This window comes from Nyctereutes procyonoides, unplaced genomic scaffold (genome assembly GCF_905146905.1).
Source record: "Nyctereutes procyonoides isolate TBG_1078 unplaced genomic scaffold, NYPRO_anot_genome, whole genome shotgun sequence".
Taxonomy (NCBI): Eukaryota; Metazoa; Chordata; class Mammalia; order Carnivora; family Canidae; genus Nyctereutes; species Nyctereutes procyonoides.
In genome coordinates, this window is record NW_026575123.1 from 4,861,588 (window position 1) to 5,005,766 (window position 144,179).

General features: G+C 39.4%; 1 long non-coding RNA gene and 1 pseudogene across 1 annotated transcript; one reads left to right on the top strand and one right to left on the bottom strand.

The window, feature by feature from the left end:
* Positions 1–2,495: 2,495 nt before the first annotated feature.
* Positions 2,496–78,433, bottom strand: LOC129517079 (uncharacterized). The gene is made up of 3 exons (XR_008665949.1): positions 78,285–78,433; positions 71,944–71,963; positions 2,496–2,650 (listed from the first exon to the last, which is right to left on the bottom strand). It is a non-coding gene; the product is annotated as an uncharacterized LOC129517079 (long non-coding RNA).
* A 2,425-nt stretch (positions 78,434–80,858) lies between these two features.
* LOC129517114 (thymosin beta-10-like) lies at positions 80,859–82,217 on the top strand (annotated as a pseudogene).
* The last annotated feature ends 61,962 nt before the right edge of the window (positions 82,218–144,179 follow it).

Sequence of the window (144,179 nt, forward strand, 5' to 3'; positions counted from 1 at the left end):
TAATGAAATCTCTATCAAGATTCCAATGGCATTTTTTTACAAAGACAAAACTAAAAAACATTCTTTTAAAAAAATATTTTATTTATTTATTCATGAAAGACAGAGAGAGAGAAAGAGGCAGAGACACTGGCAGAGGGAGAAGCAGGCTCCATGCAGGGAGCCCAATGTGGGATTCAATCCCGGGTCTCCAGGATCAGGCCCTGGGCTGAAGGTGGCACTAAACTGCTGAGCCACCTGGGCTGCCCCTCTAAAAAACCTTCTAAAATGTATATGGAACCATAAAAGTCCCCAAATAGCCAAAGAAATTCTGAAAAAGAAGAACAAAGCAGGAGGCATCACACTTCCTGATTTCAAGCTTTACTATAAAACTATAGTCATCAAAACCATATAGTACTGGCAAATAAAAAAATACAAATAGACCAATGGAATAAAATCAAGAAACCAGAAATAAACCCAAGCATTTACATCAACTAATTGAGAAGAGAGCCAGGAATACTCAATGAAGAAAAGCAATCTTTGCAATAAATAGTGCTGGGACATTTGGGTATTCACATGTAAAAGAATGTAATTAGATCCATATCTTCTACCACTCACAAAAATTAATTCAAATGGATTAAAGACTTAAAGATCTGAAACCATAAAACTCCTAGAAGAAAACATAGGAACAAGGCTTCTTGACATGGGCCTTGGTAATGTGCGTAATTTGGATATGACTACCTAACACACAAGTAAAAAAAAGAAAAAATACACAAGTGGGACTACACCAAAATTAACAAGTTTCTGCACAGCAAAAAATAAAAAAATAAAATTAAAAAAAAATAAAAAATAAACCAACCATCAACAAAGTAAAAAGACAATCTACATAATGGGAAAAAAATATTTGTAAATCCTGTATCTGATAGGGGGTTAATATCCAAAATATGTAAAAAAATCATACACCTCAAGAGCAAAAAAGCAACCTGGTTAAAAATGGGCAAAGGACCAGAATAGATATTTCTCCAAGGAAGATTTACAAAAATATAGGTACATGGAAGATTCTCTGCATCACTAGTCATCAGGGAAGTGCAAATTAAAACCACAATGAGATAACACATACCTGTTAGAATGGCCATCGTCAAAAAGACAAGAGATAGCAAATGCTGGCATGAATGTGCACTGTTGGTGAGAATGTAAATTGATAAAGACACCATGGAAGAGAGCGTAGAGGAACCTCAAAAAAATCACAAATAGAACTACCATATGATACAGCAATCCCATTTCTGGAAATATATGCAAAAGAAAAGGAATGAAGAATGAAAACACTAACTTGAAAAGCTACCTGCATCCCCCATGTTCATAGCAGCATTATTTACAATAGCCAGGAGACATGGAAGCAAATCTAAGTGTTTATTGATGGGTGAATGGATAAAGAAGTTCTGGTATATATATACATGCAATGGAATATTACTCAGACATTAAAAAGAAAAGAAAATTTTACTATTTGTGACAACATGGATGGAACTTGAGGGCATTATGCTAAGCGAAATAAGTCAGATGGAGAAAGACAAATACTACAGTCTCACTTATAAATGGAATCAAAAGAAAAAAGAAAAAAAATACACACAGAAAGAGTGGTCAGACTTGTGGTTACCAGAGGCAGAGGGTAGGGGAAAGGGGAATTAGAGGAAGGTGGTCAAAAGGTACAAATGTCCAGTTATAAGATTAAAAAAAGTAATTAAAATGTAGTGTACAGAATGATGACTTTAGCTAACACTGCTACATGGTATATGTATATGCTATCTGGTACATAGGAAAGTTGTTAAAAGAGGAAATTCTAGGAGTTTGCATCACAGGAAATTTTTTTTCCTTTTTCCTTTTTTATTGTTTTATCTGTATGAGAAGATGGATGTTAGCTGGACCATTCTGTGGTAATCATTTCACAGTATGTGCATAGCAAACCATCATGCTGTATGCCTTAAAGTTATACAGTATTACTTGTCAGTTATCTCTCAATAAAACTGGAAGAAATGCTGTGGTACCAATTTCGTCTTGTTGAAAGCTTGCCTTCGTCAACTTGCTCTCAATAGCACAGGGTTAACACCCTGGTATTGCCCTCTAAGCACCGGTTTCTTGATTATTCCTCAGGGTGTATAAATTTTTTAAATGACTGATCTCGTCCACTGTGTTGGATTTTTTTTTTTTTTTAGTTTTACAGTCACAAGTTAACCTTATTTTCCAGCTCCCACATGACACACCTCATTTTCCCTTTTTGTGCTGACAAGAGCATCATGCTAATTCAGATCTATCAATGAAAAATTAAGAGCTTTCAGATTAATTATAGCATAAACGTTAGGCAGGGGCAGAAATATAATGTAAAAATCCAGACTTATTCAATCAATTCTAGTGTATTCTCTTTCAAGGGAGGGACAAAGAATCCAAAGGCTGCTATCAGGGAATTCTCCAACCTTCATGAAAGTTCCTTGCTTTGCAAATAGGCCAACAACAGCAGAATCCAGCAGGTGAGATGAGGCCCAGATTGGTGGTCTCTGAGGTGAAGCAGTCTGGCAGCTGGCTTCTGGTTCAGGCCAACAAGCCCTTAGGACCAAGTGTCAAGTCATAGAGGAAGGATGTGGCAGGTGCTGTGGGCTCAGTCAGTGAGGAGGACTCCCGCCTGAGAAGAGAATCAGAGCAAAGTGGCAAAATAAGACAATAGGGCCACTCTGTCAAAAGACACAGGTCCTCTAGTCCCAACACAGCAGCACTCTCTCCCCTGTCCTGCCTGAGGGCTGGCTCCACAGGGTGTAGGAGACTCTGAACTTCTAGGGGTTGTTTGTAACTAGAAAGAAAGTGTGTTGGTCTACAGATGAATCCTGTTCCTGGATGATGCCTGGGCAGAGAGTTCAGCTTGCCCCACTTTCTTGTCACAGGAAGCAAGCTGCCACAAAAATCCTTTAGAACAGTGATTCTTTTTCTAATCGTTAGCAAAAGAGCCTTTTTCAAGTGAAATTTTTTTGTGGAATGTCAAATATATAAAAATAGTTGAAAGTGTATCAGCCTTCAACAGCCTAGAGCCCAAACCCAAGGCCTCCCCACTGAGCCCCACCCCCATGGCAGCCTCTGCAGCCCCTCCATGAAACTATTGGAGCTGGTGGGATACAATGTGAAAGCCACTGCTTTCACAGGCAGTCTGTCTATGAAATGCCAGGCAGTCTGTCTATGAAAGCCTGAAAGCATGGATTCAGGCAAATGTGAATAATAAAAACCATGCATCATGCCAACAACCTAAAAAAAAAATCTATCAAAGTTGAATCGACTGGTCCCTGGGAAACCCTAACTGTCAAAAGCATCCTTGAATCCTACCACATCTGTGGTCTGCCGCTGGAAATACTCTTATTAAAAAGGCACTAAGAGGCCATGCAATGGCCTGGAACATGTCATTTGGAATCATAAACCCTGAATTTGAGTCACAGTGCTGCCACCTGCTAGCTGGGTAATCCTGAGAAAATGTCTTAAATTCTCTGAGGCCAGAGGTGCCTGTATGGCTCCGCCAGTTAAGCATCTGACTCTTTTTTTTTTTTAAGATTCTATTTATTTATTCATGAGAGACACAGAGGGAGAGGCAGAGACATAGGCCGAGGGAGAAGCAGGCTCCCTGCGGGGAGCCTGATGCAGGATTCGATCCCAGGACCCTGGGACCACGACCTGAGCCGAACACAGACATTGAACCACTGACCTACCCAAGTGCCCCAAGCATCTGACTCGATCTCAGCTCAAGTCTCAATCCCAGGGTCATGAGTTCAAGCCCTGTGTTGGGCTCCATTCTGGGCATGGAGCCTACTGAAAAACAAACAGACAACAAAAAACCTCTCTGAACCTTGACTCTTTCTCATCAGGAAAAGAAGGATAATAGGTTTCTTACTCATTTTAAATAGACATAAGGATCAAATGAAAGAATCCATTAAACGGGTATGTAAACTGCAAATCTCTGTATGCATGGAAGTTGCTGAAATTATAAAAATCTACGGTCTGTTATGTCATTCATTCACTCTGCAAGTTTTTTTATTGAACAATACTCCAATCACTGTAAAAACAATAAATTGGGGTAATTTGGATGTGACTTCTCTATATCCCACTGAACAAGGCAACAGTAAAGAGTAATGACTTGCTTCCAGGAGCAGTGATGGGATCCTCACTACTTGTGATAGCTCCTCCCCACTTCCTGAGCTCCCTGACATGCTAGTGCAGCTTCCTCAGTCACTGCTACATTCACTGCCTTCCTCCCACAGCTGGGCGCCTGAGGTTCCCTGATTCCTGCCTCGATGCAGAAAATTCAGAGCCAGCTGACCTGGTCATTCTATGAGAGACAGACCACCAAAGTTAGATAGACTAACTTTCACCACCAACATTTGGCTACACTGCCCAACAGAACTTTCTACATTGATGGAAATGTTCTATATGTTCACTGTTTCGTAGCTAGCGACTAGCCACATATGGCTACTGGCCTCTTGAAATGAGTATAGCAAAGGAATGGATTTAATTAGTTTAATTTAAATAGCCATGCATGGCTAGCAGACAGCGTAGCTCTCTAGGGGCATGGGCTGGAATGGATGTCAAGCCCAATCTTTTCAATGAAATCTAGGAGAGCATATAGTCATTGTACCCAGGTCATTTTGAAAGATGGCAACATTGTTAAATACATACATAACGGTTTTATCATAGCCACACGATCTGTCCTAATTCAGTCTCCAATAGTGCTTCTCCTAATTATTGAAAGTTGTTAGCAAAAACCAATGTCATGCACAAAGACTGAGCATGCATGTGAGGGATTTAGCACTGTGATCAAATAAAACTTAAAATTAATCTGACACCTATTAATGATGTGCATAATAGTTACAGTACACGCAGTAATTAGTTATAAAGGGGAAGTCATCCTCATAAATTACTAAAATTAGCATCACTTTTATACACTGTTTATTTTCTGGTATTAACAAATCACACCAATATTCTTAGCTTTCCTGAATTCTTTGTAAATGCCCATCCCAGCATCATTAAAAGATCAGAATCCCAGCTCCGAAGCTATTGCTACATGCTATCCTGTCTCAGTATTCTTTCCCTCCCTAATAGCACCCGTAGATGAGGTCTTTGGTACCCCAGGTCATACTGTCAGCTTCTGCTACTCTTTGTCCCACCTCTGAGATATCACTGAGCAGGGCAACTTTTACTGCTCCCCTCGTGAAGTTCCTGCTCTGGGTGAGGCAGATCATGGATAGACAGTTCTCCCCAACAGCTATGCATCAAGGAAAAGGGAAGAGAGAAGAGAGGGCAAAGTGGGAAGGCCAGGAAGGAAGCTGGATGCCAGGCAAAGGCATCCTACTGGAATACTGAATATGGACTCGGGATGGAGGTATGGAGACAGAGGGAGACAGCCTGGAGCAAAAGACAGTGCAGCAGCTAGAAGAGAAGGCCTGCACTCTTGCCCAATGGGACCCTGGTCCTGAAGCCAGACCTGAGAGCAGCCTTGGGGCACAGAGATTCAGGGAACCTCCAGGCACACATGCTATGCTGAGTGGTCCTTGATAATATGCTTCTGGTGGCTCCACATGGGACACAGCTTATGTGTGTGGAGGGCAAAAATACTCAGCATTGAGGTCTCGATCTCCTGGGAGACCAGAAGAGGCAGAGGGGGGTAGCAAGTACCTGAGGTGAAGCAGAGAGGACAGGGCAAGGGGGAGGCTTTGAAAGCACAGGAAGAGAGTCCATGGTTCCTCTTGTCAGGGAAAAACTGCAAAAATTGGCCATATTTGCAGAAAATGTTCATTTCCATAGCAAGTGCTGAGCTATAAATACCTCACCAGTCAGACTTGAGCAGGCCCAGCAGACAGATTACATGCTTTCCAGGTTAAGGAGGTCAGGGCTCAGAGGGTAACGAAATGTGTGACTTCCTTACAAAATTCTCCCCAAGGGCTCCAGACACCATCCTGCTCTCCTGCTCAGGCTGTGCTTTTTCCTAAGGTGGTAACTGCCAGGTTCTGGTTTCTTATTCCAAGGTCCAAACAATAAAGGAAGAGGAAGAGTTTGGCAACGCTTGTACTGACCACAATCCTTTTTCCTTCAAGGACCCTCCCTATCTCTACAGTTTCAGTGTGAATCTGAAACAAGATGCCAGTGACAGTAACAACAAACTACATTCACTGAGGGACCCGTATAAGCTGCACTACATTTTCCCACCTGTCTGTCTGTCTTTGTGCCTGTCTGTCTCCCCCAACCTCCTGCATGGCTACTGTACAACACTTGACTTGATGTCTTCTCCATTCACAGAGCCAGCTCGGCTAGAAACTAGCATTTCTTGGTCTCAAACTCACTGGAAGGGAGGATTACTTAGCTCAGCTTGAGCTAGAAATCTACCTTGATTGAATCAACAGAAACTCAGCTACTTACAGAATACAGCTGAGCAAGTGGTGGGGCCCCACCTGAGGGAGAAAGAGAGTGACAGTCCTTAGAGAAGGGAGATGTGAGCTAAACAAATACCTAGCAGCATGTTTACTGCAGTGCAGCCCTTTAGTGGTTGGTGTCCATAGAGTCTTTCTTTGAACTTGGGGAAGAATAGTCCTCACTGGAGGTGGGGGAAATGCTAGAGCAGGGGTTAGGGTAGCCTCTAGCTTCTGCATGGTTTTACTGCAGACTCGGTTACCTCCAACTAATGAAGACCAATACAAGCTGTATACAGAGGACTTTGGTTCTGCCTGAACACAGGTACACTGGAATCACAATCCTTTTTTCGATAAAATGTTACTTTCAATTCCTCTGAAGCCAAGAGATTCCTTGGAAGGGAGATGCTACCAATAGTAAAGTTCTTCAGTGAACAAATTATTGTGTGCCCTTCCCTTCAGGCAATCTGAGAAAACCTGGTGGGAGAAAGTGGCTCAGAAGGCAGTATGTGGGGCAACTGTTTTGGAGATTGCATGGAAGGGGGATGAGCTTATGATCTGCCAGTAGATTTAATGGTAAAGGTTCCTGTCCTGGTGATTAAGTAACTCAAATGTCCATTGCAATTAGCATTCTTAGTTGCCTTTATTAGTCTCCTGGAGAGAAGGTAAGGACCAGGAAGGTTAGGCTCACCTTTGGCAGCTGCTGATTGAAAGCAATTCTGAGCTGCATCTCTGATGGTGAGCTCCTTATGACTAAGGAGAAGACATCAGTACAGAAATCGTTCTGTAGAAAAACTTCAAATAAAGAAAAGCCTTATCTCCTAGGAAACCAATTCACTCCTCCTCATTCTCTGTTCAGAAAGATGGCCAGCTTTCCCTTTTCCCATTCCCAACCCCATAATCATTTCCTTCTTCAAAAGCTCACAGTCTAACAAAGCAAGAAGGCATTCTAGATGAGGATATGTATTTTTTAAGCTGAATTATTTTATCCAGCCAAGGTCCAACACAATTTCCAAATTCAGAATCCATTTGAAAAGATATTTGGGATGTAGAAACACAGACAGCTGCCAAATAATCACTTAGATATGACAAGGAATACAGGCTGTGAATTAGAACACAGCTGGAATCTACCTATAGGACCATTTTCCATACGGCAGAATTTAGCAAATGACATCTCTATTACAAGGGGTCTGGTTCCTCATGTCTCCTGTAAGCAATTTCACAAATATTATGGCCTTAAGGTACAGTACCTTGTAGAAGCTTTCATCTACTCAGTTGTTCCATGTGATTTGAGCACCTATTATAAGCCAAACACTAGGTAGCTCACTGGGGGTGGGGGGATAAAGAGAAAAAAGAATTAAAGGATTCAAAGTGTAGCAGAGAAGATAGACACATAGATGAATATTGTAGCCACTAAATTAAAAAGTGAGTTCAAAACACAATGCTGGTGCAAGAGAATGTCAAGTCTACTGAGGATAATAATAAAAAAAAAGACTTCACAGAAGAAGAAATCTTTGCATTTGGGTCTTAAGAATAAATAGAAGTTTGTCAAGAAGACCACTAAAAGGAAACAGTATATGCAAAGGTACTGAGGTATGAAACTGTAAAGTTCAGTCATGGAACTGCAAGTCAGTAATTCAATAAGGACAGCACCAAGGAAGAACCAAGAGTAGAGAGAGATGACTGGAGAAGTAGGAAGACACTGACTGGCTCATGAATGACGTGGTTAATTGTGGTTGAGCGGTGTAGATTTTATCCTACCAGTGAGGGAGAATATACTGGATTATCTGTGATCCTCAGAGCCATTCTGACTCCTGTGCTTTCTCCTCTGTCACAAGAGTTAGAAATCTGGAAATACATTTCCTAGATCTCTTGTCAGCAGTATTCCAGTTTAAAGTCTACCAATTCAATATCCTGACAAGTTTTCAGAAGGTAGAAGGAAGTCAAAGGCCACCATCACTCCTCCAATAGTGGTAGGCAAATGTGTGAGCTTCAAGAAACACTAGGTTGTTATCAGTGTTCTGCTCTGTGTGAAGTACCCACCGTGGTGTCATGGACAGCTATGAACATTAGCAGTGGTTTACTGAAGTTCATAACCAGGGCAACAATAGCTACTTCCTCTTCTCCAGAAATTTTACTACCACATTGTAGGCCTCCTGGCAAGCTTCAGAACCATCAACAACCTACAATCCTACAACTTTTCCAATATTTATAAGCATCATTTAACAGTATTGCATCTATTTCTGCTCAAAATACTTCATGTGGTTTCTGTTTCCCTGTTCCAAACCCTGACTGGGGCATTTTAGAAGATGAGGCTGGTGGCTTTGTGAAGAAAGAATTAAGTGGGGAGAGACTGGGGAAGGGATATCAAAAGATATATTATTTCAATAATATAAAGGAGAGAAGATGCTCAAAACTAGGAAAATATCAATAGAAACAGAGGAAGAGAATAGCTTTAAAAATACTTAGGACATATGACCATTTGGATGAAGGAGAAAAATAAAAGGAACTCAGGCAGGTTCTAGACTTCTGGTCTAGGTAACTATACCAAGGGTAGAAAAGAGAGAATATATAGGACAGGGAAGATGGGAAGAGGACTTGGTGGGCATTACAAATGAGACCTCAGTTTGGAATGTATTAAATTTGGTCTAGACACTAAGTAGGCGGTTGGATAAATAAATCTGGGGGTCAGGAGATTCAGGCCACAGGTATTTATTTTGTAGACCAGCAGCACAGAAATGGTCATTAAACCATGAGAGTGGGTGAAATTGATTAAGGAAAGTATGTAGCATGAAAAAAAAACCCAGAAAGTTAAGAAATGAACCCTGGAAAACATCAACAGTTAAGAGCAAATATTAGAAAAGAATGACAGAGATCAAAAAGGAGTAATCAGAGAGGTAGAAAGAATCCACACAGTATGGTATTAAGCAGGAGGCAGTCATCTGAAATCATGGGTAAAGACATAAAGATGACATAAATTGTGGAAAATGGAAAGAGGAAAACATGATTTTAAAATATAGGAAGGATTCAACTGTTTACTTATGTTCACTCAAATGTTATTATTTTGCTTTTATGCATGGGTACAGTTTCATGCAAAGTGAAAATAAAAGGATGATCTCTAGTTCTTGGCAGCTTTACACTTCCAATGGGTTTTTTTCTTTTCCTCAGTCTTCCTCCTTCATCCTAAGGCCATTTTTTTCCCCTTTACTCACTGCTTCATCCCTTCTTCCCTCTCCCCTTGTTCTTCTTAGGAGGGAGCCAATGCATCTCTGCCCTTATAGGTAAGAGTTCCCACTCACATATTTAGCCAGGCAATCTGGATCGAAGCCTTGTGGATCTTATGTCCATGCCAGTGTGGCCTGTGACCACTCACTAACCTATTAGTTCAAAAACTAGTAAATGGACTACTAGGCTGTGTTGAAATCAGTTTAATTGGTCACAACCAGAATATTTTTTAAATAAAGTATAAGAATAAAATGGAATAGAGAATATAAGTATACATCAGTGATAGGAAAAATAAATATTATTTAATAGGTTGGAAATAGGTTATATGTATCTTATTTGTGATGAGTCACAAAGTAAGATATTAGAGTGAAGTCTCATAAATATAACACAAAAAAGAATTACCAAGGAGGAGTGAGATCTGTCCTAGTTTATATTTACAAAGGGACAAGGTCTCAGGTGCAAATAGTTTGCCTGGAAAATGATCCTAGAAAACAAAAGTGAAGGAGTAGGGAAAGAGAGATAAGGGGAAAGAGCCAACAAAGTGTGCATTAGTGCTGGTTACCACTATGAGTTACTAGGTCTCCATCTTGTTGGGGACACTCTGAGAAACCATGTAGAATGTGCCTCAGCATTGTCCCACTAGAGCAGAGGTTGGTTAATATTTTTTGTAAAGGGTCAGATATGAAATATTTTTCTCTTCATAGGCCATGCAGTCCCTGTCATAACTACTCATCTCTGCCATTGCAGCATAAAAGTAGCCATTGACAATATGTAAATGAATGGACATGGCTGTGTTCCAATAAAGCTTTATTTATAAAAAGATGACTGGATTTGGCCAAAGTTTGTCAAGCCCTGCACTAGAATACAGGGAGACTGAGGCATTCTTTTTCCACCAATTCGTACACCCAATGATTGAAGATTGCCTTAGAGCATGACAACCTTCCCCCCCCCCCTTCTGGGCATGCATAGACACTGAGAAAACACCACAAATGGATGACCAGTGTGCAAGGATACATGAAAGTGTGCTGGAGTCAGGTGGAAAAGGGGGTGTGGTGAAGTGCATCACAGATGCAATAAGGGACAAATGGAGGTAATGTAATGCTGGAGAATATATTCACATTCACCCATATTTAATGAAATGACCTCACAAGTCTCTTCCAAGTACTCACTGATCTTGCTCATTCCACGCTTTTCTCTAGAAACACTAAGACCTGGTGTTTTTATATTCATCATGACCCTTTCCCTCAGGAAATTAGTTGTTGCATTGAAGAGAAGTTTTTTCTTTTACTTCTTCCAAGTTAAACTGTGTGTTCAGCTCTTATACCTAGCTTGGCACACACACTACCATTTCAAATCATTTTCTCTTAAAACTGTCCACACAGAGGAATCTCACCTAATTACTCTTACACAGTCTAAAAGACACAGTCTCTCTTATGCTTTTAAGCTCATTTTCTTTACCAAACGATTTCCTTTTTTCCCCAAATGGATACGTCCAGTTATTCTCCTCTTGGGTGTTTTAATTTCACACATTTTTGTGCACTTAGAAAGACCATAGATTGCACTACATTCACTGGCAAATCATCAAAAAGCATTTAAATGAAAGAAAATTTTTGTAAAAACATATCTTTTGTAGCAACATAAGCCTGAGATCATTCCTTGTTTTAAACCACATAACTAAAGGAGAAGGGAAACACAAGATTTCATGATTTGATTTCTTTTTAATGACTTTTCATTTATATAGCATTTTTACAGCTCAAAGAGCTCTTTTTCATGAAATTTGTGTGGTTTATATATTTCCTTATTTGAACCATGAGGAAAGAGTTTTGTAAAATTCACAGAGAAAGTTGGTAAGAAGACTGGATCTATAATCTAATCTTCCTTTGTATCAATCAGGGCTTTGGTTTTTGGTTTTGGTTTGGGCTTTTTTTTTTTTTTGTGGCTACTAATTTCTCACAGGAACTTTCCATTACCATATCATTCAACTTTCTCCATGCCTGGATATTGCTATAAATTCTTGGATAGGGATCCCTGGGTGGCGCAGCGGTTTGGTGCCTGCCTTTGGCCCAGGGTGCGATCCTGGAGACCCGGGATCGAGTCCCACGTCGGGCTCCCGGTGCATGGAGCCTGCTTCTCCCTCGGCCTATGTCTCTGCCTCTCTCTCTCTCTGTGTGACTATCATAAATAAATTTAAAAATTTAAAAAAATAAAATAAATTCTTGGATGTTTTAAGGTTCTGTTTTTGTTTTAATGCAGACAGGTCCCAGGCATGGCAGGTTATTTGCAAAGATAGCTACAAAAACCTCTTATCCCTGTATGCTCATGACTTTGCCATCCTTCCTGTAGAAAGACATATAGTCTATTTCCCCTGCCCTTGAGTCTCAACTGATCTTCTGATTTGCTTTAAACAGGAGAATGCAGTGATGTAATACAGTGAAACTTTCAAGTCCAGGCCTCAAGATGCTTCTTAGAACACAGTGATGTCATGTGAGGAAGCCTGACTCTCCTGCTTGAGGAATAAGGGCATGGTGAAAGGAGCCAACAGCCAACACCAAATGGCAGGAAAATGAATGAAACCACTTTGGGCTATCCAGCCCCATTTGAACCTCTGGATAACTAAGCCACATGAGTGACTCTAGATGATATCAGTAGAAGAACAGCTCAGCTAAGCTCATCCCAAATTAGTGACCCACAAAATGATGAGCAAATAAAAATAAATGTTGCTTTAAGCAACTAAGTTTTGGCATGATTAGTTATGCAGCAATACATAATGGATACACTAATAGTGTGGGATTTGATGGCCCATTGTTTTTTGGAAATAATAGAGATTCCCTAAAGATCTGAAACCAACATTAAAGCCTCAGAGAATGATGAGTTTTCTTCTATTTTTAAGGAATGCTATCTTGATTCCCGAGGTTTGTTAAAAAGTAATGACATCAATAGATAAATAGCATAAGCTTATTATATTAACTTTTCACAGAACCGATTGAGCTCTCCACAGGAGTGATTTCTGGTAGCCATCTTTTTGTTACTTGACTCCATCCAAGTGGCCATAATTAGTGAGAATGCTATCTAGCACAGATTAGGCAATTAGAGCCTCTTCATGGTGAATATGAAATATGGACTAGAGACCCAGAGACTGGAAATCTTTGAGAACTGAGTCTGTTTAACAGTAGGTCTCTGAAAGTAAGGCTATCACTACTCTGAGGTCCCCAGAACCACACTAGTCCCCACACTTCCTGAAAAGTGGCTGTTCAACTCTTCTTTAGACTCTGTGACATATTCTAGGTACTCATCCAAGAAGTCTTCTTTCCACATAAACTACTTAGACTTGATTTTTGTTCCTGCCTGCTACAGAAATCTAAATTAATGCAGGTCCCATTCCCACCTTTGGCTGGTGAGAAGTCCAAGGCTGGCTCCTAAGGGTCTCTGGCCCCTCTCTGCTCTTTCACAGTTTGGAGGTCAGAAGGCAGCTGCTGCCCAGGAAGATAATCTCATTTTACAGTGGGATCAGGAGAGCTGGTATCCTGAATTTCTTCATGATTCCACTTACTGCATAGATCAGTGCTGTAAGCAAGTATCTGTTGATAATAATTTCATTGATGAAAGCTCTCCCTGTTCTTACTGCCCCATGCCCTTGTCATATGAACATCAACTCCATACTGCCAGGATCAGCCTTGGTGGTGGTGGTGGGAGGAAGAAAAAGATAATTGATTTCTCAGGAAGTATTTGGTGGTCAATGGCACCAAGTACAAGATCTTATCCCCACTGCCTGCCTGGACATTTTTGGCCATTATATAACCTTGTGCCCTGCAATATCAAGTCTCTACTCCTCTACAAATTACTATAATATCCTAATTTTAAGTTAAAGTTCATTAGAAGAACTGGAATCTTACATAATTACCACAATTCAGGACCCCCGAAAAAGACTACGGGTAACATCATTTTCTATTATATTTGAACACGGAAAGGTAAATGTGCTGAATGGTTCCTGAGGGCATCTTGTTTTCAGTAAGAGCTCTCTCACACAGTCACATGGCTAAATTCCAGCTATTTCATTCAGGACAAGTCTGGGAATTGATTCGGTTTTTGTTACTGAAAAGGGAAAATGATCTTAGTAAATGTCCATCAAAGGAGGATTATAGAACTCTACAGTGTCATGATAATTTTTGCAAAGGATGAATCAAAGATAAATGTAAGTGTACCCACTGCCAGATGTCATTGTGCCTGGGTAGTTTTTTGGTTCTCTAAAAAAAAAATGAACAAGACATTTGAGTAAGTTTAAATCTGAGGAAGTTGGTGTCTTGTAGTAAACAATTTCAGGTTGTGGCCTATAGATTGATAGTGAATATTCACTTTTGGATAAGAGCAAAACCCCTGTGGTTCTGACTATAGTAGGATTTCTTTCTCCATTTTCAGAGACCAAAGAGCTGGATTTTCCCAACAAAAGTTATTGTTCTAAAGAAACAAATCAATTTATTCCAGTTTCTTGTGAAACAGATAAAGGAGAAAAGGGGCAGAATTATAAATGTAAAAATGGAAATAGCCTCTTAATCTAACTCCACACTTAGAGTTTATAAGAAATTCCTTGAAACTGAATAAAAACTTGCACAGGTTTTAGTTTTAGTAATCCAAGGGTGCCTGGGGGGCTGAGTTGGTTAAGTGGTGAGTTCAAGCCCCATGTCGGACCCAGGGTGGAGCCTACTTAAAATAAAATATAAATTAATAAATATGTATATAAATAAATAAATTCCTAAGAGAATATACTCCAGAGGTAAAAAAAAATCTCAATTCGAGTTTAAAAGCAAAATCAAACTAAAATCCCTAAACTAAAACTCTCCCTTTTAGCCACACTCATTAAAATTAGAACCATTTCCTTGAAAGAAACAATTGAATACTGATATCAGATCCTTATGTTGATAGTTGGTGAATACCAACGCTTAAGTATCATGGGCAAAGAGTATACAGGCACCAAAAATATTCCATGAAAGAAGTGAATTCGGTCAGGGTAATTGTGCCATTCTTTGCACAACTTCCACTCATGATCTAGATAGAAGTCATTTTTCATTCATTCACTCATTTACACTCACACCCTTAAGCACTCATTCATTCAAACACATTTACTGAAGGCTGCAATACGCTGAACAATGTGCTAGCACTGGGGATGAACACAATTACAACACAGTTTCTGTCCACAGCTTACACTCTGATCTTGGAAACTTTCCAGTCTTTCATCTCCTACATCCAGTCATGAAAACTGATGTAATGCTTTTTCTTTCCATCTCTCCTTTGTCTCTGCCACAATTAAAGTCATTGCTTGGAGGCTGAATGATGAAAGTTGCTTTCTAGTTGGAATACCTACTCCTAGCCTCTTTTGTGTCCACAAACTCTTTAGACCAAACTCTTTATACCAAACTCTTTATGTCTCCTTCACCTTCCAAAAAGATTGCTTTGGTCATGTCACACCCCTCTGCAAATACTTTAAGTAGCTTCCCATTTTTCCCAGGGGGGAAAATAAGACAAATTCTGTAACTCAAATGGTTATTATTGTGATTCTCAATAATTACTGCCATTCTTGGGAGCTTACTGTGTGCCAGCCACTGTGCTAAGGACGTTACATGCATTATCTCATTTATTCCTCATGCCAAGTCTTCAAGACAAGAACTATTATCTTCACTTTACAAAAGAGAAAAATGATGCTAAGAGGCGATCACAAATGTTCCCAAGGTCACACAGACAGTAAGTAGCAGAATGACTTCAGAGCCTACACTCTTAACCACTGGACAGGACTGCCATTCTGCTCTTGAGTGAGTCTTGACCCTTTGCAAGTCTGCCTCTGTACCTTCACTCTTGCTGGGTCTCCCATGTGATATGTCCTTCATTTTCTCCATGCCTTCCAAGTTTCAGCCAAATTTAAGTCCCCTCTCCCTGTGGACTCTTCCTAGACCATGATAGTAGACATGGACCTCCTCATCCTCTAGCTCCTATACTGCTTAGTTTTTCTACCACTCATTTGGCCCTGAGAGATGTCCTATACCTTATCTTCATAGAAATATCTCATATGTCTCAAGTGCAGCAATGAAAATCCTTTGAGAACATGTAGTCCTCAAGATATTAAATAAATATTGTTGGTTTTGTGGCGTGATGCCTTTAATTAGACACTCAATAAATTAATGCTGTGTAAGGAAATGAAGATTTTAGACATTAAAACAATGAGGGAAGTCTGTCTCTAACTTTTGAATGATTACAATGCACATACCATTCTCTCACCATGATTAGTGAAGAAGGATCATGTGGAAAGTGCTATATTTCTCTCTCCAGCATGCCATAAAGAACAGAAACCCCCAAGAAGTTATGGGGGGGTTCCAAAAATCTTCCTAAGTAATCAGACCAAGGAACATTATGAACATCCCTGCTCAGATGCTCAGTTCAAATAAGACCTATGTGGAACTGCAGTCCCAGAGCCTTATCAGCTTCAGGGTAAATATAATGGCTTTCCCAAGCATTTGGCAGCAAAATAGGCTAAAACCCAGTTTTCCTACCCTCTCCTCAAACTGCAAGAGATGGTTTTAATTACTGTTCTAATCCAAACCACTTGGAGGTCTCCAGGGACCACAGAGCTCCACAGCATATTAGCAAGTCCTACTACCACTGACTCCCATCCCCAATACATGGCAGGAAGTGATCACCACCTTACATATCATGTCACACCTAAGAGGATGGCCAGAGAGAGACTGCTGACTGGCTAGTAATCTCCAATGGAAAAGCCTGACTGGAGGCAAGAGGTGACCAACTGCAATACTACAATATACTGCTTTTATCTTTGCAAATTGGTGGCAGAGTAGGGTCCATGCCTTCACTTCTTTGCTAAGAATAAAATGGCATGTGACTTGACAATGAAAGATTCTGAGCACAGTCTCAGATGTCTTAAAGTAAGCATTATGTTTTCTGAGGAATGAAAGAAACAGAGATGCTTAAGGCATGTTGGATACACACTCTGAAAAAGAACTGATGATATGTTACATTTGCTATTAGCCTTTTCCATTTTTAAAGTGATTTTATAAATTTTCATATGACTTCAGCCTCTCATCAACCCTAGTTGATGGCTTGAGCAGCTCTAAGTATCCTCCATTTTATACACATGGTAAGAACAGCCCCAAGCCTTGCTAGAGATCCCACAACTAGGGACTGGCAACACCAGCATTAGAACCTCTCTGCCTCTCGCAACTCTTCTAGAAGCAGGGTCCCTTTCAGCACATTGTTCCTTCCCAAGAGTGAAAGAATTGGAATATAAAATTGTTTGGTTTGATTTGGTTGGCTTTTTTTTTCTTTGCTTTCATTTCTGTTTTGAATTCGTTCACTTTCTATCCCTTCCTTCCCACCTTCATATATTCCCTCACCTTCCCCATCCCACACTCTCTCTGAGCTTCTTTCAGATGCTGCTTCACTGGCTGCTTTGGCTGCAAACCACCCTGCCTCACAGCCAATATTTGGAACTCACAGATTACACAGCTGTGTCCTCAGACTGCTTGTTGCTTCTTCTTAGGGCTGGATGAATTATTGTTATTATTATTATTATTATTATTATTATTATTATTATTTAGTGGAGGAAAGGTATTAGAGAGGGAGAAAGAGCTGAATAATTACAGAATTAACAGCAATTGGTGCTTACCTAATAACCCCATTAAGACTGCAAATCAAAAAAAAAAAGACTGCAAATCATTTTACTCTTTTAATCATTTTATTCATTGTAACTCTTCATGTTTGTGACAGAAAGGGTAGGGACATTTTGAGGGTAGTAAATACCCCCACAGTGAAATGCTTTCAAGGGTTATAGTATTTTCATTGACCTGACTGCTCAATATCTTGACATGCAATAATCAAAAAGATCATAAACAGAGTTCTCAAGTTACTCCCTTCATTTACTGCCCAGTTGTGAGTGGGGGATGCCAGAGAGGGGCCAGGTGTGCTGGGGGCTGTCAGCCCAGCCTCTCCGCCTTGCACCCTGTTCACACCAGCATACAAAGGCACAGAGGAGCATGCAAAAGGAGCAAGGGAAAATCTGGAGGCTAACCTGTCATTCTACTCAGAGGGAAAGGAACTCTGAAATTTTCAAAGGTGAAGACTCTAGACTGGTCCTCCCTTCTTTTTTTTCCACAGCAAAATTGCTCAGGCAGCTCTTGCTATGACAAACACTTGCACTGAGCTTCTCAAGGGGAAACAGTGACGTGGGCCTCGTGTGCTTCACCAGTAATAAAGATTTTACCAGCTGCATTGAGCGTTGCTGTGGAATCCAACTATTGCTGTCAGGCTAATAAGAAAAAAGATTCACTGTTGTGAATCAAGTAAATAAACATGCCTGGGAAACACTATGGCAGCAGATAACACTGAGAGAAAAAAAAAGAGAATTGGTACTATTTTTAGTGCTAGCTCTTTGATTATAATTGTACTTGAAGAGCAACTAGCATGAACAATATAAAGGCAAAGTTAATTTCAGATCCTGGGCTTGCTGCACAGTTCTTAGATTATTCAAAATGCAATGTGATCTATAGTCATTTTTCAACTGTGTGACAAGGAAACTTGGAGCTCTCTAAGTAGCTGCTGGAAGGCTCATGGCAAATGGAAGTTAAGGGAAGTTGACTATGGAAAGATTTTTATTGTTTAAAAAAAATCTTATATAGTGTACCTCACTTTCCCTCTCAAGCTGGCATTTCCTGAAGACTTACAGTGTGCCAGGTACTATATTAAACTACCTCAATTATCACATCAACCTGTGAGGTGAGTTCTGCTAATATTTTCATCTTATGGAAGCCATAAGATGGAGCTGGAATTTCAAGTCAGTCTCTCTGACTCTAGAGCCAAATTATTGTGCTATTGTAGATGAAGACAGGACATAACTCACACTTCCACTTTCTGTACTTTGAAGAAAAAAGGATCCGTGCCCACTGCCTGCACTGATGACATACACATCCATCACCAAGAACATGGCCCCAGGGCTGCTGATGGAAGCAGAGCTGCCCTAGTGAGGCAGAAAAGTAAAACAAAACAAAAACAGTGGCTACAGCCTTCTAAATACACCTCAGGTACCTTCTCCTGTGGAACTATAGAGCTGAGGACCTTCTCTCCCATGCTGAATCCTGGCCTAGAAACTCTGCTGAGCATCACATCTCATCCCTCTTCCCAGATCAGAATAACTGAGAAGCAGACATTCAGGTCCGGCATTTAACCACTACTCTTATCATCATCCAAGGAAGTAGAATGGCTCTGAGAATTACTTCCACTGCTCTACTGTCTTTCCTTCTCCTGCTTTTGAGCTACAATGAGGCCAAGTTCAGACTCACTAAATGTGTGTATGAAAACAAACAAATTTCATTCATATAAACTATACCAAAGGCTGAGCATACAGGATCAATGAGGTGAGGAACAAATTTGCTCTACATTATGTGATGCTCTGCTAATGTACTAAGTGCAAATGTGCATGCATTTTCTATGAATAGAGCTCCACTGTTAATCATTGTAAGTTTTCAGACTGAAAAAAAAAATAGAGAATCAAATCAAATTGAAAGCACAGAACTAAGGGGAAAACACACCATGTTTACTGACTGACTATAAAGTCCTGTGATACGGTGTTACTGATCTCATTTCCAACAGTCTGTGGAAACACTTTTTTGTAGAGGGAACTTTCTAACTTTGTAATGAAAGTTAGTGAAACTATAGTTTTGCCTTTAAGGAAAAGTCTTATATAGATAATTAGATTGGAATACATTTGTATCCATTTAAGAGCTTTTCAGTTCCAAGTGACAGAGGATCTAATTCAAACTAGCTTAAGTAAAAAGGGAACTTATTAGCTTATGTAACAGGCATAGAACTGGCTTCTGGCACAGACTAATCCAAGGTCTCAAACTCTGTCCCCACCTGTCTCCACACCTGAGTTCTGCTGTCCTTCATTGTCAGTGTCCACTTGGTGGCAGAAACAATTGTCAGCAACTCCTATCCTTCACTCTTCAGAGTTCAAGGGGAGTTTGAAGACTAAGCATTTCTGGGCTCTACTCTGACTGGCTTACCTTGTGTCAGGTGCTCGTCCTGGATCACATCCCTGTGATAAAGAGGACTGAGTGCAGTCTTTGGCAAAGCCAAATCACAGGTCCACCTAACACAAGTGCTAAGAGAGGAAGGGTGCGTCCTCACTGAAAATTCAAGGAATTATTTACAAAAGAAGAGAGAAAGGAGGCCTAAAACCAACAGATGTCCTCTAATGCATCTCTTCATAAAACAAAAGTACTTGTATTCACTTATTAAAATTACTCAGTGCCAAGACATAAAATATCTAACTATGAGTATACATATAAGCTTTTCCCCTAATGTGGCATTCATAGATGAACCTAAAATATTGCCACATACTTTAAAGCTTTGGGTGACCACTGGCATCGAATACACTTGCAAAAACTACATAGATCTAAAAAAACTTTTTTTAAAAAAATCACACAGATCTAAAGTTAAAAATTAAAATTGATGACCAAGACCAAAGAATTTTATATTTCCATTTCAGACTGGCTCTTAACTCATAAAATGTTACTCTGATAAATTTATGTGAACTTTCTGTGCTTCTTTTCTATATTTCCAGTTTGCCTTCCTTTCACAAAGAATCTGTCTTTATGTCATCTCTCTTCTGTGAGCCTCTCTAGACCCCCTCTCCACCCTTCTTCAACCTGGTGTCTGCCCTGAGAACTAACTTGTGTGGATGGCATTAACAGTCTCCTTTATCCTCCACATTCTGGTTGGATTCAGCCAGTGGGGAGACCTAGTGGGAGATCAGGAAAGAAAAGGAGAGTGGGGAGCAAGCTGTGTCTCTCAACCAAAGGTCACAATGCCTATCAAAGATGTCCTCTCTTGGGGCGCCTGGGTGGCTCACTGGTTGAGCATCTCCTTCAGCTCAGGGCGTGATCCTGGGATCCTGGAATCAAGTCCTGCATCAGGCTCTCGACAGCCAGCCTGCTTCTCCCTCTGCCTATGTCTCTGCTTATCTCTCTGTGTCTCTCATGAGTAAATAAATAAAATCTTTTTTAAAAATCTCCTCACTTCATGACTCTCCCTCTGAAATTTCCAGTAATGTTCTTCTTGCTCCCACAGGCCTGGTAAGAGAGTCCACAACTCCTGCACATCCATGTGGCTCCCCATACCTTTGTAAATTGTCCTTTTAATAAATTCCCCTCCAGTGTTCCAAACTTGAAGGTGTCATCTGTTTTCTACTGGGACCCTGATGAAGACAGTCTATAAAATTTTGATGGAGAGGGGAGCAAAGAGGAATAATAGAGAGGGTGATGAGGGACTAAGATCAAGAAGTAGACCTCATTACCTGATAAACAACAAAATGCCACAAATGGCGCCAACCAATCTGATGTTTGGGTCAATTTACTTTTTTATGTCAATAGATCTTTTAAAATCCCCACGTTAGAGACAGAAAATTCAAGATTAATATCAATACTCACTGAAAGTTTTGCACTTCAGAAGAAGTTTTAGCACATACCTTAGCTACATTTTTGGCGAACCAGAGAGGTGAGAGGGAGAAGAGCAGTCCAGGAAAAATAGAAGACAATCCTTGTGAACTCTTCCCTTCTAAGTGCTTCTTTCATATCAAGAAACGTTCACAACCTCACCCCCTCCCCCACACCACCCATTCCCAGCTCACAGGAACCAGCTACATCTATCAGAATCCTTGATAATTTTCGAAGCATTTGTCTCCTTTGCCAAAGTTCAGGTGATTATGATTGCAAGAGGAGGAACAGTGAGGGAAAGAGAAAATTCTGGAGGGATGAAAGGAGGATAAACTGAAGTGACAGAATGGGAAGGCAGGGAGTAGACCATGCATAGAGGGGAGCACTGAGAGAACCTGACTCCAAAGGAGAAGGAGGCACTAAAGAAGATGGAACAGACAAGACAGAGAGGAGCAGAGGGACCAGATGGTTGGATCACTGGATATTATGCAAGGAGATTAATTGGGGTGGTGGGGTGGGGGGAGACTGGCAAAGACTTCATGGTTGCTCAGTAACCACAGAACAGTAACCTGGAAGCATTTAGCCTACATTCTACTGGAAACAAGAGCTACTGTCCTATGTGGTTCTGCAAACACCTTCTAAGATGGGCTGACTATCCATACTTGCTTGTTTTTCGCCAGATCAAAAGACATTTTCTGCTTATAAACAGAGGGAGCTGGGCTGTCACCTTAGATAATCTAGTGAGCAACAAAAAATGGAGGGGAAAAAATCTGAGATCAACATTAAAACCCCTATGTCCTTAATATGCATCAATTTTCCTATCAGTAATTTGCTCTCCCTTGCTCAGGAAGAGGGAGATGGCTTAGAAAGTGGAATAGGTTCTACTCTCTCTGGTCTGTAAATCCCTGCTGTTGCTGCTGTTTGTTTGTTTGTTTTTCATTACTTTTTAAAGACTCTTGCAAGAGAACCAAGGAGTGAGAACATTTCCTAGCTGTTGGCCTTTCTTAAGTCTAGGATTTTTTTTCCTTTTTTTTTGGGGGGGGTGGGGGGGTCTGCTCTCATCCATGGCAGCTGCTTTCAGTTGCCCAATTGATTCTGCATTTTAATGAAAAGTGTTATCCTCTTCCTATTCAGTTTAAGATAATTGTTGCCCAGGCAAATCATTATAATTAAATTCAATTTAAAAGTGAGAACCCACCTGCAACCATATGTTAAACCTGCCTTTGGATAAGGAAGTTAGTATTTTCACTTTGTATTAAAGCAAAAGTGAGTAATGGTAAGAGATTTTCAATGGAGATGCTTAAAGAGATTTGCTTCTTTTTTTAAATGATTAATTACAATTCACCTGTCTCTGAAAGGAAATTACTTGACTCTTGGAAAAACATTTTCATTAAACAGAACTACCATTGAGTAGGCTTCTATGAAGCAGGTCTGGTACTGATGCAAGAAAGTAATTGAGATAAGAAAAAAAATAAGGCGCTTTCAGTAGATACATAAAATAGGACTGAAACATACACAGAAGGTTGGCATTGTTTGGCTCTCCAGCATCCTTTCCACTTCCTAAAAGTGTTCTGAATTTTCTCCAAAAAAACATTTTCTTGTTCTCATCTGGAGTTTGAAATAATTAGATCCTTACAAACCAAAGACTGATGTGACGAAAAGCCAATAAGACGTAAGCTACTCAGCATGTCTCATGCCCCCTGACAATAGTGATCTGATTAGGAATCAGAGCCAAAAAGATGTTGCTGCAACTTTTGGGATGAAGAAAATTCCTTCCTCTTCTTCAAGAGTCACTAAAAGAGACTTTTTTCTCCTTGAATGTATACTTTGAAGATGAAAGATCTAGAACTGCTGCAGCCATTTTCAGTCCGGAAAGAAAAGCAGTAGGGGACCCCCCAAGGCATGAAGCTTTCATCTAGGAAGACAGAGCAATGTGACATCATTTGAGCCATCAGATCAAGCAAGGTAGTGTTACCTCCAGATTTTTCAACCATATGTATCCACTTTCACGGCATAAGGTAATTTGAGTTTTCTGTCACTTGTAACCATAATAATCCTGGAGGAGTGAATACTGTATTTGGATTGAGGCAAGGTCAGATGACCTCCCAGTCTATGGTAAAAAAATTCAGTTTAAAAAAATGCCAATGCCTACATTATTGGGACAGTGTATTAGACGGGTCTACTGATCATCTAAAACATCAGGAAACAGCAAAAATATATGTGAAAATTCGATGATCAATGATTTTAGGAAATCGCTTTTTAAAAAAAATAGATGAATTCAGAAAGAGAACTAAGATAAACATAATTAATGAACTACATCTAAAGAGGAGGGAAAGAATGTTGAGAGATATAGGCAAATTTCATTCTCTTATCCAAGTATTGTTTATTTAGTGTCACGTAAGGGCAAAGAACTGTGATAGAACTTGATAGAGGGGATTACAAAGCTGTATAAGATGAAACCTATCCACTCAAGGAATTTTCTTTAATCAGACAGGGAAGCTAAACATGTATGCTTATAGTCAATTGCAACTCAGTACAAGGCAAGTGCTGAGAAATTATTTCCATAGTCTTTAACAGCTTACTAAGCATATTCACACTCATTATATCATTTGATTCTCACAACAGCCCTTTGAGATAGGCAGTTGCACTTCCCTATTTGGCATAGATAAAGAAACTGAGACTCAAAGTGTGCAAAAATAAATATCAGTGAATGTCACTGTGGCATTATTGAAAAGAAAAGAAACCTAAAAACTGCCTAAATATTCATCAAGAGTAGAGTAGCTAAGTACATTTTGTCCCTGAATACAAGAGAATGGTAGGCAGCTGTTAAAAAATAAGAAGGTGAAGCTCCTTTCCCGATAGAATGGAGTAAGCACACTCCACCCTATTTCCCACTGAGTTAGGATTGCCAGATTTAACAAATCAAAATATAGAATATTCATTTACCTTTGATTTTCAGATAACAAATTTTTAGTGTAATATTTGATAAACATACTACAAAGTTATGCAGGATGTCTTGTATTTTATCTGGTGAGCCTAGACTGAATGCAACTAAAAATCTAGACAAAATGCATAGAGAAATTATCTGAAGACTCTGAAAAGTGAATGGTAACAGGAAGATTGAGGAACAAGATCTGAATTATGAACAATCCAGTAGTGAATTTCCTGAGTTTGTTTTCTTCCTCATCTCCTAGCTTGGACTGTGAAGCAACCCAAATCCCAGAGCTGGGAATCTCTTCTTCCAAGAGAAGCTCTCTCTTTCCAGTCTGAGGAGCAAGAAATGGGGCCCTCTATAGTACAGAAAAAATGGGAAAGATCCTCTGGTTTTCTCCTTCCTTCCTTCCTTCCTTCCTTCCTTCCTTCCTTCCTTCCCTCCTCCTTCCTCCCTTCCTCCCTCCTTTCCTTCCTTTCTTCCCTTCTCCCCTCCCTCCTTCCCTCCTTCCCTTCTTTCTTTCTCAACCTACTGAAGATCCCAAGAAATCCACAGTCCCAAACCAGCCAGGTGGTGGCTAGACAGGCAAGTACCTAAAACTCTGAGAATTCTTTCTCTCTGACAAGAGGAACTATAATCTGTAGCATGTAAGGGGAAACCCCATTGTTTTTTCCTCTATTTGTGTCTTCCTACTGCTTAGATACAATGGTGGACCAAACTGCAGGAAGTATGTTACTGGGTGGAGAAATCAAATATTCTGCTTTCTAGCCAAAGGACCAAAAAGAGGTACCTTTGGGTGCCAGAGACTGTGAGATTGAGAAGATGAAGCTCAAAAAAGGATCCTACATAATGATGATGAAATTCTGGGCTCAACCTTGACATATGAAATGATCCAAAACAGTACACGAAAGCTTGAGAACTGAACTACAAGGTAGACTACCACCCAGGATCTAGTTTGCCCACTGAGTGGTGCACTTAGAGGACAGATTTGTATACCATTGCAAGGCTTTGAAAATTGAGCTGAATTAGAGATACAGTCCTCAGAAAGCAAGGAGGAACCTACAGCCTAAACATAATTGGGTTGAATGCCTAATGTGATAGCCAGCTTCCAAGATGGCCCCAATGACCCCACATCCTGGGATTTACACCCTAGTGTTGTTCCCTCCTACGCAGTACCAAAACTGGTCTGTGTGACCAACAGAATATGGCAGAAGTGATTATTTGCCTCTCTTGAGGATATAAACTGTGGCTTTAATCTTGGTTTCACTCTGTCTTGGATCCTTCTATCTGACGGAAGCTATGTCATGAGAAACCCTATAGAGTGGCAAGGAACTGAAATTCCCTGTCAATATCTACATGAGTGACCTCAGAAGTGGATCCTCAAGACCCAATCAAGCCTCCAATGACTATCCACCAGGTTAACACTTTGATTGCAGCGTCATGATAGCCGTTAAACCAGATCCACTCAACTAAGCCATTCTCAGATTTCTGACCCCCAGAAACTGTATAATGATGTTTTCTTGTTTTAAGCTACTGGGTTTGGATAATTTGTTATGTCGCAGTTTATAACTAATATGCTTACCAAAACAAACAAGCAAGCAAAGGGGCACTTGGGTGGCTCAGTCAGTTAAGTGTCCAACTCTTACTTTTGGCTCAGGTCATGATCTCAGGGTCATGAGATCAAAGCTCATATCAAGCTCTGTGCTGGGCATTGTGCTTAAGATTTTCTCTCCCTCTCCCTCTGCCCCTCCTCACTTCTCTAAAAACAGACAAAAACACCCAAAAATACTACATTCTCCATAGTATTCAAACAAGATATATATTCTCATAACAACACTCAAATGATGCAATGTCAGTGATGCCATCTAAATTACTTGACATATGAAGAACTAAGAAAAATCTCAACAATTTTCAAGGAAAAAGACAATCAACAATAAGAAACAAACAACCAAATTTTAAAGTGCTAGCATGGGGGGATGTCTGGATGGCTCAGTGGTTGAGCGTCTGCCTCTGGCTCAGGTTGTGATCCTGGGGTCTTGGGATCAAGTCCTGCGGGAGCCTGCTTCTCCCTCTGCCTATATTTTTGCTTATCTCTGTGTGTCTGTCATGAATAAGTAAATAAAATCTTAAAAAATATAATAAAATAAAAAATAAAATGAATAATAAAGTGCTGACAAGGATCCTAGGTTTATACTTAACTATTTCATTTTTAATTAAACTATTATAATTTGTATTTTTATTTCATTTTCCAATTGTTTATTTCTAGTGTGTAAAATATGTTTTTATATTGAACTTGTATCCTGTAATTTTTCTAAATTCACGTTAGTTCTAGAAGCTGTTTAGTAAAAAAAAAAAAAAAAAAAAGAAGCTGTTTAATAGATTCCTTAAGATTTTCTATGTAGACATGATGATGTTGAGTCAAAGAATCCAGTCTCAAAATGACTGCATAATGCCATTTATAAGACAGTCTGAAAAATGCAAAATTATAAGAATAGTTACAAAGTTAAGGATGGGGACAGCGTTTAACTACAAATGGACAACAGGAGGGAAGTTTTGGAGTGATGGAAATGTTCTCTTTTCTAAATATGATATTGGCTCTACAAATTGATATATCTGGGACGCCTGGGTGGCTCAGCAGTTGAGCGACTGCCTTCGGTCCAGGGCGTGATCCTGGAGTCTCCGGATGGAGTTCCACATCAGGCTCCCTGCATGGAGCCTGCTTCTCCCTCTGCCTATGTCTCTGCTTCTCTGTCTCTCCATGTCTCTCATCAATAAATAAATAAAATATTTTTAAAAACCAAAAACAAACAAATCTATATATGTGTTAAGACTCTTAGAACCATACACCAAAAAACCCCCACACATCAAAAAAAATAAGCACATGAATTATTTAAAATTCAAAATAATAAAAACAATTTAAAATGAAGGAGATGTATGTAATATATATTACTTACAAAAAGTCACAAAAGTTGTTATATAGTAAGAATTCATTATTCTAAGAAAAATATGTGAAAGCATATCCATGCATATCACATGTGTTTGCATGTATGACATGAATATACAAATATTTTTTCCATTTTTAATAAAAATGTATATAGAAATATCTTTAAGGGTCTGAAGCAAACTCAAGCAGAATTGGGGAGCAGTGGGAAATTTTACTTATATAGAGTAAATTTTTAAATGATATTTGTTACAAGAAACTTGTATAAATTTGTAACATTGCTTAAATTAATCTTTGTGTAATGAGAGAAACTAGGCTTAGATAAATTAAATGTCTTGTTCAAGGCCATACAGTGACAGAATCAAAAGAATTCTAACATATGCCTAATGTTATTTTCAATAAATGATCAAAAAATGAATTCTAAAGAAAGTCAGAAAGAGGAGAGAGACTGGGTGTTTTTGAAAGACTCTATGGAGGAAGAGGCTTTGGAGGTCACACTTTAAAGGATAAAAAAAAATTCAAAAGTGGAGATAATGGAAAATCATTTTTGGTAAAGAGAAGCTCTTGAGTATAAGAGCAGGGGCAGAAAAAAAAAGATAAAGTGTGTTCAGAATGGTCCTGATTAATTAGATCAATTATATAGGTATACATATGGCATTAGTATAAAATGATGCAGAAATGTTACAGAGCTCAGAACCTTGAAAAGACTGTGTGGGGTTTGGTAATTAGAAATACATTAGTAATATTTCAGGGAAAAGAAGTCAGAATGTAAGACATTAAAGAAGAGTGAATAATGTGTAAATAAGACACAGGAGTACGTTTGGAATGAGAAGGAAAATGACAGGAGAGTAAGTAAAGGGAAAATTGCATCAATGAAAGAATTTGGGGCAGGATGAAGTTTATGATGAAGGACAATAAGCATGTTTTAGAAGTAGGAAAGGAGAAACGAAAAACACAGAAGAAGCAGTATTGATCAAACAAGTGCCAATAAGAGGTTGAGAATAGAGGAGGAGGCATTAGCCTTTGCAAAGAAGAAGCATGTTTATGCCTTTGAAACTAAAAGAAATTTTTGGAGGCAATGAAGAAAAATTGTAGGAGATGATGTGGAAGATTGTATGCTTCTCAGCTGGTTGCAATAATATTTACCATTCCATATGCCCCCTCGCAATTTGATTTTTGGCATTTCTCTCATTGAAACTTGGGGTCTATGGTCCTTCTCTCTTTGAGTATGAGAGAGATTTATGACTGTTTCAACTAACAGAATATAACATATATGAATGCTAGGACAGAGATTAAGATAAAAAGAAATGCAGCTCCCACCTTGCTCACTGGAATTTTGACACTCAGTTTCAAATCACCTGTGTTCAAGATGTCTGACAATGTTGAGTCCTCCATGCTATAAGAAAGCCAAGCCAAATGGAGAAACCATATGTAAAGTGCAGCAGTTGCTACTATTTGTGTTTGAGCTTTATGTCTGATCAAACATGTAAGTAAATGAGTCTTACAACAACAGCCCTGCCTTCATCCTCTGTATTCTCAGATAAGACACCCTGCTATCATAGAGCAGTGACAAATCCCATTGATTGTGATTGTGATCAAATTCCTGACTCATATGGTTGTTATTTTATAACTTTGTGGTGGTTTGTTATGTCATAATAAATACAAGACATGATTAGTGGAAAACCACTGTCTTATGTTTAATGGGTTATGATGCAGGTTGAGGGAGGTAATAGTAAAAGATGAATACTGGCCTCAAGAAGTGTATAATCAGGAGGCAAAGTAAGGTTTGTACATAACTGCCCAACCACATACAATCATACATAACCACCCAAGGAGGTAGAAAGTTGATAATGCTGCTAGTGACAATTTTTTCAAAAAGTTTGCTGTAAGGAGTGAAAAAGGTCAGAGTGAGTTTTGAAGGGTTAAAGTGCTTGGAACTACTATAGTGAATGTTCTAGGAAAACAACAAGACTTGCCTAAAAAGATTGTTCAACAGCAATGAGGACCCAGCCAGATTTAATAGCATGGATTAGAAAGGGTCATTATCGCCCCTTTTGGATCATGTCTTCTAGCTATATTTAACAGTTTAGAAGAAAAAGTTGAAAATTCAACAGTGAGAAAGATCTGGTTCTGATCTGGCATGACAATTACTTGCACATTCCTTAATTCAATTAGCAACATTTATTAAACAACTACTATATGCCAGACACAATGTACAGAAGAATAAAAAGAATGTGTGTCAGGGGTGGTATAACTGAGTCCAGAAGCATACTAAAATATGGAGGCTTGGAGGAAACTTGAGAATTTTTTTTTACAATGGAAATAAGATAGACCTATTTTTAGTATACATATTAAAATGAGCACAAATATCACAATTAAAAGAAAGCAAGCTTCAGATAAATTAAGGCACCCTGCATTCTTGAGATTGTATAATTAAGTGGGGTCTGAAATGATATCTGAAGGATGGTAAAGGTGGCAAGGAGGTCATAATGAAATAATACCTGATGTTTGTCCAATTAAATTTTAACTTCTCTTGGCCTGACTTAATCTCTTCTGAGCCATTTAATATTTAGTTAGTTTTAGAATAGACAGCTAGCTGTGACTTTAAGAATAGGAAATTATTTCCCCAAAAATGTATTTCAGAGTTTGCCTGGGTTTATTTGCAGGGAAGCTTATGTTTATCCCTATTAAAGAACAATCTTTCACATGTTTAGGGTTTAAAAGAATCTTCGGGTCTCTGAAAACTGAGAAGTGTCCTGACATTATCCTTCTCAACAGTTACTGAATAATAACTTCTGCTGTTCTGGGATGCTTATTTTCAGAACTTCCTAATGCATAATCTTTGGTCCATATTTTTTAATGTATTAACTAAAGATAAATGATGTTCTGTAACCACGGGTCTATGAGCTGTTGTGGGTCAGGATGCACCAGCCTATCAACATTGTTTACTAATTATAATTGGATTTCTTATTCATACTTGGTTTTAGTGGAGCCAGGTAGATTTGACAGTAACATAACATAAATGTTATCCTCCTATGTGATCACCTCATTACAAGGGACCTGGATGTAAAGCAGTCTTTGGGGGATCCCTGGGTGGCTCAGCGGTTAAGCGCCTGCCTTTGGCCCAGGGCGTGATCCTGGAGTCCCGGGATCGAGTCCTGCGTCGGGCTCCCAGCATGGAGCCTGCTTCTCCCTCCTCCTGTGTCTCTGCCTCTCTCTCTCTCTCTCTCTCTCTCTATCATAAATAAATCTTTAAAAAAATTAAAAAATAAATAAATAAAGCAGTCTTTGGGCTTCCTGGCAATAACATGCTTTTCATACACCATGGTAGTGGTTTGAGAACTAGAGACAAAATGTGCCTTATTCTACCCAGCAATGGGTAAACAAAGAAACCTGGATATAAAATCTCCAGACACTCTAAGTATATATCATTTTTTATATTGTTGTACTGAATCAGTTGCTGTAATAAAACTGCTCCTTGGTATAAATGATTCGAGTCCTGTGAGCCTTTTTCAGCAATCAGTATTGAAACTCATAAAGTGATTAATGAACAGAGCAAGGGGGATAGGAAGGCATGAAGAAGATCTCTAAGGGGAAAACTCATTTATTTATTCAGTCTTTATTGAATGTTCATGGTTCCAAAAATCTCTCTAGGCAACCAGCAGACAAAAATGACTCGAGCATGACCTTTGATCATAAGACGTTCACATTGTGAAGGAAAATACAGACATTCAAGCAAAACACCACAACCAGTTGTAATAGCTGCTGAAAAAGGAGTGTACAGAAGCAACAAGGGAAAGAGTAAATCTTTTTGAGAGTTTGTTAGGGCTTTGTATTTAAGCTTAATCATAAAGAATGGTCACTAGTTATCAAAAAGTTAAAAGAAGAGAGAGGAAGGCAAAGAACACATTTCTTTGAATGTTTCAAAGGAATTGAGGTATGATATTGTTTATATATTCTCATCAATAGAGATCTATTTAGCTAAATTATAGTCATGTTTATACAAGTGAATACTATATAATCATTAAAAACTATAGGAAAATCCTCTATATGCCAATAAAGAAATATATCCACAACAATGTAGAATATATCTCTATAACTTTTAATCCTAGAAGAAGACTATGTCCAAGACAGAAGTCTTGGTTTTTATCATTAAAAAACGAAGCAGAGAAATATTTGAAGAAAGCTTAGTGGTAATTTTCCAAAACAGATTCAAGACATCAAGATAACAAATTAAGAAGTCTTGTGACTTCCAAACAGAATAAATATAAAGAAAAAGTCTTGTGACTACCAAACAGAATAAATATAAAGAAAGCCACACTCAGAGACATAACAATAAAATTGATGAAAACAAAAACAAACAACAATTAAAGAAAAATCTTAAAAGCAGCCAAAGAAATAATACTACCTTCAAGGGAGTAACAATTTGACTTTTGCATAATATCCCTAATAATAAGAGTTTCAAAGTGTTGAAAGAAATAAGCAACATTTTCAAAATGTTGAAAGAAATAACATCCCAAAATTATACAACCAGAAAAATTATCAAAAATTTAGATGCAATGAACTCATTAATAACGACTCAGGTAGAGTAAAATATATCCAAGCTAATATAGGGAAGGAGGCAGAAGAATAAAAATAATTCAATACAAAATAAGTCAAGAAAAAAAAGAATACAGGATAGGTGAAATAAATACAAAAGAAGTAGTAAAATGAAATATTAAAATATAACATATATCCATAATTTAATTAAATGTAAAATGGCATAAATGTTTTAATTTTTCCAAAAGTACATTTTTTAGGATGGGTTTAAAAATATCAACTATATGGATGCCTGAGTGGCTCAGCGGTTGAGCGTCTGCCTTCAGCTCAGTGTGTGATCCCAGAGTCCCAGGATTGAGTCCCAATTCGGGCTTCCTGCATGGAGCCTGCTTCTCCCTCTACCTGTGTCTCTCATGAACAAATAAATAAAATCTTTAAAAATAATAATAATACATAAATAAAAATAGCAACTCTATACTACTTATAATAATACTACTTCTAACTGCATACTACTTATAATGTAAAAAACAAGATCATGTGTTAACTAGACACAAAAATAACCCCCCTCAATGATTCCCAACTCCCAATATTCATGCCTTTTTATAGTCTCCTCTCCTCGAATCCAGAGTAGATTTGTGGCTTGCTTTGGACCAGGAAAATGTAATGTAAATGATGCTTTGTGACTTTCAAGGATAGGTCAAAAGAAGCCTGTATCATTCACCTTAATGTCTTAGAGAATGTGCTCTGAGGAAAGATGGTCACCACGTAAGATGTATAAATACTCTAAAATTACCACACTTTCATAATTAAAAAAAGGGAAAGAGGGAGAGAGACAAACCAAGAAACGGACTTAAACTATAGAGAACAAACAGAAGGGAGGTGGGGGGCATGAGTCAAACAGGTGAAGGGACTTAAGAGTACACTTAATCATGATGAGCACTAATATGTGAAATTGTTGAATCACTATATTGTACAGCTGAAATTAATGTAACACTGTATGTGAACTATACAAGAATTAAAATTAAAAACTGAATTTTAAAAATCACCATGCTTTCAGAAAAAGAGGTTGAAAGGACTGTACCCAAGTAATATACCTAACAAACCTAATATATACCTGGACATAATTTAGATGATGAGATCTGGACTTTAAGATAGAGCCTAGGGCAGCCCGGGTGGCTCAGCGGTTTAGCGCTGCCTTCAGCCCAGGGCATGATCCTGGAGACCCAGGATCAAGTCCCACGTCGGGCTCCCTGCATGGAGCCTGCTTCTCCTTCTGCCTGTGTCTCTGCCTCTACTCTCTCTCTCTCTCTCTCTCTCTCTCTCTCTGTCTCTCCTGAATAAATAAATAAAATCTTTAAAAAAAAAAGAGCCTAATGCCACAATGGCATGAAACTTTGGGCACTTGTGGCAGAAGAGTACATGTGGAAGGGACAGGAACCACTGCAGGCCAGAGAGCAAATGGTGGTAACTAGGTCTTTGAAAATAGCCTTCTAGTGATTTATACCTCTCAGTATTTACACTCCTGTGTAGCCCCTTCCTTGAATCTGAGCCAGCCCTCTAATTTACTTTGGACTAACAGAATATGGCAAAGAGGTGTTATGTGACCTCCATAACCATATCACAAGAAACCTGTGGCTTTTGCCTTAGTCTCTTCAAAGATGCACCCTGGGGGAAGCCAGTCACACCCAGCCAAATCAAGCTCTTGCAAATTCCAGCTACCATATGATTGCAAGTGCATGATGGAACCGCTTCCCAAATGAGAGCTGCTGAGCTATGCCAAACCAACCCACAGAAACATGAGAGATAACAACACATTGTTGTTTTAAGCCACTACGTTTTGGAACATTTTGTTATGCATCAATAGATAACTGAAACAGGATTAAAAGGCTTAAAATAAAGCAATGAAAAATAAATATACTAGACAAACACTAAAAGAAAGTTGTAACTACATAAATAACAAAATAGACAAGATGTAAAAAGCATTATTATAGATTAAGGCAAATTTCACAATGACAAAAGATTTCATTCATTAGGAATATAAAATGTGTATATACTTGGTAACAAATCTTCAAAATATATAAAGCTAAAAGTGATAAAATTCTAAGGAGAAATAGACAAATCCACAATGACATTAGCAATTTTAACAATCTCTTTCATTTACTAGTAGATTAAGAAGAGGAAAAAAATCACTAAGGACAGAAGATTTGAACAATAAAACTAACAAATATGAATACTAGACATATATAGAACACTTCACTCAACAACTATATAATACATACACCTTTTAACTGTGCATAAAACATTTGCAAAAAATAGATTATAAACTGGGCCAGAAAAGAAATAAATTTCAAAAGAATGATATAGTATAAAATATGTCCAGTACCACAATCACTTAAACTAAAAATTAACAAGAGAAAGACAACCAAAGATCATATCTTTGGAAATTAAGAAATACATTATAAATAAGGTATGTGCTTTTAAAAATATCATGATAGGGCAGCCTGGGTGGCTCAGGAGTTCAGCACCACCTTCAGCCCAGGGTGTGATCCTGGAGACCCGGGATCAAATACCATGTCGGACTACCTGCATGGAGCCTGCTTCTCCCTCTGCCTGTGTCTCTGCCTCTCTCTCTCTGTCTCTCATGAAAAAATAAATAAAATCTTTAAAAATAAATAAATAATAAAAATAAAAATAACATGATAGAAAATATTTGAACTAAATAACAATTAAAATATTTCACTTTGAAATTTGTAAGACGCAGCTAAGCCATGTTTTAAGAGATAGTCATAGTTTTAAATAAATAAAAGAAAGGAAAAATACTGAAAATCAATTAAGCATTTTAAGAATTAGCATTTCTGAGGCAGCATCACCAAAATGGCAATGGTAGAGCCTAACTTCCAACTCCCAACAAAGATCAGCAATTAGACAGCTATCCATGAACAGAAATAGCTCTGGGAGAGCTCTAGAGTTCATTTAAGAAATTTTAGCAACATAATGGAACAAAAAACCTGAGATTAACTGCAAAAAAGAGAAGGAACACAGCTTCATTTTGTCTGAATCATCCCATCCCCCAAGCTGGCATTGTTCAGTGCCAAGAGGGAACTTCTCAGTTAGAAAGACTTCCCTTCATCAGGAAAGAGGTGGGTGAATGACCAGCTTCTTCACACTTTCAGGGTATCTCACAAAGGTCTCACTTTTTTACTCCATTCAGACCAGCAAAGTGGAGATGTTGAGAGACAGCTAGAAATGAAGAAGAAAAACAGGAACTATTTAGCATCCAACTGTGAGAGCAACTGTGGTTCATAGCAATCTGCTCTGTAGACAAGCCTAACAACTTTCACGAAGAAGGGATCAATGGCCAACATAGCCATCACTTGCCCATGGTAGATTTCACCAGCTTTTGCCCCGCAGGTATTCATGATCACTGAGGCCAACTACCTGAGTCCTTCCCCATTCCTTACATTTCTGTCCCCAATGGAGCCCATGAACCACACTGGCAGCTGGCTCAGGCCTCTCTGGCTGTATGAGTGCACGGTGCCAGCTGACAGCCCTGTGACTGACCCCCACCATGATGCATGTGCTCGGGGCTAATCCTTCCAGCTCTGTAATTGCATGCCACAAGCCCACCATCCATTTCCACCTCCACTGCAGTGGTGGGGGCATGCCTGGGAAGAGATTGGGTAGCCACAGGAAAGCATGCCAATAGCCACAGCAGTTTAGGGCCTGAAACAGGCCTTATCTTCTTTGTTACTTGCCTGTACTATCATGCTCCTCTGTAGCAGGCCCCTCCAGTTGTGCATCTGCACACTGCTAGCCTGACCCCCATCACTAGTTACCAGTGCAGTGTGTACAAATGGGAAACAAGAGAACACACCCACAGCCAGGGCCCCTGCAGAATCCAGAGCCATCAGTTGGCCCTAGCTCTTGCTGCCTGTCCTGCCCCTGACCATTATGTGTTTGTCTGTCACTAATTAGGCACATGCAGCTGGCCCCCATTGTCATGTGTGCACACCACCAGCTCCAGTCACCACCACTGCCTGCACTGGTCCCTAGCTACCTGGAGGCATTGCTGAGGACCCCAACAGCCCTTACAACCACTGAAGACTTCTCAGAGTGCTTACTGAGAACCACGCATAATACTGTGGACCCCAGAAGTCTGACTTGAAGAGACATCTACACACCCCCAATGACAGTGCTACCAAATGCCTCACACTTGGTGCCCTGCATAACTAAACCCAGGACCACAATATGCTCCAACATGCCTCCACCCACAGATAGAAAAGTCTCTTTCCTTACCAAAGTCTAGAGGCTTTGCTTCAATGCACCTACACAAGGCTACAAAATCACAAAGAATCAGGGAAACATGACTATTCCATGACAATAGGAATGCGGTAAACCTCCAGTAATTAGCACCAAAGAAATGGAGATCCAGGGGTGCCTGGGTGGCACAGTCAGTTAAGTGTCTGCCTTAAGCTCAGGTCACAATCCCAGGATCCTGGGATCAAGCCCTGCATGAGGCTCTCTGCTCAGTGAGGAGCTTGCTCCTCCCTCTCTACCTCCCCCTGCTCATGCTTTCTCTCTCTCTCTCTCTCTGTGTCTCTCTCTCTCTCTAATAAATTAATAAATAAGTAAAATCTTTGGGGAAAAAAAGAAATGGAGATCCAGGGGTTGTCCAATAAATAATGAAAAATAATTGTTCTGAAATTCTCAGAGAGCTACAAGATAACACAGATAAATAATTTAATGAAATCAGGAGAGCAATATAATAACAAAATGAGAAATTAAACAAGATACAGAAAGCATAGAATAGAACAAAACAGAAATTTTGGAGCTAAAGGATAACAATGATTGAAATGAAGAATTTAATATGAAACATCAACTGAAGACCACCAAGCAGAACAAAGTATCAGTGAGCTAGAAGAATTGAAATTATCTAACCAAAGAAGGGAGGAAAGAAAGGAAGGAAATGAAGAAAGCTTCCAAGATTTATGGGATACCATCAATAAAAATAATATGTCTATCATTGGATTCCCAGAAGGAAAAGAAAGGGGAAAAGTGATAGAAAACTTATTTAAGAATAATGACTGAGGACTTTCCAATTCTAGGAAGATATTTAGATATTCAAGTTCATGAAGCTAATAAGTACCCAAAATTTCAATCCATAAAGATCTTCTCCAAGGTAAATTATAATAAGATATGCCTAAAATAAAAAAATAAAATAAAATAAAATAAAATAAAATAAAATAAAATAAAATAAAATAAAAACAAAGATGGGACGCCTGGGTGGCTCGGCAGTTGAGCACCTGCCTTCGGCTCAGGTCATGATCCTGGGATCCAGGATTGAGTCCCACATCGGGCTCCCTGTGGAGCCCGCTTCTCCTTCTACTTATATCTCTGCCTCTCTCTGTCAGTCTGTGTCTCTCATGAATAAATAAATAAATATTTAAAAAAAGAGAGAAATATTTAAACAGCAAAAGAAATATTTCTCACACTCTGATAAATTCAGATTGCCTAAAGAAAAAAACTGCGAACTACAGATGCTTGCTCTCAGGAATGAAGGCAAGATAAAGACTTTCTCTATTAAACAGAAACTGAAGAAATTTATTATCACTGAACTCGCCCTAAAAGAAATGCTGAAAGGAGTTCCTCAAGTTGAAACAATGAAACAAAAAGATGCTAACTAGGTAAAGGGAGAGGGAGAGAACCAAATAAATAAAATTCAAAGTTAAGGAGAAGACATTACTTCTAATAACACAATAATACAAAAGACTGCAAAAGACTACTAAGAATAATTATGTGGCAACAAATTGGATAACCTAGAAGAAAATGAACAAATTTCTAGACACATGCAAACTACCAAGACTGAATTATGAAGAAATAGAAAGTCTGAACAGACCAATAATAAGTAAGGAGATTAAGTTAGTAATCAAAAACCTCCCAACACAAAAATGCCCAGTACTAGATTGTTTTTCTAGTGAATTCCACCAGACATTTAAAGAATAATTAATGCCAATCCTCAAACTCCTCCAAAAAACTGAAAAGAATGAAGCACTCCCAAATTCATTTTACAAGGCAAGCATTACCCTGATATCAAAGCCAGATGACATTATGAAAAAAGAAAACTACAGACCAATATCCCTGATGAATATAGATGCAAAAATTCTCAAAAAAATATTAGCAGATAAATTACCAACACATTAATAGAACCATACACCATGATCAAATGGAATTTATCCCTGGGATGCAAGAATGGTTGAACATATGGAAATCAATTAACCTCATACATCACACTAATAAAATGAAAGATAATAATCATATGATTATCTTAGATGCAAAAAAGGCATTTGACCAAAAAAAATGCCCAACAAATTGGGTATAGAAGAACGTAATCTCAAGACAATAAAGGCCATATATGACAAGCCCATAGCTAACATCCTAAAGAATAATGAAAGATTGAAAGCTTTTCCTCTAAGATCAGGTACAAGACAAGGGTGCCCATTCTCTCCATTCCATTCAACATAGTACTAGAAGTCCTAGCCAGAGTAATATGCAAGAAAAATAAATAAAAGGCAACCCAAATTAGAAAAGGAAAGATGTAAAACTGTCTTTGTTTGCAGATGATATTATCTTACATATAATAAATTCCTAAAGACTCAACAAAAAATTTGTTAGAATAAACTAATCCAGTATGGTTGCAGGATACAAAATGAACACATACAGAAATTGGTTGTGTTTCTATAAACCAACAACATTTTAAAAGGAAGAAAACAATCTCCTTCACAATAGCATTAAAACAATAAAACATTAGGGTGCCTGTGTGGTTCAGTTAGTTAAGCATCTACCTTTGGCCCAGGTCATGATTTCAGAGTCCTGGGATCAAACCCCACATCAGGCTCTCTGTTCAGCAGGGATTCTGCATCTCCCTCTCCCTCTGCCCCTCCCCTGCTCATGCTTGCTCTCTCTCACTCACTCACTCACTCACTCTCTTGCTCTCAAATAAATAAATAAAATCTAAAAAGAAAACAATACAATACTTAGGGGTAAATTTGACCAAGGAGGTAAAAGATCCGTACACTGAAAACTATAAGACTTTGATTAAAGAAATTGAAGGAGACACAAATAGATATCCCATGTTCATGAATCAGAAGAATTAATATAGTTAAAATGTGCATTCTACCCAAAGCGATTTATAGATTCAAAGCATTGTCTATTAAAACGTGAATGTCATTTCTCAAAGAAATAGAAAACTTTACAAATTTGCTATAATTAGCAGTGTAAATATTAGGCAGGGATAGAAAAAATAAGCCAATAGAAAAAAAATACAGAAAACAGAAATGGATCCATACCTATATGGACACTTGTTTAAAGACAAAGGTAGTACTGCTGAGTAATGAGAATAGGACAGCTTTCAAAAATTGCAGAATAACTGAATATCTATATAGAAAACAACTAAGTCTGATCTTGACCCCACACCACATAGAAAACAATTACAGGTAAATTACAGACCTAAATGTAAAGGGCAAAATAAACACGAGCTTCTAAAAGGTATAAGAAGATATCTTTGTATCTTTGGAGTAGGAAAAGTTATCTTTAACAGGACACATTTAGTATTATTAATAAAGGAAAAATTATTAGATTAGATTAAAATTAAGGACTTTTGTTTATCAAATAAGCCATGAAGAGAATGAAAAAAAGCCACAGAAGTATTTCATCATATGTAAGTGAAAAAGGCTTATTTCCAAAATTTATAAGGAACTTCTACAAACTCAATAATAATAATAATAAACATAGTAGAAAAGAAACTTGAAGAGGTACTTCCTAGATGATACCTAGAGGTGTGAAAATGTGCTCAGAATCATTAGTCATCAGAAAAATATAAATCAAATCTACAATGAAATGCTCCTACACCTCCATCAGAGTGGCTAATATTAAAAAGTTTAAAAATAAATAAACAAATAAATAAAATAAAAAGTTTATTAATACTGAAGTGTTGGCATGGGTATGGAGGAACTGAAACTCTGATACATTTCTAGGGGATTGCAAATTGGTATAACCACTTTAGAAAAGAGCTGGCTAAATCTAAATTTAGCTTGAACGTGTTTGTTGACCAAAAGTTCCATTCTTGTTTATATAGCTCTGGGGCATGCATACATATATGCGCCAAAGTACATGTGGAGAACATTAAGTAAAACAGCATTATTCAAAATGGTCAGATATTGTAAAATCATAAAATTCTGCCAAAGAACAGGCTTATTATTAAGTGCCCCAAGTTCAGAAAATTTGAAAAAAAGTTCTGAAGCTGTTCCAGATCGAAGGACACTAATGAAACAAGACAACTAAATTTCCAAATGTGACTCTGCATTACATGAACGGTACAATGTTCTCCCCTCCCTTAACTTTTCCATTGCCACTGTTTTAGTTCAGGCCATCAAGATATTTTACTTGGACTAACAGAAAACCTTCTAACTCCTCACTTCACCTTCCTATTTTATTTATAGCAAACTTTCTAGATGCAAACCTAATGAAAATGTTATTATTACTCCCCCACACAAACCTTACCTGCATCCCATTACCTATAAAATCAAGTCTGATTCCTCACTTGTTTCATCCTAGTTCCAACCCTGCTAGCCAAGAACAGCAGGTAAGATTAGTTTACCTGATTGACAGCTAACTATGCACAAAGGGTGGGGGTGGAGGTTGCAGGGGGAGGACGCTGAGACCAGAATAACCACCCAGTTGAGCACAACCCACACTAGAGGCCCACAGAATTGTGAGTTAAGTAAATGTGGGTGTTCTTAATTATAAGTTTTGGAGTGGTTTGTAATGGAACCATACCTAACCACTACAATTTCCTTTCTCAGCATCACTTCCTAAAACCTGAGTCTCTCTGAAAAGCTATACTGGTAATAGGTACAAAATTCATTATCATATTTTTCTGACTTGTAAAATTGCCTCAGACCAGACTGGGGGCGGGGGATAAGTGACGCATATGCCATGGATGCAAAATTGAAGAGGATGCCTAAAGTCCAGTAATCAGGATAAATAATATCTTAAGGTAACTTAAAAAAAATCAGTGAAAATAATCCACAATAAAAAATATCAAAATTTAAAATAAAGATCAGAAAATACCACAACTGCAATTTCTATTTAACATCTGAGAGAAATATAGGAGTTGTGTGGGGGGTGGGGGGGGTTTCAAGAAATTTTTTAATGGGATTATGGGGACAATGGAAAGGACTGATTCTTTTTTTTTCTTAGACTATTTAACATGAAACATTTGATTATAAACTGACTCGCTCTATAACATTAAACATGTTTCACTTAGAAATACAATTTACAGTAATAATACATAACCCTCTACACCACCTGATTGATGGTCCATAAGAGTACACCAGTGAAAGAGCAGAAAAGCCAGCTGTTAAGACTCCTCCCAGATAAAGTCTGCAATGCTGACCAACTTAAATTTAGACAGTGCTTTCAGCTTCAAAATTACCCAGGTAAGACTATATTAAAGAACCTGTTATAAAAGGCTGATAAAATACATCTGTCATTAAAGCTCTATAATCAAATATTTTTAACGGCCCCACTATACTTTTGCTAACATTAAAATAAAATCTCTAAAAACTATCCCTGATTATTTTTCCTAAATGGACTTCAAGCAAACTACTAGGGAAAATGTATTTATTTATTACATGACACATTTGTTCTTAATGTAGCTTCTTACATATTTGGGCAATTAATAGAGTTTAAATTTTCTTCAATTACTAGTTTTGAGTCTTGCTTGTAACCGTGAAGTGAAAAGGTTTTGACATCTGTGTCCTTAATAGATACCTTAAATAATGAATAAGAATCTTCACACCTCAACTCAGGTGGAATGATCTATACCCCGATAGTACAAATAAAGAAAGGAATTTTAAACATATTAAATTGGAAAAAAAAACTTTAACTCATAAATATTGTTTTTTGCAGGGAGCTGAAATAATTATAATATTAGATGCTGTATGGTATGAAATTCTTACTGTTCCTGAGTCAACCTTCACCCATGTTGTAAATATGGTGTGTGTCCCAATATTACAATGATTATGCCACCCAATTGATTAAAATGAGGAATATCTTCCTCGTATTAGTAAAATGCAAAAGCAAAAGAGAGGTTCTACTTCTATACATGAGAGAATAGCCAATCTTTGCCATAAGAAAAACACTTATTGAGCTAACACTCCACCAAGTATTATATATAATCTATTCATCAGATTTGATCTTCACAATACTATGGAACAGGTAATATTAACCTCCTTTTACAGATGGGATTTTTGGAGGTAAAGCAATTGACCAAAATCACAAAAACATGGGAGAGTCTGGATTCCAACCCAATCTGGTTTCAGTTCCATGATCTTTCCACTCCATCACATCCATTCCTCTACAGTAGAATCCAGCTAAGGTTCTTATCCTCTTTTTTTATGCAATGTGAGGGATGTGACAGTGACTGAGAGGGTTCAGTAGATTAATTCCATCAATGGTCCCAATTCTTTACCTACCCTGTATCTATTCCACCTTGGTGGGTGGCTGCTTTTCTCAAGGTTTGGCCACATGACTTGCTAGGCTAGTGAGATGTTAGCAGAGGTGACATATGCAGAACCCTGAAAAAAGTGCTTCTGCTCTTGTGCTTCTGCTGTTGCCACAAGAACATTCCATGCCTAGCCTAGCCTGCGGGAGCACTGGCTTGTGACAGTCTAGTGGCCTAGGTGCTTTACTAGTCCCCAGTCAACTGATTCCTCAACAGGGTAAGGGAACCAGCTGAAAGCAGAATTTTCCAGACATACAATCTCTGACCTGTAGACTCATGAGTTAAAAATGAATGATCATTTAAAAAAATGATTGAATAGTGTTTTTATTGTTGCAATAATTAACTGACAAAGAAAGAAGGAATAAACACAAACTCTGGGGGAAGGGTCCAATTAGTATACAAAGAACTTCAGAACACAAAGTGAACCCTCCAACCACATTGGGAAACAATCAGAAAATGTCAACCTCTAGACTTAAAGCAAATTAGAACAATAAGAAATACATGAAAAATACCTATAAATTATACCACTTCCCTACTCCCTAACACCCTCTTGAGTAACAAGGACCAGTCTTCACTCTTGTCAGCAGAACTGAAACCCTTGATTTAGAGGCCAACCCTATCTTAAAATATTGAAAAAAATTATCCCTTGCACAAAATTTTATGTTTTACTATAGTTATATATGGAATTATCAGTAGCTTCTCAAAGAAAAGACGTAGAAGCATTATCTATTTTGGTGACAACTGCTACTTTTGATAAGAAGCAGAATGCACAGAGAACGTACTTTTCTTCTTTTACAATAATAATGACAAGAATCACAAAGTGTTCAAAAGGTATCTTGAGGAAAAAAAACATAGTCCACATGTTTTAATTAATGGTAAGTGAAAGTCTGCCATGTATCAAGCATGAGGAAGACAGTATGTGGAATGAAGGAGCATAATGATTAGTGAGCTATTGTTCTAAAGCACAGAAATGTACAGTCTATGGGAGAAGACAGATGTGTAAACCACTAACTGCAGTACAAAATCAACTATTTTATCAGGTTTCAAGCTGTGGAAGACACAGAATGTCTAAGCAAATTTATACAGATATTAGGAGAAAAGAATTATTTTAAAATTTTTTTCAAAGATTTTACTTATTTATTCATGAGAGACATACAGAGAGAGGCAGAGACATAGGCAGAGGGAGAGGCAGGCTCCCCGCAAGGAGCTCAATGTAGGACTTGATCCCAGGACCCTGGGATCACAACCTGAGTCAAAGGCAGACGCTCAAACACTGAGCCACCCTGGCATCCCTATTTAAAATTTTTTATAAAAAAGTTAAATTTTTATTAAATGACACCTGATTCTTCATGTATTATTATCTTGATTCCTATAAAAGACATAAAACATTAAGTATAACTCTAAATTATTATTATTTTCATGTCAAAATCTCCCCACAATGAATTTACAAAAAGATTGGGGTGAGAAGAAATTTCTTTTTAATTTTTCAGGAGGAGAATGACCAATCTAAGCCCTTCTCTCCCCCAGATCATATACTCCTTAAGGAAGGAAATGTGCCTTTTATTCTGTATTTCCCAATTACCAAAAATGTCTAGCACATGAACAATTCTTAAGTTCCTAATGAAAGATTAATAACATATAAACAAGCCCTAACTTATAAATTAGCTGTTTTAAAAGTTCTATGTAGAGTCTGTGGTTTTAAACTCAGAATGCATTCGCTCACAGAAGCATAATTATAATTAATAATAAGCTTCCTAGGTTAAAGTCCCCCAACACCATAAAAATCCATTAATGTAGCTGTAGCATAGCCTTGTGTTAGACAAATGGCACCATGATTAACTATCCACTTGAGTACCAATATCATTCTCTGATCAGATGCCTCCCTAGCTGCTTTCCCACCACCAGTTTCATCTATTGAATAGTACAAAGGCAAGCCTCTGCTAAACCCAAGAAACTTGTAACAGATCTGGGGATACAGGCTGAGGAGATGACATGAGAGCTAGGCATCCTTTATTTGTTCATTTACTCATTGAACAAATGTTCTTGAGTACATTCTATGGGTGATTCATTCTCATGGTTGGGAATAAAATAATTAAGAGTTCAAAATAGATTTTAAAAAGAATTAATTTTATTGACATGGTTCTTGCCTCACAGAATTTGCCTTCTAGTAGAATTTTTTAAAGATTTTTTATTTATTTATTTATTTATTTATTTATTTATTTATTTATTTATTATTTAAGAGATAGTGAGAGTGCACAGGCAGGGGGAGAAGCAGACCCCCCCACTAATTGGGGAGCCCAATGAGGGGCTTGATCCCAGAACTCTGTGATCATGTCCTGAGCCAAAGGCAGATGCTTAACTGATTGAGCCACCCAAGTGCCCCTAGTAGAGTTTTTTTTTAAGTAAATAAAAAGTTGCAAGTCATGGTAACAGCTATAAAGGATCCTAGTAAAGGGCTAGGTCTGTCTAAGGCTAAAAGTGGGAATTTTCTTGAGCCCCAGTACCCAGATGATATTTAAGGTGAGTCTTACAAAATTATCTTCCAAATAAGTGTCACCTATATGGTGAACATATGAGACTAATGGGTGCACCATAAAATAAGTTCTAATTCTGCTCAAATTAGTAGACCCTGGTTTTTCCTGACCCTTGGGGAAGTCTAGGAAACACCCCCATTACTTCTTCAATCTCTCCCAAATAATTAAAATTTCTTCAGTCTCTATTCTATCTCAGGAATTAAAATTAAAATGACATTGCTACCATTTATTGCATACTTATTTTGTGTCTAGTCCTAGGAAAGATACTAGAAGTACTAAAATGAATAAGGAGTGATCCCTTCACCCAAAAAGTTCCTATTCTGACCAACAAACAACTAATAAACAATTTCAATCAATGTGAGGTATTTACAGATCTATATTCTTGGCTATTTCATCTTTCTGTGCTTTATTGTCCCCACATGTAAAGTGGGGATACTAATAGTGCCTACACTCCCAAGCTTGCGAAGATACTTGTAAAAGTCCTGTAACATAGAAAATGCTCAGTAAACAATTTTTAAAAATCTACTCCTGTGTGATCATCAAAATTTTGTTTCTCACTCAGCATCAGGGAAATACAAATCAAAATCACAATGAGATACCACTTCACTCTGGTCAGAATGGCTAAAATTAACAAGTCAGGAAATAAAAGCTGTGCAAAGAGATCACTCAAAAACATTATGAATAAATCAAGCTGAAATCCTAAAAGATGTTCAATTAACCCATGGGAAAGCAGAAAAAAGAAAACAGAGAAACCAAAAACAACAGAGGGAACAAACAAAACAAAGAAACAAAAATTAAATGGCAGACTTATGCCCCAATATATCAGTAATTAGCTTAAATTTAAATAGTCTAAATATACCAATTAAAAGATAGAGACGAACAGGGTGGATCTTAAAAATGACTTAACTCTATGCTTTCTAAAAGAAACTAGCTTCAAATAAAGTTATACAGTCAGGGATAAAGTAAAAGGATGTAAAAAGCTATATTTTGCAAACATGAATCAAAGGACAGCTTGAGTGCCTCTGTGAAAATCAGGTAAAGTAGACTATAAAGCAAAGAAAATTAAAAGGGACAGAGAGGGATATTGTTTAATGATAGGAAGGCCAATCTACCACAAAGATATAGTAATCCTAAACATACATGCCCAGAACAACAGAACTGGAAACTGTGTGAAGCAAAAACTAATAGAACTGAAAAGATAAATGGACAATCCACAGTTATCATTGGAGACTTCAACACTCCTTTCTCAACAATTGATAGAACAATTTCATAGAAACACAGCAAGGATGCAGAAGAACTCAATAACACCATCAACTAAAGGATCAATAAACATTTATAGAATACTCCACCCAACAAAAGCAAAATACATATTCTTTTCAAGTGCTCATGGAAGAAATACAAAAAAAGAACATATCCTGGGCCATAAAACAAACCTGAACAAATTTAAAAGAACTGAAATCAGAGTGTTCCTTGATCACAGTGGAATTAAACTAGAAATCAATAATAGAAAGGAAAAAAGAAAATTTCCAAACACTTAGAATATACAAACAGCACACCTCTAAATAATATATGGATCAAAGAAAAACTCTGATGGAAAATTTATTTAAAAATACATTGAACTAAAAAAAAAATAAAAATAGAACCAAAATTTGTGGGACACAGCTAAAGCTGGGCCAAGAGAGAAATTTATAGCAATAAATGTGCATGTTAGAAAAGAGCAAAGTCTCAAATCAGTAATCCAAGCTCTTGCCTTAAGAACTTAGAAAATGAAGAGTAAAATAAATTCACAGCAAGTAGAAGGAGATAATAAAGATAAAAGAAATCAATGAAATTGAAAGACAATAGAGGAAAATCAATTTAAAAAATAATTATTTTTTTCTTTCAAAAATATATAAAATTGACAAACCTCTAAGATAGACAAACTAAGAAAAAGACTGAATCAGGAATGAAACTGGAGAGATTACTACAGACTGCAGACAAAACGATAATAAGGGAATACTGCAAACAAGTTTCTGCGCATAAATTTGACAATTTAGATAAAACAGACCAATTCCTCAAAAAAAAAAAAAGGCACAGACTACCACAACTCATGCAAGGTAAATAATGTGAATAGTTCTACAACCATTGAGAAATTTGAAATAATAATTAGAAAAATTCCCAAAATATGAATCCCCAGATCTATTTGGTTTCAATTGAGAATTCTATTGAACATTTAAAGAATTAAAGAAATTTATAGCAATAAATGTGCTATTTAAATAAATGTGTGTGTAAAGAATTACACCAATTTCACACAATCTTTTCCAGAAAATACAAGAGAAGGAAATGCTTCCCAATTCTTTAATAAGCATTGACAAGGTCTGGAGAAAAAGGAATGCTCATGCACTACTGGATAGCCACTGTGGAAAACAATATGGAGAGTTCCTCAAAAAATTAAAAACAGAAATACCATTATGATCCAGTAATCCCAATACTGAATATTTACCCAAAGAAAATAAAAATACTAATTCAAGGGATCCCTGGGTGGCGCAGCGGTTTGGCGCCTGTCTTTGGCCCAGGGCGCGATCCTGGAGACCCCGGATCGAGTCCCACGTCGGGCTCCCGGTGCATGGAGCCTGCTTCTCCCTCTGCCTGTGTCTCTGCCTCTCTCTCTCTCTCTGTGTGTGTGACTATCATAAATAAATTTAAAAAAAAAATTTAAAAAAAAATACTAATTCAAAAGGATATATGCACCCCTATGTTTATTGTAGCATATTTACAATAGCCCAGATATAGAAGCAACCTAAATGTTCATTGATAGATGAATATATAAAAATGTGATATATACATGCAATGGAACATTACTCAGTCATAAAAAAGAATGAGATCTTGTCATTGTGACAACATGGACAGATATAGAGGGTATTATGCTAAGCATAATAAGTCAAATAGAGAAAGACAAATACCATATGATTTCAATTACATGTGGTATCTAAAAACAAACAAATAGGGATCCCTGGGTGGCGCAGCGGTTTGGCGCCTGCCTTTGGCCCGGGGCGCAATCCTGGAGACCCGGGATCGAATCCCACATCGGGCTCCCGGTGCATGGAGCCTGCTTCTCCCTCTGCCTGTGTCTCTGCCTCTCTCTCTCTCTCACTGTGTGCCTGTCATAAATAAAATAAAAAAATTTAAAAAAAATAAAAAAAAATAAAAACAAACAAATAGACTGTTAGGGACGCCTAGATGGCTCAGTGGTTGAGTGTCTGCCTTCGGCTCCGGGCATGATCCCAGGGTCTGGGATCCAGTCCCATATTGGGCTCCTTGCAGGGAGCCTGCTTCTCCCTCTTCCTATGTCTCTGCCTTTCTCTGTGTGTCTCTCACGAATAAATAAATAAAATCTTCAAAAAGAAAATAGACTGTTTAATATAGAGAAGCAAGTGATGGTTGCCAGCAGGGAAGTTGGTGGAGGCATGGGTAAAATAGATAAAGGGGATTAAGAAGTACAAACTTCCAGTTATAAAATAAGTAAATTATGGAGAAGAAAAATACAACATAGAGAATATAGTCAATAAGAGTGTAATAGCACTATTTGGTGACAGATGGTGACTACACTTATTATGGTGGGCACAGAGAAATGTACAAGACTGTTGAACCTATGTGTTGTACACCTGAAACTAATAGGGCATTGAACATTAATTATTATATGTCAATTAAATAAGAAAATAAGATAAATAAGTAAATAAATAAGAAAGATACAATTAAAAAAGAAAACCAAAAACTAATATCCCTTATGAATATCCCACAAGCATCCTTAACAAAATATTATCAAATATAATCCAGCAATATATAAAAAGAATTATACATCATATCAAGTGGGGTTTATTCCAGAGATACAAGACTCGTTTAATATTTGAAAATTAATAAATGTAATTCAATTGCTTAATTTAAAGCAAGAGAAGAAAACTCACATAACATGTCAACCAATGCAGAAAAAGCATCTGACAAAATTCAACACTTATTCATGATAAAAACTCTCAGAAATATGGAATATGGGGACATCTGGATGGCTCAGCAGTTGAGCATCTGCCTTTGGCTCAGGGCATGATCCCAGAGGTCCTAGGATCCAGTCCTGCATCAGGCTCTCCACAGGGAGCCTGCTTCTACCTCTGCCTATGTCTCTGCCTCTCTCTGTGCGTGTCTCTCATGAATAAATAAATAATTTTTTTAAAAAATGGAATACGAAAAAAGAATTATTTCAAAAGAAATTTTCAAAAATCAATAAAAGGATGAAACTGGAGACATTACTCAATTGGAACATCTCAAAAATAAACTCCAGAATTACAGCTAATGGTAAAAGACTGAATATTTTACCCAAAGATTGAGAATAAGGCAAGGATACCCACTCTCATTGCTCTTATTCAACACTGTGTTTGAAGTCCTAGCCAATACAATAAGACAAGAAGAAACAAAGGCACACAAATGAGAAATAAATAAAACTGTTTATTTGTAGATGACATGATTGTATATATAAAAAATTCCAAGGAATTCACTAAAAATCCACCTAGACCTGATAAATGAATACAGCAAGGTCATGGGATAAAGATAAACATACAAAACTCAATTGTATTCGTATACACTAACAATGAACACACAGATATCAAAATTAAAAATACAATATCATTGATAATTGTTTAAAAATAAATATTTAGGAGAAATACATACATACATACATACTTAGGTATAAATCTAACGAAACACGTACAGAGCTTGTATGCTAAAACTAAAAAACACTGATAAAAGAAATCAAAAAGATCTAAATAAATGGAGAGACATATTGTGTTCCTGGATGGAAAGACTCAACAAAGTAAAGATTTCAATTCTCCCCCAAAGTAATATAAAAGTCTAACAAAATTCCTATCAAAATCTCAGCAAGATTTTTTTTAAGTACACACAAGATTATTCTAAAATGTGGAAAAGCAGAAGAACTAGAAAAGTCAAAAAATTTTGAAAAGGAAGATTAAAGTGATTATATAAGTCTGCTAAGCCCCCATAACAAAATAGCACGGACTGGGTGGCTTAAACAACAGAAATTTATGTTCTAGGGGGGTAAGAGTCCCAGATCAAGATTCTGGCAGGGTTGATAAGGAAAGTGGGTGGGGATGGGCTCAACAGGTGATGGGTGTTAAGGAGGGCACTTGTTACGATGAGCCCTAGGTGTTATATGTAAGCGATGAATCACTAAATTCTACTCCTGAAATCAACAGTACACTATATATTAACTGACAAAAATTTAAATATAAATTTGAAAAAAAAAAAAGATTCTGGCCCCGTTCAGTTTCCGATGAGAGCTCTCTTCCTGGCTTGCAGATACCCACCTTCTGGCTGTATCCTCACCTCACATAGCCCTTCCTTTGAGTGTGCACACGGCAGGGTGGAGGGGGTGGGGGGGGACTTTAGAAACTTCTTATACGGACACTAACCCTATCATATAGGAACCCCACCACGTTTAACTTGAATTACCTCCTTAAAAGCCCCATCTCCGAAATACAGCCACACCAGGGATTAGGGCTTCAACATATGAATTTGGGGAGTGAGGAGACAAAAGCTTTCAGTCCAAAACAGTGGGAGAAATCAATTAATCTGGTTTCAATATTTATTATATAGTGATAGTAATCAAGGCTGTGTGGTATTGGCAGACACATAGATCAGTGGAACAGAATAGAAAACACAGAAATCCACATAAAAAATTCTCAACAAATGAATGAGACCATATAAAGTTTGTGAGGGTGACAAAACATGAGAGACACTTAACTCTGGGAAATGAACAAGGGGTAGTGGAAGGGGAAGTGGGCAGGGGGTTGGGGTGACTGGGTGATGGGCACTGAGGGGGGCACTTGGCAGGATGAGCACTGGGTGTTATGGTATATGTTGGCAAATTGAACTCCAATTAAAAAAAATCATATACAAGCATACAATAAAAAAACAAAAACAAAATGGGTAAAAACCAAAAAAAAAATTCTCAACAAATTTTTGACAAAGGTGCAAAAGCAATGCAATGAGGAAAGATACCTTTTTTTTTTAAAGATTTATTATTTATTTATTTATTTATTTATGAGAGACAGAGAGAGAGAGGCAGAGACATAGGCAGAGGGAGAAGCAGGCTCCCTGCAGAGAGCCTGATGCAGGACTGGATCCTAGGACCCTGGGATCATGCCCTGAGCCAAAGGCAGGCGCTCAACCACTGAGCCTCCCAGGCATCCGAGAAAGATACCTTTTCAACAAATGATGCTGGAATAACTGGATATTCATAGGCAAAAAAACATCATAATAATAAAAATCAACCTGTCTCAGTCCTTATACAAAACTCAACTCAAACGGATCACAAACTTAACTGTAAAACAAACTATGAAACTTTTATAGCTATAACTAAGTAGTCTGTGGTTAAGCTCGTTTATTACATAGATATTGAATGAGCATTAACATGATAAAGAAAACAAGAAAATTTAAAAGCCTAATTAACTCTGAGCCACAATTTTCAAACATGGCCACAGAGTCCTTTTCTTCTCCTTTCTTTTTCATTCCCTTTCTTTTTCTTTCCTCTCTTTTCCTTTTTCTTTTTTCTTGGGTGCACCTAGCAGCACCTAACGGAATACTGAGGGTCCACGGAACCCAATGTGAGAGATAATTTATATATAAGTAATCAGTTCTCTTAACATAGGGTGCAATTTTGAGTTTTCCCTTGCATTCCTTTCTCAGTTCCTCTGTCTGTGTAAGTGCATTTTGGCCAATCCCTGTGACCTCATCTGTTTTGCTCCATGTGTTCCTAGTTATTTTTCCTGCCCTGAATTCAGAGCTCCCTGAGGGCAAGAATATTGTCTCCTTCCTCAGAGTCACTGAGCATTTGCTTTGTACCTACGTAGCTCTGCCCTTCCCCAGGTACTCTCTTAGGTATACAGGAAGTACCATTCTCAGTTATTCTTCTCAAGTGAACCTCTGTTGTTTCTGCCTTCCAGAAGCATTCTGCCTTCCTTTGGGGAACTGATCTCACCCCAACATATGAATCATGTCATTCTGGTGGCTACCCATTATAGACAGTCACCTCCCTGATGTGAGACCCAACATGGTCAATGATAATACCCCATTCCTCCAACCAAAGAGATTGGTTCAGGGTATGCATAAGACCCAAACCAAACTAGGGGGACCTGAGTGGCTCAGGGGGCTAAGCATCTGACTCTTGATCTCTGCTCAAGTTTGAGCTCAGGGTCATGAATTTGAGCTCCAAGTTGGGTTACCTTTACCTTTACCACTAGGTAAAGATCTTACTTTAACAAAAAACACATCAAGCTAACCAAAGCTTTTCCCTGCAATTATCCAATTTGCAAGTGGAAAAGGAGTCTTACCTCTTAGGTCATAAAAGGTGGGAAGATGTAAATCTGAGGCCATGTTACTAATTTTGAGAAAGCCTGTCTGTGGTAAGCAGAGGATAAAGCAATTCAGAAACCAAGCAGAATTAAGGAACAGAAAGACTTCTGATGCTAGTCATTGAATCTCTGGAGATCTCTATGGATGGCTCCACTCCTGGACTCCCCACTTATTTTAACTAACATATTCGTTTTTTGCTTAGGCGAATTCAGGTTGGTATTTCCATCACTGCAACTAAAAAAATAATTTCTACCTAATACACTCTTGTTCAGCTTCTCATTCATTTCTGATCATCCTAATAAGCAGCAAAGATTGGAGCTTTTCATGTGCCATTTTAACACATTTGGATACACCGAACACGGTTTTACATTTTGATTCAGGCTTGATTTGCTATCCAGGCATCTACCCGGCTTTTCATGAATGGGATAGAGAACAGATGTGTTTTGATGAAAAGGAGTCAGGAAAGGTCTGAAGCATGAAATGATGTCATGTAAGGATATGAGGCAGCCAGGGAGGAGAATGAGGACTATGGAAAGTTGAGTCCTTTAAAAGAGATACAGAAAAGGGTGACCCCTCAAATACATGTTAACTCTTTTAAAACACTATGTAGGAAGGAGCCTGCAATGGTCAACCAGGGCCCTACAAGAGCAGGAAGGGAGAAGGAGACATGGATAGGGAAATTGGGGAAGGAGTAAAAGAGATTAATATTTATTCAGTGCTAAATATGTGCCAGACACTGTGCTAGCTGCTTTAGGTGTATTATCTCTTACAAAAGGTTCAAAATGTCAAATAGTTATTAGTCCAAGGTGGTGGGTTGAGTATTCAAACACAGATCTGTTTGCTTCCAAACCAGTGCTCTTTCTACTCTGATGTGGGCCTATATCCAGATTCCAGGATCTGCTTGTTGGGAGAAGGTAGAGCTTGCCATTCAGGGCAGCAGAAGCAGGTCAGCTTCAGAGTGACTTCACTGACTCAACCCACACACAGGGCTGTATTTCTCTTCTGCAGAACAGAAGAAAGCCCCACTAGTCTCCTGGTAGATTGCTGAAGCCTGGGGCATTTGAGGATCAGGAGTGGGAAATGGAGGGATATTTCTGTGGAGTTCGGTTGTCAGAAACTGGAGAAGTATTCAGGAAAGGCACCACTGAACATGGAGATGGGTGTGATCATGATCTTTTCTCTTGGTCCCCACAAAGCCAGTGGACCTGAGACTATTTGCAGTGAGGGGATAAGTAAGAGGGAATAGCACTTTCATGAAGACTGGTTGACTCCGGAAGTAAGGAATCTGGATCCATATTATATAATCTAAAAATGCCCCCACCACCTACCCCCACCCCCACGCACAGGAGAAGGAAAGGGGAAAAAAAACCTCCCAGAAATCACACAGTCAAGGCAAATGCAGCGAAATGGCTCATTGGTTACTGTGGCAACCGACTCTTCCCTGCTCCGGCTGCTTATCCCACGATCCCTCTGTCACCCTATTTTTAGACTGAAGACAACGAATGAAAATGGCTTTAAAATATTTTTTTTTCTTTTCTGTATGTTTAAGACATGCATAACCTTTTAAAAAAGACTCAGAAGCCCAAACTCCTGTATAGGGGCAAGTTCCCCACTGCTGATATGAGGAGACCCTCATTTCTCTGAGACTCAGACCACGGAGTGAGGAGGGTGCTAGATTTCTTATAAGTTAAGGGGCAACAAATAAGGAGGAGAAACCTGAAAAGATTGGACAGGACATAAAGAGGGTAGCCACACATGAAAAATAAGGTTGAGAACCAAAGCCATAGAAAATAATAATAAAATAACAATTTTTGCAGAATAAAAGGAGTTTTGAATCATCTGGCTAAGAGTGACTATGTAATTCCCCTCACCTCTACATTAATTTTCCTCGCCTGTAATATAAAGAGGAGGATGATCTTTCAGAATTTTGACGACCTCCAAGACTCTTTAAAGCTCCAAAATCCACTTTAAACGTTGGTCTCATCAACCTTGCAAAGCAGCCAAATTATAAGAATCTACTAGAGTTTTCCTGAGAAACAATCCCAAATCTAGTTACATTTTTGTTTTGTTTCAGTTGTGATATTTGGGAAATGCTATTGTGGACCATCTCTCTCTTTCATTCTGAAGGAAAGATAATTTTTTAAAAAAAAAGCCGCTTGTGCTGATGAAGATGAAAAATGAAAATGTAAATGCCTTTTCTTCCTATAAAATACTGAATGAGCACAACATACATTTAAGATTTTTTCAAGAGAAAAGTGGCCTTTTACAATTCAATGGCAAATAAATTATCGACTAAAATGCAAAGCAATAGGCTTGCTATGTGACAGAAAATAGAGCAGGGTTGGAGGAAGGGAAAAGTTGGAGAATGCTCACTGAAGGAGGAGAAAAACCTAAACTATATAAAAATCACACTTTTTATTTAGTTGATTCTTGCACAGTGGTGGAAAGGGGCTCATGTTCCTGGAGGGGTAGGGAGCCTCAGTAATAAGGGGCTTCCCCACCCTTTCCCAGTTCAGGGCTTAATGGGAAAACAGCGAGAGTCTTCCTCATAGGTGGCTGATGGGGGATATACATTTTAGGTTAGCTGAGGCCCCAGAGAAGAAGTTCTCAAAATCCATCATGCATGAGCATTACTGAAGTGCTGGTTATAAGTGCAAATTCTCATACGTAGCACCTTGTAGTAACTTAGCTTTTGTACTGTTTACCTGGCTAATACCTATTTGCTCTTTGGTTTTGGCTTAGATGTCCCCACCACAAGGAGGCCTTTTAAATCATCCCCACCCCATTTCATACTGTTTAGGTGACTTCTCATGTGATATCATCACACACAACCTTTTTTCCTTTTGTAATTTTTATTATACATGCAACCATTTGTTTAATATCTGTCTTCCATACTAGACTGTAAGAGTTGTAAGCACCCCATAGGACATGCGCCATAGCTGTCTTATTTATCACTTCATTCACATTAACTAACACAGAGCCTAACATGCAGCAAGCACTCAATGAGTATTTGTTGAATGAATAAACACTATAAAGCATAGTGGTGCCATGCTGAATAGGGTCCTCCTAAAATTCATGTCTATTTGGACCCTCAGAATATAACCTTTCTAAATCCAATGACAGGTGGGTGTTCTTATAAGAAGGCCATACAATGACAGAGGCGGAGATTGGAGTGATGCATCTAAAGCTAAGGAACACCAGCAGTTAGGAGAGAGGCACAGAACAGATTCTCCCTCAGACTTTCCAGAAGGAACCAATGCTGCTGATATCTTGATTTTGGACTTCTGGCCTCCAGAACTGTGAAAGTACAAATTTCTGTTATTTTAAGTCACCCAGTTTGTGGCAGTGTGTTATGGGGGCCCTCGGAAACCAATACAATAGTCTTTCTACTCACTTACTCCTCCTCGTGTCTACACTCAGACTCCCTCCGTATTCCAGTCATAACCACTGAAATTCTCATATTTCCTACCCCAGTCAGGCAGTTAGAAGTAACTGAAATCCAAATTGGCTTTAACAATAAAATATTTATTGTTCATGACCTGCACAGTTCAAAGTGAGATGAGCTTCAAAGATGACAATGAAGAATCAATTTCTTCCCAGCCCTCTGTTTTGCCTTCCAAAATGTAAACTTAATCTCAAGTTGGCTCCCTCCCATGGTCACAAGATGCCTACTTACAACTCTCTGGAATGCAGTTTTTTCATCTGGTATATTCATTATTTATTTCTATGCAACAAATTACATCAAGCCCAGTTCTTTAAAACAACACTAATCACTTATCTCTCAAAGTTAATGTAAATGTAGAATTCAGAAGTTGTTTGTGGGATCCTGGTTGGGTGTCTCTCATAAAGTCAGGTGTGAACTGAAGTTGCAGACACTAAAGACCTGTCTGGAGCTGGAGGGTTCACATCCAGTGTAGTTTGCTCACATGGCAGATAGACTATCAACTGGTTCCTCGCTGTGTGGACTTCTTTGTGGGACTTCAAGGGTCTCCATGACATAGTGGCTGTATTTCCTCAGAGCAAGAAATCAAATAGAACAGGAAGGAAGCCACAATCTCTTTAGCCTCAAAGGTCACATACCATTACTTCCACAGTATTCTATTGTTCACATAGGTCAGCCATACTTCAGTGTGAGGGGAGACTACAAAGGCCATGGGTACCAGGAAGGACTCATGGATACCTCTGAGGGACTAGATACCACATCAATGTCCTGGAGAAACAAGTTTGATTTGCTTCCTGGAATTTTCTAAGAACAAGTAAACTTCTTTCCCAAAAACTTTCTTCCTGCCTAATTGGCCCATCCTCAAACTAGAAAGTGTAGCTAGTACTTGAGATGGAGCTAAATTAAGCCTGAGCTACATGACCCACTATTTGGACTACACAAGGTAGAGAGGAATGAACACTCAAATGAAAATGTAGGTAAATATAGGTAAACATTAGCAGAAGGGGGAATGTGTTGGGAAACACCATAATGTTCACTAAATCCAGTGGCTTGAACCCAGAAACTTCTATTTCAGTAAACAGTATGTACATCTGAAGAAATAAACACTTTCTAAAAAACATAATTATATACCAATATTATAACTTTTACAATTAACATTAATTCCTTATCAACATCAGAAGTTCAGTCAGAAAAAAAAAGTTCAGTCAGTATTAAATGTCCATAAATATTTGATTGTTTTATATGATGCTTATGCTGTTTTGTTTGTTTTTTAATTTTGTCTTAATCAGGATCCAAAGTCCAAACACTGCATTTGGTTGATGTCTTCAATCTCATTTAACCTATACATTTCTCCTTCCTATCTTTTTTCAATGCAATTTATTTGGTGAAGAAATCATGTCATTAATCCTGTAGGATTTCTCAGTTTGGATCTTGCTGAATGCATTCCCATGGTTTCTTTTAACATGCTCCTGTGTCCCCCATTTTCCTGTAAACTAGCAGTTAGAGCTAGAGCTCATCAGAATTGGGCTCTATTTTTTTTTTTTTTGCCAAAAACACTTTATACATGACACTCTGTATGACAGCCTGTATTTTAACAAATTCACATTTAACAAATATGCCTTTTTAAAGGAGGTTACTTCTTTTTCAGTATTAATAGAATTGATATTATACTTATATGGAGAGAGGAAAGCTTCACAGTGTGACTGTAAAACTAGCATACATCAGAATCAACCAGGAAAACTTATTGAAACAGATTGCTGGGCCTCATTCCACAAAGCTCTTTATTCAGTAGATACGAAATAAGGCCTGAGAATCTGCATTAATAGCAAGCTCCCAGATGATGCTGATGCTAACATTCTTGGAACCACACTTTGTAATCCTTTAGAACATGATGGTTTAGAGAGAGGCTCTGAAGTCTGAGTACCTAAGTTGGAATTCTGGTTCTGCCACATGCCACATGAAAAGTATTGAGAAATTATTTCTGGGCACTTGGGTGGCTCAGTCTGTCAAGCATCTGACTTCAGTTCAGGTCATGATTTTTGGGTCCTGGGATCAAACTCCTCATGAGACTCCCCACTCAGCAGGGAGTCTGTCCTCCTTCTGCCCCTCTCCCAACTTGTGCGTGCGCTCTCTCAATCAAATAAATAGATGATCTTAAAAAAAAAAAAAGCTACTTCACCTCTGTAAGCCTCAATTTCCTCCTCTGTAAAATGGGGTTTATAACACTACCAACCTTTGGTATAGTGGTAAAAGGATTAAATGAGATAATACATGCAAACCTTAGCATTGAGCCTTGTGAATCATCACTATTCAATAAATGGTGGTAGTGGTTAATATAATATATAATATAGTTATACATAATTAAAACTATTATTATCAATATCATTGTTCCTTTGCCGCCTTTATAACTGGCAGTCAGTAATAAGACATAAGTAAAATAAGTAAAAAAATAAGTAAAAATAATAAATTATTGCAACTTAAGAGTAATGAGGAATCTACTAGGAGACCTGTGCCCTAGAGACAGAAGTCTTTGGTCAAGTGTGGCTGTGAATTATTTCACAGTGGAAAATAGGGAAGACAATGTTCCTATTTAGAGTCAGAAGGTCAGAAGTGTTCTTCCAAATGGAGCAGTGAGAAACCAGTCCTTCCTGCAACAAATGCCAGGTCTGCCTCATAGATGGCTCAGTAACACAGATAAAGGGACTCATCTCTCTCACCCAGCACCACAACAGTTTTAACATTGTGCATCATCTGCAGGCACAAAGACAAATGGACCAAAAAATCAGACAAAGACATTGAAGAGAAACTGAAAATAAGGGGAGCAGCAACGAGTATTTTGGAGTTATGATTAAGAATATTTTTTTACTTCACTGATCATTGTAAGTGCTGAGGATTCTCTAGGTCACTGTCACCTCTTTGGTCCTACCATTACTTGATAAGACCGCCAACCCAAAGCAAACTGAAGGGAACTTGGGCCAATTTGAGTGAGGACAACACTAAAGAAGGAAGAAGATAACACAGGAATAGTCATGAAACTTGAGCTAAAATTAAAAAGAGGTTACTAATCCCTAGCAAAGAGAAATAGCAGGTTAAAGTAAGAACCATGTATACACACACACACACACACACACACACACATATGTATTTGAAACTGAACCAGATACTATTGTTGAGAATATAGAATAATAGCTAACTGCCAGCAGGTCCAGGTTTTCATTATGTTTCTGCAGCTCCTGGGCTATGTGACCTTGGAGAAGCTACTTGATCCTTCTGAGTCTCAATTTCTTCATATATAATAATGAAAATAATGCTAATTATTATTATTACTATTGCCATTTTGACAGGAATAGTTGTGGATTATATGTCCCACCCAGTGTCTCCTATTCTGTTACAGTTTTCATTCCAACTGAAGAATATAACTCCTAATCACTGTGGCTGTAAACAAAGTAAAGGGAAAATAAGCTTGCCAGTTGTAGGAAGCACTCTTAGAAGTAATGATGATAATGAATCTGCTTAAAGAGGCAATCTAAAGAGGCAGGAAGATTAAGACATGATGACTTACAGAAAGGCTGTCAAAAGCTATAAAGAGTCTGAAATTTCCCCCTCTGTGCAAACAAACTGAGGAGTCCACCAGTCTCAAGGACAGAAGACAAAAGATTTCCAGGTCAGAGACAAAGGTCTTTATTACTGACAGCACATGGGCAACATGAGCACCAGCATATTTCCATCAGTTTCCCTTGCCCTCAAGTCCAACAGCGGTCACATGATGGGAACAGATGATACCTTGCCTGCACAGTGGGTTGCTTTACAAGGGGTAACCCAAGATCTCAAGCCCAGAACTTTTTTTTTTTTTAAGCCCAGAACTTTTTGATCAAGCTGCAAACATTGCAGCAAGCATAAAATAAAGATATTTCAAAGTAATGTAAAATAAAAGGAGCAGTAATGAGCATATCAAAGTTAGTTAGTTCCCTTTCCCCAGGGGAGCAAGTAGTTACAAGATAGTCCTACTCTGATCACCTAGACCTACCTAGTTGCCTGTGTGGCTAGCTACAAACACTGTTAAGTATCAGGTGATGGATAGACCTTGCAATCTGGCATACTGCAAGAATATAGAGAAGTGTGCAAGGCCCATGGCAGCCTGCCTCAACCAACTGAGCACTCCCACTTACTGAGTGCCTTCTAAGTCCCAATCAGTCTGCTAGACGTTTTTGTTAAGGTTTTTGTCAGTATTTTTTCATTCATGCAGAGTTAGAGTGGTCCATCATCAGAATAGGAAGACAAGTCAGTCTTCAAAATGTGTAATAAAATACCAACTTGCCACATATCTAAAGAATATGAATACTGTTTCAAGCTACATAGGATACCCACAAGTAACTTCAATTAAGGTTCCCCCAGTAACCTCAATTCTGAAGTTTCTCTGATAAGTTAACAAAACCCCAGTGAAGATCACTGATGTTTAAGAGATAGAATATGGCTATCTTTTCATTCTTCTTGTGTTTCTTTTCATTCTCCTTTTATTTGTTTTAGAATTTCTAAGCTATATCACCCCATCTTAACAAAAAGTTGTATACCTGAATACTGCTGTAGCTCTTTATAGGAATGGTTTCACAAACCATGATTTCATTCCAAGCCCTCATTTGTAAATCAAAACTTTGTATAGATAATGCTAAATAAGGAGCATCTTATTTAGTTGAAGATATGCCAACGATCCTGATCAACATCCCCAAAGATTCACAACATAAATTTTTTTTTAGAATTTAGCTCCAGGAAGACATCCATCCAAAATGCTTATTCATATTAGATATGAGAGATATGTAACACACTGTGCTTTTCTTTTTGCCTTGGCTATGGGAAAACCTGGAATTAAGTCTTGGACTTCAAAGTAGACTTTTCCCTTAGTCCAAGTTTTATGGAAAAATTATTCAATGCCCTTCATTGTTTCTTCTTCATCCTTGTATTTTTCTTTCAGTGGTTTTAACAAATTATGGTACATTGTCTCAAATCATTTTTTTGAAAGTAGGCAAAGTCATGAATGAATGAACAAAACTATCCAAGTTTTTTAATTTAAAAAAAATTATTATTGTTAATATTTTGCCAAAGTACCCATGGAGCTTTTTCAGTTTAAGGCATAATCCTTAAATTAGTTTAAGAATTAAAAAATGTAAATTGAGCTTCCAAGAGTTAGTTAGCATGCCTTATATTATGAATTTTCCTGACTGTGCTTTTATTAGGGTTTAATCAGAGACCATTGTAAGAAATTCTAATCTGGGTTCTAAGCATTTGACATTATTAAACAGCTGAGTGAAAGAGAACATAAGAGTTGCAAAGTAGAAAATACATTTATTTTTAAATCAAACAACGTAAATGTAACAACACTGAAAGGCTAAGAAGCATTAGGCAGTTCCATCGCTTCCTGCTTCATAAGGTCCAAATGAAACTGGAGAGCAGTTTTTGAGAAGCCAAGGGGTTAAGGATCTGGTGTCCATTAGGGCAATTCCCAGGAACAAGAGGGCAGAAGTTCCAAGGTGTAAGTGAAAGAGCTTCCGAAGTTTATGCTGCTGGCTGCCAGGTTTGCCCAAGGCACACCAGTGATAATAGGTTAGTCAGGGGCTAATCACTGCGCAGACACTCTCCCACCATGCCAAGGCCAAGAATGTGCCTGGAACTACTGAGGTGGGCCATGAAGACCCCCTGGGGTAACACATCCAGTTCAGCACTTCTCACCTAGACACTACATTGAGCTAGGCTCTTCTTGAAGACCAGAGGAATGGACTATCATGAGTATGCCCAGCCGGAGAACACCCAAATCCTCAGAGCCAATACAGCCTGCGTGAGACCCCAGATCTCCCCCTGCTCTGTGGGTGGCCTACATGAGAGTGAAGACTCAGCCATCAGTCTAAAGGCAGCAAACACACCTACCTGATACAAAAGGAGAACAGTCAACATCCAATCCGGTTTCCTGACATCACCTGAGTCTTTTAACTCCATTTGAGCATTTACAAGGGAAAAACGAAATTCTTAAAAAAATTTTTAGTGATCTTAATCTTTAATTTAAAAAGCAAACATTTGTCATCTAGTAAATGGGTTATATTGTGTGGCCAACTAGAACAACAAAACAAAATTTTAAAACTAGCAGCCTATCTAGAATGGTTGAGAAATAATCATCTTTTGCAATGAGGGAGGCTGCCAGCACAGCACCCCCTGCTGAGCAAAGGGGACCCTACAACCTTTCTAGCGAGGCCAGAGCTGCATGCAATAGAGTGACCCTCCAGGCTGCTTTGGATAGCCAAAGCAGGGTAACTGGTGGCAGCCTCATAGCCAATTCTCCAGTTTGGAGTATGACTTCAAGAAATTTACATGAGAAAACGAGAAGACCACGAAGCCAAAGCTGGACCAAGTGCAAGAGGACAAAAAGCAGGTTTCTGCTTCTTTCCCCTCTGTAGGCTTCTGCCCCAACTGTAGGCTTCTGAGCTGGATTGATGAGGACAGGCCTGCAGTTTGTATTTGCCTTCCTGCCTCTCCTCTCATCAGCCCCTCCCCACTCACCAGTACTCCAGACGGAGGGCTTCATTCCAGCAGGAATCTGCTGGCTCTTCTAATTCTTTCTACTGGAACATTAATCCTGCCAGGGTGCCAGCAGATGAGAAACATGTTATGAAACATGTGGATTTCAAAAGGAGGCCCTGGTAAACTAAATCTTCAACCTCCAACGAGAAAGGGTTTGCACTTATCTGGAAAAGGACTGTACCTGTGGGGGAGAGGTTTTCCAGGCACACCTCAAGTTACATTGCCTTGGGCAGGCAGGCTTCATGCAGGTCAGATTGAGGGCTACAGAATATTCCAGGGATAGCGCATGATGGGCTAAAGCAATAATAAAGCCTGTCTCTCACTCAGAGAGGTACTAAAAGGTCTCAGGTAAGAGCAATCACTACTGGGAAGAGAATACTTTTATATAATATTTAAAATGACATGAAGAATTGCTTGGTTCAACTTGACAAATAAGTGTGGAGATCCTCTTAGGAGCTGTACTGCAAGATACTAGAGCATACAGAGAATTAGTAAAACATAATGCCTACTCTCAAGGTGCCCAGTCTAACAGGAGACATAGATGTGTAAATAATGCAATGCGGTGCATGCTATACTAGCTTTATGTACAAAGTGCCATCATCAAAAGGGAAAGAGTAAAGAAGTCCGCTTCAAATATCCCGTGTGAAAAAGACATCTTTACTCTGGAAATGCTGAGATCTCAAATAAAAAAAAAAAATTAATGAGGCTAGTACCAGATAAGGGGGAAAAAAATGGAGAAATGAAGCAAAAATGAGGACTGTGATTTAAATAGGACCTACTGCAAAAGGATTTTTGCTTTTTCCTTTTAAACTAGAAGCCATTTCAGACACATAATTATGAACTGTATTACAAGAATAAAAAATAAACAGAGCATGGAAGATGATAGCACAAGTTAATATTAGAACTTAATATCCATGAAACCTTGGCCATTCAGTACATTTAGGGTTAGGGCCAGGAAACCAGAAGGTGAAGAGAAAGAGAAGATTACAAACTCAGATGAAAGCATTACTGAATATTTCAATAGAAGTGGAACTAAGGCAATGGCACAAAAGGCAGAGCTGCAGAGGTAGATGATTTATTAACAGAGCTACTAATTTCTATGTCAAGGATAATTCCAAGTCACAAAGACTGAAGTTAAGAGAGAGTGAAGTAAAAAGCACAGAAAATGGGGAGTTTAAAGACCAGATTCCAGTGTTAGGTCCACTGCTAACAAATAAGAATACCTTTATGGACTTAGGTTTCCACATCTGCAGAGAGATGAGGTATATTATAGACTCTAAGCTTCCTTCCATCTCATTTTAAAAAAATGGTAGGGGGATCCCTGGGTGGCGCAGTGGTTTGGCGCCTGCCTTTGGCCCAGGGCACGATCCTGGAGACCTGGGATCGAATCCCACATCGGGCTCCCGGTGCATGGAGCCTGCTTCTCCCTCTGCCTGTATCTCTGCCTCTCTCTCTCTGTGACTATCATAAATAAAAAAATTTTTTTTTTAAAAAAATGGTAGGGCTGAAACATGGATAAAGTACAGTACTCGTTTATTCATTTCATTCCAACAAATGTGGAGCACATAGCACGCACCAGGCATGTGGAGATATAGTGGAAAATAAGATTCTACCCTGGCAGGGAAGACAGTCAAAGAAGATGAGAAATGGTAGGAAGAGTATTTGAAAATATTGTTAATTCTGCTGTTGAGTACTGTGGTAGCCAGCCTCTGAAACGACCCCCAATGATTCCGGGTTTTCGTATACACAACTTTATGGAATTTGACCCCACATTGTACCAGGATTGGTCTAGGTGACCAACAGTATACAGAGAAATAATGGTGGATCTCTTCCATGATTTTTAGTTATAAAAGACTGCAGCCTTGGGTACTCTCTTTCCTCCTCACCTGTCTGTAACTCTAGCTCCAGCTCTAACTTTCTTGGATCTCTTGCTCTGGGGAACTCCAGCTGCCATGATATGAGCAACCCTGTGGTGAGGAACTGAAGCCTCCAGCCTTCAGCCACTAAGCAACAGAAGCCTGCTGATAATCACATGAACGAGCAGAAAAGCTCTAGTGTTTCCAGCCCCAATGGAACCTTGAGATAACTGTAGCCCTGGCTCAATAGCTTGACTGCAGCCTTATGAGAGACTCCGTTTGAACCTCCCAGAAACAGAGTAAGATCATAAACTTTTGCTTTGAAGCTGCTAAACTTGGGGTAATTTGTTAAACAACAATAGTTAGGGATCCCTGGGTGGCGCAGTGGTTTGGCGCCTGCCTTTGGCCCAGGGCGCGATCCTGGAGACCCGGGATCGAATCCCACGTCGGGCTCCCGGTGCATGGAGCCTGCTTCTCCCTCTGCCTATGTCTCTGCCTCTCTGTCTCTCTCTGTGACTATCATAAATAAATAAAAGAAAATTAAAAAAAAAACCAATAGCTAACTAATCTAAGTATCCCCCATACACACATATACCCACACTCACACATACATATATGCTTGGTTTTAGTTTGAGTTATTTAAGAGTTAATATACATAGAATTGTAGAATTGAGGCTTAAGGAGATTAAGATGATACCACTAACAATAGATGAGGGACTAGAACCAATGTCTTTTGGTTGATGCTCGATGTTCCTTTCACTATACCATGCTGACTCTCCATAACAGATTAATTTCATAGATAAAGAAATAAGGTCCCAGTGGATTAAGTAATTTGCTCAAGATTCTACAACAAGCAAGTAGCTGAGCCTCTGCACTAACCTATTGAACACGATTCCATTCTTTATAATAATCTTTTTCCCCACTCTCAAGCTTTGCTGACCTTGAGATAATTAGCTGAATGAAGATTAAAAGAAACCAGAGCTCTTCTTAAAGAGTAAACTGGGGTGCTTGCCTCGGGCCTTTTGATAGAGGTGAGGTCTATCTTGGTGATTTGTATTTAGCAATATATTCAGCCATGTAGTCAACAAGTATTTTTTTTTTTGACACCTGCTTTCAGCACAGTATAATCTACGGGTTGTAAGGAATATAAAACACTGGGACTTAAAAGTCTAATTAGGAATAAAGGCCAAATATAATGAAAAATTATTATAAAATCGGTATATATTTGCTTACTAAATGAAAAATGGGAAACAATATGTGCAATAAGCATTTAAAAAAACTTGCAGACTAAAAAAAAATGAAAGAATAAAGGAAATCCATTGGTTCCCGGTTAAATCATACTCCAACCTCAGGCAATAGAATCTAGGCCAAGAAATCCCCATTTATTCCCTAACCGTCTCTTTCTCCCCTGGGGATGTTCCATCAATTACCATTGCAAATACCACAAGGCCTCTGAAGACCCTGCTTCGTTCTTCATTGTTTTGAGTGTGACTGGGTTGTCAGGCTAAGGAAAATGAACTCCATTTCTGCAATTGTTGAAAGTTTTTGTGCTAAAATTGCAACAGGAATGAGAATTGAGGGGGTGTCAGAAGCAGGAATGGGTAATGTCAACACCTCACCCACAGGTTCATACCAGGTCAGCTGGGCAGGACTGCCACCTTGTGACAGGCACGGGCAGCAAGCCTTATGAAGTGGAGGCTGGAGACTAGAAGGGATGATGGGGGGCCTGGTGCTTGACTGGCTGGGAGCTGAAAGCTTTTCCATGCCTGCCTTAAAGGAACCTTATTTTAACTTGATAGAGTCTAGAGACAAACGTGGGCCTTCTAAGAAGATCAATAAGGCCCTAGGTTCTCAATATTTTTAGCAAAGCTGTCTCTCTTGTCACAAAGTCACAATAAAGATACTGGCAACTATGTATTTCCTCATCCAAGCATATGTTTATTTTCAAAGAGGATTTTAAGAAAAGGACTGACAAAAGTAAATAGGGTGATAAAAAAAAGTATTTAAGGTAATGCATGTTCTTCAAGTCAGTAGATGAGAAGGAGCCCCTTCCTTTCTACTCCTAAGGGCCCCACAAGTACCTTGAATTTATGTCCCAAAGCATACTAATTATAGTCTCCTTCATACCTTGTCCAACCTTCTATATTCTGTGATTTGGTAAATGACATGACTCAGCTCAGCCCAAAGCATCCATGAAGCCATCCTAGACTCTTCCTCTTCTTCCTCCCTACCTCCTGGGTCCCTCAGCACTGTCCATTCTCCTTCCTGAGTATCTCTCCAGCTCTCCAGTCTATGTCCCTCTCTTCACACTTATTATGTAGTCTTGGTTCAGACTCCCATTCTCCCAGCCCTACATCAAGCAATGTTCTTGAAAAGGACAGGCGTTTCTCAAGGGCAGTGTGCCAAGACCATACTAGTCAAGGCCCCACAGGAAATTGGATCACACACCAAAGTGGCAACCGAAGATATATGAATGTAGGACCATTTACAAAGTTGAGGGCAGACTCCAGGAAGTAGCAAGGGACTGCGAAGATCCTCCCCTACACAAGTAATAGCAGGAAGTCATTGCCACTGCTGGGTTTCAAGGGACAAAAGGAGCTGCAGCTCTAAAACCCAGAACAAGCTGTTCCAGAAAAGGGATCTCCCAACTAGAACTGTGACCTTAGGTAGGGCCACTGGCAAGCTGAGGCTCAATGGAGGGACTTTTAAGTTTCCTATCCTGTCTCTCTATCCACCCTCTAATCTCCTGCTGGTGCCCCCCCATTGATAAACCCAACAAGAAGCCAAAGAGCAAGGGACATTTTCAGAGGTCACCCTCTTTGAATCCGGATAGAAAAAAGATAGAGAACAGATCTGGAAGGGAAAAGGGAGAATAGCCACCACAAAGCCATATCACAGTATTCATCTGCATATTAAAATATTTTTTAAAGAACCCTGGTAAAGAAATACCTTTAAATTTATTATATTCAGTGTTTTCTTGATATTTCTGCATCTAATCTTGCCCAGCTACATCTACTTCCTAATTGCCAGCAGATATTACTCCCCTGCTTATAAATCTGTCAGTGCTTCCCATCATCCATAGAATGAATGTCCCTCCCCAACATTATACTGTATGTCCATCCTCAGCATACATCAAAGACCGCACCATCACTGACTCCTACCTATTTTCTAAGGTCATTTCCCTCCCAGCAATTTATATACCAGGCTTCCTGGACTGCCAGTGGTTTCATGATCCCATACTGTCCATCTCCCTAGAATGCTTCAATGATCCTAAGACCTGCATAAACATGATTAAGTGGGTCCTCTTCCAACAAAACCTTTTCTGATATGCCAGACTGAATGACACCTATTTTTGTGCCCCTGCTAGATTTTAAGCCTAATCTGTTATAATACTCATCTACTGCACAAGTATTAACTCTTTGTATAATACTTGTCTCTTCAACTAGGTTGAAGAATTTCTTGAGGTCAGGGATCATGTTAATACAGTATTCTTTTGTTCAGCACAATAATCAACACAGAGTAGGTGCCCAGAAATATCTGTTGAAGAAATCCCTCCTCTATATTAGAACCAAATGAGTGGTCAGCAATCAGAGGTGGGATCTTTCCATGACACAGCCCCAAGTCATGAGTAGAAGGGATTTCAAAAATGTCTGTAATGTGGGTTCCTTGCATTTATTCCATTACTCTTGCTTTTAGATACTGAAGCAATTACTAAGAAAAGACAAAGGATAAAATAAATGTCTCAATTCATAGGGAACTTATTTCTTGAACAACTCCTAAATACTTGCCTGCAAATCCAATACCAAGAATTGTGGTAGGGAGTCCCCTCAAACAGGTCATAACACAAGTGCCCTGAAGAGAGATTAGTTTCTTCCACTAGACTGATGAACTCAAGAGTTTCTCAGGTAAATCTGTACATGAAACAACTGATCCACACTGTCAGATATGGGTCCAAGTCTTTCCAAATGTTCTTCTGAAAGTATTACTAGCCTGTTACAGACACAATTCCAGATACCATCCAAAGGAGTGAGAGTAGCTGCTATAGCCAGGCACAGACCTCAATGTAGCATAGGGTGATGGGAAAAGCACTGAATTGTGAGTAAGCAGGAAAAAGCTGGTGGGGGAGGGCATGTTTCAAATCCTAACTCTGCCTCTTATTGGCTCTTATGACCCTGGCCAAGTTACCCCATATTCTGTTTTCTCATCTGCAAAATGGGAGTAAGACCTGCCTCACATGGTTACTGTCAGGATTAAAGGAGATAAATCCAAAAAAATTATTAGTAAGGACCCAATAAATTTCAGTCCTTTTTACTATCTTAATTGTCTCCCCCTTTGAGAGGCTGCCTTTCTAATTTTAGAAGGAAGCAGGTGACTTGGATGGGTATGAGGAAGTATGCTACCTTGTTTGTTTAAATTTCTAAAAAATACTTAATTTCAAAGCTTCCTTATGGCAATTCTGTGACAGAAATAAAACTAGGCAGTTGTTGCTATGCAACATCAGTAGTTTGCCGAGGGACTGGATATATCTTTGCTGTTACTTATCTTTAGTTGAATTTTGAGCAACATTTTTCTGACTACCCAGCATTATCCTCTTCTTATTACGTAAGGGGAAGCTGTTGGGATGGGAGATGGGGGAACAGGGGCTGCACTGAGGTTCACTGGACAACAGGCAGTCCGTGGCCATCTCAGCATTAGACATTTTGTGTCCTCTTTTCATTTCTTGTTCTTTTTTCTTAATCTTGTCTTCTATTTTCTTCCCTTTAATAAAAGGAAGCAATTTTCTTTTAGCCCTTTTCTTGACAGCAGCCCTTTCAGTTTAGGTTTGGTGCTGGACTTAGTCCCTTTTAGAACAATAAACACTAGAACTTATTAAAAACTTTACTCAGAGTCCATCCAATAAGTGTCTCTACTTTTCACTTAATAAAAGATGTATCAGGGGCTCCTGGGTGGCTCAGTAAGTTAAGCATCTGCCTTCAGCTCAGGTCATGGTCCCAGATCGAACCCTGCTCAGGGTGGGGAATCTGCTTCTCCCTTTCCTTCTGCCCCTCCCCCTGCTCTTCTTCTCTCTCTCTCTCTCTCTCTCTCTCTCTCTCTCTCTCTCATAAATAAATAAATAAATAAAATCTTTAAAAAGAGAGAGAGAGAGAGAGAGAGATGCCTCGGTGGCTCAGTTGGTTAAGTGTCAGATTCTTAATCTCGGCTCAGGTCATGATCTCAGGGTTGTGAGATTGAGCCCTGTGTCAGGCTCCATACTAAGCATGGAACCTGCTTAAGATTCTTTCCCTTCCTCTCCCTCTGACCTTCCCTATCTCTGTTCACTAGCATGTTTTCTCTCTCAAAACAACAATTAATACAAGGACTTTTGTTAAATGTTAAACTTTATGCTCTTGAATTATTCTTATCCTCACCCTGTGCATGGATGTGCAATCCTCATACTTATTTTCTTTCAGAATTCTCCTTCCTAAAATCAAAACAAACAAACAAAAACAGGAAGAAAAAAAAAAAAAAAAAACAAACCTCTGCAACACAACAGATCTGCAGTAAAAAAAAAAAAAAAAAAAAAAAAAAAAAAACTCCTAAATGTGTCTTGTTCCTAAGCCCTCCCTTCCACCATTAACTCTTCTCTTTTTCCATGTCTGCTTTTCAATCCAGAGCTCTCACAGACCCTGGTGTTTGTATTCCTCTTTGCTGGCTTCTCTGCTCTCATTCAAGTATATGCTTGGATTCACCTGACCCTTCTGCTGTTTCCCATTCTGATCTCACTAGCAGTAACTTGTTGAAATTCTGGGGAGGTGCAGAAAAAGGGTGCACAAGAATTCGAGGGAGGGAGGAATATTCTAATAGGTTCTGTGACCATTAGCTCTGAAGAAAAATCTCCAGGTTTAGGGAGCATCATGGGGAAGGGGTAAGCATGCTGAAGATATGTTTGAGCTAGAAGGACTTACTCCCTGCTGGGAGAAATGATGAAGCAACAACAGAACACTTGAATTTTGAAAGGATTTCAGGCTGATTTCTATCCTACCCTTCGCCCACTCTCTCTCCTGTCAGTGTGTCTAAGGGCTGTCTTTCTGCCCCAGCTGAAATAGATTTGCCTTTCATTTGTCCCATTCAGCTTTCCTAGGATCTACTATGTCCAAGATAAACTGTCAGGACTGAGCGGAACCTCTAAGAAAATACAAGCCAACTCCCTGATTCCAAACCTAAAGCCCAGAGACCAGAAGAAATGGGCTCAAGTCACAGAGACAGTGCTACAAGGAGAGAGGGACCTGGTGTCCCAAGCCCCAGCTCTCCAAGTAATGGACTGATTGCCTAAAAGAGAGGCCTGGAGGGTGGGGACTTTAAAGCAAGCCCTTGTTTTATTGTCTAATTCATGTCTAATTAGAGAATGGTGAAATATTTTTAGTCTTGGACAGAAGAAATGGAAGACTCAAAGTAATAATGGGCATAATTCTAGGGTATAGAGTTTGTTGGTGGGTTTCAAAGCACAGAGTATGAAGGAGTTCCTGGGTTTTTTTTAATTGGTGTATCTTGCCCTACAGGTTTCAACAAACATGCATTAGCAAACATATATTGAGTACCTGCTGTTTCCGCATGCAACATTGAGCACTGGGGTACAAAGAAGATTCCATACAAAGAAAAGATTCTGGCCCAGCCCTCAAAATTCTTGTGGACTAGTGGCTAGGCAAAATCTCAAATGAAATGACAAAAGAATGATGTAGGAAATGCTCTTTTTCCCACCCCCCTCCCCTCCCCAGCCCACCCCCGTGCAGAGAAGAAATGAGTAATCCTCCCTGTGAGGAAGAAGAAGCCAGACATGGTTTCACAGAGGAGGTGGCTTTTGAGCTGGGTCTTAAAGCATAAATATGAAAGCGGCAAACAGGCAGAGAGGGAGAAAGACACTCCATGTAGCTGAGGTGGCACATGCAGACAAAGAGGAGGCCATGACAAAGAGAGAGACTGTGGTTCCCAGCGAGAGGGGGTAGTGGTGCAAAGGGAAGTAGGAGATTAGACGGAAAGCACAGATGGGCTGGACCAGAGTGGGCCTTGTACACCCATGATAGGGGTTCAATTAATAAATTCATTTACATATTTATAGTCCATTTGGATAGAAAAAAACATTTGCCATTATGGCATTTGGACTTTATCCTGTGAGCCACAGGGAGTTAAAAGGTTTTAATAATAGGAACGTCGTGACTGGATTTCTGTGTTGGAAAGATTTTCGGATTTTCACGACTGACCTTTCAAATGCTAGGTGAAATGAGCAAACGTTGCATCTTTCTGCTGGTAAAAGAACTGTAAAAGCAAAGCTGTATTTACAAAGTGGGGAATATTTCAAGAAGACTTAGCTTGTTATGTCTGTTGAATTCTAAATAACAATGGTTATGGGTTATGATAAGACCTGAGGATGAAGAGAACATCATCTTTTACTCTGCAGGAGCCCTCTGAAGCTTCCTTAAGCTTCCAATGCTGTTCAACCTTACAAAGTCTTATTTTATAATACACAAAGTGACCCTCTACCCAGACAGCCAGATAATAACAATCACTAACATTTGTACAGTTCTTTATATTCAGAAAGGACTTTTGTTACACTTTCTGTGTTGATTCTCACAACAATTGAACAGGTAAGTGGGGGTTTTTTGTCTGTTTTACACATGAGGAAACCAAGAATCAGAAAGGTAAAGTGACTTACCTAAGGTCACAGCCAGTCAGGGATAGAATTGGGTTCTCTAACCCCACATTCAGATGTTTTTTCGATATGGTAATCAGGAGGGTGACAGCCCGATCACTCTCACAGAGACAAGGGACTGTGATCTGCTCCAAAAGCAGCCACCAGTTTACTGATGTTCTTGGTCATGTCCTCACCCATCTAAGAGTAGTAACACCTGCTCACTGATGGTCAGAATGTTCTAAGAATAAGATACCACTTTGCAAAGAGTAGAGTGCTAGACAAGTGTACTGCTCATCTATATTCACTTAAAATAATAGTCTGATCCCCAAGAGCCTGGAAACCATTCATATATCAGAGTTGACGACAAAATATTTCACCTGGAGTCTTCTTCTTTCACCTGGAGAAGAGAAAACAAAAATAGGTTGTATCTCTAATGTGTCCTTTTCCAGTGAAAAAACACTTTTGCAGTCAATTGTAGTGACACATAAGGCAGGCATTTTTAAAAAATCAGTTTTAAACTAGCAAAACAACAGAAAAAGTTATCTCACCTTTCAGGACCTGGATCTTATCTGTAAAATAATGGAGTTGGATCCAATGAACTCTAAGGTGTCTTCCTGTTCTAAGACTGAATTATTTTATGCATAAATGAAACAGGTTCATGTAAGATCTGATTAAGATCTGTTTGATCCTCCAGAGATGATCCCTCAGAACACAGTTTTTAAAGTCTACTTCTTGCTGTGAGCCTCCCATTACTCACTCCTTTTCTCCACTACACGGACAGTAGCCTGAACTGATTCACCAACAAACAGCCATAAAAAGAAGACCAGAGGCATGAGAAGATGACTTCTCGGCAAAAGCAGCAGGATGAAAAGTTCTCCCTTTCTTCTCCCCTGTAGCAACTGCAAGAAGGGCGGAACCCACAAAAAGACCAACAACCCAGCTGAAAATGGGTAAAGGACTTGAATAAACATTTTGCCAAGAAGAAATACAAATGACCGATAAGCATGGGGAAAAAATACTTTGTCATTAGTCATCAGGGAAACATAAATCAAAACCACAATGAAGGGGATAGAAAGATAGGCAAAATGGGTAAAGGAGAGAGGGAGGTACAGGTTTCCAGTTATGAATGAGTAAGTCACGGGGATGAAAGGTACAACACAGAGAATAGAGTCAGTGGTATTATAATAGTCTTGTATGATGACAGATGGTGGCTACATTTGGGTGAGCATGACATAACGTATAGCATTGTCAAATCATTATGTGGTATGCCTGAAACTAATGTAACATTGTTCATTGACTATACTTCAATTTTTTAAAAAAACCCACAATGAGCTGTGACTTAAAATCTGTTAGGATGACTAGAGTCAAAAGAAAATATGTACAAGTGTTGGTGAGTAAATGAGAAACTGGTACCCTGCTGGTGCAAATGCTGTGGGAGATGGTTTGGTGATTCCTCAGAAAGAAAAACATCAATGCTGAGAGTACAGAGAAAGGGGATCCCTCTTACACAGTTGGTGGGAATGCAAACTTGTGCAGCCACTCTGGAAAATGATATGGAGGTTCCTCAAGAAGTTAGAAATAGAGCTACTCTATGATCCAGTAATTGAACTACTAGTATTTACTCAAAAGGCACAAAAATAGTGATCCAAAGGGGTAACTGCACCCCAATGTTTATAGCAGCAATGTCCACAACAGCCAAAATATGGAAAGAGCCCAGATGTCCATCAACAGATGAATGGGTAAAGAAGAGGTAATGTATACATACAATGGAATATTACTCACCCATCTAAAATAATGAAATCTTGCCACTTCCAATGACATGGATGGAACTAGAAGGTATTATGCTAAGCAAAATAAGTCAGTCAGAAAAAGACAAATACCATATGATCTCACTCATAGACGGAATTTAAGAAGAAAAACAGATGAACATAGGGAAGGGGTGGGAAAAATAAAATTAGACAAAATCAGAGAGGGAGGCAAATCATAAGAGACTCTTAATTATAGGAAACAAACTGGGTTGCTGGATGGGAGTGGGATAAGGGAGTGGAGTAATTAGGTGATGGGCATTAAGGAGGGCACTTGACATAATGAGCACTGGGTGTCATATGCAACTGATGAATCACTAAATTTATCCCTGAAACTAATAACACACTATATGTTAACTAAATTGAATTTCGATTAAAAAAATTTTTAAATAAAAATAAAATAAAATAAATGTTAAAAAAAAAGATAAACATCGAATTACCATATGACCCAGCAGTGCCACTCCTAAATATACACTCAAAATAACTGAAAACAGGAACTCAGACAAATGCCAATGTTCTTTGCAGCATTATTCACAACAGCCAAAAAGTGTGGATGAGCAAAATGTGGCATATAAACATAATGGAACACTAGTCATAAAAAAGAATGAACTTCAGATACATGCTACAACATATGTTGGGTGAACCATGAAAATATTATGCTAAGAGAAAAAGCCAAACAGAAAGGACAAATATTATATGGTTTTGCTTATTTGTAGTATCTGTAATGGGCAAGTTCATAGAAATGCAGAGTGGTTTAAGGTTTACCAGGGGCTGGAAGGAGGAGAAATGGGGAGGGTTTTTTTAATGTATACAGAATTTCTGTTTGGGTGATGAAAATATTTTGGAGATAATGATGATTGCATAATGTTGTAAATGTAATTAAGGCCACTAACTTAAACACTCAGAAAGGGTTAAGATGGCAAGTTTATGTATATATATATATATATATATATATATATATATATATATATAATCAGAATTTTAAAGAAGAAGGAGGAGGAGGAGGAGGAGGAGGAGGAGGAGTAGGAGGAGGAGAGGAGCATGGGTCAGAGTTTGCCCCCAGCTGAATGTCTAAGCAGCTGAAGGCTACTGGGCTTGTTGATCTGCCCCCAGAGCAGGAGAAAGAGCACCATAGACAGGGCACAGGAGCACAGCCAGGCTGGGAGAGACGGATGGACCCCTTGGGTTCTTGTTTCCTGAAGCATGAAGAAAATAAATTCCACACCTGGCTGCAGATCCTGCATGGGGGGTCGTGGAGGGCAGGTGGTTGTGAAACAAAGGACTACTGATGCCAACGGAGGATGTGGGACACAGCCTCATCAGCAGAGCCTAAAGGAATGCCCACTGCTACCACTGGACCGTCAAGCACACAGCCAGAGCAGAAAGAATGACTGAAAGAAAGGTAGGAAGATGCCACTATCTGCGTCCCTCGGTCTGTCCCTGACTCACTCTCAGAGAGATAGGCAGAAAGAAGGAGGAAAATGGAAAAAAGCAAGTGATGCCCCTTCCCTCTAGAACCCTGGAACCACTAGTCTAATCTGAATAGGAGGGAGGAAGGGAAAACTTTTATTTTTTTTATTTTTTTTTAAGATTTTATTTATTTATTCATGATAGTCACACAGAGAGAGACAGAGAGGCAGAGACACAGGCAGAGGGAGAAGCAGGCTCCATGCAGGGTGCCCGACATGGGATTCGATCCTGGGTCTCCAGGATCGCGCCCCGGGCCAAAGGCAGGCGCCAAACCGCTGCGCCACCCAGGGATCCCGGAAGGGAAAACTTTTAATCAAATATCAGATATATGGGATTTTTTCATTTTATTTTATTTTATTTTATTTTAATATTTAATTTATGTATTCATGAGAGACACAGAGAGAGGGGCAGAGACATAGGCAGAGGAAAAAGCAGGCTCCCTGCTGGGAGCTTGATGTGGGACTTGATCCCAGGACCCCAGAATCACAACTTGAGCCAAAGGCAGACACTCAACCACTGAGCCACCCAGGCATTCCTTATTTTAATTTTTTATTTTAGTATAGTTGGCACACAATGTTACATTACTTTCAGGTATACAACATAGTGATTAAACATCTCTATATATTGTTCTATTTTCACAAGTATAGTTACCATCTGTCACCATACAATGCTATTACAGTATCACTGGCTATATTCCTTATGCTGTGGCTTTTATTTCCATGACTTATTCCATAACTAGGAGCCTGTATCTCTCACTCCCCTTCATCCATTTTGCCCTTATCTCCCTTCCCTCTGGTAACCATCAATTTTGTCCTACATTTATAGGTCTGATCAGACCGATATTTTTAAATGAAGAGAATGGGGCTCACAAATTGAAATGAGACGTTTCTGCATGACCTAAAGTGGCCAAAGTATAAGGACCCAGACTGAAATATCATTAGGGGAGCTGGTTCCTAAGAGGAAATGGTGATTTGGCAATGTTAGCACAATTTATTGGACAAATAGTTCATATTTATACCACCTGGGTTTAATGAGTCCATTTTAACAAGTTCACATGAGTTGATTTAATACACAAGTTACATGTTGTGGGGGATATGTGCCAGTGACCCCAGTATCCATGCTCGCCATTCCGTCATAGTAAGATGACTTGCAATTCTAAACTGAGCAAAGAGAATACATTTTCTACTCTTCCATTCTATCTAGGTTTGAACATGTGCCTACATTATGGACAATAGAATAAACACAGAAATATGTGGTAGCTTTTGAAGACCTCTCTTAAAAGGCCTCTACCTCATACCGTTTGCCTTCCTCAGCCACTTTCTTCTTCAAGCATTGTCCCACTCTGCTTCTTAAGCTGGAGACTGGGGCTATAGCTAACACTTTATAGCATAAGGATAATGGTCACAGCCTCAAGATGACAAAGAGGTAAACTCTAAGGATGCTGGCTTCCAGGGAACTTTTTGGAAGGGTACTACTACACCAGCCCTGGACAGCCTAACTTCTATATGGAAAGGGGAGGGGAGTATATTTTTAAGCCACTATTACTTTAGGCCTTTGTAACTCACAGCTAAACCTAATTTTACATGAAATACATGCAAGATATACTATTACAAAAATAATCTATAAATTCAAATATAGAAAGAATTAAAACTTATGATACCTCTTCAGCTCAACTTATTCAAAATAACATAGATACTAAAAACCAATATTTATGGAGACCTTACATAAGTCATTTTACCAAGATCTTCATAAGCATTGGTTCTCCAGTTTTCTCAGTAACAGCCCATAAATAGGTATTATTGTTCACATCATAGATACAGAGAAGCTGAGATTTAAAGAAGTTAAATAACTTGTCCAAGGTCACACAGCTGGTATCTGTAGAGCCATAATAAAAATCGAGTCTGTCTTACTCCAGAGCCATGCTTTTAACCACTATACATCACACCAGCCTAAAAGTTCTTCTGGCAAAGATGTATTTATGTAAGATCTGGGATATACTAAACTGCAATAAATTGTCTTATAAACTTACATTAAAGTTGTATTTTTTTAGGTAAGTTTAAAATTGAACTGAAATTCTGTTCTGCAAAGTTTTTATAATGTATAAACAAGAGATTTATTTGGTGTTAGGTATAGATAATATTTGGTAATTAATAAAATAACAAAAAGCTGTTGTAGGGCTTTCTATCTTGGCTACCATAACTCATACTGCAGGTCTACAATACTGCTGTTCAAATAAAATATAATTATTTCTCAATTTATTTATAAACTAAGTAATGTCATACTATAATGTAAACCCAAGAATAGGCTGGAAAGGAGCCACTGAAAGATGTATAACATTGAAAAGATGCTGTGATAACAAACCCACAATTCCAGCCAAATAGAGCACATAGTTGCTATTTGTGATATATCTAATAGAGCAGATTATTTGAGGGGTGCCTGGGTGGCTCAGTCAGTTAAGAGGCTGCCTTTGGCTCAGATTATGATCCCAGGGTCAATATCAAGACCTCCAACTGGCTCCCTGCTCAGTGGGGAACCTGCTTCTCCCTTTCCCTCTGCCTGCTGCTCACCCTGCTTGTGTGCACTCTCTCTCCCTCTGTGTCAAATAAATTAAAATATTTTAAAAAATAAAGATTATTTGAGCTTATTTGTATTATCATAGTAGAAACAGAATTGTTTTATTATTACTATTTTTAAAGATTTATTTATTTATTTAAGAGAGAGAAAGAGAGATCACAAGCATGGGAGAAGGGCAGAGGGAGAAGTAGACTCTTTGCAGAATAGGGATCCCAATGCAGGACTTGATTCCAGGACCCTAGGATCATGACCTGAGCCAAAGGCAGAAGCTTAACTGACTGAGTTAAGTGACTGAGCCACCCAGACACAGGAAAGAGAATTGTTTTGAAAATGTATTTAAGAAAGGTTTTTAAATATCACTACCTTTAATAAAGAAGCTAAAACAAATATAAAATTTCAACATTAAAGTAAGTTACCTTTGGTGAAAAATTAGTTTACATATGTCAGTTAAATATTTTTGATAAAATGGTTACTCTAATTCATTGGCAGTGCTTCAGCAAATGGTATTTAGGAATATTCATCAGGGATCTAATAATTGCTTACATTGTGTCCATGCCATAATACAGGATTGATATATTATAGATGTTTAATGAATATTTGATAAATGAAGGAATGGATGGATCAATGTAGATTGATGGTGGTTGAGTGGATGAATGGAGGGATAGTTGAATAAATAAATATGAATGTGCTTTACCAGTTTCAATAGTTTAACCTTCAGAAGCATCCCGTGAGCAAGATGGATGAAAAAGACATCCCTCCATCCAATGATTTTGTCCACTGACAAAAATGCCTTTGTGGATTAGCACCACAGGCCAAAGGATTTGAGAGGAGTTTCACCCACCCATATGTCAGGTCATAGGCATACAGACCTTGTTCTGGCTGTGGACCCTCCAATGGCCCATGAACTGGCTCCAGCCCTGCTCAGCCATGGTCCAGGAGCCCCTGGAGAAACTATTTTAGTCAATAATCCACAGATGAGAGAGGCTTTGTGGGAGTCCAGAGAGTCTTTGTGGAAGCAGAGAAGTTCCAGCATACTGTTGGGGCAAAAAGATATGAGTTTAGATGCACTGAAGAGAGTAAGAGAACAATGTGACTTTACCCACATTGCCTCTCCCCCAAGGTAGCACAGCTCAGTGCCGTGAGAGACCTCCTCTTCCCTAATGTAGGGGGAAAAAAAAGTGTGAGTGAGCACCTAGGTTCCCCAGATGTGCAAGAGGCCTACTTCTCTTTCACCCCATCCAGAGCACTCAGTCATGAAATCTTCATGACTCAGGGGGCAGGAAGAGACTGGGAGACTGGAGAAGAACTCTGGGGGGGCAGTAAAGGAATGCAGACCCCAAAGAGCATCATGGACTTCATTAAGAAGCCTGCCCATGAGCGAATACCTGGCCTTTGGATTCCCCCTCAACTGGCCCATGGGCACACCCCCAAGGCTCCACATACTTCACCCACACAAACCACCACCCTGTGGCCAGCTCAACCTGTGCACACCCCTGATGGCAGCAAGAGCAAGCTTTGGTAGACAACTAGTAAGCAAATGTAGAAAGTCAACCTGAACCTGTAGGCCAGGGAGAAGCCACAAACTTCACCTTTAGCATCACTTCTGGGAAACCAAAAGGAATTCTGTCAGTACCCAGCCTGGTGCACTGCAGGATCAAGAGAAGGTAGACAAGCTTAAGAATTCTGAACAGGGAGTAAGAAGTATGGAGCAGACACATCCACGGAAGATCTGAGAAAGCCTAAGAGTTCCCAGCAGGGCTGACAGAAGGTATTTCTCTCCCGAAAATAGTATAGACTACCGGAGGTGACCTACTTGATGTGAAGACAGTCGGGCAGGAGCTCAAGGAACATGAAAAGCCAGGAAATATGACACCACAAAAGGATCAAAATATATTCTAATAACCCACCCCAGAGACATGGAAATCTGCAATTTGCCTGAGAAAAAATTCAAAATAACTCTTTTAAAGGACCTCAATGAGGGATGCCTGGGTAGCTCAGCAATTGAGCATCTGCCTTCGGTTCAGGGTGTGATCCCAGGGTCCTGGGATCAAGTCCCACATCAGGCTCCATGTGGAGAGTCTGCTTCTCCCTCTGCCTATGTCTCTGCCTCTCTCTGTATGTCTCTCATGAATAAATAAATAAAATCTTTTTTAAAAAAATTAAGATAAAATAAAGGATCTGAATGAGCTACAAGAAAACATAGGAAGACAATTGGACAAATCTGCGAACAATTAAGAAGTTTAACAAAGAGAGTCATTTTTTAAAAAAAACAGTTTTGGAAAAGGATACAATAAACAAAATGGAAATTGCAAAAAAGAGCATAAATGGCCTAATGGATTATGCAAAGGAAAGAATCTGTGAATCAGAAGACAGGAACTTTGAAAATCTTCAGTCAGAAGAAAACAAAGCAAAAAGAATGAAAACAAGTAAAGAAAGCCTACATGATCTATGGGATACCATCAAGAGAAACAATCTACAAATTATTGAAGTCTTGAAAGAAAAAAAAGAGAGAAGACACAAAAAAATTATTTCAAGAGATAATGACTGAAAACTTCCCAAATCTTGGAGGAGATTTGGAAATCCAAGTTCATGAAGCTCATATGTGCACAACAAAATCAATGTAAAGAAATCTCCAAGACACATTATAATAAAACTGTCAAAAATAAAAGACAGAGAGTCTTAAAAGCAGCAAGAGAAAAGAAACTTGTAACCTACAAGGGAACTCCTATGAGACTAATAGTGAATTTCTCAGCAGAAACCTTAGAGGCCAGGAGAGTGGGATGATATATTAAAGTGCTGAAAGAAAAAAATGCCAACCCAAAATACCCTATCTGGGAAAGCTGTTCTTCAAAAAATGAGGGAGCATTAAAGACTTTCCCAGACAAAAGCTAAGGGAATTCATCACCACTAGACCTGCCTTACAAGATATGCTGAATAGTTCTTTAAGCTGAAATGAAAAAACACCAATTAGTAATATGAAAATATACAACACACTGGTAAAAAATATATAGTCAAACTCAGAATATGCTAATACTGGAACATGGTGGTGTGTTAACCACTTAATCATAGTATACAGGTTCAATGATGAGAATATTAAAAATATCTACAACTACAATAATTTGTTAATGAATACACAATATAAAAAGAGGTAAATTGTGACATCAAAAACACAAAATGGAGGAGAAACAAAAGAACAGAGTTTTTGTATATAATTGAAGTTAAGTCATCATCAGAATAAAACATAGTATTACATCTGTAGGGTATTTTATGTGAACCTCATTGTAACTACATGGCAAAAAAAAAAAAAAAACTAGAGTAGATTCACAAATGATAAACAAAGGGGATCAAAGCATACCACTACCGAAAATCATCAATTCACAAAGGAAGATAGCAAGAGAGAAAGAAAGGAAGAGGGGACTACAAAACAGCCAGAAAACAGTAAGATGGCATTAGTAAGTCCTTCCTCTCAATAGTTACTCTAAATGTAAATGGATTAAATTCTCCATTCATAGACCCCAGCCAGGTGGATAGAAAAATAAGACCCAACTAAACGCTGCCTACCAAGACTCACATCAACTTTAAGGATACATACACATAGGCTCAAAATGAAAGAATGAAAAAAGATACTCCACAGAAATGGAAACCAAAAAAGAAGAGGAGTGGGTATACTTATTTACATTGAAACAGATTTTAACTCAAAAGCCATAACAAGAGACCAAGAAAGTTATTATATAATAATAATGAGAAAGGGGTCAATTCACCAAGAGGAAATAACAATTATAAATACATATATACCCAATGTCAGACCACCTAAATATATTAAGCAAATATTAACAGATCTGAAGGAAGAAACAGACAATAATACAATAATAGTAGAGGAGTTCAGTATCCCTTTCAACTATTGGATAGATGATCCGGACAGAAAATCAATAGAGAAGCACTACACTTAAGCCACACTTTAGACCAGATGAACCTAATAGACATATATAGAACGTTCCATCCTACAACATAGAATACACATTCTTCTTAAGTTCACATGGAACATTCTCCAGGATAAATTACTGATAGGTCACAAAATAAGTATTAGCAAAGGAAGACTGAAATCCTAGCAAGTATCTTTTCTAAACATAATGGTATGAAATTCAAAATCAATTACAGGAGGAAATCTGGAAAATACATGGAGATGTGGAAATTAAACAGTACACTCCAGAACAACCAATGAGTTAAAAGTCAAAAAGTAAATTTTAAAAATCTTAAAACAAATGAAAATGGAAATACAACATTCCAAGAATTATAGTGCAGCAGCAGTTCTGAGAAGTTTATAATGATAAATGCCTAAATTAAGAAAAAACAAAGATCTCAAATTAACAACCTAAATTTCACCTCAAAATTAGAAGGAGAATAAACTAATCCACAGTTAGCAGGAGGGAAATAATGAGCAGAGCAGAAGTGGATTAATTAGAGAACAGAAGTCAATAGAAAAGAACAACAAAACTAAAAACTAGTTTTTTAAGGAGTTTTTTTTTAATTTGACAAGCAGACTAAGAAAAAAGAAGACTCAAATAAATAAGATCAGAAATAAAAGATGAGGTCTCTTGCTGCAGCAACGCGAGTGGAAGCAGCAGGCGCCGGGCTCGCAGCAGAACTCCTTGGATAGCTTGAAGAAAACGGCAGACAAGCCAGACATAGGGGAAATCGCCAGCTTCATAAGGCCAAGCTAAAGAAAACGGAGGGAGACACAGGAGAACACCCTGCCGACCAAAGAGACCATTGAGCAGGAGAAGCGGAGTGACATTTCCTAGAACCTAGAGGATTCCCCACCCGCATCATCCTCGAGACACCCTAGTGGTGATGCAGAGGAAGAAGGGCCACCTGCAGGATGGACACAGCGACAGGCCGCACTGTGAACCCAGGCACTCCATGCCAATGCCACCGGCCTTGCGGGTCTCTGAGGGGACACCCCCCCCCATTAGACTGACAAATCTCCAGTTTGTCCTGGAATATTATAGCAAATTATTTGTATGATTAATGAAAATAAAACACACCTTGTGGCAAAAAAAAAAAAGATGAGACATTACAATTGAAACCACAAAAATACAAAGGATCATAAGAGACTACTATAAACAATTATACAACAAATTGGGTGACCTAGAAGAAACTGATGAATTCTTAGAAACATACCACCTACCAAGAATGAATTATTAAAAAAATAGAATATCTGAATAAACCAATAACAAGTATGAAGATTGAATCTGTAATCAAAAACTTTCTAACATACAGGATCAGATAGTTTCATTGCCCCCCATACCAAAGCCGTATGTGAACACTGCAAAAAAAGAAAACCACAGGCTAAAATCTGTGGGGCATATACATGGAAAAATTCTCAACAGTCTAATAAAGGGATCATACACCATGATCAAATGGTATTTATCCCTGTGATGCAAGGGGGGTTCAATATATACAAATCAATAAATGTAATAAACTACATTAATAGAATAAAAGATAAAAATCATATGATAACCTCAATTGATGCAGAAAAAGTATTTGACAAAAATACAACATCTCTTCATGATAAAAACTCTCACTAATTTGGGTATAAAAGGAACATACTTCAATATAATAAAGGCCATATATGACAAACCCACAGCTAACATCATACTCAAAGATAAAAAGTTGAAAGCTTTTCCTCTAAGATCAAGAACAAGAATAGGGTACTCACTCTCATCACTCCTATTAAACATAATACTAGAAGTCCTAGTTAGAGCAGACAAGAAAAAGAAATAAAAAGCACCTAAATTGGAAAGAATAAAATGGTCTCTGTTGCGGGTATGATGTTATATATTGAAAACCCCTAAAGACTCCACCAAAAAGCTGTTGGAACTAATCAATGAACTCAGTAAAGTTACAGGATACAATCAAAATACTGAAATCAGTTGTATTTCTAGAAAGCAACAAATATCTGAAAAAGAAATAAAGAGAAACAGTAAAATACTTAAGAATAAATTTAACCAAAGAGTGAAAGATTTGTACATTGAAAACTGTAAGGCCTTGATAAAAGAAATTGAAGATGACCCAAGTAGATATATCCATTATTCATGGATTGGAAGAATTAATATTGTTAAAATGTCAATACTATCCCAAAGCTATCTACAGAATTAATAGTGTTAAAATGTCAATACTATCCCAAAGCTATCTACAGATTCAATGCAACCCTTATCAAAAGTCCAATGGCACACAGAAATAGGAAAAAATAATCATAAAGTTCATATGAAACCACAAAATGCCCCCAAATAGTCAAAGCAATTCTGAGAAAGAACAAAGCAGAAGGCATCATACTTTTTGGTTTCAAACTATATACAAAGCTATAGTAATCAAAACATTAGGATAGTAGCATAAAAATAGACATATAAATCATTAAACAGAATCAAGAGCCCAGATATAAACCCTGCATATACGGTCAATTACCATTTGATAAAGAAGCCAAGAATATTCAATGGGAAAAGGATATTCTCTTCAATAAATGGTGTTGGGAAAACTGGATCATCACATGCAGAAGAATGATATTGGACCCCTACCCTACACCACTAATAGAACTTAACTTAAAATGGCTTAAAGAGTTCAATATAAAGTTTAAGACCATGAGATTCTTAAAATAAAAATAGGGAAAATCTTGGCATTAGGTCTTGGCAATGACTTTGGGATGTTACACCAAAAGCACATGAAAAGCAAGCAACAGTTAATAAATGGGGGCTATATCAAACTAAAAAGCTCTTCCCAGTAAAAGAAACAATCAACAAAATGAAAAATCAACCTACAGAATGGTAGAAAATACTTGCAAACTATCTGATAAGGGGTTAATATCCAAAATATATAAGGAGCTCATACAACTCAATAGCAAAAAAAAAAAATTAATCCAATTTAGAAATGAACAGATGGGGGTTGCCTGGATGGTTCAGTTAAGCTTCTGCCTTTGGCTCAGGTCATGATCCTAGGGTCCTGGGATTGAGTCATGCATAGGGCTCCCTGCTCAGTGGGGAGACTTGTGCTCCCTCTTCCTTTGCCCCTCCCCCTTCTTTTTTTAAATATTTGTTTATTTATTTATTTATTTATTTATTTATTTATTTATTTATTATTTATGATAGACATAGAGAGAGAGAGAGAGGCAGAGACACAGGAGGAGAGAGAAGCAGGCTCCATGCCAGAAGCCTGACGCGGGACTCGATCCCGGGACTCCAGGATCGAGCCCTGGGCCAAAGGCAGGTGCTAAACCACTGTGCCACCCAGGGATCCCCGCCCCTCCCCCTTCTTATGCATGTGCTTTCTCTCTCAAATAAATAAAATACTTCTAAAATTTTTTTAAAAAGCAACATTTTACAAAAATGAACAGAGGAACTAAACAGACATTTTTCAAAGAAGACATCAAGTGACCAACAGATACATGAAACAGTGCTCAACATCACTAATCATCAAGAAAATGCAAATCAAAGCCACAATGAGCTATCACCTCATACCCGCTAAAATGGCTATCATCAAAAACACAAAAGATAAGCAGTGTTGTCAAGGATGTGGAGGAAAGAGAATCCTTCTGCACTGTTGGTAGGAATATAAATTGGTACAGCCACTACAGAAAACAATATGGAAGTTCCTCAAAAAGTGGGATGCCCCAGTGGCTCAGTGATTGAGGGCCTGCCTTTGGCTCAGGTTGTGATCCCGGGATCTGGGATCGAGTCCCACATCGGGCTCCCTGCGAGGAGCCTATGTCTCTGCCCCTCTCTGTCTGTGTCTCTCATGAATAAATAAATAAATCTTTAAAAAAAGGAAGTTCCTTAAAAATTAAAAATATAACTACCATATGGTCCAGAAATTCCTCTTCTGGGTGTATATATCCAAATGAAATTAAATCAGGATCTCAAAGAGATATCTGTATTCCCATGTTCATTGTAGCATTGCTCACAAGAGCCAAGATATGGATACAAACTAAGTGTCCATCAATAGATGAATGGATAGAGAAGACATGAGATAGATAGACAGATATACTATGTACAATGGAATATTGGTTAGGCATGAGAAAGAAGGAAATCCTGCCATTTACAACAACATGGATGAATCTTGAGAGCATTATGCTAAGTGAAATGAGTCAGACAAAGAAAGGCAAATACTGTATGTGTACTCCATTTGTATGTGAAATCTAAAAATGCTGAACTTATTGAAACAAAAAGTAAACTGGTGGTTGCCAGGGGGCTATGGGGTGTGGGAAATAGGGTGATGTCAGTCAAGGGGTATAATATTCCCATTAAGATGAGTAAGTCCTAGAAATCCAATGCACAGCACACTGATTGTAGTTAACAGTACTGTATTATATACTTAAAATTTGCTAAGACAGTAGATATTAAATGTTCTCACCACAAAAAAATAGTAATTTTGTGAGGGGATGAGATGTTAACTCTACTGTGGTAACCATTTCAACATATGTAAGTGTATCAAAACATCACATTGTAGACCTTACACCAATAAAATATTATATGTCAATTACAACTCAATGTAGCTGGGAGTGGAGAGGTAGCACTCTGATTATAGGCAAAGAAAGTAGCATAATATTTGTTTGAAAAATAAAACATTGAGACCCAAAGTTGATATTTACTTAGCTGGACTTAGTATGGTAATACTTCTCCTCCATAAACAAGGAAAAGTCTTTATTGCTTACTGTTTTAGGAAGGAAGAAATGCCTGTGTAATCAACTATCCCTTGAACAAGCCATGGTGTTTCACTCTTCCGTGCCCAAAATAAATCATGTTTTCCAAAGGCATTCACAATAGTATCTTCTTAACACACTTCCAGTTGATATGTGGAATCTGTGTTCTTGATTCTTGAATCTGGATTAGTTTAAGATTATAATAGAAGTGGGGCACCTGGGTGGCTCAGTAGGCTAAGCATCTGCTTTCAGCTTAGGTCATGATCCCAGAATCCTGGGACTGAACCTTGCATTGGGCTCCCCAGTCAGCAGGAAGTCTGCTTCTCCCTCTCCCTCTGTGTTCTCCCTCTCCCTCTCTCTCTCTTTAATTAATTAATTAATTAATTAACCATAAGATTATGATAGAAGTGAGCTACATGACTTCTTAGGCTAGATCATAAAAGGTAACACAACTTCTTGACGTGCTATGAACAAGCTCTTGAAAGCAGCCACAAGGCTGTCATGCTATAAAGAACTCCAAGCAGCTAGGTAAAGGCCCCCAGTCTGGTTGAGCTTCTACCCTACAGCCAGGACCAATTTGTGAATAAACCATTATGAAAGTGGATTCACCTGCCCCAGGGTGCAGCTGCTTTATCTGAGGTAAGCCATCTCTGACTAGCTCTGATCAAATCAGATTCACAATCAAATTATTGCCATCATCTTTGGCTGTTAAGTTTTGGATGGTTTGTTAACACAGCAATACCTATCTGAAAAATGCCTTTACTGTGTTCCATTCTTTCAAATGACCTTTTCCCTGTTTATTTGAAAATATTTTTCTTTCTTGAAGAAAAAATTCATTCTTCAAAACTCCAATCAGTAACCTGTCTTCTGATTGTCTTCTCTTAGATTCCCTTTCTCTCCAATAAATTTAATCTCCTGTCACTGTGTAGCTTCTGTGTGTCTTAAACATCTTCCTAGGATTACACCGAAAATGTTGTATTCTACACCCAGCACATCACCAGAGCACAGTAAATGTTTTCCAACTGAACGGAGTTGAACAGAATCCTGCAGAGCTGTTGTCCTTACCAGCCCTGCTGATGTTGTGTGGCTTCACCATTAGCACTGCCATCAGCACTGTTGCTCTACTCCCAACTCCTAAACGGACCTCATGGTTCCACTCACTAGCCTGAAGTCTGCTCTCCCTTCCATCCAATCAAAGATGTTTGATTTCACACAGGGAGCTACCCTTTCCCCACTATTACTACAACTCTATTAGTGGTGTCTCTCTTCTCTAAGTTTCCCTTCAAGTTTCTCACAGCCCTTTTGGAGCAAGTTCACTTGGGGCTAAATTGTGGATACTCAAATGGCACCACATTTTTTCCCCAAGAGTCTACACGTTATTCCAAATGCAACCTTACTATTTCCCCCACCTGACACCACAGACTAAATAGAGTTTCTTGTGGCCAAAATCCCCTGACTGGATACACTGATCCAGCTCCCACTGCCTCCAATCTGTCACCCTCCCTTAGATACATTTGTAGAATTACTTACAGACATTGCTTTATTATTTTGTATATTTGATTTTTGTAGTGGTATATATCTGAGATATCTCACATTACAGAAGAGATAAAGCCACGTGCTAGGACTTGATAGGATTATACTCAGATGGTATGGTACCATTACTAAGCCTAACACTCATGGGAGCTTAGGGCTCAGTTATTTTCCTCCCCCTCTGCCACACTGTCTGGCAGGGATTTATTCAAGTTAGCATCTCTACTTCAGCGGGAAGGATGAGGTCTCAACATTTCATTATTTTTCTTTCATTAACCATTATCCAACTCAGAGGACTGCCAATTCCTATTTTTGTTGGGCCTATTTAGACACATGTTACACAGAACAACTGGTTGGGCATTTCTAGTCCTAGTGATTATTACTGAACATTTTTAGTGGCAGCATGATACAGTACGAAGAACTATGACATTGCAGGCAAAAGACCTGGGTTCTCTCATTAAATAACTGAATAAGTAATTTTGTATATATAAAAAATATATATTAGTAGATTTCTATTAATATAATTAATTATATGTAAAACCAGCCACTGCTAGCTTTAAAAATGGAAGACATTCAACTAGGTATGCTCAGTTTTATGTAATGTGAAAGGCTGAAATCTCTAAGGCAGATCACACAGAGAAGGGTAATATTATGCTCTGTTTCCACAACCCACCAGCCCAGCCACACATCAGATTATTAAAACCACTCCTGGGAAAGAACAGAATTCGTTGATTATGCATTCTTCCCACATAGCTCTTGGCTCTAGCAATTCTCTACACCTCCAGAGACCTCTCATCTTCCTCTTCATCTACATTATCCAGAAAAGAAAAAAAGCCAGCTGTCAGAGGGAGTGATCTTTTTAGCACTTTCCAATCAAAACCAGCCTTTGCTGACTTCCTAGAATAAATCCTGCATGCTATGCTGGTCTTCAAAAAGACTATGATGGCTTTTCAGTGCACTGGCTCCATCTACTGACTGCTGAAGACAATGCATCCAAACTTCCTCATTTTTGGATCAAGTTTACGGCATCGACGGCTAAAAATCAATGTATTTACAATGGCCAGACCTAGATTTCAGTTCCAGAGATTCTCAGGGAAAATTGTACATTGCTCATTTTAGTAGTAACTAGCATAAGCATGGACACTGGGTTCAGACTCTGAGTTTAAATCCTTATTCTAGGGACGTCTGGGTGGCTCAGTGGCTGAGGGTCTGCCTTTGGCTCAGGTCGTGATCCTGGGATCTTGGGATCGAGTTCCCCTTCAGGGAACCTGCTTCTTCCTCTGCCTATGCCTCTGCCTCTCTCTCATGAATAAGTAAATAAAATCTTGGAAAAAAATCCCTATTCTATTTCCTACCATTGCCTGTGTGACTTTGGTCATTTACCTTATTTAAACTTTATTTTTTGTAAAAATTAGGATAGTTCTTATCTAAGCTTTATTTTTTTATTTTAGTTCTTAATACCTAATAGGAATTTCCTAATAATTTATATAGATAGTAGACATAATGCTTAGTAAACTACTTAGCCCTTAATAAATATTAACAAATCATAGTTATTACTATTATTAGCAACTTAGAGGACTTCCATAGAATGTCCATTTCTCTGTGGGTTGCTACTCCCTACTCTTCTAACTAAACTAAACAGGAGATGATGATCAATTTTTAAATGCTTACATTAGCACAGATTGGGTCTGATAGATACAGATTCCCCTGCAGAAATTATACATTCTTTATTATGTGGCTGACTAGAATAAATATCCTAATGATTCAAGAAAGGCACTAATTTTGTTTTTATTAAATGTGCCTCACATCTGTTTCCTTCTTTGGCACTAGAATGGAAGTTCGAAGTTCATCCTTTGATCTACAACCTTGGGAATGTAACCTTTTCAATTGTCTCTAATATCCATTCTCAACAAAAGTCTTCAACAGTGTAATTTTGGGTCCCTCTTGAATACAAAACAAAACAAAACAAAAAAGCACTTTTTAATGAATGAGTATTTTTTTAAGCATAAATATTTATGGTTAGTTGGCCATAATGTACCTTTTGTTCCATTTCATAACTAAATCATTCTTCCAGAATCCCTTAGTTTCTAATACCACTGGTTTTTTTTTTAAAAGATTTTATTTATTTACTCATGAGAGACACAGAGAGAGAGAGGCAGAGACAAGCAGAGGGAGAAGCAGCCTCCATGCAGGGTGCCCGACGTAGGACTCCATCCCAGGACTCCGGGATTACATCCTGAGCCAAAGGCAGACGCTCAGCTGCTGAGCCACCCAGGTGTCCCTCTAATACCACTGTTAAGCAGAAGAATTCAGCCTTAATCCCAGCCCTGTTCTTCCCTTACTTTGATTCCTCAGAAGTATATATTTTATGTCTGGTCCCATCTTTCTCAATCCTTGGTTCTGGATTTCCCCTCCCCCACCTCCAACACAGAGACCTCTGTATAATGCCCATAAGAGGGCACAGGGCTAAGAGTCAGAGAATTTGCAATTCATTTTAACTGAATCAAATTTATGAAACCAAATACAAGTCACATGTGAAACACTGGGGATACCTTCCCATCATACTACCCTAGAGAGTTATGGTGAATATAATAAATTTGTGCAGGCAAAAGATCTTTTATAAGGTGCTACACAAATACAAAATTAGTGTCTACAGTTCAGGACAAGAATTACTAGTATATCAAGATCAATTCCCAATCTTTTAAGCATAGAAACCCTCATATACCAGGAATTGTATTTTTACTATCTGATGATTGAGAAAATATACGTTTCACTTGGATTTCAAATCATTTTCAGTAATTCCAAGGCCTCTCAGGGGGTCACAGTCATATGTTCAGATGTTTAACTCAATAAAGAAGTCAACCAACAATGACCTCAACCTGTTGAGCTGATTTCTTCTTGTTTTCAGATTCGTCCAAACCAACAATCCTTTCCTATATGTCCTCAAGTGGTGGAGACATCACCACTTGCTCTGACTGCTAGAACCTCTTCTTCTCTGTCAGATCCTGGGAGCCTACACCCATCTGTCATTTCTTCTATAACTAATGAGTAAGAATCAATTCTTTTTTTTTATTTATTTATGATAGTCACACACACAGATAGAGAGAGAGAGAGGCAGAGACACAGGCAGAGGGAGAAGCAGGCTCCATGCACCGGGAGCCCGACGTGGGATTCAATCCTGGGTCTCCAGGATCGCGCCCTGGGCCAAAGGCAGGCGCCAAACCGCTGTGCCACCCAGGGATCCCCCTAAGAATCAATTCTTAACAGCCACTCATAGCTAAACTTATAGAGGCACACACCTCAATAGAAGAAAATAAAATTATTATCACATATGGAAATGGAAAGATTTGAGCCTAAAATACTGGTTAAAAAAAAAAGGACAAAAATACTCCCCTCCCCCAATCCTTGAGTTATTAATCATCTTGAGGTTGCAGTACTCAGACATCTGCTGGATAAAAGAACAGATTAAAGGGAGGCAAGGAAATCTGCCAAGACCTGAGGCAGATGCTTCCTTTTAGATTTGGATCTAATAGCGATGCTACATGTTCTGACTCTTGTCCACAGATTTAAGTTTTAACATCACATTTCTCTAATGTATTAAAACAACTCCAGTGAAGGAAGAACTTGAGCATAAGGAGTCCCGGGCATTATTGGACCACTTCACTCATTCACTCAGAAGCAGTTATTGAGAGCCTACTCAATTAGCCCAAAACTATTCTGAGACTGGAGATTTAGAGCTAAAAAAGCACAGTTCCTGCTCTCAGAGTGTTCCTTGTTCACTGATGGACTCGGTTAATAATATGGTGACCTCAATTCAATGGTACAAGGTACCCAAGGTGTCCTGCAGTACATGGGTCAGCACCTAAACCAGGAGTAAGAGGGAATCACAAATGATTTCCCAGGGAAGGTGAGGTCTGAAATAAGATTTGAAATCTAAACATAAGCTCTATCAGGTGATAAAGAGATTACCTATTCCAAGTTAACCAGCAAGGCCCAGAAAATTAAAGAGAGCTTGAGCCCAAAATGTAAGCTGAGGAAACCAAGAGACAGAAGAAGGAGCAGCTACCAGGCCGTCTGAAGAAGGGTTTGCTGTGCCCAACCAATGAGCTTTGGTCATGATTTACAGCAATGGGAACTTCTAAAGGATTTTAAATGGGAGAGTAGCTTAGATCCCCCTTTCACAGTGTTCAGTATAGTCTATGCAGAAAGTAAAGTGGTTTCAAGGTTTAAAGAAAGTTGGATTGGGGCACCTGGGTGGCTCAGTCTGTTAAGAATTTGGCCTCTTGATTTCAGCTCAGGTCATGATCTTAGGGTGGTGAGATCGAGCCCCACATTGGGCTCCACACCCAGTGCAGTCTACTTAAGATTCTCTCCCTCTCCCTTTGCCCTTCCCACCCAAACAACCTCCCCCCCGCCAACACTGCTGGCGCACTAGCTCTCTTTCTCTTAAAAAAAATAAGAAGAAAGAAAATTGGATTTAGTTGAGTTGATGAGGATCAGAATGGGTAAATACAAGGGGGAAAAAAGGGAGAAAGGGAATGTGTGCTGCAATGAGTTTGCCATCTATACATTTTTAATGATCCACCTCCCTTCCCCTCTGTATTTCTCCCTCTCTACCCCCACCCAATACCATTTCTAAATTTGGCCTCATTATCGTTCACAATATGTCGATCATTGATTCAACTACTTCGGATAAACACATTTAGAAATAAGATAAGGTGGCAGAAATACTGTAATACAAAAGATTTTCTCACAATGTGGGAAGAAGCATATATTTTTTCCAAATTTCACGTAGTCCAAGAAACACTGTAAGTATAAGTGCATGTTGCCATGGAAACTAGATGTCATCATTAGCATCATCAACATTCACTAAATGCCTGTGAGGTATTGTTCTGAGTTACTTCCTACTTACACTAGAAGAGAAAGATATGATGTTTTCTATGAAGAAATTTCTAATTCAAATGACTTCTGGAATAATACATGCTTGGTAAGAAAATAATATTATTGTTCATCACTGCTAGGTACTAGGGATACAGGGATTAATAAGATTCAGTTTCTGTCCACAAAAATTTCACTCTGGTGTGGGGAGCAGATGCATAAATGATTATTAGACAATGTGCTAAAGCAGTGATAGTGATGTTCACAGGATATTATGCATAACCCCTAAAGCAATCAAATGCTGACACTAGAAGAAGCACATGCTTACTCAAGAAAAAACAATCTGTTTATATATCTTTTCCCTGCTTCATTATTTATCCCTGAGCACAACATTTTAAGTTTTATAATGCTCAAGGGAGAAGATTCACTTTGTCTTCTCCCTAAATTCCTCTCACTGTTCCTAGTTTTAACCGTAATCAGTGAGATCCTCTATTCAAATGCAGAGCTCCTGAAAAGATTGTAAAGACTGGAACTGTGGTTTCTACAAGCTGTTAAGAGAAGGAATGCATGAATATTTTAGACTCTACCAACTGCCAATAATCCTGTGTTCCAAAACTCTGTATCCAAGGAGCCAATGATAAGCAGGGAACCTGGGATAAACAATATGGTGCCCAGGAGAGTGATAAATCTTTATTTCCTCTGTTGTCAGCAAGACTTGATGCAGGCTGCTGACTGCCTGTCTGGATCTGTAATACTCTTGGATAGCCCTGAGGGGCCCCACTTGTTGCCAATGCTCCGCTTGTTACTTCTTGTTGGACCTCCACAGCATGGTCAACTGCCTAATCTTTACACTCCATCTGCATCATCTGCCAAAAACTATGCTTTTCTTATCCGCCTTTTCCCTCTCTCCTACAACAGCATCCACCCTCAAGTACCTGCTCTGCCAGGAGGATATAAAGTTCTAATACTCCACTATAAAAGCTGGATTCTCTAATGAAGTCAAAACAAGAGGAATCAGGCTTGCCACATACAGAAGCCAAGAACATGGAGTATAGAATCCTAATCAATTCCAGAGGGTTCTGGAGTGCCCAAAGAATCCTAAGCGAATCAGCGTCCTCTAAAGTCTTTAACACTTTCCTTCCTAGGCAATAACACAGTGATGGCTAACAGATCTCTAACAGTCACTCTGAATTTCAAGAAGATAAGAGTGATTAAAGGAAGAAAATTCATTTGCAAATTGCCTACAGTGAATTTAGGGACAAAATCATTATTGGGCTGGCTGAAAGACTGCCTCCATGTCAGCCTGTGCAGCAAGCATTATGGTCAATACATGTTGATTTCCCTTCCCTTTCCAGCTTCTCATTATTTGCCTCCTTCTGTAAGTTTTTTTTTAAGATTTTATTTATTCATGAGAGAGAGAGAGAGAGGCAGAGTCACAGGCAGAGGCAGAGGGAGAGACACAGGCAGAGGGAGAAGCAGGCTCCATGCAGGGAGCCTGACGTGGGACTCGATCCCCAATCTCCAGGATCAGGCCCTCAGCTAAACCGCTGAGCCACCCGGGCTGCCCTCTGTAAGGTTTTTATACATGATTCCACCTCCTACCCACAAATAACTGTCTCTAGACCTTGCAACCCTCCACAGTCCACTGTCATATCTCACTTGCATGTCCCACTCGTCCTCATAGTCTCTGCCAGACAGCTCTCCCAACTTCGTCTGAGTGTGAGCATTGCTTCCTATACACCAAGAACCTTCTGTTTTCAGGCTGCATAGGAAGGGGAAAGCCAGGCAGAGCTTAGTCATCTTCCTGAGCTGGGGAGATGGTGCTAGGTAGCTAGAGTTTATGTGGTGGGGTCCTAGAAAGGAACCAGCTGAAACATGAGAGAACTGCAGACATCTGTAGAAGGTCCTGGCAAGTACTCAGCTGAGTTTTGAAAAGTGCATACAGGTGAGGAAACAACTCAAGGCCAGGGAAAGAACCAAAAGAAAGGATTAGAAGATTAAAGGTTTAATTCACCATATTAGCGGGCTATACAAGAAAAAAAATCAAAAATTGTCTGAACAGGCATAGGCATACGAAGAAGGAGAGGTTACAAGGGAGCATGGGTAACTTTTGGAGGTGACGAGTATGTTTATTACCTTGACTATAATATTGGTTTCATAGATATGTTTATGTAAAAAAATAACAAATTATATGCTTTAAGTATGAGTATTTTATGTCAACCATATTTCTGTAAAGTTGTTTAAAAAAGATAATTGACTATAGCAAGAATAGCAATATATTTATATTTATACAGTAAGAATACAAATATACTAAGTATTCAACATATTTTATAGAATAAAAATGACAATTATTGTGGCTATACAGCATATGTAAAATTAAATATAATAGTAGCACAAAGGAAAGGGAGAGTAAAAGTTAAACATACTATTGTAACATTTTTACGCAAAAAAACATTTTTATGCTACATGTGAAATGGTACGTTATTATTTGTAAGGGGACTACAAAAAGCTTTAAGAGTGCATTATATGTCCTAGAGCAATTACTAAAATTTTAAAAATTAACTTCTGTAAGCCTAATGGAGACAAAATGAACTCAGGAGAAAAAATTCAATCTAAAGTGAGTCAGGAAAATTTAAAAAAGGAAAAAAGCAGCTGAGACCAATAGAACACAATTAGTAAGCTGGTACATTTAAACCTAACCATGTAATTAATTACATTAGATATAAATGGTTTAAACATTTAACAAGCAAGAATGTCAGGTTGGTTTTTTAAATTATTATTATTTGTTAGAGAAAGAGAGAGCATGTGCACTCAAGAGGAGGAGTGAGGGGGAGAGGCAGAGGGAGAGGGTGAGAGAGAATCTTAAGCAGGCTCCACGCCCAGCACGGAGCCTATGCTGACATCAAGAGATGGTTGCTTAACCAACTGAGCCACACAGGTGCCCCAGGTTGAATTTTTTTTTAAAGCTAAACTATATATTATCTATAAGAAGAAACCAACTTTAAATATAAAGATGCAGATGGTTAAAATCAAAAAAGAAAAAAGATACTACATGCAAATGTGAATCAATAGAAAGCTGAAGTGCCTATATTATGATCAAATTAAGTATATTTTATTTCTCTTTTATTAATTTATATTTTAGAAAGAGTGAGAGAGCAAGTACATGTGAGGGGGGGAGGGGCAGAGAGAGAAGCAGACTGGCTGAGGCAGGGCCCATGACCCTGAGATCATTACCTGAGCCAAAATCAATAGTCTAGATGCTTAGCCAACTAAATCTTCCAGGTGCCCCCAGATTAAGTATATTTTAGAACAAGAAGTATTACCAGAATAAAGAGGAACATTTATTAAGGATAAAGAGGCCAATTCATTAAGAAAACATAATAACTGTAAATATATATTACTAATGATAGAGGCTGACAATGCATAAATCAAGAACTAATATAATTGACAAGAGGAATAGAAAAGCCTACAAACATACTGGGAATTTAAGCACTCCTGTCAGTAAGTAGTAGCGCAAGTAGACAGAAATAGATGAAGAAGACTCAGGCAACACTAGCAGACAATCTGACCTGACTGACATTTATAGAACACTGCACCCAACAGCAGAAGACACATTCCTTTTGAGTATATGAGCTATACTTTCAGCTAAAAGCAAATTTCAATAAATCTAGAATTTAAATTATATATCTAGTATGTTCTCTAACCACAACCAAATAAAACTAGAAATCAGTAACAGAATGGTATCTGGAAAATCCCCAAATATTTGGAAAGTAAACAATATAATTCTAAGGGTCAAGGAACAAAACTCAAGAAAAATTAGAAAATTTTTATATTAAAGTAAATAACATTATGTATCAAAATTGTGAGATGCAGCTAAAACTGTTCTTAAGGAGAAATATATATCATCTATGGTATACTAAGTGCTTACATGAGAAAAGAAAGAGAGTCTAAATCAATGATCTAAACTTCTACCGTTAGAAACCAGAAAAAGAAAAGCAAATCAAACCCAAAGCAAGCAGAAGAAAGAAAATAATAAATAAAAGTGTAGGAAATGGGGCAGCCCGCGTGGCTCAGCGGTTTAGCGCCACCTTCAGCCCAGAGTGTGATCCTGGAGTCCAGGGATTGAGTCCCACATCAGGTTCCCTGCATGGAGCCTGCTTCTCCCTCTCCCTGTGTCTCTGCCTCTCTCTCTCTCCCTCTCCCTCTCCCTTTCTCTCTCTGTCCCTCATGAATAAATAAATAAAATCTTTTTAAAAAAACTGTAGGAAACGAATGAAATAGAAAAATACAGAAAACCAATAAAACCAAAACCTATTTCTTTCAAAACCTTAATAAAATTGACAAACCCTAGCCAGACTTAAAATAAAAATTACACAACTTATAAATATCAAGAATGAAAAGGGGAGGGGAGACATCACCACAGATTCTAGAAACCTCATAAAGAAATATTATGAATAACTTTACACCAACAAATTTAGTAACTTACATGAAAATCCTTTAAAAATGAAAACTTCCAAAGCTCATTCAAGAAGTTGATGAGCTGAATATCCCTATATGCATTGAAGATATTAAATTTGTAGCTACAAATCTGCCCACAGAAAAGTGTCTAGGCCCAGATGGATTCAATGGTGAAGGTTACGAAACTTTCATCTAAAAATAATTCCAATTCTATACAAACTCTTACACAAAGTAGAAGATGAAGAAATACTTCCCAAGTGATCTTATCAAGCTATCGTTTCTCTGACAGCAAAACTAGAGATATCACAAGAAGAATATGTCATTATCCCTCACAACATAGATGCACAATCCTTAACAATATATCTAAACATCTAAACAATATATCTAAACAATATATCTAAACATGCATACACACACACACACACACACACACACACAAGTAGTTTATCCTGGAATCCAAGGTTAGTCCAACATTTGAAAATCAATTTGTATAAAGAGTAAAACCAGGGGCTCCTGGGTAGCTCAGTCAGTTAAGTGATTCTTGATTTCAGCTCAGGTCATACCTCAGGGTTGTGAAATAGAGCCCCGCCTCAGCTCTGCACTCAGCAGGGAGTGTGCTTGAGATTCTCCCTCCCTCTGCTCTCCCCGCCCACCACATGCATGTGCACTCTCTCTCTCCCTCAAATAAATAAATAAATCTTTAAAACAAAAAAGGTAAAACCATGTGATTATCTTAATAGTGGCAGACAAAGCATTTCACAAAATTCAACACTCATTCATGATTTTTTAAATTGTATAATAAACCAAGAAGAAAACAGAATTTTCTCAATTTGATAAAAGGCATCTTGAAAAATACACAGCTAACATCACTCAAAAGTGAAAGATTAAATCTCTTCCCCCTAATATCAGGAAGAATGTCCACTCTCTTCATCTTTATTTAACACTGGAGATTATAGCTAGAACAGTCAAACAAGAAAAAGAAAGAAAATGCATATACTTTAGAAAGAAGTAGAACTGTCTTTATTTGCAGACATGATTATCTATATGGAAAATTCCATGGAATATTTCAATATAATAGAAATAAAAGTAAGCTTAAGAGTGTATCAGAAGGGACAGCCCGGGTGGCTCAGCAGTTTGGAGCAGACTTCAGCCCAGGGCCTGATCCTGGGGACCCAGGATCGAGTCCCGTGTCGGGCTCCCTGCATGGAACCTGCTTCTCTCTTTGCCTGTGTCCCTGCTTCTCTCTCTGTCTGTATCTCTGCTTCTCTCTCTGCCTGTGTTTCTGCCTCTCTCTCTCTCTGTGTCTCTCGTGAATAAATAAAATCTTTTTTAAAAAAAGTATCAGAATAGAAGGCCAATATTCATAAATTAATTGTATTTCTGTATGTCAACAGCAAACAATTAAAAATCTTGAAATGTTTTAATTACCACTTATTCTAACATTTAAAAATATAAAATAAAAAATAAAAATATAAAATATTTAGGGACAAATTTAACAAAATTTGTAAATATGTGCAAGACCTATATATGAAAATCTATAAAACATTACTGAGAAGAAGCAAAGACTTAAGTAAATGGAGAGAAATGCATGTTTATAAGTCAGAAGTTTCACTATTGGGCAGCCCCGATGGCTCAGCAGTTTAGCGCCACCTTCGGCCTAAGGTGGGATCCTGGAGACCCCGAATAGAGTCCCACGTAGGGCTCCCTGCATGGAGCCTGCTTCTCCCTCTGCCTGTATCTCTGCCTCTCCTCTCTCTCTCTCTCTCTCTCTCTTTCTCTATGTCTCTCATGCATAAATAAATAAAATCTTTAAAAAAAAAGAAGGTTCACTATTAAGATGTCAGTTTTCCCCAGATTGAACTATACATTCAATTTAATCCAATCAAAAATTCCTACAGACTTTTTAAAAATTAACAAGCTGATTCTAAAATGTATATGGAAATGCAAAGGACCTAGAAAAGCCAAGATAATTTTTAGAAAAATAACAAGTCTGTAAGTCTTATACTACCAGATTTCAAGATTTGAAATAAAGCCATAGTAATCAAGACAGTGTGATATTGGATAGACACACAGGTCAAAAGAATAGAATAGAGATACAGGGGCACCTGGCTGGCTCTGTGGTTGAGCATCTGCCTTCAGCTCAGGTCTTGATCCCGGGGTCCTGGGACGGATTCCACATTGGGCTCCCCACAGGGAGCCTGCTTCTCCCTCTGTCTGTGTCTCTGCCTCTCTCTGTGTGTCTCTCATGAATAAATAAATAAAATTTAAAAAAAAAAGAATTGAGATACTGAAAAAGACACACTCAATTAATTTTCAACAGATTACCATAATCCAATGAGGATAATTATTTTTTTCAACAAATGGTGCTAGAACAATTGGATGCCTATATACAAAAACTGAACTCCAAAGTAGTTCCTCAAAAATTAAACATAGAGTTATCTTACTATGCTCATATGGTAATAGGACCCAGCAATTCTACTTCTAGGTATACTCCCAAGAGAACAGAAAGCAGGGATCCAAACATACGTGCACACAATATTCACAATAGCCAAACTATAGAAATAAACCAAGTGTCCATCAACAAATGAATGCATAAACAAAATGCTGTATAGACACACACAGAAATATTATTCAACTTTAAAAAATAATGAATTCTGGTACATACTAAATAAAGAGAAACCTTAAAAATATGCTGCTAAAGGAAGGAAACCATGCACAAAAGAGCAAATCTGATACGAATCCATTTATATGCGGCCCTAGAGTACACAAATTCCTAGAGACAGAAAGCAGAATAGAAGTTAAGGGAAGGGGGAGTGGGGAGTTACTGATGAATGGGTATGGAGTTTCTGTTAGAGGTGATGAAAAAGTTCTGAAAATTGAGAATTGATTTCTTCACATCTTAGAATTGTTGGAATTGAGAATTGAGGCAGGAGACAAATAAGCTACAACAGACTAGGCAAAAGATGAGAGTGGTAGTCACAGTCGAGATGGAAAGAAATAGGTGGGTTAGTAACATATTTTAGTGGTAGGACCAAATAAACTTGCTAGTATAGTAGTAAGCAAGATGGAAAGAGAGGAATCAAGAACATCAAATGAGTCTTTGAGTTGAGCATTTGGATGGAATGTGGAGGTATCTGTGATTACAGAGTTCAATTTCAGCCTTACTCACATTGAAGATACTAATAAGATGGGTCTAATTGCAGCTGTTAAAGATAGCTGCAGACAGAAATCTGGAGGTCCCTACTCCCATTGTGCTTTATAATCTGTGGTGACTACTCTATGTGTCAACTTGCCTAGGCCATGGGGTGCCCAGACGTTTGATCAAACATTATTCTATATGTATCTGTGAAGGTATTTCCGGATGAGATTGACACTTGAATTCACAGACGGAGTACAGCAAACTGCCCTCCCTAATGCAGTTGGGCATCATCCAGTCAGTTCGAGACTTAAATAAAACAAAAAGGCTGAGTAAAAAGTAACTCCTTCTGCCTGACTACCTAGAGCTGGGACACTGATCTTTGTCCTGTCTTTGGTCTCCCGCCTGCTAGTTTGGGGGCTAGAATTTATGCCATTAGCTCCTCTGGTTCTCAGTCATTCAGACCAGAACTTCCCCATCAGCTCTCCTAAGTCTCCAGTTTGCAACTACAGATCCTCGGACTTCTCAGCCTCCCTAATCATGTGACCCAATCCCTAACAAAGAACATAATAAAAGTAATGCATATAACTGTAATTGTGATAAGTGCTATAAAGCATATATGCAGATATTTGGGGAGCATATATCAGAAGGGAGGTCTAATTTAGACAAAGAAAGAAGAAAAGACTTCTGAAATTAAAAATATCTTATTTTTTGTAAAGACTTTTTTTTTATTTACTTGAGAGAGAAAGAGAGGAAGGGAGTCAGAGGGACAGGGAGAAGCAGACTCCCCACTGGGGAGGAAGCTCAATGTAAGACTCCATTCCAGGACACTGGGAACATAATCTGAGCCAAAGGCAACGCTTAACTGACTGAGCCACCCAGGCACCCCTGAAATTAAAAATATTTTATTCCAAACTTGGAAATAAGGCAAAATGATGATTGCTTGATGCTTTTATTTTATTTATCTTTTGAGAGAGAGCATGTGTGCACATGAACAGGGATGGGAGGTAGGGAGGGGAAGAGGCAGAGGGAGAGAGAGATTCTTAAGCAGGCTCCACACCTAGCACAGAGCCTGACCCAGGGCTCAATCTCATGACCCTGAGATCATGACCTGAGCTGAAATCTAGAGTCAGATGCTTAACTGACTGAGCCACCCAGGTAACCCTGCTTGATACTTTTATATCACACCAATGCGTGCATGTATGTGTGTGTGTGTGTGTGTATCTAACTGAAGTCTAGTTGACACACAATGTTACATTACTTTGAGGCACACAACACAGAGTTAACAACTGTATGCATTATGCATCTATGCTCACAAGTGTGCTACGACCATCTCTCACTCTCATTTAACCCTATTACAATAACACTGACTATATTCCCTATGCTGTACCTTTATACCAGGTTATATTTTTAATAATTCTGCATGACTTTCATGTGACTCTCTCAGAAAATGTCACTTAAAAAAAAAATCCACCACTGACAAGGGACATTTTACACCCCTGAAAGAATAGAGATTTTCCTACAAAGTGTCATTGTTTTAGAGTAAATAGGAAAGAAAAGAACAGTTATGGTTTTACTATCCTGTAGAACATTAACCAGTTTTGCATAAAACTTACCATTGTTATTTTGACATTCTTTTCTGATTAGAATATATATACCCCTGTTCTTCAATACATCTTGTAACCAGCATCATTCCTGCAGATTCCCTCATTGGTGAGTTAAATATAGCTTAAACTCTTGCTCACATATGATCCTTTGAGAACTGTACTGAGGGAAAAATATTCAGGCTAAGACCAGAAGAGTGAAGAGGAGTGAGCTGGAATGCCCATTCTTTGGTCCGGGAACAGGGACCAAGTAGAAATATGTTCTAGACGATGTGAAACTGCCATGTAAAAGCACTGAAGTTTAAAAAACAAAAAGCATGATAAGTTCTAGGAACTGGAACAGATAAGGAATCACCTTAAGTATTGAGGTGAAAGGGGAAAGTATAATAAGATGAGACTAAGAAGAAAGGTAAGGATCACTGAATGGCAGAGTAACGGAAGGATACACTGAAGAATTTAATCCAGGGAGGGACTTGCTTCAGATATGCTGAAATGTGAAAAGAAAAATAGAAGAAATCAAATTTTATTTGGAAGAAACTCTCAGGAAGATTCTTGAAATCATTTAAGCAAAGACCCAAAGATAGTTAGGTCTCAAGCAAGGAAGGAAAAAGCAGAACATATTCAAGAGATAGTTTGGAGATGGAATCAATATAACTGACTATTGACAAATGTGGAAGGTAAGAGTGGGGGAGATGAGGGTTGCTCCTAGATTTCTGGTTGCAGCAGTGCATGGTAGTGCCCTGCAGAGTAACAGCTGTGCTAGCTGCAGTCTCTGACTCACAAGATACCCCAGGGAAAGAGCAGATGTCATCTTTAGCTGCAACCATAAAGTGGCATGCTGTCAAGAGAGTGGCAGCCTGCCTGGGCCAGTTTACCCTGGAATGTGGTACTTATGAGATCGTCTACTCCAGCCACTCCCTTGGGCACTGGCATGATGCTCATTTGCAACAATCAATTCCCTTGATCACTTTCCCAGACCCCTTCTGGGCCACAAAAACAATCCTCAAATTAGATAGTAGACTCAACAGAGACAACGTGGGCCTCTGAATCATGACCATGTTCCTTTCCCCTGTCTTCTCTTGGGGGTGCATTAGTTCTCTTTTTGTGTTTTCAAGTACAGAAGAATGACTCATCCCCTTTTGGAAAAAGAACTATCTGCTGTAGCAAACCTATCCTCACCCCTCAGCTACTGATTTCTCCTGGGGAACTACCACCCCACCCTCACTCTTTTTATGAAGCTTGAACATTTCAAGCTGAAAACAGTCCTCCTTCCTGAACAGCAAAATTGGATCACCTCTACAGGACTTCAGATTTCCCAGATTTCAAAAAGCCAAATGAGAGAGAAGTTGCAATTATATCCATACCTCAACAGGGATTCATCATCTAAGCATATAAAAACGTCTCTCTAGAGCCTTTTTCCTTATTGAGCAGAGATCTTTAAAATGCCCACTATGTGCCATCCTGTATACTAGGCATTAGTGATATAATAATAAATGAAAGTATAAAGTTCCTGGCCTTATGGATCTCACATTTCCATAGGGAAGATGATCACTAAGTCAACAAATAAATAAGCAAAATAATACCATATGATCCAGCAATCTCACTTTGGGGTATATATTCAAAGGAAATGAAAACAGGACCTTAAAATGATACTGGCACTCTCATGTTCATTCAAGCAGCATTCACTATAGCCAACATAAGTGCCCCTCTATAGATAAATGGGCAGACCCAGTATATGAAGTAGCTAAAAGTGCTAAGAGATCTTTAATGTTTTCGGCACAAGAAATGGTAATCATGTGACGTGATGGAGATATTACCTAACTCTATGGTGATAATCATTTTGTAATATGTAAGTGTATCAAATCAACACATTGTATACCTTAAACTTCAATGGTATATGTCAATCATATCTCAATAAGGCTGGAAAAGAGGAGCCTGAGTGGTCAGTTGAGCACTGGCCTCTTGATTTCAACTCAGGTCATGATCTCAGAGTCATGGGATAGAGCCCCATATCAGGCTCCATGCTCAGTGGGGAATCTGCTTGAGAGAATCTCCCTCTGCTCTGCTCCCCACTTGTGCATTATCTCTTTCTCTCTCTCTTTCCCTCCCCCAAATAAATAAATAAATAAATATTTTTTTAAAAAGGCTGGAAAAACTGCTCAAGATATAAATAAATAAATAAATAAATAATAAATAAATAAATAAATAAATGTATATCAAAAAAAGAAAAACAACACAATAAATTGTGATAAAGGCTATGAATTTAAAATAAGCAAGATGAGGGGAAGACACTCATCAAGAAAGGTTTCTCAGGATGAATGGATAAAGAAGATGTGGTTTATGTATACAATGGAATATTCCTCAGCCATTAGAAACGACAAATACCCACCATTTGCTTCAACGTGGATGGAACTGGAGGGTATTATGCTGAGTGAAGTAAGTCAATTGGAGAAAGACAAACAGTGTATGTTCTCATTCATTTGGGGAATATGAATAATAGTGAAAGGGAATATAAGGGAAGGGAGAAGAAATGTGTGGGAAATATCAGAAAGGGACACAGAACATAAAGACTCCTAACTCTGGGAAACGAACTAGGGGTGGTGGAGGGGAGGAGGGCAGGGGGTGGGGGTGAATGGGTGACAGGCACTGAGGGGGACACTTGACGGGATGAGCACTGGGTGTTATTCTGTATGTTGGCAAATTGAACACCAATAAAAATTAATTTATTAAAAAATAAAAAATAAAAGAGGGAAAAAAAAAAAAGAAAGGTTTCTCAGGAGGTGGCATGGAGGCTAAGACTTGAAAGGAGAATGAGCCTGTCCACTACAGATGATGCAAGAAAAAAAAATCATGCTGGATATCGAGAGCTCTTTTTTGTTATTAGGATGCTATTTGGGGCCAGTGGTGGTTGTGTGAAGGCAGAAGTGATGCTATTGCCATAATTTCTTAGCCTTGTGTTAAGAGGAAACAATACTTCGAAAAAATACTCAATTTTCACCTTTTTGGAAACATGGCTTCCTCCCTAGGAAACCAAAAGCATCCAGGGGGGAGAAGTTGCAGATTGGATCAAGATTGTCAAAAAAAGGATGCAAAGACCAAAAACTATTATTCAACCTGTACATTCAAGAGAATTTTGCAGTGTGACGATAGACTAGAAAACAGGCACATTGAGAAAGAATGGATCCTCCAAATGTTTAACTTGCATTAAGTATATCAAGAACTAGAACTGATGGACTATATTATATGTAGGTAGAATGGAAGTTAAAAAAAATCCTTTCCTGACCCAGATGGTGGACCCAGAAGAGAGAGAGGAAAGGGCACCTGGATGGCTCAGTCGGTTAAGCGTCTGCCTTCAGCTCAGGTCAGGATTCCCAGGTCCTGGGATTGAGCCCCACATGTGGCCTCTGTGCTCCGCGGGGAGTCTGCTTCTCCCTCTCCTGCCCCTCCCCCCATGTGTACATGCCCTCTTTCTCAAATGAATAAATAAAAATCTTTGGGAAGAAAAGGAAGAGAGGAGGCCAAAGTGGAATGGCAGTCCCCCTGATGCGTTTCCAGTCCTTGGGAAGTATGTTGGACAGACTGAGGCGGAGCACCAGGGACTGCAGGGTCCTTGCTCCTTTCCTTACCTGAGCCTCTGGAAGAGACCTCTGTGCAGGGCAGCCCTGCATCAACATGGGGAAGACGGGACAGGCGCCAGCATGAACAGAACACTGATCCGCAAAATGCCGATGGATGAGCCGCGGAGGTTTTTTGTTTTATTTTTTTCTTTCGGCTGGGTACTTTTATAAAATAAACTAAAAATAAGCCAACAGCAAAAAGAAATGAAAAATAAGCTAAGACATAGGGAGTGCAAGCCCAATTTTTTATTAGATTCAGCAGACATAAAATTACCGTCAGTTGGTTTGAAAGTTTCTACATGTGTCAACCAAGCCTTGCTGGAAGATGGAGCAGAAACATTTAAGGTCAGCTTTTTAAAGGTGTGGCTGTCTGGCACCCAGATAGTTTGCTTGGCTGAGCAGGGGACTTCCATGTGTCATCATCTAAAAGTGTTTCTGAAAACACTGGATGGGCCATCAGGACAGACTGGGCTAAGAGGGAAAAGGGACAAGCAGGGCAGAGAGCAGCTCCCAAAGAGCTGCTTTTCATGTCTGGAAGAGCCCTGCACTCCTGCAGCCTCCCAAATTACCCTGTGAGATTATGCTATTGGCAGACACCTTCATGATCCCTTACTAGCACCCTAACAGTGGTCCTGTAAATAACCACTGGCCACATGCACAGAGCCAGCAGCAAAGACTGGCTTTTATTACCTTATTTCCTGGTAGTATACAGGCCTTCTGGCCTGAAGTCAGCAGGAATGAAAAAAATATGTACAATAGAATGTGGGAAGGTTCCAACTCTCTGGAGCCTACAACTAGAACTAGCTCAATGTGAGAGGATTTTATATTTAGCACTGTTACTTTGTGGGAAAGAAGAAAGGAAAGAACAATGAAGAGGGTAGTGTGGCATCAGGAAACCCTGCACAAAGTTAACCACTGCTCGTCCCTTTCAGGCTGCCTGATTCTGCTTCCTTCCTTTCCTTCTTTGCCGTATACACCACGGTGTTCTGCCTACAGCTCACAGCTGCCAACACTGGGAATTTCCATACCCCCCATATATAGTTAATAGAGGAGGGTACAGCTACCTCACATAGCCCCCTTCTATCTACCCACAAAGTCAAGCAGCAGACCCTCTGTGAATGGGGAAATAAAAAACATAAACCAGTCACAAAGGCAAGAAGTTCCAATGGACCTTTATCTCATTCAGCTGTTGCTGGTTAATGGGCTCTTGTTCTCAATTAGAATAGCATCCATCTGAGATTTGTCCCACCTCTCTTTTCTAATAGAGTTTCCTTTCTACCTTGTAATAATGGTCAGAGTTCTCCAAAGAAACAGAACCAATAAGATTTCATCTATTTATCTATCTCTGTCTCTCTGCACCTCTCTCTCTCTCATAGCTTAAGTTAAGTGTAGGTATGGGTGTAAATATAGATGTTGATATATAGAAAGATATTTAGTATGAGAAATTGGTTCACATGATTGTGGAAGCTGAGAAGTCCCACAATGTGCTGTCTGCAAACTGGAGACTGGGAGAGGCCAGTTATATAGTCCCAGTCCAGACCCAAGGCCTGAAAACCAGGAGAATTTCAATCCAAGTTCAGAGGCCCAAGAATCAGGATGCCAGTGTCTGAGGGCAGAAGAAGTTGGATGTCCCAGTTCTAATAAGAGAGCAAGTTTTCCTTTTCTCTGCCTTTATCAAAACCAAAAGCCAATCAAATAATGCAATAGTGTTCTTTGGTCCTAAATGTATTGCTTAAGTACCTGAGGACTTGTTAGACTAGGTAATTACTAAACAGATAGGCCACTACAAGTCCAAGATTTAGTGCCTCTGGCCTTACCAACACTACCTCAAACCCCAGCTGTTTCCTAGCAGTTCTGAGAAAGGATGACCTAAAAAAAAGTCTGGAAGAACTTCCTCTACTTTAAACTGCCTTCCAGAAGACTTTGCAGAAATAAATTAGGCCCTAGAAATTGGTGTGTGCAGATAAGTGTTTTAGAGAAGGGCATCATACCAAGTGAATAGTTCATTCTTTAAAAAATCTGCCTTTGGGATCCCTGGGTGGCGCAGCGGTTTGGCGCCTGCCTTTGGCCCAGGGCGCGATCCTGGAGACCCGGGATCGAATCCCACGTCGGGCTCCCGGTGCATGGAGCCTGCTTCTCCCTCTGCCTATGTCTCTGCCTCTCTCTCTCTGTGTGTGACTATCATAAATTAAAAAAAAAAAATCTGCCTTTTGTGACTTCCTACTATCAACCATTCTGTCGCATTCATTTGGACAGAGCAGGCTGGACTGGTAATCACTGCCTAAACCAGGAGTCATTGGTGTTTGAAAAATGAAAGAAATAGGGGTCCCTGGATGGCTCAGTGGTTGGCGCCTGCCTTTGGCCCAGGGCGCCATCCTGGGGTCCCGGGATCGAGTCCCGCGTCAGGCTCCCGGCATGGAGACTGCTTCTCCCTCCTCCTGTGTCTCTGCCTCTCTCTCTCTCTCTCTCTCTCTCTCTCTCTCTCTCTCTGTCTATCGTGAATAAATAAATAAATACATCTTTAAGAAAAAGAAAAATGAAAAAAAGGAAAAGATAGTACAAGGAAAGTAAATTAAAATCATGTGTTGACCACTGAAACCATTCCTACTTCTTTTCCCACTGTCTATATAATGGAGAAGGAATTTTCAAGGCTTCCTGTAATTCAAATGGAAGACCAGAAATAGCATATAGAAAAGAAAAGTAAATATTGTTTTATCTCAAAAAGAAAGTTACATCCTCTTCCAAGTTTGAAAGAAGTTGTGAACTAAGGACGGTTGTGATTTATTAAAAGCCCTAACCTATGGCTTTTCATTCTTGGCACCCAAGGCAATAAACATGGGAGAAAGCTAAAAATAAGAATATATCTCTTTCATATTAACAGATAAATTTAATATTCATTTTAAAATAAGATAATTGTATAAAAATGGTGTTAGTTGGAGGAGGAAGAAAACCTTTTGCTCTCAACATCATAAAGTTACTCCTCCGAAAATACATTCTGAATTTGGTAGTACTTTTTTTTTTTAAGTAGGCTCCAGGCCCAGCATGGAGCCCAACTGGGGAGCTTGAACTCACACCCCTACAATCAAGACCTGGGCTGAGACCAAAGAGTCAGATGCATAAAGGACTGAGCCACCCCTTTGGTAGTACTTCCTACTTCACTTGGTAGAACTGTTCCATCTGAGATCAAGGAAGGTCTAGCTTGGATATATAAATTAAAAAGAACCAGTGCTTCCACTACTGGTTCCACTAAGGAACATTTTTTTAAAGATTTTATTTATCCATTTGAGGGAGAGAGAGCATGGGCAAAGGGAGGGACAGAGGGAGATGGACACAGGGAGAGGGACAACCAGACTCCTCCTTGAGTGAGGAGCCGAGGTGGGGCTTGATCCCAGGACCTCAACACCACAACCAGAGTTGGAAGCAGATGCCCAAATGACTGAGCCACCCAGGCACCCCTAAGGAACATTTCTGCCCAACTCTTTAAATCTAGGCATGTTAGACCTCCACATCAAACACTAAAATAATGTCAAATAATTTGACAATTTCCATAACCTAAATGTAAGATGTAGGTATTTTGCTTTTCTTCTTCCTCTTGCAAATTGGGGATTAAAGCAGGAGGAAGGAAAAAATAAAACAAAATAAATAAAATACAATAGAAGGAAGAAAAAAGGAAAAGATAGAAACTTAAGTACATTTATTCAGTATAAAGCAACATAAAATATTTTGGGTTTTTTTTTTTTTGGAGGGGTGGAAAATACTTTGAAACACCTTCTAGTTAAATTAGAATAGTTATGGGACTTTAGACAATTTACTTTGTTTCTCTAATCTCAATTTCCTCATCAATAATATGAGGAAAACAGGGCTATGCTAACATACAGATGAACTTGCTCCATTTTATGTGCTGGGCCCAACCTGCCCCATCCCCGTGGTTGCTTGATAAAGTGAGAACTGCTGACGAGCCATGGTCATTGTTTCCTCTCTTCACTCTGGATCTCAGCCTGGGTGAGGGATAAAGGCAGGGCTTCCACACAGCCTCCATCATGTCTGCGCCAGCAGCACCCAAGCTCTACCCAGCCAGTCCCGCCACAGCTATGGCTTTTCCAACAGTTGCCCCAAGTGGCCAGAACACAATCTGAAAGTCAAGGAAATTTTTAAATAATTGGGTGAATTTTGGCAAGTGATAAGCCACTGACAAATTCCTTCCTCACCCCACTTCCCAAACCTAATGCAATTTTCTGAGGCATAGTGGATCTATACTGCATCTTAGGAGATGTCCCACATAATGAGCCAGTGGTTCTGTCTCTTTAGGAAGCAGTCCCCAGCTTGATAATACCCCACTTTATATTTTCTCTTCCTTTTCCTGCTTTCCGTTCTTCCCTCACTCTTGCTATTCTGGGATTCTACTCTAGAGAAAGCATTAATACATCAGCTCTGTCTCAGGCTCTGTTTTATGCAATTCAAAGACAAAAGGAATGCTGTGATGATCATATTAAATAGAAAATGGGAAAGCCATTTGTAAGTGCTAAAGAAATCATTATGCTTATTAAAAGCCTGCTGGATCTTGAACAAATAAATAGAGAAGTACAAAATTATGTGACCAGAGCTTGTTGCTGAGATATTTACAAGGGGTTATGGTATCCAAAGAAAGGAGCACCTAGCTAGGATGGCAATCAGAGTAGAAGCAGGAAAAGCCCCAAAGAAAAGAGGTCCTTTAAAATAGAAAAAGCACCCTGAAAGACAAGAAAAAGGCACTTCGGACAAGAGCAGAGCTGTGACATTCCATGGAGGCTTGAGGAAGCATGAGGAGACTCAAGAACTTCATGGAATAGGCAGGGTCAGATGCAGAACCCTGCACACTAGACTTAAGAGCTCACTTTTTTCTCAAGGCTGTGAGAATTGAAGAGGAACAATGTAATCAAGGATTACATTATAAAAAGATAGCTCAGCCACTGGTGTGAAGGATGTAAAGGAAGACAGTGAGAGAAGAAGGAAAACAATTAGGAAGCTATTGTATTAGTACAGTGAAAAATGATGAGGGGCTGACCTAAGACAGCGGATTTATAAAGAAGAGGCGGACTGGATCCATGCTTAGGAAGTAAAATCAGCCTTCTTGAATGTGGAGGACTAAACAAAGCGGCAGCGTCTAAGAAAGAGGATCTCAGATTTTGGATGCGAGCAGTTAAGTAGAGAACAGCTAGGCACCATTAACCAGGATGGGAAATGAAAAGGAACAGAGATTTGCTTATTTTTGGCAGCCAGGGAAAGAAGGACATGCTGAATTTTTGCAGTCTCAAAGTTATCCAGGTGGAGATTACCAATAAGCAGGTGGAAATGTGTTATCTAAAATTCAGTTAAGAATCTCTGGACCAGGGGCACCTGGGTGGTTGAGTGGTTGAGCATCTGCCTTTGGCTCAGGGCATGATCCCAGGATTCTGTGATCAAGTCCCACATCAGGTTCCCTGCAGGGATCCTGCTTCTCCCTCCGCCTTTGTCTCTGTCTCTCTCTCTCTGTCTCTCATGAATAAATAAATAAAATATTAAAAAAAAAGAATCTCTGGACTGCTGTGGGAACTTTTGGAACTTAGACTGGAGGTGTGTGCGGAGTTGGAATAGATAGAGTGAAGGAGGAAATTCTGACTGACCAGCAGCTGAGGACACATGGAGACAACACTTGCACGTGTGCGCACACACAGACACACACACACACACAGAAGAGAAACTGGAAAGGAAAAGGGACCATCTAAAAGGTAGAAGGGAGGGGCACCTGGGTGGCCCAGCCAGTGGTTAAGCATCTGCCTTCAGCTCAGGTCATGATGTCAGGGTCCTGAGATAGAGTCCTGCGTCAGGCTCCCTGCTCAGTGGGAAGTCTGCTCTTCCTCTCCATCTGTGCTCTCTCTCCCTTTTAAACAAAATTAAGAAAGCATTTTTGTTACTAACCCAAGCAGCCAAGATTAGTTGGCTCTCTTTAAAAATGCAGATCAATTTCACATAGAAAAACCTGAAATTATTTTATTGACCAATCCATACTGATGAGAGATCGAAATCAACCACTGGAATCTGATGATAAAGCTTATTAAAGCAATTAAATTTTGTTGTCCTCAAGTCACTGGACTTTAATACATTTCCATAACCTGAAGCCCTCTTATTTCTGTATTCTCTGGCTCTCAAAATATACCACTAAGTATAGTAACCCAAAAAATGCCTTCCACCGAACTCAAAATGGTTTCCATGGTGAAAAACCTGCTTATTTAAAAAAAAAAAAACCTGCTTATTAATGCTGCTATTTTAACAAAACAATATAATTACCAAATCCAGTACAAATTCACCAAGCAAAGAAACAAAAATAAAACAAAGAAGACAACTTCCAGCTGAGCCAGTAAGATACCCTTAAGCACACAAATCGGCATTCCATTTGAAAGTCATAGCTAAGGGAATTTAAAATTAAATGCTAATCTCCCAGAAAGCACTCTGCAGTCCTTGATGCTAAATACTGATAATTACTGAAGTTTTTCATCAGAAAGGCAGTCCGAGGCTCAGTGGTTGTGTGTCTGCCTCTGGCTCCGGGTGTAATCACAGCCAGGGTGTAAGTCCCGCATCAGGCTCCCCTCAGGGAACCTACTTCTCCCTCTGCCTATGTCTCTGCCTCTCTCTGTGTGCCTCATGAATAAGTAAATAAAATTTTTAAAAATTTAAAAAAGGCAGCCCTAGTAAGTAACTTAAGAGACAGAAACACATTAACTCTACTTCGAGCTGACCATATTCACTCACATATTTTGCCCTCTCCTTGTATCCCTCCCTTTGATCCTCTGAAGACAAGAAAAGACTTTTTTCCTCCCTAATTTTCCTCTGATGAACTGTAGTGGCATTGAAAGCTGGAAAAAACAAACAGAACTATAGCCTAAATGTTAGGTTTTTACTAGGATGTACTTTGTAGAATTAACTCTGTTATTTGTTTTATTTAGGCATTTACTGTTTCTGTTGTTTGAAGAGAAAAATCAGATCTTTATGTGAAAGAATTAACATTAATAATATTTGACCTTTTTTTGTTTTTTAAGAATCAGCACGTAGCAGAAATTCTGGTTTCTGACACAATTTAGGTGTAAGACAGAAGGATACTTTCTGTGTAATGTCGTGATTGAATGAGGCACTGGGGACAGCCAGACTGACACAGAGAATCTTCCTGGCTTCTACTTGGAAGAATTCTATTTGATCTCTTCTGAAGAAATAAAAATTGAATCTTAACCACACTGGCTCTCTAACTAACCCTGAGAGTTACTGGGGGAGAGAAATAACCTTAATGCCTCCACCAAAGTATACTCGTATTACATTTAAATGTTTATGTTTCCTTTTAAACCTTGATTAGCTACAGATTGCTTGTGCTAACAGCTAGTAGCCAGCCTGCCATGGAGAAAACATTATTCCACTGTCACTTCTACCTTCTACCTGGTTCTAGGAGTGTTGCAGGATTTCTTTTCTCCTTCTTTGCCCACAGTTCTTGGTCATACCCTTGAATAACGAAGTTAGATGAGACAGAAAAGTACGCAGCAAAGCAAGGTTTACTGAGTGACAGTAAAGCAAAGTTTATTGGGTGATAGTACGAAGCTCCCAAAGAGGGGACCCAAGAGGGTTGCCACCACAAGTTTCTAAGTCTAGAGGGTTTTATAGGCTTGTTGGCAGGCTGTTTTCATCTAGTTAACCCTCCATGCCTGTCACTCAATCAGGTTTTTGTCATATATCTGTCTCATGGGAAAGGGTGGAGGGCTCCTTCCAGGGTGGTCCAAAATCCTTTTAAGGGTGTTTCCTCTTAGGGCAGTGTGGTGGGGGGGCACACCCCTTGTCCCTGTCTGCCTTTCTTCCAACTATTCTTCATCAGAAGCAATGGAATTACATAACACCTACCTCCTTGTTAGTAAAGTATCTGAATATGAATACGGATATGAGACATGTAAACAGGGAGTCATGCCAACATACATACCCAACTTGACTTCAAAGTCTCCAGCCAAACGTCACAAATCCTACGTATCACAAACTGCAAACTCCACAGCAGAAATTTTGTTTGCCACCATATTTCCAGATCCAAGTTCAATGCCTACCACAAAGTATCCAGGACATTTTTGATCAATGAATGAGTGAATGTATTTATAACAAGTAGGAATCTTAGTCAACAAACTGGTGAACAAGAATATCTCATATTCATCGTTTTTAACTCTCGCCTTCAATTCTGATGAACTAGAGGAAACCTAATCATATTTCTTGTTTTCATTCAGCCCAGAGTTCTAGAGCCCTAGTTCTATCTAGTGCCAATCTACAGGAGAGGGAGTTCAAAGCCATGGTGGCTGAGGACTAAATCAGTCCACAAGTACTCAATTTTGTCAACAGAGTTGATTTTACAAAGTACAGCCTAAAAACCTAACATTTAGGCTGTAGTTCTATTTCTGACGAGAGCAACGGAGAATATGTTCTCTATGACTTTTGGCAGATGAACACCTTTTTTAGCCTGCATGAGGATGGAGCTGCCACCACAAGTGAATACACTGTCAAAGATGTGTAAAATTCAGGATATAGAGGCACCTGGCTGGCTTGGCCAGAAAAGCATGCAACTCTTGATCTCAGGGTCATGAGTTCAAGCCCCACATTAGATATAGAGATTACTAAAATAATAAATAAACTTAAAAATTTTTCAGTATATAACACATTTACATTTCTGTGTTCATGGTTTTTCAGTAGTTATTGTTGGCTTTAGTACTTTTAAATGGTTAAAATGGTCTTTTAAAAATGAAAACCAAGGGGCTCCTGGGTGGCTCAGAGGTTGAGCATCTGCCTTCAGCTCAGGTCATGATCCAGGGGTCCTGGGATCGAGTCCCGCATCAGGCTCCCCACAGGGAGCCTCCTTCTCTCTCTCTCTCTCTCTCTCTCTCTCTCTCTCTCTCTCTCCCTAAGTCTCTGCCTCTTTCTCTATGTCTCTCATGAATAAATAAGTAAATAAAATCTTTATAAAAAATGAAACTCAATTAAATATTTGTAATGAAGCAGCTCCACAGGATGGGTCCTTCGAATACTGTTTGAAAGCCACTGCAGCTTTACATGAAGAATAAGAAGGCAATTACAGGCTTCTTGGGAATTCAACCAGGGTTTGGAAAGATGTATTCAGATGGTCATAGACTGAGTTCCCTGTAAAGCAAACTCTAAGACAGAGATTGAGTGCAGAGTGTTCATTACGGAGTACTCTCAAGGAGAGTAAAAGTGAGCAGAGAGAGAAGTGGAAGTGTAATGCAGTCACTGCCAAAGCCCTCAGCTCATCCTAAAGGAAATTCTGAAGACAGGATGATATTCCAGAGTTGTTCCAAACTGAAACGAGAGGACTGAGCCTTGATACCCCCCAAAACATCCTGTGCACTACGTCTGGAAAGGGGCAAGATCTTGGGCAAAGCACATCTCTTCAGCCAAAGCCAAGTCCTGGAGAAGGACTCAGCTGAGAACTGGTGGCTTACAACACTCCCAGCAGCTAGGGAAATGAGGGCTTCAGTCCTGCAACTGGGGGGATCTGGGTGGTGCACTACAGCATCCATAGTCCATCCCTAAGCATCTTGGATCAACTTGCTTCCTATAAGTTCTTTTTTTAAAAAAAAAAGATTTTATTTATTTATTCATGAGAGACACAGAGAGAGAGAGAGAGAGAGGCAGAGACACAGGCAGAGGGAGAAGCAGGCTCCATGCAAGGAGCCGGATGTGAGATCCGATCCCAGAACTCCAGGATCACACCCTGGGCCAAAGGCAGGTGCTAAACCGCTGAGCCACCCAGGGATCCCCATTTTCCTATAAGTTCTAAGAGCAGCAACTCTAGGACTTTATAGGATCTTTTGAAGGTGGGGGGAGGGGAGATTTGTCAGAGAAAAATGTTAATGACATGAACTCTAGCATCCACAATGCAGCTATGCTCAAGATCATAACTGAGAATCATATTATCCTCTACCATCATTTTAGATTCCCTTTACCTTTTCTGGTGACCCAGAACTTCATCCCTGAGGGTCTAAAACCCTATTCATCACCCCCTTCTCAGAATGCCTATCATACTTGTCCATTTACCATCAAAATTGGGCAAATGAGCACTAAGAAACCAAGGGGATCATAGGGGTGCCAAACATATTCTTTCCTGAGGATCACAGTGAATTGCTTCTCCCAGGATGGTCTTTTGGCACAGTGAATTCTAAGTAACTGAATGACAGCCATTGCTTGGGGTTTAATGAAAAATTTGCTGTGTCCCATAGTGGAAGTGTCCACACTTTGGGAGCCAGGATCTCTAAATTTGCAGTTTCAGAAATGAAACGCAACTTCCCAATGAATTACTGGGATGGTTCAAGGCCAATCTTGCCTTCATCCATTGGTCCCTGGACCCATATAATTTATTGCAAAGATTTCCCAAGTTCAGATATTTGAAAGGTCTTACAAGACTCCCTTGAGGATTTTATTTAAAAACAATACATTCAGGAAAGAGATGGAAGTATACGCAAGCATTAGAGGTCTGAGATATATTTCATACATAACTGCCCTCATTCAAACACAATTGCACTCTGAATCTGGAATGAACTACCAATATCTGTGCAAGGAATCTTAGTTTTAGGAAAGTTAAATGTAAAGGTTCCCAGTGGAGTTTTTAATGCACCCTTGGCCAAGCTTGTGACTGGTTAGACCACCAGAAGATCATCAGTAAAGAAATTAGCCTTGGTGGTCACCAGGGGAGTTTCAGACTTTTAATAGCACATCATAAATCCCACTGCCCTTATCTTGGCTAAGAGTCAAAAACTAGACATCCAAATGTCTCCAAAGATAAAGAGAAGAGTTTTTCCAGCCTAGCTATAAATCAATTCTATCTATCGTATCTAACTATTGCAGAGCCAACATTATACAATGTTAGTTGATTTAAGGTATATACTGCCCCTGGAGAATGGTGCCCACATCTTCTCAGAATGTTCTCTCCAAGTTGTCACCTCAACAGGTTTCACTAGATGTTTTCATTAAAGCTGTTCCATCATTTTAACAAAACAACAACCTCTGTGTACAATGATATATGATAAGACTAGTGGATCTTGGGCACACCTGGGTGGTGCAGTCGGTTAAGTGTCTGCCTTTGGCTCAGGTCATGATCTCAGGGTCCTGAGTTCAGGCCACACATCGAGTTCTCTGCTCAGTGGGGAGTCTGCTTCTCCCTCTCCTTCTACCCACCCACCCCTCACTTGTGGTCACTCTCCTGCTCGCTCTTTCTCTCTTTTTCAAATAAATAAATAAAATCCTTAAAAAAAAAAAAGACCAGTTGATCCTAAGATCATGTATGAAATGCTAGTTTTCCCATGTCATGTGGGTCCCTCAGTCCAATGAGATGTCATCCAGGATCCCATATCAGTAACTAAATACTTTGTATGTTCTCAGATAGTGATGCTGGATAAGGCCCTGTAGACAGGAAAGGTCATACACGCCTTCATACCCAGAATATATATGTCAATCCTAATCAAAATAAATTGCTAAGGGATCCCTGGGTGGCGCAGCGGTTTGGCGCCTGCCTTTGGCCCAGGGCACAATCCTGGAGACCCGGGATCGAATCCCACGTCGGGCTCCCGGTGCATGGAGCCTGCTTCTCCCTCTGCCTGTGTCTCTGCCTCTCTCTCTCTCTCTCTCTCTCTCTCTCTCTTGTGTGTGTGTGTGTGACTATCATAAATAAATAAAAATTAAAAAAAAAATAAAAATAAAAATAAATTGCTAAGATGGATCCAGCATAGTTCATTTGTCACCAAATGACATATCAGAGGCTCAGGACTGGTCTCAGCAGCATTCGGCATCAACAATTGCTAGATCAGTCTTGGTGCGTGGCAACCCATTCTTCTGAACCAGTGAATGGGCTCTATCTTTGTCATCATGACTATTTTCTCCAAGCATCCAGTAAGCCAGCACTGGGGTGACTGATTACAGAGCCTGGCTGTCATCAACTGGTCCAGTCAATATCTACTTGCTTATTTGGAGAGAGTGCTATCGACTTAAAGGGAAAGAATTAGTTTTTAACAGGGAGTAGGCTACTTCCCCCAGAGAAATCTGGGGATTTAAGATTGTCAAGTGCATCAACCCAGACGTCTCCATCCCCTATCTCAGATCCCATTCTTTCCCAATTTGAACCCTGACTTTGCCAGAGTATAATTGTTATAGTTCAGTAAGTTTAACTTTCTCTGGAATTCTGCTATTCTCGTTACCTTCAGCTTTTGGGAGGCCTTCTATTATAGGAGATAAGAATTTCCTTTATGCTGTCAAGGAGGTTCTCTGGCTTTCACACTTAGCCTTGAATTGATAATTAATCCTCATTTGAGTATCTTTCTACAGAGTTCCCATGGCCCTCAGCAATAGCCACTGAATTGCATAGTACTAATATTTACTATTTCCTCTATTGCTCTCAAATGACTGATATATTGAACTTACCAGTGCATTCCTTCCCTGATATACCATCCAAGTTCACTGTCAATTAAAAGTTTTAAAAATTGTACTGCTACTCATGCCATGGACTATCTGCTATTTCTACTATCATTGATGGAGCTTTCATTGGTATTTGCCCTCTTAAGTGATCCCTTTCCAAAGTCTTCTATTAGTCTGCTTTCTCAGATGCTCCTAGGACTTTTGCAGGTTGGATTATAACCATAAACAAATTCTAAGATACATATTTGAATGCTGGAGCTTTATTGGCAATTACTCTTCAAGTCAACTTCTGACGGGAAACAAGATTATGCAGAGAGAAAAGTTGAAATATGATTCAGTTAAAGACCCGGTTTTGGACTACTGGCCTTCAGTTCCACTGATGGTCAGTTCAGTTCTATTTAACTACACTCCTTCTCATCATTGGTTATATGTAGACCAAACTCCCAGCTTTTTCTCTCCCTTAAAGAGGCAGCTGTTCAACAATTAACAGTATGATAACCTGAAAATACTAACAGATAAAATTAGGCTCCCCATCGTAGGTCACATATCATTAGATTTAGATATTTTTTCCTCTTTCTTTCTGGGTGAAAATTTCATAACCTCTGAATTTGTGTCTATGTGAGAATTTTCCCACATTGTTTCCAGGTATTGACTAAAATTTCTGATTACGTCTGAATCAAGGCAGACTAAAGGGTTTTGTCTTTTCCAAGCTTTTGTGACCATAATATGTGTACTTTGTGTATTTAATATGTTGTAAATGGAAGGGGAGCTCTCCTGCAGGCGTGAATTTGTAAATATCTCAGATCACATTGCTCTGTGCTGGGAGCATGGGAGCAGGTTTGTGGCGAACTAACATAAACACAAGTCTAGGTAGAAATGGAAAAGTTAGGGCAGGTGGGGCTTTAAGCTGGGGCAGTACACGTGTCTTCTTTCCTAAGGAGGCAAGTTGATTTTCAGTTTCTCAGTAACCCCAATACTGCGTGTTAGAAAGTTATTTGGCTTCTCATACAGCTGTCTCTGATTTCTATCCTAGGATCTCCCTTCTTCAGCTTCCTTTGCCTGAAAATTCCCTACTTATTCTTTTTATTTCACCTCAGTGAGGCCAAAACCCTGCTTTACTTCTCACCAGGCCCCAGAGCAGGCTTTGCTGTTTAGAAACTAGTGGGGAGGGATCCCTGGGTGGCGCAGTGGTTTGGCGCCTGCCTTTGGCCCAGGGCGCGATCCTGGAGACCCGGGATCGAATCCCACATCGGGCTCCCGGTGCATGGAGCCTGCTTCTCCCTCTGCCTGTGTCTCTGCTCTCTCTCTCTCTCTCTCTCACTGTGTGCCTATCATAAATAAATAAAAATTAAAAAAAAAAAAAAAAGAAACTAGTGGGGACAAGGAAATGGGAGGGAAGATGCCATTACATCTCCTAACCACCATGCATGCATAGCCATGCCCTACTCCGAAATGCCCAGGGAAATCCCTAGGTCTGACTCACCTCTAAATGCAAATGAATGTTATTGCAGTCCTTTCCCTACCCAAAGATTCACTCTTAAAACTCCCCTATTCAAACTAAGTAGATGAGACACCTGAGTGGCTCAGAGTTGTGGCTCTGCCTTAGGCTCAGGGTGTGATCCTGAGCCCAAGTCATGGGATCGAGTCCCACATCGGGCTCCCTGTGAGGAGCCTGCTTCTTCCTCTGTCTGTGTCTCTGCCTCTCTCTCTCTCTCTGTGTCTCTCATGAATAAATAAATAAAAATCTTTCAAAAAGAAAAAAACAACTAAGAAAAGAAGGAAGTGAGAATGCAAGGAAAATGTGTGTGTGTGTGTTGGCAGCAGGAGTCTTAACTTACCATTTGTTTTTCATTGTTACCAATCATAAAATAAAATAAAATAAAATAAAATAAAATAAAATAAAATAAAACAATAAAAACTGAAAATGGGAAACCCCCAAAATGCTTCAGGATCAGCTAAGTAGGAAAATGTTTTTGAATTTTTGGTTTTGGTTCTGTACCTTTCTGTACAGTAATGGGCAAATAAAAGGTGTGTGTATATGTATACATATATATGTATATATACATATGTATGTGTGTGTGAATTTTTGGTTTTGGTTCTGTACCTTTCTGTGCAGTAATGGACAAATGAAAGGTGTGTATATATGTATGTGTGTGTGTGTGTGTGTGTGAAAATGTGTGTGTGTGTGTGTGTGTGTGTTGGCAGCAGGAGTCTTAACTTACCATTTGTTTTTCATTGTTACCAATCATAAAATAAAATAAAATAAAATAAAATAAAATAAAATAAAATAAAATAAAACAATAAAAACTGAAAATGGGAAACCCCCAAAATGCTTCAGGATCAGCTAAGTAGGAAAATGTTTTTGAATTTTTGGTTTTGGTTCTGTACCTTTCTGTACAGTAATGGGCAAATAAAAGGTGTGTGTATATGTATACATATATATGTATATATACATATGTATGTGTGTGTGAATTTTTGGTTTTGGTTCTGTACCTTTCTGTGCAGTAATGGACAAATGAAAGGTGTGTATATATGTATGTGTGTGTGTGTGTGTGAAAATGTGTGTGTGTGTGTGTGTGTGTTGGCAGCAGGAGTCTTAACTTACCATTTGTTTTTCATTGTTACCAATCATAAAATAAAATAAAATAAAATAAAATAAAATAAAATAAAACAATAAAAACTGAAAATGGGAAACCCCCAAAATGCTTCAGGATCAGCTAAGTAGGAAAATGTTTTTGAATTTTTGGTTTTGGTTCTGTACCTTTCTGTACAGTAATGGGCAAATAAAAGGTGTGTGTATATGTATACATATATATGTATATATACGTATGTATGTGTGTGTGAATTTTTGGTTTTGGTTCTGTACCTTTCTGTGCAGTAATGGACAAATGAAAGGTGTGTATATATGTTGTGTGTGTGTGTGTGTGTGTGTGTGTGTGTGTGTGTGTGAGAGAGAGAGAGAGAGAGAGAGAGAGACATAATTGGTTGAGTGAACCGCACAACTATCCCTCCTGGTTACAGGCACCACTATCCTGTGGTAGGGACAGCACAGGCAAAGAAGGAAAGGACTTTTCTACTTGGTTCTAAAGATATGTCTAAGATTCATACATATGTAATTAGCCCATATACATCTCTTTTATCATATCAGTACTAGGAGATGGACACTTGACAGGGTACAATTTGTCTTTTGGACTTCTCAATATCTAAGACATTCCTAAATGTTCCTTTTAACCTTATTTTTCCTGAATAACAACACGGGGGGGGGGACACAAACAGATTGACCTCCACTTCCTCTCCTCCCCAGCCCCTTCCCCCTCCCTTGCACACACGCACCCACATATAGGACAAGTGAGCCTCTGCCCAGGGAATGGTATGGAGTCAAATCTGTGTTTTCCTCAAATCCCTGATAGTAGCATAATAGTCTCCAAACATTTATGTCAGGCCAGGTTATAATTTATTTAAGGATTTCAATTAATTCTAGAACACATATGCAATCTCAAATTTTCCATGGGGTTTTATTCTCTAAATCAGTTGTTTCAAACTGAAAATACATTTTCCATGGAAAATATGTCATATAATATAACAAATTCATTTTGTTAATAGTGTACTTGACACATAGTTTTACATTACTGATACACAGATGAACTTGGCTTTTAGGTATAAACATTGGTTCACTGATACAGCCCTAGGATTCCAAGTGACTTAATTATTTTAATAAGGACCCAGATGCTCAGTTATTATGCTCCTGCTCTTTCAGATATTAACTTCATTTCCAAGCTGACAAAGGAAAATTTTTCCAGAATTCACATAGCAAACTTCCCTTCATATCTCATTGGTCAGAATTTAGTCATTAGTCCATTTTCAAACCAAGTAGTAACAAAAAGGATGGAATTACTATGATTTATAATATTATAACCTATTAGATAATGGCTGTTGGGGAGTTAATCCCAATGTCTATTTTAGGCCATTTGCTGGGTGATAACTTTTAATCTCCTCTAAACTATAACTTTTTTTCTGGCCTCCAGACTGGCCCACTTGCTTTCCTCTTCCACTAGTATATAATGTAATATGATATCATACTATATTATATTACAGATGCATATAGGCTAATTGCATGTGTATGTATCTTAAATTTATCTTTACAACTGTTCTGTCCTTACCCAAGGATAGCAGTACTGATGAGTGGGAGGGATGGTTTGCCTGGCTGATTCAACCAGTTATCAATCTACAAAGAGTGGACCAAGGGGGAAATAATCTAATTTTCCCATAGTTCTCATGACAAGGATTTCCCTCCCCCTGACTAAACTCCTAAGCAGTGGAAAATATTTCCTTTTTCTTTTTTTCTTTTTTGACTGATAAAAGCAAATGATTAAACAGTGGAGAATATTTCTTAATAATCTTCATATTCCTATCCTTGCCCCAGTGTGCTACCCTTAACTAAACACATGCCAGGAACACTTCTTACATTATCTCATTTAATCCTCACATCAACACCGTAACATAGATGTTATTGTGCTAGCTTTAATTATGCAGAAATAATGATTGACCAGTCTGATCAAGATCACACAGCATATGTTAATGTTGAGTTTGAAACCCATCAAAGCAATCCCAGAGTCCATGCCTTTACTAAGCAGCTATGATCAGGATCTTCAAAACCACCTTCAGTTTCAATCATTCACCAAAAGGATTCACATAAGTCAGAAAAACTCATGGTTACTGTATAGTGAAAAGGATATAGATTAAACCAACAACAGTAAAAGCTACATAGGGTGGAATTCAAGGGAGACCAGGAATAAGCTTCTAGTTTTCCTTTCTTTTCCCAGTGGTCTCCTTATAGATAGCACCTGCAGACACTTACTTTTCTCAGTAACAGTGTATGACAACAAATATGGAATACTGCCAACCAGGGAAGCTCACATGAACCTTGGTGTCCAGGGTTTCTATTAGGGATTTGGTCACAACAGCATAAAACACCCAGGTGACTGATCTCCAGAAGACAAACTGATTCAGTGTGGCCTGAGGGACCCACCATAAATCACACTGTCAGTAGAAACTATCTGGTGTGGCTCAAATATTTGATAATTGACTTGAACATCAATTTGGGATCAGTTTATATTCCCAGGGCCATATTCAACAGGCTGGACAATTATATTTCAGGGTCATACCACTTCTTTGTCATTTACAAGTCAGAAGACATAGGTGAAGAGATACTAGAGTGTTCTGAGTTCCAAGAAATTGAGGAGAAAATGAGACACTGTTCTAGATCGAGAACAATGAGAATGTTTGAATATATAGATAATACGAAAGAGAAAGGGAAATGCATTTAAATATACATAAAAACAAATGTGCTTTTTAAAAATTATAAGGTACTGGACCTATATGACTTTGGACTTAAATGAGCTTCAGTTTCCTCATTTATTAGAAAATAATAATAATAAAAAATATATGCATACACATTAACACACCTGGGATTTTTGCTGACTAAATCATGCAAATATACTGGCTACTATGATCCAATCACTGGACTAAGCTATAAGAATTCAGTAAACAAGCTTCCTGCTCTCCTGAAACTGGGTCTTGCAAGAAAGACAGAAATCAATTAATTGATCACACTGATGGCTAGTTACAAATTTAGATAAGTGCTCCCAAAGTGAAGGAACCCAGTTGTATGTCAGCGGATACCAATGACTTAAATTGGAGGAAGGGAAGTCAGTTCAGAGAAGGCTTTCCCAGGCTGAGATGTAAAGAAGGAGAAGGAGCTAACCAACCAAGAGAAAGGAATGGGGAGGAATGGAGCATTCCAGGCAGTGGGAACAGTAGAAAGACATGACAAACACAAGGGTGCAGAGTGGGGGGTGGGGGATGCTGGAAGAACACAAAAGAAGCTGTAGTAGAGACAATGAAGGAAGACAGACATATAAGACATGAATCTGGAGAGGTAAATAGGACCAAAACATTCAAGTTGTTAGAAGCCCAAGTAAGAATTTTGGTGTGTATCTTAAGAGCAATAGGAAGCCTCAGGATTTTAAGCAGAGAAGAAACAAATCAGATTGTCTTTTTAAAAAGATCATTTTGACTGCAGTTTGGAATAAGTGGTTGGGGGAAGGAAAGAGATGTTGGCTGGAAGAATGGATGCAAGAAGATGAAATATTATGAAAGGGCCAGTAGAATTAGTAAGACATAATAAAAATTTAAATTGTAAATAAAGGTTTTCCATGTGGTAGGTGTTTTATACATGCATTAGCTGGGATATTAATGCTCAATCTGACCCCAGTATCTCTATTCTATCATGTATCCTCAGCAAGTATTACGTGGATCTAATTTTTAAACAATAGAAGGATCAAGTGCTTGGTGTCCTCATTGATAAAATTTATAATTTACTAAATTTCGACATAACACAGGGACGGGACAGAAGAGAAAGGAAATATTTTCTAGATGAAGTTTCCTAAAGTAAGTGGTTCTGAACCCCATTTATTCAAGGGAGGTAACAGGTCAAAAATACCTTGTAGATTAGTGATCATTACTCATTAATTTTTAACGAATTGATTCCAATTTAAAAAAAAACGGAAAAATTAAATTTAAAAATCCTAGGAGTGCCTGAGTGGCTCAGTGGTTGAGCGTCTGCGTTTGGTTCAGGTCGTGATCCCAGGGTCCTGGGATTAAATCCTGTATCGGGCTCCCCCCCACCCCACCCCAGGAGCCTCCTTCTCCCTCTGCCTATGTCTCTGCCTCTCTCTGTGTGTCTCTCATGAATAAATAAAATTTTTTAAAAATCCTAGCTCAGTTTCTCAAATGGAAACAAAAATGGCCCATCAGCGCTATCTCACATTGGGCTAAATTTATAGCTCAACCTTGATCAGTCATTATATGTGGGCCACCCTGGGAACACTGTGACCCTGGTGAGGCAGCTGTTTACAGCTTAAGCAATCCCGGAAGACACTGCCAGCTGGTGTCCACTGACAGTACTCTGAGAAGTTGTGCAACAAGGCGTTCACGGAAGGCAGATTTGAGCAACACGGCACCATGTCCTTTTAGAGCTCCTTCATGTTATTCTTCTCTATTTGGAGAAGAAAATCCCTGAAGTAGTTTAAAGCAGATTTCAGGATGAATTTTAAAGGGAAAGATGATATAGATTTATTCAACAAGCACTTATTGAACGTCTCCTTGCTACACAGTGTCAGAACCAGAAGACACAGAGCCAAAGCAAAACCAGATATATAAATGTGTACAATGGAAAGCGGGATAACAATGCTTTGTGAGGGGTACAAACTGAGTACTACAAAAATGCAAAGGCAGAATTGAGGATGGGGGGAATCCTGGAGGAAGAGGTACACTGGGAAAAGAAGGGTGCAAAAAGCCCACAAATTTTAAAAGGACTTAATGGTAAAATATACTAAATGTATCCTGCCACCACCTCCCTCCCCTGTACCAATCCCCTTTCTGAAGCTGTTTGGGTGAGGAGTAGAAATAAGGACTCTGCTGAAGTAAGCTTTACATAAATAGTATCTCAAAAAAGCTCTTTCCAGTCCAAACACTCCTGGGGTCTATTTTCCTAAATCTGTTGCGATAATCTCATTCTACAGAGACCATGCTACCAATTATTACCACTACAGGCATATTACAGTGAAAGGAGCCTGGGTTATGAAGTTAAGAGAAACCTGGGTTCATATTCAGAATTGGCCACTTGCTGAGGCAAATTACACACTCTGTGTGCTGTGAAATTGCCATAATTATACCTATATCACATCTTAGATATATTAAGTACAAATATTTAATTAATAAATGTAGGAGCTCAGTAGATATTTGTTCCTTTTCTTCCTCTTATTCCAATAACACTCACTACTTAGGAAGATTAAGCCTAAGCAGAGAGTCCTCCTAGACTGCAGTCTTCACAAATTGATCATTTATATAGGTTGTATTTTCGCATGCCCCCTTCATGCCAGTTATTGAATGCTGGATATACAACAAACTTGAGTAAGACACAGGCCTGATCTCAAATGGCTTACAGTTTGGTGAGCAGGCGAGGAGAGCAAGGTGCAAGTGCCAACCATTTTATCAGTAATCAGGGCACAGCACGGTTAGTGTCAGAGAGAGGTACACCCAGGGTGCCAGAGAAGAGAGCCACTAAACCCTAGGCAACACTAGAGAGCACACAACTCATAATCACATCTTTGGAACATAAAAAAGCTGAAACAAAAAGAAATTTACGGACAACTCAAGGCCACACATCTACTTATTATTAGAGAATCTAATTATTAGTAGAATCTGACTAAAAGAGAACTCGTATGCCCAGTCCAATGCTCCCTTCCTGTTTCTACATACTTTCTCCTCCAAACATAAACAACTGTGGAAGGGTTTTGCCACTTCTGACAAGTGGCCTAAGTGTCTAAGGCTTGGTCATACGCAGGTAGTCAAAGTCTTCCCCTGAACTTCTCTTCACTGACAATACCTTGCTTTCATTCCCACTGTGAGTACCAGTCGATATACCCAAGTGAGAAAAGCCTAGAAAGGCATTATTGAAGAAAACACATGCTGGAAGCCTTTACACTTTTAGCTTCATGTTCATTATGCTGATCAGCAATAAAATCACTGGGACTCCAGGAATGATCTATGATTTCCAAGCCAAGAATTTTTATAAAGTCTCAAAAGAATAGAGGAAAACTTGAGACAATTAAGAAGAAAAAAAATTCATGACCTTTTTTTCCTATTTCTCCAACTAATTCTAAATAGGGGTAGTTCTAAGGTCTGCAGTAGTGACTGAGCATCCATACACACTCTGCCTACCACAGCAAAGCAGTAAGAAACTGTCTTCCTTTATAGCACAGTGCTTGAAGACAGCATTACTGAATTGTCTAGTTAGTTTAGTGTTACATATTTCATACATAATTAATACTAGTTTGGGAAGCATTTACAAATAGATTCCATTAATTAATTTGATTTTACTTGGAAATTAGAGCTTTAGTGACACCCGGGTGGCTCAGCGGTTGAGTGCCCGCCTTTGGCCCAGGGCGTGATCCCAGGATCTGGGATTGAGTCCCACATCGGGCTCCCTGCATGGAGCCTGCTTCTCCCTCTGCCTGTGTCTCTGCCTCTCTCTCTCTCTCTCTCTCTCTCTCTCTCTCTCTCTCTCTGTGTGTGTGTGTGTGTGTCTCTCATGAATAAATAAATAAAATCTTTTTAAAAAAGAAGGAAGTTAGAGCTTTAGAATTCTCTTTACAAATATATATATATGCACACACAAATAAATATATAGACTGGGTGTCCACTAATTAAGATATTTAATTAAATAAGAAAATAAAAATACTGAGCTAAACAAAATTGTTGTGAGATTAGTACAGCAACTTATAACTCAAACATTTGCATTTGCTGAGGTCAGTGCTGATGTCAACTAGGATTAGGCTCATATAACTCATATAACTGGTATCTAGATAAATTTAGTATTTACTGACTTTAACAGTGATCCTCATGAATACAAACTAGATTTTTTTCTGGCCATAAGGGAATGTATTTTCACTGTAAGTAATGGGAAATATTTTTAAAGTATACGGAAGAGAAAAAATTACCCATAAACACACAACCAAGTAATAACCATTTCAACAGTGTAATAATATATATTTGTATGATATTATATACATATAAACATACAAAAATATTGGAAGTATTATTATTCTATGCATAGCCATTTCTAAGGAAATATTTTCCTTATTATGTTTTGAAATACTCTGGTGAAATATCAGAGAATTAGTTCTACCAGAAAAAACTAGAAAGGCTCTAGGGTAAGGATTCTTATTCTATTATCATTTACTTTGCCTCTATGGCATATTTGGAAGACAGAAGCATCTTAGAGAATGACCATGGATTATCCGAACATTAATTAGGTGGTAATTTCAATTGTGGCTACTATTTCAGACTTAGCTTCTTTAATGAAGTGAATCAATACAGCCATCTAGTATGCAGTACTACATGTCATACTCTTATTTCTGTATAATAATGTGGAAGGATAACCAGGGGCAGTTTGCTTTCATTTGATAGGGTTGGCAGTATACTTTCATGGTTTTGCCTTAGTTGTCTATGTCAATTCTCCAGCTCTCTGCCATAATCTAATTCAGCTATCAGCAAATTGCAACTCACAGGCCAAATCCAGCCTGCCACTTATTTTTGTATGGCCCACAAGCCAAGAATGGTATTTATATTTTTATTTTTTAAGATTTTTTATTTATTTATTCATAGAGACAGAGAGAGAGAGGCAGAGACACAGGCAGAGGGAGAAGCAGGCATCATACAGAGAGCCTGATGTGGGACTCGATCCAGGGTCTCCAGGATCACGCCCTGGGCTGCAGGCGGCGCTGAACCGCTGCGCCACCGGGGCTGCCCCGGTATTTATATTTTTAAACTGTTGACAAAAATCCAAAGGTGAATTATATTTCATGACAATGTAAAAATTATACAAATTTCAAATGTTAGTGTTTATAAATAAAGTGTTATTGAAACATAGCCACACTTGGGTACTATCTATGTATTATCTACAGTTATGTGCAGACTATAACCACAGAGTTGAATAGCTGCAACAGAGATCATATGTCTCATAAAGCCTAAAATATCCACTATCTGGATCTTTACAGAAAATGTCAACCTCTAATCTAGTTCACAGAGACCACAGGATTTCATTCCAGTCTGCAACATGGATGACATAATGCTGAGTGGAACTGATGAGCAAAAAAAAAAAAGTAAGTATCCTATTTGCCCAAGTAACACACATGTGTACCATGGAATGGGAGATAAATCCCAGTAAATTCAAGGCCCTGTCACCTTAGTGAAGTTTCTAAAGATTGAGTGGTCTGGGTCACATAAGGATAGCTCCTCTAAAATAAAAGAAAAGTTACTGAACACTGCACTTCCCACCAAGAGAAAGAAGGCACTTTTGGGCTCTCTCTCTCTCTCTCTCTCTCTCTCCATGCCCGGTGCAGAACTCAACATGGGGCTTGATCTCAGGACTCTGAGATCATGATCTGAGCTGAAATCAAGAGTCAGTTGCTTAACCAACTGAGCTACTCCAGCAACCAAATGAGCTACCCAGGCACCCGTGGGTTCTCTCCTGACTTGAAGGATAATAATAATAAATACATATTTGAGTGCACTACCACTCTGAAGGGGCCCACAAGCAACAAAAAGCTCTGCAACAGGTCTCAGATGCAATGAAGAAGCTGTTGTGTAACTTGGGCCTTACGACCTAGTGGATTCAATGATATTTGGAGCCATTAGAAAGTGGCAATATAGAAGTACAGTGTAGCAATCTAAAGTGGTGGAGTAAAGCTATGTTTTCTTCTCCAGATAACATATCTTTGGAGAAACATGCCCTGGAGTTCTACTGAGCCTTGGTAAAGATTAAATGCCTGATCATCAACCTTCCAGTGACCAAGGGAACTGAGCAGCCCATAATATAACATAATATAAATGCTGTGTTGAGCAAACACAAGAGTGATCATAGCATATATAATATCAGTCTCTGATGGATATGAAGGAGAAAGCTAGTTGCTTAAACAAGTGGTGGCAAATTTCCAAGGAACCTATTCCTGCTTTATTGCCTATATCTTTTTGTTGTTGTTGTTATTGCCTATATCTTGACATCATCTTTCCTCTGAACAGGTCTGTATCCAAATTTCCTCTTCTTGGATACCAGTCATATTGATTAGGGTGCACCCTAATAACTTCATTTTAACTTAACTTCCCCTTTAAAGACCTGTCTCCAAATACAGTCATAGTCTGAGGTACTGGAGGTTAGGACTTTAATATGTAAACTTGCAGAGTGGGGCACAATTCAGCCCATAACAGCTGGCTATAATTTTATCTGTGTACTCCTATTTATTTGGGTCAACAATGACATACTATTATGAAAATGTATGAGCATAAACAAACAGAAATAAAAATACACCATGTAAATTTGTAAACTATCCCTGACAAACAGTTGAAGTAGCTGAAGGTTGATAAAAGGGAGTACATGCCTTCAAATACATGGTTTAGTTTACAAGTTTACAAGTTATGACTATTTTGTCATTTTACCAGGTATTTTCTCAAAACATGTCTTTAACTTGTTTAATAGGTTCTTCCATTATGACAAAATACTCACCAGTGACAATAGGTAAAAGTAAGACTCCCTGAAGGATGACTACTGTGAAATAAAATAGTCTAGGCCTTTTTAAGCCCTGACACTAACTAAGGAAGGCCATTGTATTTGATTATAATCTTGTATCACATTTCTTTACCTTAGAACTTTGTAACCTTGATGTCTTCAGGAATTAAATATTGGTATAAGGCCAATCTTTTCTTTTCCCTCCCCTTGAGGAACTGTTTTTAGGGGAAGCTGGTTGCTCAAAGAATTATTCTCTTTGTCATGACTTATTGTTGATCATTCTATATTCAGTTTTTCTTGTATAATGTGAAATTTTGATCTACTAATTCAGATATTCCTTTATATCAGCAAAGTTTCCTTCTTTTATATCTCTGAATCCTTTCTATAAAGATATTTCAATATAAGTATTCCATTTGGGGAGGGGCTTCTAACTACTAAAGGAATAGCAATTATCCTAGTATTGGATCATCTTTGTCCTCTATCACTATCCTTTTCTTTCCAGTGGCTTTCATCTTTGTCTCTTTTCTCAGCCATTATTTAAGTATTAGTCAGGTCTTAGTTTATTTAAACCTCATAACACACCTGTGGGTTAACTGCTATCTTTATTTCCATTGTTTTAGCCAGGAGACCCAACTGGAAATATACTCCAGCTGAGTGCTTTAAGGACTACGTCATAAAAGGATTATTTATAAAGGTGAGAGCAGAATGAAGGGTAACCACAGGGAACAGTAAAGTGCTCTCAGTTTCATAACACTTAGACACTGTTAACATCCTTAGCCCTGAAGGATACTGGGAGGAAGGGATCACTATTTCCCCAAGATAAAGTGAGCTGTTTGGATAAGGGCCTTTGCCAGGAGACATGACCTTCAGTTAAGGGACAGAGCCCTGTGACTTCACAGGAAAGGAGCTGGTGGATGGGACGGGGGGTGGCAGGGGCAGGGAGTATATACTCCAGCTCTACTCTATTCTCTCCCTTTGATTCCCTCTGAATGCCTCCTATTGCCCAGATCCAATTAGAGTTAAAAGTCAAGGAAGCTTGTTGATACAGTCCATATAGATCAGCCTCTTCCTGCCAGAATACAAAGCAGAGTAGAAAAGGTGAATAATAGATCTAGAGGGGCAAAATCAAGATATTTAGCATGTCCATTGTACACTCTAGTACTATTATACCGTTCTGACTCCAGCAGTATAGGCTTAGGGAGACAGGCAGATAGTCAAATATTTTAGGGGGGGAGGGATTGAAAAAACTATATATATCCAGACCTTTTTCAAAAAGAAAATGAAAGCTTTCTTTATAACCACATATCACATTACTTTTGAAAACCACTGTGAATTAGAAGCTTCTCTGATTATTACAGTGCTTAATAGCATCCAGAAGATGGCAGCATTGGTAAAGTGTATCACCACACAAAGCTTTAAACCTTTTTTAGTTATCATTGACAGATAACAAACTTCCTAAATAAAAAGAAAGAAAAAAATGTAAAGCATGGCTGGTCATAAATAACAAAATATAAAAGTACTAGATTACTGTCAACTAAATGTATGGTTCTTTGAAGGTTGCTATTCAGCACACCTGTCCCAGTACTTTCCTGATAAAATCCTCAAATCCAAAAGAGACACGTATCTATAAACATACACAGTATCACATAGTATCTTTATAAGATTTATACAAATTGGGGGATCCCTGGGTGGCGCAGCGGTTTAGCGCCTGCCTTTGGCCCAGGGCGCGATCCTGGAGACCCGGGATCGAGTCCCACGTCGGGCTCCTGGTGCATGGAGCCTGCTTCTCCCTCTGCCTGTGTCTCTGCCTCTCTCTCACTCTCTCTCTCTGTGTGTGACTATCATAAATAAATAAAAATTAAAAATTAAAAAAAAAGATTTATACAAATTGTTAAGTTTTAAAAGCTTGGGTCATAGATACAAGACATAATCCATAAATTGTATTCAAAAGCAAGCTTAATGACTTCACAAAGTATATACAAAGTATCATATTTCATATTTCAGTGGCAAATTTTTTTTTAAGATTTTATTTATTTATTCACGAGAGACACAGACACAGGCAGAGGCACAAGCAGAGGGAGAAGCAGTCTCCCTGCAGGGAGCCTGATGTGGGACTCAATCCCAGACCCTGGGACCACACCCTGAGCCAAAGGCAGATGCTCAACCACTGAGCCACCAGGTGCCCCATCAGTGGCAAATTAAAATCTAGATATCATAGCCACCACATTAGCTATGAGAAAAAATTAATCTGCCTGTAAATGTCATTTCTAAATTGCTTTAATCCTACCCTACATTGAAACTTGTAAAGTTCTAAAGATACACATAGATATCATCAACATTTTGGGCGAAGTACTTATTAGCCAGGTGCAGAGGACAAAATATTAAAAAAAATCTTGCCTTTTAAACTCTCAGTCTGATATGGAGATAGGCAAACCCGATGAATCAGAATACAACTGGATCTTGCTCTAGTAAAACCAGGTGCTATGTGCAATGGCCAGCTCACCTAACTCCATCCTGGGAGTCATGGAAGACTTCACCAAAGAAAGAGGGCCTGAATAGAGACTTTGAGAAATGAGCAGGTGTTTGCCAGAAGTATCACAAGGAGAAATTTACTCCATGCAGAAAGAATATCAAGTAGAAAGGAAGGTCAGAGATCAGATCCAAAACAACATGCTCTATCTCAGTGTTTAACCAAAGGCAATTCTATCTCCCAGGAGATATTAGGCAATGTCTGGACATATTTTTGGTTGCCAAAGCTGGGCAGGTGCTACCAGTATCTAGTGGGTAAAGGTCAGGTATGCAGGTAACATCCTACAATGCACAGGACAGCCTTCCACAACAAATAAATTGTCCGACCCAGAATCCTGCTGAGAAACTACCCTAGGCTAATTGCATCTCTTCTTCGGAGGGCTAGGTTGCGGGGAGGGATAGGAAAGAGGCAAGAGATGAAACCAGAATGATAAAGAGGGCATAAAATTACAAAAGTCTCATTGGGGAAAAAAATAAATTTTATCCTAAATGTGAGAGAAAGCCAAACACTATCCGTTTTGCATAACAGAAAAAAAAAATTTGCAGGCTATGGGGGGAGAATAGATTAGAGATGGCTAGGTAGAAAAACAACAAAGCAAATGGAATTTTAACAATTTCGCTTCTACTTATCCATGGGAATATCTTCAGAATGAAAATAGTAGAAGATTGATAAAAGGAAATTGAAACTCAAGATTGATGGCAAGATTGTGAGAGAGCAAGTAGCTGCTCTAAATGATTTCAGGATTTCTGACCAAATTGAACTGCCACATCTGCACCTCATTTCCTGAATCCTCCCTCCCACTGGCCAGCACTGCTGCTCCTTGTCTCCTCTTGCCAGGCCTGGTGGCCTTCTCTTGGCTCCATATTTGGGCTTCCTTTTCTTTATGTATCCAATTAGACTGGCAACCCAGATCTAACTTGTTCTTCCAGTTCTAACTTAGAAACCCTACACTTAGCCCTTTGTGACACTAATGAAGTTTAGAGATACTCCACCCTTTAGCCTCGAGCATGGTGAGAATGACTCAGAAGGGTGGTGCAGAGAGGGTAGGAGAAGGTTTGACAAATTAGCGCCTAAGTGATAAGAGAATTTGAGGATGAAATTAGTAAAATGATTTTGTCAGTTCAGGATCAAAATAAGAGCCAAAATCCTTGCGATTTCTTACAGTATCCCACTTTACCTACCCTACCCTTGCCTTTCACCTCTGCTTCTACTATCCTGCCCCTCAGTCACTCAAATCCAGCCCCACTGGCTTCCAGCCTCAAAGAGTTTGCAAGGGCTGTTCTGTCTAGAATAGAACTCCCTATGGAGTTTTAACAAAATGTCCAGACCTGAGCTTTAGTTTTTTTTTTTTTTTCTTAAGTGCAGATATACTTTTCCTTCTGAGTTTGGCTCCCCTACCTTTTTTCCTTCTCTTTCACCTATATCAGCACCTCTACTCTACTCCACTCCACCTCCACCATAGCCCATGTCAACAACCTAGACAGTATCTGCCCTGTCTTCTCTGTGCTTATGTAGAGTATTTACATTAAAACAAGAAAATACTAAGCAAAATAGAAACATAAGGATAACATCTAAGCCTTACTCTTCTCCTGCCCTGGGATCTCCTTTGGATACCTCTCACTAGCTGGACCCAATGGGAAGCCAAAGAGAAGGAAGCTCATTGATACAGTTCATATAGGTAAGCTTCTGTTTCTTGAGGTACATAAAAGGTTAAAGAAGGGGACCTTGGATCTAGAGGGGCAAAATAAAGATATTCACCAAAATCTTTTTTTCAGATCACTATACCTGTACTCCCCACACCACTTAAGAAATAAAGCATTACAGATACCTTTGAAGCTCCCAACAGACTCCACTCAGATCTCATTTCCCTTTCTCATTTTCCTTCTTCCCTCTCCAAAGGCAGCTACAGATCTTCCTTGACTTACAATGAGGTTACATCCCTATAAACCCATCATAGTTGAAAATATCGTAAGTTGAAAATGCATTTAGTACACCTGACCTACCAAATATCATAGCTTAGCCTAGCCTACCTTAAATGTACTCAGAACACTTAAACAATACCCTATAGTTGGACAAAGTCATCTAACACAAAGCCCACTTTACAACAAAGTGCTGAATATCTCATGTAATTTATTGAATACTATACTGGAAGTGAAAAGCAGGATGCTTATAAGTGGGACTTGTCATTTACCCTTGTGGTCTTGTGGCTGAACAGAAGCTGCAGCTCACTGCCACTGCCCAGAATCACTACAGGAGTATCATACCACATAGTGCTAGGCAGAGAAAAGGTCATTATTCAACATTTCAAGTACAGTTTCTACTGAAAGCAAAGCACTTTCACACCATCCAAAGTCAAAAACTCAAACCATCACAAGTCAGGATTATCTGTACTACCTTGAAGTATGTGCTTCTCATTCCCCAAAATATTTTCTTATTTCTATTACAAATGCACATATCTAGACATTTACACAATGTTGTTTTTATATGTTCATAAGCTTTATAAAAATGGTTGTATACAAGTCTCTCTGCCACTGCTTTTTTGTTCTCTACTGTATGACTTTGAGAACTAAACACATCACACGTGCAGCTCCGGTTCCTTTATTTTCAGTGGAGTATGTTATCCCTTCGTATAAATTACCATCGTAATAGCCAATTGTTTATTAATTTTCACCGTTATAAAACAGGCTGTAATTAATATAGATACCTCCCTATGCACATATGTTAAGAGTCTCTGACTTGGAACCAGACATAAGTATTATATCTTAGCCTGAGTCCTTTAGAAAACAGAAGGATTAAGATACTGCTACTTTATTTTGAAAGTACAAACCTTCACCAGGGAGAAAAGGAAAAAGGGAAATAAAGCAAGGAAAGATATGAAGCAATATAACGTAATTCATTACCATGCTCACTCCTGCTATCACAAGAAGCCACGAAAAGATAGTGGATCACGTGGCAGATGAGTTCACACAGCATATGAATCCCTTTTCTGAACATTTGAAAGAGAAAGTGCATCATAGCATAATCTACAAAACAAAAAAGGGAGAGCATTTCTCTGACCATCTCTCTCCTTCTTCTTCCCATAGGTCAAGTTTCACCTTGCAAGGAGCTGCCTGCCTTTCCTACCCAGGCATTTCAGAGTTGCATCATCCGACTTGTTGGCAGACCCTCAGAAAGCCAAATGCTATCACCTGTGTATGGTATTACATCCACATCTGGAAATTGAGACAATTCATTGTGAATAGGGCTTGGCATAAGCAGTATGAGAGCTATGAAAGTCTGGACTTTCAACTCTGACTCCAGCCATCTTGTGTGTGATGTGTTTAGTTCTCAAAGTCATACAGTAGAGCACAAAAAGCAGTGGCAGAGAAACTTGTATACAACCATTTTTATAAAGCTTATGAACATATAAAAACAACATTGTGTAAATGTCTAGATATGTGCATTTGTTTTTGTTTTTGTTTTTAAGATTGTATTTATTTATTCAAGAGAGACAGAGAGAGAGGCAAAGACACAGGCAGAGGCAGAAGCAGGCTCCACACAGGGAGCCTGACGTGGAACTCGAACCCGGGTCCCGGGTCTCCGGGATCGCACCCTGGGCTGAAGGCAGCACTAAACCGCTGGGCCACCTGGGTTGCCCTAGATATGTGTATTTGTAATAGAAATAAGAAAATATTTTTGGGAATGGGAAGCACGTACTTCAAGGATGTGGTCACAAGAACCTAAGAAACTGCACAAGGTTTGTGCCCAACATAAAATGCACATTTTTAGCTGTATCTGGTATTACAAAATTGTTCTCCAAAGAGTCTGTACCAATTTATACTGCCACCAGCAGTCTGTAAGAATTGTAGTTGTTCTAACCCTTGTCAACGCTTAGTATTATCAAGCTTCAGAAATTTATCTAATCTGATGGAGATGCAATGGTATTTAATATTGTTCTGATCTGCAATTAATTTATTCACAATGAGACTGAGTATCTTTTCATTCAGTGAATTATCTGTTCAAATCTTTTTCCAGGGCAGCCCCGGTGGCTCAGCGGTTTAGTGTCGCCTTTGGCCCAGGGTGCGGTCCTGGGGACCCAGGATCGAGTCCCACATCAGGCTCACTGCACAGAATGGAGCCTGCTTCTCCCTCTGCCTATGTCAGTGCTTCTGTCTCTCTCTACGTCTCTCGTGAATAAATAAATAAAATCTTTTTTAAAAAAATCTTTTTCCATTTTTTCTTTCAGGTTCTTTGTCTTTTACATACTGATCTGTAGAAGCTCTTTAAATCTTCTGAGTAAGAATCCTTTTTCATATTAAGACTTTTTGTCCCAGTCTATATATTACATTTTTATGTGGTATCTTTTGATGAAGAAAAGTTTCCATGTTAATATAGTCAGATATACCAATCCTTTCTTTCACTTTAGGATTTTTTAAGGAATTGCTACTGAAATTTATCAATTATCTCTTTTAAACCTATTGATATCAATAGATATCATTTCTTAAAGTTGATCAATATACAGTTGACCCTTGAACAACATGAGTTGGAACTCCATGGGTCCACTTACTTATGGAATTTTTTTATAAATGCAATATTGTACTGTAAATGTATTTTCTCTTTCTTATGATTTTCTTAAAAACTTTTTTCTCTAGCTTACCATGTTGTAATACATACTGTATAATACACATAACACATTAAGTATGTGTTAATTGACTGTTATAAGTAAGGCTTCTGGTCAACAGTAGGCTCTTAGTAGTTAAGTGTGGGGGACTCTAAAGTTACACACAAGTTTTCAACTGCACAGGGGGTTGGTACCTCTAACTCCTGCATTGTTCAAGGGTCAACTATAACTGTACTGACAGTTTTCCTGATATGAACTATCTTTTCATTCCTACAATAAATTGTGAGTATTCTTTCTTATTGACAGAATATAGTTATATTCTATTAAAAATTTATTTTGTACAATTTTTATATCCATATACATAAGAAATAAGTTCCCTAATTTTGTTTTTTGTATTATCATTATTAGATATTGATATTAAAATCAGCTGGATTTATAGAATAATTCAAGAGATTACCAACTTTTCCATGTCTGCCTAATGCCAAAGGCCTTAAGTATAATTATATAAACCTGTCTTCCTAGAATTCTCCCTTTTCTGTAAACTTACTTCATATCCCTTCAAATTCCTCAGCTCCAAAAAATATTCTGCCTAGAACACACTTTAAAAACATTCCTTTTTTAGAGCTCTTGCAAATACAATATAGTTAAAATATACTCTAGTAAAAAAGATATCCCTTCAAAAGTAATCTAAGCAGTGGTGTGGGACTATATGTTTAACTGGGGCTCAAAACCAAAAATTCTTTTTTTTTATATTTTATTTATTTATTCATGAGAGACACAGAAAGAGGCAGAGACACAGGCAGAGGGAGAAGGAGGCTTCCTGCAAGGAGCCTGATGTGGGACTCGATCCCAGACCCCAGGATCACACCCTGAGCTGAAGGCAGACATTCAACAGCTGAGCTGAAGGCAGACATTCAACCACTGAGCCACTCAGGCGTCCCAAAACCAAAAATTCTAAAAACATGATTTGTAGCTCTTGCTAATAAGGCACTATGACAAATTTCAAGCTACCAAAGTGACATCACTGAACATGGAATTAGAAAGAAATGCACACAGTTAGCTCTTGGCAGCCAGTGAGAACCACTAAATTAAGGTGCTTTCTTCACACCTGCTAGAGAACTATGCCAGACTGTGGAGGAATTAAAACATTAAACAAAGAAAGTTGGACTTTACCTTGTAGATAACAGGGAGACCAGTACCACCCTTTGACCCCAGCAAGTAGAGCTCCTTTCCTGGGTCCTAAGCCTCAGAGTCACCCTCCCCACTCTCCACACTTTAGAGTATCTTTTCAAAATATTCCAAGTCTCTCTTTATTCAGTGCCTAGGATCAACTAAGCCTGCAGGGCCCCCATGGCCATTCCTTCACAGCACTGTCTAACACCTATTTCCCCCCTCTGCCCCTTCCCTAAATTGACTTGCCCAGACATCTAAAGGAGTTCCAGGACTCATATTTATAGAATTATAGAGGGGGCTCCATCACTGTGCCCATAGCCAGCTCAGTCCCAAAAAGATGTCTGTTGAGAGCAGTATTATTTTGCGAGATCCCACAAAATTGAACTGCCCAAGCAGGATGGACATGCTGATTTTAGGTAACTCAGAATTGTTTAAAAGGACAGGGACTCCTGCATTAAAAAAAATTCTTGCTTTTCACAGTTAAGCCTGGTATCGAGCCATTGGGTTAGTGCTCGAATGGTGTAAAAGAGAGGAAGGAAAATGATTTAAATAAAATATAGTGAAGAAACCTCCCCCCTTGTAAGTAGGGCCAGCCCTAACCCAGAGGCAGCCCATCCAGGCGCCTTCCTGAAATTTTAGCAACTAAAAGCATTCTGTTCACAATAAGAAAACCATTTCCCCCCACACCCTGATTGGAATGTCCCTGAATAGGTTCATGTTGACCCTCTGTGAAATCAACCTGGATGCCATGCGACTCCCGCGGTTCTTTGGCCTTTAGGTGGTTTCTTTCCTTTTGCCTTAAAAGATCCCTGTAATTGCTAATCGGGGCTCTTTTCCTCCTCGGAGGCGGAGAGCCCGTTTGCGCAAACGTTCAATAAACCCTCTTGCTGATTGCATCTGCCTGTCTGGGGTCTGGGTCTCTGGGGCGTCCACCGGGCCACGTTGGCACCCGTGAGCCAGGGTCCAACATTTGGGGGCTCGTCCGGGATCTGAGACGCCCCAGACTCAATCCTAAGACCGGTAGGAGGTAAGACCGAGCTCGCTAAATGTCCTATCTGTCTCGTCCGTTTGTCTGACTGGCCGGGTCTGAGTTGTGCCGGGTCTGTATTGTGCCTGCAGGACGCTGTACTCTGTATTCTGTATTTGGACCAGCGGGGGAGGCAGACGTGCCCGAGACCCCTGGTCCCCCTCCGGAGTCGGACTCCGGAGTGGTCTGGAAGAGGAACGGAGCCCCGGCACTCCCTCCTCTTCGGGGAGGGTCGTGGTTCGCGACCGCTCCCATCTGAATCTGCCGCGCCAGTCCTGTCGTTCGTGTGCGTCTGTTCGTTCCGTGTTTCTCTTCCGTTCCTGTCCTCCTCCTCACCGTTCACCTCTTCTCTACACCCATGGGGCAGACTGTAACCACCCCTTTAAGCCTCACTCTAGATCACTGGAAAGAAGTCGCCAGCCGGGCACACAATCTTTCAGTCGAAGTCAGAAGACGAAGATGGGTCACCTTCTGCTCCTCAGAGTGGCCGGCTTTCAACGTCGGGTGGCCCAGGAACGGAGCTTTTAATATTGACATTATCTTGCAGGTGAAGGCCCTGGTCTTCCAGCCAGGACCCAATGGACACCTCGATCAGCCGACCTGGGATGACCGCCAACAGCTCCTGCAGACTCTCCTCACCACGGAGGAGAGACAGCGCGTCTACCTCGAAGCTCGCAAAAACGTCCCGGGGGCGGATGGGAGGCCGACCCGGCTGCCTAAGGAAATTGAGGATGTTTTCCCCTTGGTTCGCCCGACCTGGGACTACGACACTGTTGCTGGTAGGGAGCGGCTCCGTCTCTATCGCCAGGTACTCCTAGCGGGTCTCAAAGGGGCAGGGCGTCGCCCCACCAATTTGGCAAAGGTACGTGCTATAGTGCAGGGAAAAGAGGAGACGCCGGCAGGTTTTCTGCAGAGGTTAATAGAAGGCTATACTGGCCACCGTAGTACAGGGCTCAGGGCAGAGTAAGTCAGGACAGAGTAGGGACCTGGGAGACAAAAGAGGACCACGGGTTGAACGAGACCAGTGTGCCTACTGCAAGGAAAAAGGACATTGGGTTAAAGATTGCCCAAGGAAGGGCCAAACGCAGGGACCTAAAAAGAAGCCCATTCCTGTTTTGTCCCTAGAAGATGAAGATTAGGGATGTCAGGGCCAGGAACCCCCCCCCCCGAGCCTCGGATAACCCTTAAAGTGGGGGGACAGCCGGTGACCTTCCTGGTCGATACGGGGCTCAACATTCAGTTTTAACTGAGGCAAAAGGACCCTTGAGCTCTAAAACGTCTTGGGTTCAGGGGGCAACTGGAGGCAAGTTATATCGATGGACAACCGAACGGAAGGTCCACCTGAGCACTGGGCAAGTAACGCATTCCTTCTTACTGGTCCCAGACTGCCCTTACCCTCTCCTAGGCAGAGACCTTCTTTCAAAAGTAGGGGCCCAGATACATTTTCAGCAAAAAGGGGCCACTATTACTGGCGCAGGAGGGCAGCCCCTCCAGGTACTGACCTTGCGCCTAGAGGATGAACACGGGCTGCACGAGGACTCTCCACCGGCCGTGCAGCCCCTAGATTCTGAATGGCTCACTAACTACCCTCAGGCCTGGGTGGAAACGGCCGGAATGGGACTAGCTGTAAACCAGCCGCCCATAATTATAAACTTAAAACCCTCGGCCACCCCCATATCGATCCGGCAATATTCAATGAGCAAAGAGGCCAAAGAAGGCATTCGGCCACATATACAGAGACTATTACAATTGGGCATTTTAATACCTTGCCAGTCGCCCTGGAATACTCCTCTATTACCCGTAAAAAAAACCCGGCACAGGAGATTACCGGCCGGTACAAGATTTACGAGAGGTTAACTGGAGGACAGAGGACATACATCCCACGGTGCCGAATCCCTACAACTTGCTCAGCACCTTACCCCCAAGCCATGTCTGGTATACGGTGTTAGATCTAAAAGATGCATTCTTTTGCCTAAGGTTAAGCTCTCAAAGCCAGCCTATTTTTGCTTTTGAATGGAAAGATCCTGAGACGGGATTCTCAGGACAACTCACTTGGACAAGGCTGCCGCAGGGATTCAAAAACTCCCCCACTTTGTTCGATGAGGCCTTGCATCGGGATTTGGCAGATTTCCGAGTTGGCCATCCGGACCTCGTCCTTCTGCAGTACGTGGATGATTTGCTCCTGGCGGCTAGGACAGAACAGGATTGTGTAAAAGGTACTGGGGCCCTGCTTGAGAGACTGGGAGAACTGGGGTATAGGGCCTCCGCCAAAAAGGCCCAAATAGGCCAGAGACAAGTGACCTATCTGGGATATCTCCTGGAAGGAGGCCAGAGGTGGCTGACGGAGAGCCGCAAAAAGGCTGTAGCCCTGATCCCAGCACCCACTAATGCCAAAGGACTACGAGAGTTCCTCGGCAGTGCTGGGTTCTGCCGCCTCTGGATACCCGGGTTTGCGGAGATGGCGGCTCCCCTATATCCTCTCACGAAATCCAACACCCCCTACCACTGGGGAAAGGAGCAGCAATTGGCTTTTGACAAAATAAAAAGGGCCTTATTGACCGCCCCTGCCCTGAGCCTCCCAGATGTAACCAAGCCTTTTACGCTATATGTTGATGAACATAATGGAATAGCCAAAGGGGTCCTAACTCAAAAGCTGGGACCCTGGAAAAGGCCCGTGGCATACTTTTCAAAAAAATTAGACAGCGTGGCTGCAGGATGGCCCCCATGTCTCCGAATAATAGCGGCTGTGGCAGTCCTGGTAAAAGACTCAGACAAGTTGACTTTCGGCCAACTCCTCACTGTGGTGGCCCCCCACGCCGTAGAGACAGTCATCCGCCAGCCCCCTGATCGATGGCTCTCAAACGCCCGGGTCACCCATTATCAGGCCATGTTACTGAATTCTGAGCGGATACGGTTTGGAACGGCTACATCTCTAAACCCGGCCACCTTGCTTCCAGAAACCGAGTCCCCCTCCCTAGTAATGCATGATTGCCACCAGATCCTAGCTGAAGTCCATGGCACCAGAGGGGACTTGACGGACCAGCCTTTGCCAGATGCTGAAGCAACCTGGTACACCGATGGGAGTAGCTTTCTACGAAATGATGAGCGTAAAGCCGGGGCAGCCGTGGTAGATGGGAAAGCTGGCATTTGGGCCAGTGCCTTAGAGCCTGGGACTTCAGCTCAAAGGGCAGAGCTTATAGCCCTAACTCAGGCCCTAAGAAAGGCTAAGGACAAAAAGGTCAACATTTATACTGACAGCAGATATGCTTTTGCAACTGCCCACGTTCATGGAGAAATATACCGTAGAAGGGGTCTCCTAGGGATCCCTGGGTGGCGCAGCGGTTTGGCGCCTGCCTTTGGCCCAGGGCGCGATCCTGGAGACCCGGGATCGAGTCCCACGTCGGGCTCCCGGTGCATGGAGCCTGCTTCTCCCTCTGCCTGTGTCTCTGCCTCTCTCTCTCTCTCTGTGACTATCATAAATAAAAAAAAAAAAAAAAAAGAAGGGGTCTCCTAACCTCAGCAGGTAAAAACGTCAAAAACAGAGAAGAAATACAAGATCTTCTCCATTCCCTCTTTCTGCCGAGAAAACTGAGTATAATTCACTGTCCTGGGCATCAGCGAGGCAATGACCCAGTAGCAGAGGGGAACAGGATGGCCGATGAGACAGCACGGGCCGCTGCACTAGGCCCACAGGCCCTCTCCCTACAAGTACCAGAGGCTGTCCGGACACCGGGGCAACTCTCTCTCGAGTACTCAGACAGCGACCTAGATATCGTCCAGCAAATAGGGGCAGAATATGACGAGCAAATGAAGGTCTGGAAACACCAAGGGAAAACGGTCCTGCCCCAGAAAAGGGCCAAAGAACTGGTGACTCACCTGCACCGATGGACTCACCTCGGACACAAAAAATTAAAAGCACTCCTCCGGAGAGAAGGTCAGACCTATTACATTCCCAAACTCCCCTCCCTGATCCAACAGGTAACCGACGCTTGTGTACCTTGTGCTAAGGTAAATACCAAACACCTCAAGATGCCTGAGGGAACCAGGATGAGGGGAGAAAGACCAGGAACTAATTGGGAAGTAGACTTCACCGAAATCAAGCCAGGTAAATATGGTAACAAGTACCTCCTAGTGTTTATAGATACCTTTTCAGGCTGGACAGAAGCTTTCCCCACCAAGTGAGAAACCGCCCAGGTGGTTGTCAAAAAAATCCTGGAAGAAATTTTCCCCCGTTTGGACTGCCCAAGGTAATAGGGTCGGACAACGGCCCCGCCTTCGTCTCCCAGGTAAGTCAGTTGGTGGCCAGATTACTGGGGATAAATTGGAAATTACATTGTGCATACAGACCCCAGAGCTCAGGTCAGGTAGAAAGAATGAATAGAACAATTAAAGAGACCCTAACTAAATTGACATTGGAGACTGGCACTAGAGACTGGGTCCAACTCCGCCCTATGGTTCTGTTCCGAGTCCGGAACACTCCTGCGCGCCATGGGCTAACTCCTTACGAGATTCTCTATGGAGGTCCCCCACCAGGAACGGACTTACTAGATTCTGCTACTGACCCTCTTGCTAACACTCCCGGTTTACAGGACAGGCTAAAGGCGCTCCAGATTATCCAGCACCAGATCTGGAAACCCCTTGCGGCTGTCTACCGCCCCGGAGACACAACCGGCCCACACCCGTTCCAGATCGGTGACTCCGTCTACGTCAGGAGACATCAGCCCAGGACGCTTGAGCCCTGCTGGAAGGGCCCATATACTGTCCTACTGACCACCCCAACCGCCTTAAAGGTAGACGGCATTGCTGCTTGGGTCCACGCCTCACACGTCCAGCGCGCCCCATCAACGAGCACCGCTGACGCCAGCCAGGACGGACCCGACGAGCCGCTCCAATGGAAGCTCCACCGCACCCAAAACCCGCTCAAGATAAGACT